At 39.5% G+C, this 144,179-nt stretch overlaps 1 long non-coding RNA gene across 1 annotated transcript; it reads left to right on the top strand.

Moving 5' to 3' along the window:
- The first annotated feature begins 71,413 nt into the window (after positions 1-71,413).
- On the top strand, positions 71,414-133,880 carry LOC142437301 (uncharacterized). The gene is made up of 4 exons (XR_012782192.1): positions 71,414-71,620; positions 108,051-108,209; positions 125,883-125,962; positions 132,283-133,880. It is a non-coding gene; the product is annotated as an uncharacterized LOC142437301 (long non-coding RNA).
- Positions 133,881-144,179: the final 10,299 nt, after the last annotated feature.

Genomic DNA, 144,179 nt, shown 5'->3' with positions numbered 1-144,179 from the left:
TCACCATCCAGAGATTCAACCTCCTTATTTGTAAATTGTGGTTCATATTCATAACTCTTTTAATAGATTATTTGTATTACATGAATGCATCATTGCCTAACCCACATCCTATGTAAATATTAATTTCTGTTATCATTATGCATGGTTGAGGATAAAAAAGTGAAACAGTGAACTTATCTGACTTTGAGTACTCTATGCCCTGCTTCTCTCTGATTGTGAGGCTGAGAGTCAGTCCTTTCCAAAGAAGTGACTCAATAAATATCCTCCTCAGTAAAGCACCCTAATAGGATTTCCTTTTACTCACTGAGTCAAGTTCAAGCCAGTACATCCACAAATAACTAAAATGGGCCTCTCAATTTATTTACTTATATGTATACATGCATATGTATACACATATATATATTTACAACACCCTGCCTTAAACCCAAAGGACCAACTCCAACCAATTTTTTTTAGTGGCCCATTTCTTCCAAGTTTCATATCTGGTCATTTATCCCCTTGGAACCCCAGATTTTAAAGGAAAGGAAATGTATTTATTTAAAATAAGGGAATGTCTGTGCTGTGCACACATCTAGATTCTGAGAGTGCCAAGGGAATTTTTCTTCTTCTCAAAGCAGCAGTTCATGTTCAGCCAGCACTGAACGGAACTTAGAGCTCAAAGGCTTTGACTAAATTTAGAAACCACAATGTTCAAGGGGTTCTAAATTTGACCCAGCACACTAGAAACTAACCAAAATTGCATAGAAGAGGATCTTTTCTATTATGACAACATGTAGGACAAGATACTATTATTCTAAATTTATGAAAATCAGACCAATAACCAAAGATGAACCAAGCAACACTGGGATATAAAATCAATGCGGTGATTTTTCAGATGGTGAAAAAATGATCCTTGTGAATATTTTAAAACTCATTTTCTACTAATCTTGAAGTTCGTTGATGGTGGGGACAACCAGTCCCCTCTGCCTGCCAATGACTCTGTGCACCACAGAAGGAAAGCCCGGCCTTGCCCCGTGCCCACCGTCACTGCTGTGTTCGAGCCACTGTTGCAAGCACGGGCTCATTGGCTATCTTATGAAGTGCTGCTGGTGCTGGGTGCTGTCCCTCTGACTCAAAGTGACCCTCGAGCCCAGAGTACAACTGCCCGGTGCGGGTTCGTAGATTGCAGCCTTGATGAAAGCAGAGAGCCAGGCCTTTTCTCCGGCAGAGGCACTGGCGGGTCCCATGGGCCAGCCTTTAGCAGCTCGGTCGATTCCTTCCATGACACGTCGTGTCCCCATTGTGACATCAGGGCTTCTTTAAGATAAAGAATAGAGCAAATCAAAACCATGAACCACGTTAAGGAGGAGGTGGCAACTGTCCTCATTAAATATATATTTTCTATGGCAATGATCTGATCTGTGTTTCAATACTGCCATGAAGAACTAGTGACACAGTTCACACTTTAAAATTTGAATTGCTCATCTGACTCCCTATGTCTTCGCATTTCATGCATAATGTCACATGTTATCAACTTTATTTTGAAATAACAACATAATACCATCACAGAATCAATTCCAACTCACATCAATTCTAAAGGACACAGTAGCAGAACTTCCTCTTAGGGGATCCGATAGCCTTTCTTTCTCCCATCGAATGGCTGGAGAATTTGAATGAACAATCTGCAAGTTAAGTGCCCAATACTTAACTACGTTTCCATCAGAACTCCTAAAAACGTAATTGAGCGTCTTTTTTTGTTTTATTTTCCAAATTCTTCCTCAAATTTTCAATTTGTAATACAAAGAGTCCTATTTTAATTTTAAGATTCCCTTACCTTTTGATGTTGCCCTGAGTACATTGAGGGAAATATTCTAAATTTCTTTCTCAGCACAGAAGTTAAGGTTTCTATGGAAAAAGGTCCGATTAGCTTCTAACATAGTGCTGGACTTTAAAGCAGCTCAGATGGAATTAGTTTTAGGGCATGATGGAGCCCAAATTACCAATCAGCTCTAAGTCTGTGGTCTTGTGTATCGGAACGAGAGAGAACACAGTCAAATCCTTTGGGGCCTTTCTCCTTCTCCTGGAGTTGAATCTTATGGCTGGTTCCTCAAATTCCTATTGTGCCATTGGCTGATCCCAGGGGCCATCAAAAGACATCCACTGGTGGATTCCTTCAGCCAACTTTGGATTTATTTACTTCTACACCCACCAGCCTGTGTCCCCCTCTGCCAGAGCTTTCTCCTCGTGCCTCTTTTTCATCATCTTCCATGAGTCAGGAGAAGCCTGACTTGAATCTGACCAGACTTACTTTCCTTTGAAACTGAGTAAGACATTTCTCAGTATTAATCTCTGTCTATATACAAACACTTAAACATCATGGGTTTTGCTTCTTTAGAAAACACAACTAACACAGCTGCCTTGCCAACCAACTGGGAGATACCATTACCTGTACCCGTTCCAAAGAAAGATGACCCTGCAGGATGAAGAATGTTTAGAATGCAGAAGTCACAGAACAATAGCATTCACATCACACGTAAGTAAAAGTTTTTCTAAGATCATCCAACAAATTTTGCAGCAACGCATCTACTGGGAGCTGCCAGAATCAGTAAGGACATTGGAAGGATCGTAACTCAAATCAGAAAATACTAGAAAGGTGTTTACTTGTGTTTTATTGACTGGAAAAATCATTTGACTCTGTGGATCAAAACAAACTATGGATAAAATTGATAAGATTGGAATGCCAGAGCATTTCATTTTTCTCAAGCATGAGCTTTGCCTGGAGAAAGAGACAGTTGTTTGAACAGACCAAGGGACTTCAGGCTGATATCCATTCATCGTATTTTTCAGTCTGTGTGTTGTGCAAATGCTCCCAGCAGTTGGGGTACGTGAAGAAGAGTGCAGCTTCACAGTTGGACAAAGGTTTCTTAACAAGGGCAACATACAGATGACTTGAAGCACTTGCCGACGAAGCCCAGGAATTGCAGGCTCCATATGGATTACAACTCAATTTAAGAAAACAGAAATTGTCACCCCTGGAACAGTAGACAGCATCATGATAAACAGAGAGCAGATTGGAGTGTCCGGGATTTTATCTTGTTTTAATCCACACTCAAGCTCATGGAAGCAGCAATCAAGAAATCAAACAATTCATTGCATTGGGTAAATCTGCTGCACAAGATCTCTGTAAAGAACAAGGATCACAGTGTGGATGAATTGTATAGAAAGCATTTTGGACTTACAGAATACCAAGCAAGTCTAAGTTGGAAGAAATCCAGCCAGAATGCTCCTTAGCAGAGAAAACTTTGGCTGATTGCAATACTTTGTAAATATTATTAGGAGAGAGCATTCCCTGGACAAGGCCATCCCACTTGGTAAGGTAGAAAGGTAACAAAAAAGAAGGCCACCAATGAGATGAACGGACCTGGTGACTGTCACACTGAACTCGAACATAACAGCCGTGAGGAAGCCCCAGGGCCTGGCAGGGCTCTGTTTGGTTGTGCCAAGAGGCACCCGAAGTCAGAGCCAATTCGCTGGCACCTGCCAACCCCAGGGACTCCTCTGAGATGAATGAGGACTTATACATTTCGGAAAATTTAAACATTCCTCTGCTTTTGCTTTATTTTATTTTTTAGGGACGTGTTTTCTTGATTCTCCAATGACTTCCTACTGTCAAATGAATCAAATATTGCATTCGAATCTAGGTGCTTTTCTCAATCACTCAATGGCCCTGTAGTGCCAATGCAGCTCGTTAGTAAGTGAAAACTAAGGGTCTTTTGTCCTGGATGGTGAAACCTTCTCGCCGCTGTAGCTGTGTGAAGTATGCTCAGAACCAGCGGTGTTCAACCTGAGGGATGCGGCCCCTTTGGGGGTTGAACGACCCTTTTACATGAGTCACCTGATTCATAACAGTAGCAAAATGATAGTTATGAAGTAGTAACTAAAATAACCTTAGGGCTGGGGTCACCACCACATGAGGAATAGTATTAAAGGGTCACGGCATGAGGAAGGTGGAGGACCACTGCTCAAAACAGAAGTGACCACTACATGCCATATTATGCTGATTCCTGGAGCTCTACCTGCAAATAAAATGTGCTATTGCAGAATGTCTGCATTTCCCAAAATAAGTTTAATGCCCCTGATAAGTATGAGTAAATTGGTATAACCATTCCACAGAAATAAGAGTAGGGCCTATTGTAAAATGTTAAACATTTGAATTCTAAAAAATAAAAAATGTGGAACAATACATGTAAATTATTTATCCACAGTCATTGGAAGCATATCTGAAACATTTCCCCGTTTTATAAATATCTAGGCTGCATACCATCTGCTAACACTTATTTTAATTCATAAAAAGCTATGTTTAAATCCAAATGTAAGTGACAGAATCAGAACAAAAGGGAAAGGGCAGGAGAATAAACTGAATAAATTCCAAATATGACTTCTACAGGCAGACAATATAAAAGCTATAATCTTAGTTTAAGCCTCACACTCTTTAAACACAGTAATTACAAGACATCTGCTGGGAGCACAGCTTTGCTATTGGATAACCTTAATTGCCCTGTAATATTTCCTGACACTCCCCAAAATATGCCCCACTGCTAATAATTCATTCACATTTCAGCACCATTATTAGCTGCTAATTCAAACAATCAAGACAAAGACAATGAATGGATGACCTTGAACAATTACCCACTCAGTGAACAGGCTTGATTGTGTGCTTTTCAAAGATGTCATTGCCGGGGCTGTGAGTACCACTCCAGAATCCAGGAAATGCGGACAAGGGAGGGAAAAAAAATACGGGGCCTAATTTTGGAGGTTCTTTCTCCCTCCTATTTTGGAAAGAATAGTCATAAAGCATGTAAGTCGATATACATGCTACACATCAATGAACCTTGCAAGCATCATGCTGTGTGTAGTAAGTTAGACACAGGACAAATACTACATGTCCTCATTTAGATGACATATCCAGAATAGGCAAGAGTCGAGAGGGATGCGCAGAAAAGAATGGGGGAAGGGGAATCATGGGTTAGGGGCATTGAACTTCTGTTAAGGGGGAGGGGAAATTTTGGAAACAGAGAGCGGTGATTCGTTGCACAACACAATGAACGCAGTATCACTGAAATGATCCTTTGAAGGTTGCTTAAATGGCAAGGTTTCCTCGCTTAAGTATTTTCCACAACTGAAAAATATCCTTTCTTTAAAAATGCAGCCATCTATTGTACTTTGTATAAGAACAGCAAAATAAGAGGAGCATGAAATCCAAGCCAAAAAAATGTGTACATAAAATTCCTTTACAATTAAGAGACAATTCAGTCACGGATAGTCAAGCATGCATTTAAACTGTTCTTTCTTTTTTATTTCAACTTTGTGAGAACATTTAAGAATCCCATAAATTCAAAGCCAGGAAAAACATTCACTTCTCACAGCAAAATGGTGGGAGTGTAATGGACAGCTCCTCAGGGGGCTCCTTCACAAAATATTTTAAACACAGTCTGCCAAGTTAACACTCCCTCCTCCAGCACCTCCTTGTTTCTCAAGAAGCTTGAATTTTTAAAGAAACGCTGAACTCGCTGCCTTCTCTAATATGGTATGCATTAAGAAGAAACCCATAAATAAATGCTCACATATGCTTGTGAGAAAGAAAGCAGACACCTCAAATTGATCTATTTGCCAACAAAGGGGAAAAGGAGCAGGCACGATTGAAACTGAAGCAGAGCAAGCAATGCATGATCTGGACCAGCCTGCATCACTGCACTATTTCTGAGATGCTTGGTGTGGTCCAGTTAGAAATACAAGAAGAAAGAAGATGGGCAAATGGAGTAGGTGGTAGCGATTCCTGTTGAAAAGGAATTTCCGCATTTTTTTCTGTCTGAAAATCCCAGTAAGGAAAGAGGAAACATACAACCGATTTAATATAAACCCACTCCCCACCACAAAAAGCAAGTGTTGAATGTCTTGAGCTCTATGAGAATCAATAAGAATTGTCACATTATAGAAATGAGTAAAACATATGTCTCTCTCTAGCAGGTGTTGCTAGCGCAGCCTCCAATTCTTCCTTCTTTCCCTGCTCTCTCTCCTCTTCCTCTTCCATGTTCAAAATGGATCTTCCTTATAGAATTTCTTATAATTTAATTTGACACTATCTTAACTTTATCCAAGGTTCAGAGCAAAAGATCTTAAAATATATTTCTAATTTTGTGTGATTATACACCTCTTGTATAGAGTATAAGTTCGCCAATATAGTCCTAAAGGGCTTTCTGTCATAGTATTTTGTCACTTATAAAAATCACAAAATAATAACAATTCTAACAAGGCATAATTTATTATATTTAGCTAACGACTTTAGTTTTAAATATTTTGGCTTTATAAAAATAGGATATAATTCATTCATATGAACCACATCATGGTTATGTGTGTGTGTGTGTATACAAATGTTCACCACTTTCAAGGATATTGTGTAGAATATTGGGGAAGTTGTTATTAGAATACATGTTACAAATTTCAAAATCTTAAATTTCATAACATCAACACAAAGAAAAAAAAGTCTGTCTCAGTGGTGAAGAAATAGAAGTGTTAGTAACCTGAGGGGGTGGGGGACATGAGAACATTGGCTCGGTGGTGGGAAGGTGCTCGCAGTCAGCCCTGAGGGAGCTCTAGAGGACAGTCTATCAATGGGAGACTCCCTTGAAACAGAGCTTCTTCTAACAGGACTTTTGATACAACACCCCATATAGGGCAGAGTGGAGAAGTAATGGCCAATGATCTATATGCCAATGACCTCTGCTAGTGCTGTGTTAAGCAGTCTCCTAACACAAGGTCTCCCACCAGAACCTCTGCTGGAGAAAGATGTGACAATTGGCTTCCATGGTGATGACTGCCCTGGGAGCCTTATGGGTCAGGGGAGCTCTATTCTGTTCTTTGAGGGTTCTGAAAGTTGAAATTGATTAGATGGCAGAGGGATCTATATATGGTGGACCCTGTGATAGGGATATTTTATAAAAGGGGATTCCTTTGATCTAGGTGTTTGGGACTCAACTGCTAACTGAGAGTTTGAAGTTCAAATACACTCAGAGGGAACTTAGAAGAAAAGTCTGATGATCTAGCTCCCCTAAAGTTAGCCATTAAAAACCTTGGGGAACGCAGTTATACTTCAACACACTAGGGATTGTAATGACTTTGCTTCCTTGATGGTAACTGGTTTTTCAGGTTTTAAAGGTATACAATATAGTGACCATGACAAAATCCACACCAGTTATACCCACATTTGTCTTAATTAGCTTAAAGTTCAGCATTAATAGGGTCACTATTTAATATGTGCACCTATTGGCAAAAAGTAGATTAATCCGTGTGTTTTCTTCAGTATCACCTTGGTATTTCAAGAAGAGGCAGCAGGACATCTCCTGTGTAATCCCCACATGCCCATGCATTCCGGTTCCTCTTTCTCCACATGTATCCTGACCTTAAGACTCCTGCTGATGGGGTGTCACCAGCAGCAGCAGCAGCAGCAGCAGCAGCAGCAGCAGCAGCATGTGCACACAGCGAGAACAGGGCACGATGCCGCCGTGCGTGGCCCTTGCACAGCATTGGGCTGTGAATGTCATCTGACCTTTCTGTCACTCTCGCTGTTCTAAAGCAATAAGGAAGTAACCGTCTCTTCCCCTCTGTGTCACACACTGCCTTACCCAACACCGATGTACTTCTGTGTTCCCACAGCGCATCCAGTTCCACTGGTATTGCTGTAGGGCCCACACATGAGTTATTCTCGGGCAGCACACACTATTCAATGATGACCAGATCACACCCTACTTCCTCCGCACTTGTTTCTTCACTGGGTGCCTCTAGATACTTATTTACCCTTTGTGCACATAAAGCATAGCTCACTTTCCCTGCATGCTTCTTGGACCCAGGGCTCTTGACACACGGTCCCTCATTTGATCTAGATGCCAAAGGAGATAGACCTCTTATTACGGTTTTACAGATGAAAAAAAAACTATAGTTTGGGAAATTTAGAGACTTGCCACAAACCAGCCAAGTGGTAAGGAGCCCCCCTGCCCCGAGTCTTAAACAGGATGCAAATTGTACACCCTTCTTACACTTGATCTTAGCCAAAAGGCCGAGAAGCGATGTACACCCTTCTTTTCAGCCGACAGTTATAGAATTGTGTGAACTACTAAAATGAGCAGAATCGGGGGCAAATTGGCATGTTTGTTGCACACTCTAAGTGATGGGAAATGTTATAACAATGCGCACATGATGGGCACCCCGACAATAAGGCATCAGCTGCAGCCCTGGGCTGTGCCAGAGGAGACCCCTGAGCCTGGGTGTTGCGGAGTCCGGGCCACGTACTTCCTGCAGAATGAGCAGGCATGCTTCAGCAGTTCTCCATACAAGGAAACGCTCCACAGGCCGAGTCACATCCACGAGCCTCCAGTCATGGCTTCTTCACTGACAAAGCATATTGGGGGAATCACGGAGTCAGCAGTGAGATAGAGGGATGAAGAAAAGCACAACCCCTGGAATGTCCCTGACTGGGTTTGAATCCCATCTCTGCCATTTAAGAGCGACCCGGTCATGAACAAGACATGACCTCTTCCTCCTGTGTCTAACATGGGTCCTCATGGGAATGGCAGGGCAATGAAAAGCACCAGCTTGTGTGCAGTGTGTCGACCTCTACCTGGGCTGCTGTGATGGCCTCATAGAGGTTTTAAAGTGAATGGAGAGAGCAGAGCCCTTGCAGGTGGCTTCCAGATTTGCTTTGTGTCCAATTCAGTTCTTCCCTCAGTAGATATCGAGAGTAAAGCTTCTTCAATGATGTCTAGAGAATGAGCTGTCGGGATGGGTTTCAGGACACACTACTTTATTGCTACTGTTGGAACGCACAAAATCTCATCCCAAGCCAAGACATGCTTGCCATTCAGTTTGCATTAACTCTTGGCATACCATGCTTTTCCTCAGAAAAGAAAAGGAAATGAGGTCCATAATAGATAACCGGATATCAAATAGCCACCTCTTACAAAATGGCATTCTGATGAGAGGAAAGTAAAATAATCAGACTCCGTGATTAAATCTCATTGAAAATGCACTAAAAAAGGGGGGGGGAAGTGAACAAAGGCTTTGTAGAAACCCGTTTTCAGCAAAATTCTAAGCTTCACTCCTCAAGCTTCTGAATGCTCTGGGTCTGTTTAAATAGATGCTTTGCTGAGCTATAAATTCTTTTTCACTTTAGAGACACTCAAATAAATACCCTCCCTTGTAATTTACTTTTGGAAAATTTTATTAAAAGAATAAACCCTAAGTGACTTTCTATTCATATTTGCATAATGAAAATATTAATATACCTTAAAGGTCAATATTAATGTGTGTTTAATGATATTTATATGCCAGGTACTTAATATCCCCAACATGGTTTTTGATAGATGAATTAAAGCCATTCCCCTGCTAACCTATTATGACCATGGGTCTTGTCGGAAATAACCTGAATTTCAGGGTAGAGACTTTTTCAGATGTTACTATTTTAGGAAATAAATAAATGCTTTGGATTACAGCCCACATTCTGTTTTAAATCATATGCCACAACTCATGAGGTATATTTTTTCTTAATAAATACTTGTGTAGGGCCGCGATGTGAACTGCCTGGTGACAGACAAGATTTCTTCTTTCAGGAGAAGTAAGATCTCTGGAAAGGTACTTTCTGGTCTTTCCCATCCATCTGCTTACTTAATTTTATTAAGGAATGATTGTCTGTTTAAACTGAAATAATTTTGATGAGCCAACATCTAGTTACTTGCAGTTTTATTTCCTTTTCAGAACCCCCTCGGTCTTTCAGCTAAAGTTCAGGTTCTAGTTTGAACTGCATACTTCTGCGTTTCCCACATTTTATTTCAGATGTTCAGACAAACTTAAATTGGATTCGCATTTTTTGAGGAGGAAAAAAAATCCCACAAACTCTATATAGTTATAGATATCACTTATTAGAGGAACTTGGTGAGACTAAAAAGTCATGCTGTACCATATGAAACTCATAATTTAGCCTATAAAAATTCCCTTTATTTCATTGCCATTTATGACATAAAGCGATTCCATTAAGTTTTCATCACTGTAATAGTTGTTAACAGAAATCAGCAGGCCTTTCTTTTGTAGACATTTTGCATTAATTACTTAAGATATAAAAATATTGGTCTTTGCACCTGCGAATCTCACCATATGTTGATCAGACATAACTCATCAACATGTATCAGTCTATGTTATAATGTTCTAAGTACCGTAATAAATGTATCAGCAAAATGATATCAAAACACAAATGAGGATACAACCTTGACTGAGCTAGAGGGAAAGAGATTTTAAAGACACAGAAAAGAAGATTTTGATCTGTGCATTATAGAATGGGTAGTTTCCTATGAATTTAAATTACAAAGTGTATTGCTAATGAAAAAGGAAAGAAAAACAATAGCTGAATAACTTTTAAGATTCCATGCACTACACAACAAAGTAGATTTTATAACAGAATCACTGAACATGTGATTGGACCGATTAATTGGGTTATCCCATGAAACCGTGATCTTAAACCTCCAAATCAAGGAACCAAATTCCAGGAGGTCTTTGGCTGTACATTAGCAGATTGAAAATAGCTACTCTTTTCATAGTTAGTGTTGTTAATATATCTGCCACATAAGTTTTGCAGGTGTGGTACTTATTGACAGCAATCACATTAACTGGATGTGTAGTTCAACCTTTAATCAACGTCATTTGCCATCTACCCTGTCCCTGGTAGCCACTAATAAACTTTGGTCTGTATCCATTTATCTGTTACTGTCTTTTTATATGAGTGACGTCATATACAATATGTGTCTTTTTGTGAATGATATGCAAGGTACAACAATGAGTTCTCATTTTCTGTGGCAGGAGAGGAAGAAGGAGAGTTAGGAATGGGAAGAGGAGAAATGAAATGTGTGACCAATTGCATCCATGAACAACTACTCCCTCTGCTACGAGCCCAGGAGAACCAGATGGTGGGTGAGTGCCATTACTGAGCATTTTGATAAGAGTTTCTATTCAAGAATTCTGGTCAAAGGGGGAGAAAACAGAAAATAGAATTTTGAATCTCATGGAATCTAGAACATTCTCCAGTCATAGACCAGATGAATTCCTTAAACAATTGCTTTCAGGTAACCTTCTAAACTAAAAATATCCCATAAAATCCTCCTAAGACCAAACAATGTCTGTTTTGAGCATTATACTTTCATTTTAAAATGTATCCATAAAGGGTAACATCAACTAGAAAGATTAAAGTGGGAAGTTAGCAGGAAATATTTGACAGGAAATAAAATGAGTCCGTGAAAGGGTGCAAAACCATCCAAGAAAGGAAGGTGAGAATGATTGCTAAACTAGGAAAATATGAGGAGATTTCACAAAGTCCAGGGAAAAAATGGAATTGGAAGAGAATGGCATTTTCCCAAGGACTTTTTACAGTTTCTTCAGATAATCAATGTCACTGAATTATAAATTTGGAAATGTCGAATTGGTGCATATTCTTACTGTTTTTTTCTCAACAATAAGAATTTTGTAAATTAATATTTTAAATGAGCGGTTATTTAGTTTCACTGCCTCATTCTAAAGATGAATAATATGAAACTTAGAGCTACTGAGTGATTTGCTAAAGAGACAGACATAAAAGGCAAAGAGGAATAGAATCGAGGTGTCTGGGTTCCTAGGTCACCAGCTTTTCTGCTCCACACAGGATGATACGCCCAATCCATGTGGACCCTTCATAAATCCCATCTTCTGCCTCTAAGTTTGACCAGTTTGCAGATCATTTCATTATAGAGCAAGAATATATTTAAACTACAATCTCCAATTATGAGGTAAGTGATTAAATGAAAGTCAAAACCCCAATGAAACATTCTTAGTCCTTGTTTCAAGATTTTTCTACGTATTTTAATAATAGGTTATTGTTCTTCTTTACATTATTTTGTTTGGTAAAAAAGTTTTATGTTTCTGTTTTTCTTATTGAAATACTAGAAGTCCTTAAGTGACAAGCATTGTTTATTATTTCCAGCATCACTTGAAACCCATAAATAACCATCTGACACCTACATGGTCGAATCTAGCCAGCTTTAAATTGGGCCTTTTGCCATTTTGACAGATGGTCAGAAATATAAGTAGCTAAAAAGCCATATATGAACACTGGTTGTGGAAGCCTTGGGTATGATTCACAGTCTTAATGGCTCACATGGCTTTCAATTCCAATTTAGATTACCACGATTAGAAAGCTGCGTCTGGTAAAATTTTAAAAAAGCCCCCCAAAATGGCTCTTCATTTGAAGATTGGCTGTAGGTAGTCAAATTCTTCTCTGCCTTCAAGTTCTCTAGATGGACAGTCCATGCTCATTTTTAATGCTAAAAACAACTAAAATTTTTAGGCCTCAGTATATTTCAAGCATATGTTTTAATTTGGATTTGCCTCAATTCAAGGGAAGCTAGACAAAAAAAACTGGCACTCAGTATGGATTAGTGCCACATGATGCTCCAGGATATATTGAAGAGGATTCTTACATCGTTTAGGTTTAATATTTTTCTTATAAGACATAGATATTATTGCCAACTTGAATATTTGAAGTTTTGGATCTAATTGATTACATTGTTGAGCCAATTTTTACTTAGTATTTCAGCAATAACAAAAATGGTGGATGAGTCATTGGAAATAACTAAGTTTGACCATATGGTGATCAAATGAGCATTATTAACTGCTCATTGACCAGCCACTAAAACGGTGTAAACATAAGGTCTGTTGGTTAAATTGAGTTAGACCATAGACAATACAATCTACACTACTTTTCGTCATTTTGTTTATTGGTTCAGGAAGCCAGACATTGAGTTCATTTTTCTCTCAATTTCAATATTACTAATATACAGGGACTAACTTTAATCAAGTGCTGATAATGTTACTATTAATTAATATACTTAATGATTATAAATCTTATACTAATATAATTTAAATAAATGCAAAAATTTATATCTGGATCTGATGGGTTTTTTAGTGGTCATGAATATTATAGATATTTAAAGATGAACTACCTTGTTTGTCACTAAAGACTTCAATTTTATTTTTCCTCTTTTTTTTAAGTCACTCAAACCACTATTTAGATTTGAAAGATAAGAAATCTGGAGCTGTTTACTTGGAGAGGGAGGAGCAAGTGTTAAAGACACATAGTCATCAAAGTCGTGTGCATTGGTGTAGAAACTTTGATTTTGGTTTTCATTTCGTGTGTCTCCCCGCCCTTTTTTTCCCTAGTCATCAATGGGAAGTGGTTTACCATTTCAATAGTTATCCTGATATTTGACATGAAAATATCTCTTTCATTACCATTTATAAAATATTGCAATTAAGTTTTCATCTAAATGTTAATATTTGAAATGGCAACATATCACATGAGAAAATTTACTCTTTTATATCATCTTATAAAAAGAAAAAGCTTGTGGTACACAGTAAAATTGAATCTTATGGGATGACGTGTGTTACCCATTTAAATAAATGACAGGAAATGTTAATAAATTTTACAAAATTACCATACACCAAAGAAAATAACCATACCAACTGATATTTACCTTGTAGGAAAGGAAATATAAAGAATTATTGCCACTGCCATTTCCTTGTTTCTCTCAAACCTGAGGGCAATGCTAATCCCTAAACACTTCTATTCTTTTTCTGGTTTGAAAAATAGCCAATGGATAAATGTGACACATCATCTAGAATCACAATTCTATTTACTAATCTCTCTTCCCAAGCCCTTTCTGCATGTCTTGATTGTTTATTTGAGGATAGGGTTGATTCAAATATAGAGATCTATTTTGCACAGGAGCTCCTAAAGATCCACCTAAGAGCCCTTAATAAAGCATTCATGATGCAATTTCTAAAGGGCCCTGGTGCCAGAGGGAATAGTGCTTGGGTCTGTTACCCTAAGAGTGAGCTGTTCAAAGCCACCTAGACCAGGGAAGTTCTGCCCTCCCCTGTAGGCTGACTACGAATCAGAATGGACTTCATGGCCATGCAGAGTTTGTTTATTTGTTTGCTTGTTTCTCTTTAGTTTTCTTTTTGTGAGTATATTCTGTGAACCAGAAAAGCCTAGACAATCTTGAACGGGCGCAGAAAATCAACAGTTAGTCTAATTACATTTTGCCGAGTATTTAGCTCAGAATTGGCTAAATTGAAACGAAATCAAGAAGGAAATAATTCTTACATCTGTTTTTCTAATAGTTTCTTTTCCTTAACCCAGTCCTCACATCTACTGTGTTTCAGAACCCAGCATATCATCCCAAAAGCTTATCTAGGATTAGCTGAATTATCCTGAGAAGAATACCATAAGTGCTTCTCTGCAAGAAATAAGTATAACATCCATATATATATTAATGTTGATTGTATACAATGTTAATTCAGAAAGTACTGATAAGACCAAATATGATCAGGGAAATGTAGGTAATTTTTTTCTAAAAAATTTTGGGGCAGAGTTAATGACATTATCTTTGTCAGAAAGTTTATATGAATAAGTAAAACAGCAGGAAAATAACAAGAGAAAAGAACAATCGCAACAAACTGTTTGAGGAGTGCAATATTTTATACTAATTCTCAATTTGATGGGCTTCTTCTCTCTTTCTTCAGACAAATGAAAAAATAAAGATCTTTCATTAGACACTGGCTATCCACACTCTAGGCATTAGGGAGCTGAAATGCTTGGTGCTGGTCATTTTTAATCAACAACCGTGTGTTTTACTATGATGAGAATGATCAATTAAAAAAATAATGGTGTGATATTTATCATCAAAAAGGAGAATTTTAAGGTATATTTTGAAGTAAAACACTGTATGCAATAGGATTATATCTATATGCCAACAAGCAAGACCAGTTATTATAAATGCTTAAATTTACAAACCAATTATTAAAGCTTATGTTAAGAAATTGAGGATTTTTACGAGTTTCTTTGATATAAAAATTGATAAAACTTGTACATAAGATACACTGGTACATATGAGGGCTGGAGGCACAGGGAATCCAGGGTGGATGATACCTTCAGGACCAGGGGTGTGAGGGGCGATGCTGAGAGAGTGTAGGGTGAGTGACTACAAGGATCCACATGTGACCTCCTCCCTGGGAGAGGGACGGCAGAGAAGGGGGGGAAGGGAGACTCCGGATAGGGCAAGATATGACAAAATAACATTCTATAAATTACCAAGGGCACATGAAGGAGGGGGGAGCGGGGAGGGAGGGGAAAAAAAGAGCACCTGATGCAAAGAGCTTAAGTGGAGAGCAAATGCTTTGAGAATGATTGGGGCAGGGAATGTATGGATGTGCTTTATACAATTGATGTATGTATATGTATGGATTGTGATAAGAGTTGTATGAGCCCCTAATAAAACATTTAAAAAAATTTTTTAAAAATAAACTTGTACATAAGATAATTGATGATGAATGGTGATTGGAATGCAGAATTTGGAAATCTAAAAGGAAGGATCAGGAGGTAGAAAAGACGTTTTGTGGGTGGAAATGAGGATGGAAATCATGTGATAGAATTACACAAGAGTAGCAACTCCTTTATTGAAAATACCCTTTCCCAACAATATACATGCTGACTATGTATGTGGACTGCAACAGATAGAACATGGAGGAGTCAAACTTATTTTATCTATGGAAAGAGACTATGAAAAAGCTCAAAAGCATCAGACAAAATATAGCCAGGCACTCCTGGTGGTGCAGGTCATCAATTACGCATATTCAATTTCAGGTTGGAGTTGAAGAAAATTGTTTGAAAACCACTAGAGGCAAATGCCACCCTGAGCATAACTCACCTGCGTTTAGCGATATCTCAAAAATGGATTTGAACACTATTGTCCAACGACCACAGGAGCTCTGGGGTGATACCAAGAAGATCATACATGAAGAAAACAAGAAGCAGAAATTAAAAACTGAAATGGATATCAGAAGCGATTCAGAAACTTTTCATTAAACATAGAGTATTCAGAGCAAACGAAAGATAAAACATATAATGAGCTGACGGAAAGCACCTGGAGAAAACAAAATACAGCATTACCACGAAATGTGCAAAGTTCTGGAATTAAACAAAAACAAAGGAAAGAACATACCCAGCACATCTCAAGCTAAATGGAGGGGAAAATCAAGCTTCGGGTGCAATATTGAAGGAGCCTATGGAAAAAATATCAAATGACCCAGGAAGTATCAAAAGAAGATGGAGGGAAATACATAGTCATATGATCAAGAACTTATGGTATTAAAGAGCAAACCCCTAGCTGAACCGAGGGCAGTAATGAAAAACAAAGCTCTTTGAAAAGCAAAGAGAAGTTGCTTCTCTTATGTAATTCTATCATATGATCTCGAGCTTCATTTCCACCCCAAGTCTACCTTTTTCACCTCCCGATCCTTCCTCTTTGGTTTCCAAACTCTGCATTCCAATCACCACTCATCATCAATTATCTTAATTACATGCTTTATCAATTTTAGATCAAAGAAACTGATAAACCTCAACAATTGACATGTGTCACCAAACTGAAACAGTGATGCAAGTACTCACTGGGGCACGCAAACCAAGGTCGAAGACAGGCACCCAGCCAACTGGAAGAGATACATGTTTTTGCCCATTTTAAATAAAGGTTACCCAAGAGAATATAGAAATTATTGAATATTATGATTAATATCACAAGCAAGTAAAATTTTGCTGAAGTTAATTTAAAAATGAATGCGGCAGGATACTGACAGCTGCCAGTGATCCAAGCCAGACTCAGAAAAGGATGTGGAATCGAGGGATATGACTGCTGACAACAGATGTATCTTAACTAAAAACACAATATCTAAACATGTTTACTTGCTTTTTACTGACTATTCAAAGACACTCAAGTGTGTGAATTAGAACAAACTATGAATGGCATTGCAAACGATGGGAATTCCAGAACATTTCACTGGGTTCATGCGGAACCTATACAGACCTGGAGCCAGCCTTCGAAAAAGAGCAAGAGTACGCTGCCTGGTTTAAAATTAGGAAAGGTGTGCATCAGCATTGCATCGTCTCACCATACTTATTTAATCTGTACGCTGAACTAATAATCTGAGAGGCTAGACTACATGAAGAAGGGTGAAGGTGACATCAGGATCAGAAGAAGTCTCATTAACAACTGGAAACACAGGGAATCCAGGGCCAATGATCCCTTCAGGATCAGCGGTAAGAGTGGTGATACTGGGAGGGTAGAAGGAGAGTGAGTTGGAATGGGGGAACCATTTACAAGGATCTACATGTGACCTCCTTCCTGGGGGAAGGACAACAGAAAAGTGGGTGAAGGGAGACGTCAGACAGGGAAAGATATGACAAAATAATAATTTATAAATAATCAAGGGTAGTCATGAGGGAAGGGGGAGCAGGGAGGGAGGGGAAAATGAGGAGCTGATGCCAGGGACTTAAGTGGAGAGCAAATGTTTTGAGAATGATGAGGGCAATGAATGTACAAATGTGCTTTACACATTGATGTATGTATGGATTGTGATAAGTCGTATGAGCCCCTAATAAAACGATTAAACATTTTATTAAATAAAGCCCTCTGTATATGCGGGTAGCCCAGCCTTGTTGCTGGAACACTTTCTATTGAGATCCAAGAGGACAGCCTGCGGTGTGGACGGCAGCGGAATGCATGAGGACAGAGCTCCGCACAGCCAGAGCAACAGACAGCAGCATGATAAAAAGAACTGGTTGACACTGTTCAGGATTTCATTTTATCGGATTCACAATCAACGCTCATGGAAACATCAGTCAAGAAAGTAAATGGGATCAATTTGTTACTGAAATGTTGTTGTTATTATTAAATGTACTGTATGCATACATGCATGTGATGTCATGTTGTTACATTTCATTACATTCCACTGTTAAGGAGCAAGGTTGTCACTTTGAAGAGTAAGATGCCCCTGATCCACGCCATGGTACTTTCAATCGCCTCATGTGCATATGAAAGTAGGGCGAGGAAGAAAGAAGACCAAAGCATTGATTCCTTTGACTTATGGCGCTGGCAAAGAGTAATGAAAGTGCCGTCCACAGCCTGAAAGCAAACAGATGTGTGTTGGAGGAAGTGCACTTAGATTGATCCTTTGAAGCAGGTATGCAAAGGATCCCATATACTTTGCAAACGTGATCAAGAAAGACCGGTTCATGGAGAAGGACATCACGGCTGGTAAAGGGTGGGGGCAGGACAGAAAGGAAGACCCTGGACAAGATGGTTGGACACACTGGCTGCAGCAAGGGGCTCAAATAGGACTCTGATTAGAAGGGAGTCAGATCGGGCAGTGTTTCCTTCTGTTGTCCGTCGAGTTCCCATGGGTCTGGGTTGACCTGACTGCATCCAATAACAGCATAGCCCAACACATGTGTTGTTATGAGCACATTCTTTCGTGAAAGAAACTTTCATGTACTAAAACTTGATTCTTTTAGTAATTGAAAAGGAATAAAGGTTAGAAATGTCAAGGGCCATGACAAAACAACAGTTAATATGCAATTATAATCCCTTAGTATCTCCATATGTTTTTAACATCTGTGTGATGCTATATAAGAAAAATAATAATAAATTATGGCCTATTAAAATCACTATAGCTTATATCCCTACATTAGCTGTTAATATAAAGATCTCACTCTTGATCATCTTAATTTTTAATCTCCCAAAAAATGTTTAACTGGGAATAAAAATATTTTCCTGTCATAACATTTTTGTTGTTGTTTATTTCCCTGTGTAAGAGGAAATCTGTTAACAACCCAACAAAATAGGATACACATTTGCATGCATCTCAAAAGAGTTGATCTTTGACTCAAAATGTTCATATTTTTCCCACAGAATACTTCCAGGAAAATCTTCTTGATGACAAAAAACAAAACAAAAACATTCCAGCAGGCTTTCTGAGTTTTACTGACATGACTACCTGGCTTTAATTACAAATTCAACTGGACTGGACTAGAAAACACCCAGAGGGCAAATCCGCCCATTCCCGGACGTCAGCCAGGCGTCTCTGCCCCTTGGCTTAGGTTTCACAACTTGACCAGGGCAGATCTGCCTCTGCTGTGCCAGTAACAGAGCAAGGATCACTACGACATTTTAACATGAATGAATATGAATGAATACACTCAGCCAATCCTACCAAAGAAGAAAAGATATGTATGTTAATTAAATACCCGATGCTGTTCCCCTGAAGGCAAAAGGGGAGTCATTTTAAAGTCATTTGAGTAGGCCTGACATGATAATGAACTTTTCAACAGGTTGGAGCAACTCACTGTGCAGTCAGCATACTCACGTGAGAGGCTACTTTTGTGTCTCATCGCGTATCAAGTCATAGCACGGTGTTTTCTGTGGACTGGCTAGCACTCTCAGTCATGTGTGAGATATGTTGATCCACCAGACATTCACATCTCCTGGGGGTCAGCTGAGACCATGTATGTGCCGTCATACATGTTGTGAATTTGTTTGCTTTGAAAATATTTACTTCTATTAGTTTAGAATTATGGGGGTTTTTTTTCTATGTTTCCTCCTTAGTCTAAATTTCATCTGAGTACCAATAACCTACTCCACCCCTGCCCTAAACATGGCATTTGGGGAGATATGTGTTTGTTTTCCTGAGAATCAGATGTTGAACCATCTCAAGATGATGATTTTTGCTACTGACTTCTTGAATTCTGACAAAGTAAAACTTAATTTGTACTCTTCATTTTTCTGATTATTTCCTGCACTTGCTAACAGTTCCATCTTTCCACAATTGATCATATATTTATGTAGCGAGCCACCCGTGATAGACGACCAAGGAACAACAGTGAGGAGTAATTATCAGTTCAGCTGCTGATTGCGCGCTTTCTAAATGTCTTCAGTATCTAAAGTGTGTGTCACTATACCCTTACTGCTTCTTAATAGTTCATTAAACAGTAAACTCACTCAGTGCCACGTGTCCTGTGCTTTGCTCTTTCATTGTTTCCAGTGTCTTGTGTCATATTTGCTTGTGCCTGAAAGAAAAAAACAAAACTTGTTAAGCTTCCCTTAACCAACCGCTCATATTCAAAAGTTTAGAGTCAGGAAAAGCCTGATGCTCTGGGAAGTGGGTTGCTGTGAGAATTAGATGAAATAAATTACATGTGTAATTAATTTTAATAAGTGTGTTTAGAAAACAAATATGAGTAAATTAACTTTGCTCTACTGTATTGTGGTTCCTATGCACTAAACATTTGCATATCTCATTTGCCTTAATGAGATGCTTTGAATCAAATTCCAAACATTAAGCCACTCTCCTTTCTTTTATTATTCCAATGCAACTCTTTGGACGATATGAGAGCAAACAGATGCGTTGTTTCAGGCTCTGATATATAATCTTTGGATGACCTGCAAAATTATTAAGAAGTTTCTAAATCCAACAGAGCATTCCAGGGCAGTTCTTGTAACGTTAAACTGGAGGATTGGTTTTAAAAGCATGTTGAAAGTTAGCCAACAAACTTACATCCTCATGTCCAGTTTTTCACACCACAGAGAAATGTACACTTGCCATACATGGTCCTTTCTAGTGCCTTGCTGTTTGTGCATTGAGCTGCTAACCACAAGGCCGGCTGTTCAAAACTACCAGTCACTCCATAGGAGAAAGATGGGATTTTTTTCGTCCCATAGAGTTACAGTATCAGAAACCTGCAGGGATAATTCTCCCTTGTCTTATTGGGCCACTATGAGTCTGAAATGACCCATTGGCAATAAGTATGAGTTGTCCTCAGAGGACATCGTCCTCTCTGATGATTCACTAGCTTACATAGAAAGCACATGTCATGACATATGTATATGAACATATTTGGCACATATATTTACATAAATATGATACCACGAGTATGTACTATAGCTTTCATTAGCACAATTTTAAAATGTGAGAAAAAAATACTCAAGTAAGTTTGAATTCAATGTGGACATGGCTTTATTTTAACGTCCAGGGGTTGAAGAATCCACATGCCAGAGAATTACACTGCTGGATGGATTCACCTGAGGGCTGACTTTAATTTGCTTCCAAAAAGAGTGATGGGGGTAAAGCATGTTCCTCAAAGAAGTGCGAGCAATGTGGCAGCGACAAAGTGCTCTCCAGGCCTGCTGGAAAAGTTTTACGCCATTTCCTTTTTAAAAATTAACATTTAAATGTTCTGGGTTTGAACATTCTCAGTTAAAATCCATATGATACTTGCATCGCCCCCTGGAGGGGCCACTTGTCATGACCTATTAATCTTTATCATCAAATTCAAGATAAAAACTTTTGTTACCCCTATTTTGCAAAAATTTGAGCTGCGAGTTTTCTCTCATTTGTAATGTAAAACAGCCAGTCAGGAACATGTCCAGGAACAAAAGACATTTTGTGCATTTTTAAAACTTAGTCCTGGTCATTTTCATTATACCCAAAACAAGAGAGAACCAAACAGTTTGTATGGAGTCAATTCTGGCTTATGATGAAACCACGTGTGTCCGAGTACAATTGTACTCCATAGAGCTTACAGTGACCCAACTTCAGGTGCAGATCAGCAAGTCTTTCTTACAAGGTGCCAAGGAGTGGACGGGGACCACCCGTCATGGATGACGAGTCAAACACATTGCCTGTCTGCCCCACACAGGACATGCATCCTCCCTGGAAGTGAACTTGTGAGCATTCCAACTCGTCGGGACTCTATGGGGCTGAGAGGAGCTTCCCATGTCGAGTATCAAGGTCTTCAACTCTGTTGGAAGTACACTGCCATATCTGCTTTGAACCACTCACTCGCTCACTAACAGTTAGCAGTCAGCTTTAGCTACCGTGCCACACAGTTCTTTGCCTCCCTTTTCATGTCTGCTCAAGAACGATTGTGCTATATTTCAAATTTAGGGGCTGCCTCATCCTGCGTGATTTTTCAAAAGGGCTTCGTTTTGCTCTGTTTAGCATCTCTTAAACCATTCAGCACATAAAGATTGATCACCTAATATATTCCTGGCACTGTTCTTATGGACTGAAAAACAATTTAATTCTTTCATAAAAGAATGATAAACTTAACCTTTGAAGGCCATGAAGTGCTTTCCTTCGTATATTTTCAATATTTTGTGAAATATAACAGGAAAAGATAAAGGACATGAGCTGAAAACATTCTGGGTCTTTATCACAAAGTCAGAAAGTACATTTTACTAGGCTGTCATATTGAAATACCATACGTCATAATTATGTGGAATTGGTCATCCAGAAAAGGGAGATGCTTGTGTCTTCAAGAAGGTACCTTGTTTCCGCTAATAGAATAGACCTGACCATTTTAATTTGAGTTGAGTTACATAAATGGACCTCCTCTTCCATTCTCTGCTAATAAAATGCTTTTGGAAATAAATTATTTCAATTTGAGTATAATGGATGAGAACATTAAGCACAATCTGTGGATTGTTAAGCATAACTGCAAGTCATTTTTAAACTCAAGAATTATCTCATAAATTTTGAAATTAGGCACTAGTATTAAATTTAGCTGTATTTCTCATGATAGACCCATAATAATACAAATGGATTTTAAAAACTGCCATTGAGTCCTTAAATAGGATTTCCAAGGCTTTGCACATCTTTACAGGAGCAGACAGCCTCGTCCTCCATCTGTGGAGTGCCTGGGGAGTCTGAACCATCAATCTTAGCAGTAAGGACAGTGCTTACCAAGCAGCACCACCAGGAACAGTAGCTTCCAATTCAAACATGGGACATTATTATTTTCCTTTAATAAGAGAAGCAATTGTTGATTTAGAAAATAGAATTTATCTATTAAATGTTATTCAAAAAATCAAAGCATCACCCAAACCTAATGCAATTGAGTGGATTTTGGTTTATAACTAGCTTGCATCCATTTCCAAGGTAATAATTTTTTTTAATTTGAAGAATATTTATTTCTTCATGGGAAAAAGCTATGAAAACATAAATTTTGGAGCTAGAATAGGGTCAAGGAAAAGAAAGAATATGCATGGTTTTATAAATAAAGCAGAATTATATTTTTTGAGAATATAATGTTTTAAAAACCTGTTTCACCTCTGCTTAATCTGGTGCAAAGGCACAGTACTTACATCCCTATGATTAACCCAAGTAATTTTCTAATACTTTGTATGTAATGCATGTTCCTAAATTTTTATAAAGGTATAAAGCCTCATATTTCTCCCACAAAGTAGCTCGTGGGTTAGAGTTGCTGATCTTTCATATGTGGTCCAATGCATAATCCCCAACTCCATCAAACTGGCTTGTTGTTGCTGCTGTTGCTGTTTTTGACAAATGGATAAACTATACTAAAGTCAGTGATGATTCTACATACCTCCTCTACCAGCAGTCTAGCTACTGCCCAATGCCGTGAGGTTGATTCCAACGCAGGTGACTCTAGAACAGAGTGGAACTGCTCCGCAGGGTTTCTGAGGCTATGAATCTTTATGTAAGCAGACAGCTTCATTTTCCTCCTGAAGAGGGACTGGTAGTTTCCAACTATCAATTTTTGGTTATCATATCAATGCTTAACCGGCTGCTCCATCCGAACTTCTTAGCAACAGCTGTAGAGTGGTTAATTTTTATTAAAACCCACCCAGAGATAATGGATCTTGTTTAAGAAACGGAGAGATTTTGGGTGCATGCAGGGTTAGACTTTCAGGAATAAAACCATCCTAAATTTAAATATATTTGATAAAGACTCCTTTATTAAGTCTTACACAAGGCAAAGACAATGCAGCAAATCACTTGGATGGGAGAGGCCACTCACACGAGATCACAGTGGTTGGTAAAGACCTCACAGCCAGGTGGCTCAATACTTATTAAGTTGGGTTCTCCAGAGAAGCAAAACCAGTGCGACCTGTATGAATCTCTATACACATAGAGATTCATATCAAGGAATGGCTTACCAGGAGAACTCTACTTTTACACAGCCATTGGTCAGTGTGAGCCGAAGGTTTCCGTGACTCACGTAGCTGTGGAAGATGGCAAGCAGGCAGCATCGCAAGGAAGCAGAAAGACACAGTCTGGGGACACATTCTGGTGGATACTTAGGTAAATGAATCCAGTCTGAAGACTGGTGATGGTGCCTGGAATCAGCAAACAATACAACCGGAGGCGAACTCCTCCGGAGAAAGATACAGCTCCAGGAGAAGGCGAAAGGGCCCCAGAGAGCGCAGCTCTGCTCAGGGTACAGGCTGATTGGCTAGGGCTCTCCCTCTACATTTGACCAGGAGTGTCCAACTGACAGAAACTCCAACCATCACAAGTATTTCAAACCCATTTCAACTCACAGAGAGGCCCTACCTAGAGCCTGAGACTCTAGTTATGGCAGCTGACAGCCTCATCTTTCTCCCTGGGAGCATCTTTCCATTTTCCTTTCTTGAACTCCTCAACAGCAGCTCCCTTTCATGCCCCTTCCAACTGCAGCCCCCTCCCAACTGCAATAAATCCTTACCCTCCTTGCTCTCCCTAGTAGAGGCTCATCAATCCTAGGTTTCATAGATTGAAACAGGAAAAGACACATAACAAAAATTCAGAAAGGTGACCCCCCCCAATGATATAACACATCTGAGATAAACACCAATATGAACAAACAAAAAATGTTGAAAACCAGATCAGACTTTTTGAAGTCCCCTCTTACAGCTACCAGGAGTACTCTACTTCGACACAACCGTGAAGGTAGGAAATAAAGAGGTTGTGGTTGCAACTATTGATTTGAGTCCACTACTATGACCATAATGCAGCGATCAAGAACCCTGAACCAGACCGACTAGACTCTGGGAGAAGAGTCCTGGTCACCATTGCTAATGCTACATACCATTGACATCCATGAACTAGAGACCAGGTTCTGATATGCCAATATCCACGAAGACCTTCACTGTGTCAACTGTCACAAAACTGACACTGGCATCTCCATGATCCGCAACAGGAGGCAGTCAAAAATATCAACTGATGAGCTTTTGCCTGCAGATGCATCTAATTGCTGGAGACTAATTTTCATTCATAATTCTGGATGAAAACCAGACTGGCAGTGTCGTTTTTAACTTTCTAAAGGTTGCGGAAGGAGCACATGCACAGAACATGGGAATACTAATAAGCCATGTTCAGCAGAGATCTTGGTTGGTAGTGAATGAAATCATTCAACACACTGATTACCACCCAGTGTTCCTATTGAAAACGGACCAATGGTGTTCTAAAGCAGCAGGTAATTTCAATGACCTGGATTCTGAAAAGCATCTAAAATATTCCAAAATGGTACATATGAGTTGAAAAATAAATGATTCCACATACTAGTATGCAATTCAAACAAGCTGGCATCTATTTAAAATCCTTATAGTGTATTGGGAGTCCTGATGGCACAATAAAAAGCACGGCGTGTTCACTGCAGTTTGGTGTTTTAAGTCCTCCAATCGCTCCTCAGGAGACAGATGTGGCAGCTTACAATCTTGGAAACCCCCTGAGACAATTCTGCTCTGCCCCACAGTCACTGTGGGATGACATGAGTTTGGTGTTAGATGAAGTCACTTCTTTGATTTTCTTTTTGGTTTCTAGTTCATTTTATGGTTTTTCGCTGGAAGATAAATAATATGAGAATAGAACTGTGTTTTATGGTTTGTTTTGTGAAGCCACAGATATTGCTAACTTATTAATAGGTTTCTTGTCTTCCTACATTCCTTCTTGAGGTGAGGGCAGTCATTGTCTTCAATTCAAATAATATGAATGAAGTCTAGATCTTTCCTTTACATGCCAAATATGCAGACATCTCAAAATTATATTCAGCATCTATGAGTCAAAATTTATTTGATGGCAATGAGTTTAGTTTTGGTTCTTCTCAAATAGCTCATAAGTGTCCACTGAAAATAAAGATCTGGTAGCCTCACACATTTAGGATCAGAACCAAGTCTGCTTCCTTTATATTCTTCCTACTTCAGTAAATGGTACCATCATCCATCCAATTATAAAAGACAGAAAGCTAAATTTCCTTCGTGCATAAAACAGCTCTAACCATCAAACTCACTGTCCTCATGTCAATAATGACTCATAGCTACTGCCTGAGTGTTTCCCATACTGTAAATTTTTATGAGAATAGAAAGTCCAATCTTTCTCCCACAGAGCTGCTGGTGGTTTTGAACTGCCAACCATTGAAGCCCAAAGCATAACCACTAAACTACCAGGGTTTCTGCACACACCATCAGGTGGGCTAAAATGGAATTCCATCAAGCACACTTCTTCCCAAATTGTCCTCCTCCTAAAGAACATAAGAGCTTTCACTATCTACTTGATCGCTCAGATCTAAAGTTTAAGAGTCATTCATGATGCCTGTCTCCTTTGCTTCAAACCATACTTCGAACCCACTAGCAAGTCCTGACTGGCTGATTCATTAAACATGCTCCAAATGCACCCATTCTGCTCTTTCTCCAATGCTGCCCTCCACTGCAAGCAATTATCACCTCTGCTCCACCTGAATGCCCCCAAAACATCATTCCGCTTACTACTCTGGGCCCCTCCAATACATTCTCCATTGAGCCCATTTAAAACCCTCCCCCTACATAAAAGTTAAATTAAAAAATATGCTTAAGAGTCCAAAAAATCTGTTGGAATCCACCCATGTCTACTCTCATTCTTCTGCTACCACTTTCTTCCTTCACTAAAGCACAGCTACCTTGAACTTAGATGTTTACTGACAATCCACCCTCCACCTATGGTCTCCAAATCACGGCAAGGACTGTTCGAGCTAATCTTTAGAAGAGCATCTGAGTCCCTAAATTAGCTTCAATCTCATCATTATGGCGGACATTTAAATGGTACCCCTGTTCAAATATCTTATCTCCTTCTTTTAGATAACTTTACCATAACATCAACTCAAAAATAAAAGTCAAGCTGGTTAATCGTTTACTTAACAGATGGTGGCACGAAGTAGAAATTGCAACCACAACTTCCTTGCTTTCATTGATGAAATCGGTCTGATGTGCTCAAAGTTGTTTTGTTTTCGGTTGCTTTCTACACCCAGCAGAGCAAGATCACAGGCTGCCTCTCTCAGTGAAGCTTTTAAGTTTGCAGGCATTCATTTTAACATGGTGAATAGTCTCAGCTGGTGATGGAAACTGAGACGCTTGATAGATAGTGCTCAGCAACGCCCTCCTTTTGTGTGGCCCTCAGGGCCGACCTGCCACACCTTAAATATGTCTCTGGCTTAAGAACACTTGTACGCGGGATACCCACCAATAACCAAAAACGGGGAAAGCTCCACTGGGACGGGCTCTCAGTACGCATTTCCCCCACAGTGTGAGCATCAAACAGCTCACTCCCTGCACCCAGTAGTGTCGCCTGGGAGGATTCTGTTGGGTCAGAGTAATTTTTTCTAAACGCAGTTTCACTAGAACCTCTTTTAAGAGCATAGCACGCAGCTGTGAGATTTTGTTCCCTGCTCGGGAAAAATGCCGCAGAAATTGTTGTGATGTTGAATCCAGCTGACAAGGACAGCACGATGGGAAAAACTCAAGTGCACAAGTGATTTTCTTCTTCCAAAAAGGGTGAAATGTCGATTGATGACAAACCTTTCTGGACGTCTGTCAACTTCTTGAACAGAAGAAACTGTCGACTCGTAGTACACTTGGATTTTGTTCCACTGGGTCAAACTGTTAATCAAGCTTTCTATTTAGAAGTTCTGAAAAGATTGCGTAACAGTGTGTGACAAAAAAGGCCTGATTTGTGGCAGATGGGGGACTAGTTTTGTCCCTAGGACAATGTACCTGCTCATGCAGCCATCTCAGTGGGCTAGGTTTTTGCAAAAACATCATGCCACTTTGCCCCTCCCCCACACCTTACTCTCCTGATGTCGTTCCATGTGACATGAGGTCCATGTATACAGGACTACTGAGTTCTTTTTCACTGAACTGTTTAGGTATATAAACTAAGTATTTACTATATGCATATGCTAAATTCTGCTATCTTACTGGTTTTATATTATACAATATTATAATATTTAAGGTTACCATTTTAATAGGCTATTTTAAATATTGTGAGTATAGACTATTTACCAAAGGATAAGGAAATGTAATTTTGTAAAACACAGTCTCAGAGTTGTGATTTTCACAAGTGCTGTGCGGAGCTACCTCTACCTGTGTTTTGACACCTCCCTAGAAGGGAGCATTACCTCACTGCAAATATTTTTAAATGGTGTTCACCTAAAAAGAAACATATGTAGACCCAGATGCGAAACGACTTCATATTTTACACAGCACAAGATTTCAAAGAGCTTCCAGTTTCCCGGTCACTAGGTTGGTTTATGATCCAGGCTGGAGAGGCACCAATTCACGTACCATGGTGGCATAGGGAATTTTATTAATTCAATTGCAAGAGGTCGTGCTGCATTATCAAAAGGCCCCCAATCTCCGTGATTTCTTATTGTCACTGCACATGGAAGCCATAGATCATCTGCTGTGTCTTTGCTTCAGCCTGTGGGTTCGTTCCAGACTGGGAATCAGGCTGAAGGAATAGCTCTTGTCTGGGGCATGTTTGAGGACACAAGCCTGATAGTACTGACTGGCTTCTGGGAAGTACCTGCATGGAGTGAGCCTCATCCAATCCCATTAGATTGGCCAACACAAATCACCTATCTTAGTGGGAAAGGCAAGTATGTTCCTCTTATAAGCAAAAGAGGAGTAAAAACATGAGAAAACTAAGTCAATATATCACAGATCCTTTGCAGAGAAATCTGGGAAATACTAAGATACAAAGGTGACCACTCTTCTGAAGCTGCTGAGACAGCTTGTTATACTGCTCATGTCCTAGGGTCCAATTCCAACCATTGGGACAAAATATAACTGCCACAGGGTTTCTCAACGGTTATCCTTCTGGAAAAAATATTGTCAAGTTTGGTTCCTGGGGGGTCATTGGTTGGGTTAACTTAACCATTATGCTATCAGAGCTTTTTAGATCTTACGTGTTGTGGCAGTTACATAAGCTCCTGTCAACTTGTGAAGGGGATGGAGTCTAGCCTGTCAATCAGATCATAGTCAATGGTGCCTCCGTGTGGGCATAGCCTTCTCCTGAGGATTCTGAAAACTCTTGTCTTCCTCCATGAAGGCAAGATACACACTCCTCTCTCTGCAGGACATTCCTCTTGACAAGTTACATAGAGTCACATTGATGGAGCCAGAGCCTGACACCAGAGCTGAGATGCTTCCATCACCACTGGTCTGTGATCTCCCTACATTCGGCATCATTGCATCTGTTGAGTAAATCTGAAGAGGAACTTATAGATTGGTATCAGACATATGAGCCAATATCAGACTAATGGACTTGATCTGGACTGGAGTGGGATGCTTTTTCAATGTACAATTGTTCTTTTATATAAAGCTTTTCCTTATACACATATGAGTCTCCCTGGATTTGTTTCTCTAGTCAAACTGGACTAACACACATGTTATTGTTAGTTGCTGTTGAAACAAGTCCAACTCATGAAGACCTTATGTTCAACAAAACAAAACACTGTTCGGTCCTGCCCCATCCTGACAATCATTATCATATTTCAGGCCACTGCCATAGAACTATGTGAATCCATCATCTGAAGGGGTCTTCTGCTTTTCCACTGCTCTACTTTATAAAACATGGCATCCTATTCATATTACTAACATTAAGTCTCATCATATTCAATTCTAAGGAGCCTCCTGACTACCTTTCTTCTGGCAGTTCACAGTGCTTTCAATATTCTTCACCAACACCATAACTCATACCCATTAATGCTTCTTCTGCCTTTCTTATTTATTGCTCAACTTTCACATACATGTGAGGCTATTAAAATGCCATGCCTTAGTCTTCAAAATGCTATGCTCATTCTTCAACACATTAAAGAGGCCTGTGGCACACATCTGTCCAATGTAATAAGTGGTTTGGTTTCTTGACTGCCATGAGCATAGATTATGGATCCCAGTTGTCCTTGACAACTTTAATTTTTCCAATATCATGATGTTCACTATTGGTCTAGTTGTAAGGGTTTATATTGAGTTATAATCCATACTGAAGCCTGCAGACCTTCACCTTTATCAGGGTGGTAGTTACAAAACCTGGTGCCAATGTGAGACTCTTAAGAGTGAAGGGGTGGAGTGTAGCCTGTCACTCAGGTTGCAACTTGATGACCTCATTTGGAGGTGCTACAGAGATAAATACCTCCCTGCAGGTAGGACACATAGACTCTCTTCTTGGTATTTCTGAGGACAAGACACATGGAGCTACACTAGAGCCCTGGAGCTGTAGGAGCCACGTGAAGACCCACACCAGCACTGATGTGCTTCCACCACCTCTGGATTTACAAAACTTTCCATCCCCTGACCTGTGATCTTCCTGCATATAGCATCATTGCATGGGTGTGTGAGTCTAAAGAGGACTTTATGGACTATGAACAACATATGGGGTGGCATCAGACTTGACTCAACCTGGACTGGGCTGGGATGTTTTCTTAATGTCCAAGTGCGCATTGATATAAAGTCCTCTTTTACACACATATCACTTATATTGAAATCAACTATGAGGTCTGTTAAAATCTCTAGCTTATATAAACTATCAACAAAATTACATCACAAAAATGATAGAGAATGTACATATAACTTTTTAAAATGTAATTACAGCCTGGGGACAAGGTATGAAGAGTACAAGGCTTCTATTGTTTTTGTATTTTTTCTCTGCCTTATAAAAATACACTGATGGAATCTCAACTGCATTGAGTGCAGGTAACTTTTTCATCAAATCAAACTAGCAAATACTTAGAACCACTCACAACCGTTTGTGTGTTAACCACTGTATCCCAATTTTCTGGCAAGTTCATCAAAGATGATGCCTGAAGCTCAATTTAAGTTTATGTCTCCCTTCCTTCCCCAGAATTCATTCTCCTGTGATTCTTGAGAGGTTTGACTACATCAATCAGCCAATTCTTCCAGTTCTTTTCAAGGAGGGCAGGAGTTCAGACAGTGCATTTTAGGTTCAGCATCCACACAATTTCTCTTGTGTGACTTAGCGTTACAGTGTGTTGGAGCTCCTAGATATACACAAATATATAGTTACAAATGGAAGCCAGGTTTTTGTGTGTGTGCTTCCCCCCTACCCCACAGCAGTTCCATGTGCTTTGTCTGGATACTCAAGGCATGATGTCACAGCTACTGCCAACTACATGACCTGGTACAACATTTATAGCTTTGCCTTTATAATTAATAATTAAATATTTGACCTTTTATTTGTGAAGTATTATAGGAACCATTATTTATACTTATGTAAACAATATAATCACAATTTCTAGTTGTGCTTGTCGTTTTGTGCATGCTTATTTTATTCCCCCAGAGTAAAGAAAAATTTTATCCTGAGCTAAATTGCTTCAACATTTTCCTACTCCAAAAACAAGAGTCTATCCAAACAGCAGACATTTTCAAAGCAATTAAGTCTCCCCTAGTTCCTACTCTTTAATGTTTCTTCATTGCTTATCAAAAAGGATAAAATTTAACATTTTTTTCAAGTATGCATCGCTGCCTCTCATCCTCTTCTCCAATTTTATACCCCATTCCATCCTTACCTGGCCTATGGATTGATAGAATTGCTTTAAAACTCACATGTTTCACAACCCTAGAAAGATCACCTATTTTGGACAAGTTGCTGTAGACTTTCAAGTGTGAGACAGACTGGGGAGGAAGCCAGGCTCGCTGCTTCAGCAATCAGTCGATGAAAACCCTCTGACCATCACAGAACATTGTCCAACATGGAGTACTTGAAGTGGAGCCACCCCACACTAGAGTCAACTCAATGGCAAATGTCAACAAGCATCATTGATAGTTTCAAAGCCCATTTTTGCCAAAATGAAAAGAGTTAAGATTAGTTTGACTTTCAAACCAGAGAATTCTCAAGAGGCCATCAGAATAAAGGGAGCGATGATGTTTTCTAAGTTCTGATAGAGTAATTAACTAAATTGTGAAACCATAATCACCCCAATATGGAGTAAACAAATTAGTGTTCCATTATGGATTGGACATGGTGTTGTTGTTGCTGCTGTTAGACACTATCAAATCAGTTCTGACCCACAGCGACTCTGCTCGCAGAACAAAACACTGACAGGTCCTGCCACAGCCTCACCTTGGTTCCGATGCTGCATGGTTCCGATGCTGGGGTCCTTGTTGAGGCCACAGCGGTGTAACATCACCATGAGGGCCTTTCTCTCCATCCCCGGACCTGGTGAGTATGAAAACAGAAGCAAAATTACGGTACGAATGTGATCATTACGCACACCAACCTAATTCAAAATCTAGAAAGATTAAAAAAAAAAAGGGTTGGAAATCAAGAATCTGAAACATCAGAATCTAAGGGCAGATGTAATAAGGGCATTTTATTTTGGAGTACAATTTGAACAACATTTTGTAGTCTCACACAGTGCAGAAATGGGTTTATTGCCTGAAACTCTGTATTGTTGCTGATGAGACTTGTGTTCTTGCTCTAAAAATAACAGATGTTAAGGAGCAATGTTATTTTTCTGTTTATTAATTAACTTACTCATTTATTCAAGTGTTCACTCATTCCTCTAGTAAGCATCTAAAATGCCAAGATCACGTTAATAATTCTGGAGAAATAATAATGAACCCCAAAGTCATCATCTGTGCCCTTATGAAGTTTATGTTCTACCCATCAGGCAGAAATGTAATAAGTAAGCAAGCAATAGGAAATTAATAATTACTCATTTCGGAGGAAGGAAAACAAACAAAATGAGTTAAGGACCTCATGAAGGGGGCATGTTTTAAACAGCGTGTTTAAAGGGAATTCTAGAACATGACACGTATCTTGAAACTGGATATGGAACCAGGTGTGCTTCACGTGCACCTGGGCAAGGTGAGCTGAGTCGTCTAAGTCTATGAAAAGTCGGTTTATTGAAAGCGAAGAAGGAGAGGTAAGCTATGGAGAGAAAGCAGCAGAGAGAGCTGAGTATGAAGAAGTGCTGGAGTGTGGATTTTACCGTAAATATAAAGGCAAACCCTAAGAAAGGCTGCAGCTGCGCCGTGTGAACTGACTAGTTGGGTGCTTTGTGGCGAGAAGGGGAAAGAAACATTCATGGCCAAAGGACGGGAAGAGAGGACAATGAGCCAGAGAGGAAGGCAATGCCTGCTTTGGTAAATGGCAAGTTCAACAGGCCAGGGTAAACTTCAGAGGGGACAATGACACCATTCGCCAGCCTTTAAATTCCAACCTGCTGACTGTGAGCCAGTAACTGGCTGGTTTTCTGGGCACAGATTATGTCCTAACCAGAGGAAGTGATTTCTCCAGGATTAACTCCTTGTGTTGTGGAGGGAGTAAAGGGTTACCGTAAGCAGTTACTGGCCAAACCTTGGGAGTTTGGGTCAGATGACATGCCTGATGATCTACCTTCCCCCAAGCAGCCACTGAGAATCCTCTGGAGTGGAGTTCTACTCTGGCGCAGAGGGCATCCACCCGAAAGAAATGATGTTGATGGTGAGACATCTGTAGCTATCCATGAGTCATTAGATGGCGCATTTCAAGATCTCAAAATATTCTCTTACTTTGCTCCACCAATTACAACCAATTGCTGATTTTTGTTGCACGTTGGTTTGTTGGCCTGCTCTTGTTTTACTGTGTGTGTGTGTGTGTGTGTGTGTGTGTGTGTGTGTGTGTGTGTAGAATTCCAACCACCCACAGTTAGATCAGGCTTCCTTGTGCATAGCCCTCTACATGGACCATACTTTATTGCAGAACTTAGACTTCTACATTTTTCAAACTGCCTAGTCTTGCCAACCTATGTCTTAAACCTTCGAATCTACTTGAACTTCAGGGAGCCATTAAGAACTGTGCAGATAAGAGGTCCAACTCTTTTCTTCGAACTCTTGGACACATTTTGTGTTCCTCTCTCTCTGCTAAAATTCCTATAAGAAAAACTGCATGTTAACGTTTTAAAATTTTTGTTAGTTTTTGTTTTAATTGCCTTTTTCGCAAAACTCTCCTAGGTGATTTTTTTCCTTTTTTCCCCTGTAGTTTATCATGTTATATTGACACAGAGTTCTCAAATGTTTCTTCAGCAAAGAGAATTCAAAGCACTATAGTCATATGTCTCACACAAAGGCCTGAATAAACGCCAAACAAAACCAACAAACTCACTGCCATCCAGTTGATTCTGACTCAAAACTACCCTCTAGGACAAGGTAAAACTGCCCTTGTACATTTCTGAGACTGTAATTTTTAACAAGAAGAAAACCTCGTTTTCCTCCACAGGAGTGCCTCTTGGCTTCTAACTGCTGACCATACAGCTAGCAGCCAAAGCCATAACCACTAGGCAATCAGGGGCCTTACATAAATGCCTAGTATACAGCTACAAAATCACCCGCGCAAACCGAACGCTGTGCCCCCTTCAGCCACTTCATCTATTCCTCCCTGATTTTTCTGTTTCAGAAAGTTAGCCCCGCTCCCACTCTACCTGCTCAGCACTTAGTTCTGCATCCTTCCACATGAGAAAACAGGACATATGTTTTATAGAATCTTTGGAATATACCTAGAAATGTATCCAGTCTTCTTCCTCTCTCCCTGCTCCCCCCTAACTCTGCATTGTGCCTTCCCTCAGCTCAGCATACCTTACTAATTGGTTTACTCCATGGCACCTTTGTCATTGCTTTCCTTTGCTCCATGCTCCATGCAAAAGAAGAAAGCACACCCAGTGTGCTGCTTCCCCAGAGGCACAAGCAATTAAACACAGCAGGATTTCTATTTAAATGTAGCACTTTTCTCTAGATGATTCAAAATCTACTGAGTACTACAATTAATTCAGGAGGGAAGACGTGACAAGGCACCAACTCAAAGAAAATTAAACCAACTGGCCAGGCATCCTAAGGACAGTGAACTTATTAAGTTAGCGTCCTTTCCTTAAGCTCAGCCAATAGTGCGCCAAACAGCTTCAGCTGCTGATGGAAACAGAACAACACAAAAGAGAATTCTTATCACCATGTCATTTCGCTTCTCACATTTCTTATCGTTTGATTTGTTAGGGGAGAAATAAGCGATCTAGTTGAAGATTCCAATTTTCTGTGTGCCCACTGTGTACGTGAAGTGGTCAACACTTCAACACAGGTAGCCAGTCACCCCGGTAATGCCTTCGGTTCCCAGGCCTGCCTTGGAAAGCCGTAACATCCAGGTATCGACTCTCTGCTGCTAAGTCACACTCGCTAGACTTAACAAATCTAAGATCTACTCTTGTAGCCTAAATAATTACCAACATATAACTTATGAAGGCATTGTATTTGGTTGAAGACTTACATGATAGGAAATGTCTGTCGAAATGCCAGCAAATGATAGGAGTTCAAGGTCTAAATTGAGAGGAGCCCGTCTTCTTCTCCCTTCAATACAACGCAGGACCTTTGGGCATTGCTACCGTTGTGAAATTCTTTTGACACGAAAAATTTGAACGAATTTAAAACACAAGGAAATTTGTTTTCTTTTCTTAATGCAATATGGGTTCCGATTCCTTTTAAATGATATCCTGCAGCCCTTTGCAGAGTGACCATAGGCCAGGATGGAAGAGACTCCGAAAGCACACACTTTTCCTAAGAGTCATTGTCACAGTGCTTTGTGCCCAACGGAAAGCTAATATATCAAAAAGTTCTTTATTTCATTCTACAAGATTTTTTTTGCTGCATTGCCCTTCATGGAAATTACATGAACATGCTCGAGTATTATTCATGCTGATCCCATTAATGTGTAATGTTTTCACCTCTAAAACAAATGTCTAATTTCATAAAATGCATACCTAGATGTCCAAGTCGTTTAAATCAATCCATATGTACTTATACTCTACCATATTTCATTGACACAGAAGATGGAAACACTTGGGTCCAAGAATCAATCTGTACTGTAAGACCCTTCCTCATCGCCCACCTCATGAAACCTGTGATTTCTATTCTGATGTGGACAGAAGAGCAAATAAAGGCAGCGATTCTCCAGAAGTATCACCTCCCAGCGAATGTCTCATATCACGAGATAGTGACGCTACCTATTAAATATAACTACTTCATCATCGAGGGACAGTTACTACGTGACAGAGTTTCAACAGCTTATTTTTGCCTCCCCCACCCTTTCCTGGCTCATTAAGGTACAGATATTATAAGGGCTAAAAGGGGTCATACATTAACTGGATGAGATCCAATTATTGGAAAACATAGAGTGATACTCTTGGGCAAACTGAAGCGATGCTGAAGGAATCACATGACTACACAGCAAGGAGCCTTCACAGTGTCCTCCTCTTCCAAGATAATTTAATATATGTATGTCAATAAAACTGTGATTAATGAATTCACTCAGTCAGATGTCTATGCCAAGTGACTAGAATCCCTAGAAAATGAAATATCTGTTGTAAAACCACTCATACTCTATACTGGCTAGTGTGATTCTTATCTAAAATGTAAATATAAAATAAATGCATATTTGAGAAAGCCGTTATTAAATAATTAATTTTGAAATAATTGATGGACACTACTTTTTGAATTTCAGTCTATGCTTAACTTATTTTTATTGGAGTTACTATTACTAGACTTATAGGAGAAACATTTATTCATGCAAATTTCTGGAAAAACTGAATTCATCAAATGTGAATATGAAAATCATGTGTTATTCTAGTAAATTACCATGATCTATTATTACATGATATATCCTCATCTATATTGATATAGACATCCATTGGCTTTTGGTAACATAAATAAAGCATTAGTTCAGTGTTTAGGATAACATGTAAAATGCAACCATTTTGAAGCAAAAATTGTTCTCCTAAATAATTTTAGCATGTATTTCATTTACCATAAAATTACATAAGTTAGTCATATTAATAAGAGCTATACAATCATCTCCAAAATCAACATTAGAAAACACTTTCTTCTTGTATCAGCCATCATCAGCTCATCTGTCTACAACCTTCCTCACTCTGACCCTCAAGAGACCGCATGTGAACAATTCATTTCTCTTAGACGGCCCTGCTTGATGCTTGCCCTCTCCCTGAAGATATGGGTGCTGTGGTAAAATGTGGTGAAGAAACTACATGGAGTCTTGCTATTATTAGAAAGGACATTGCCTGGGGTCTTAAAAGCTTATCTTTGAACAAGCACCCAGCTGAGTGTGATGCCAACCGAACCCACATTGAAGAAGTACACTAGACAATGATTGAGAATGATAATATCTAAATCCAAAGGAGGGAATGGTATAAGAGTTTGAATGGTGAACACTCATTTTTTGCAAGGCTATGGATGACAGTGGGAGCCCAAAGCCCATTCTCAGGATCTGGAAAATATGATTTTAAAAATCCCAGCAAAGGGTAACTTGAACATTACAAAACACTACTGAAATCTTACTACATATTAAACATCAGATTTTTTTTCTAGAATGCAATTTTTCAATCACTAAATCAATTTGAAATAACTATTTTCAGCTGTACTAAAAAAGAAATTCTTAAATGTTGATGATATAGCTTTTAAACATGTTATTTTAGTGATTTTATCTATATAATCATTATAAGCCATGATTTATATATATATATAATAAACAATACCAAAGTCCACCATCAAACTCCCTTGCAATTTACTTGAGTATAAATGTTTTTAATGGGATATTGGAAAATATTAGATTATAACCAAAAAATAATTGAAAATACCTAATGTGATAAGTCCTATTTAGACTCATCAAAGTACTCAAATAACAAATTATCTAAAAGTGGAACCAACCAATCATTTGCCGTCAACCAGTTTTCAACTCGTCATCGACTCTATATGTGTCAGAGAAGAACTGTGTTCCAAAGGATTTTAAATGATTGAATTTCTGAATTTCTTGGTCTTTTTTCCAAGGTGCCTCTGGATGGACTTGAGCCATTAACAGGCAACTATAATAAACCTTTGCACTAGTCAGGGTATGCTATTAATGCAGTGTATTAGTGCCAGTATGTTAATGTAAGCAATTGCAGCAAACATTTGCATTAACTGCTTTATCTTGAGAGAAAAGGCTCTGCAAAGTAGCTAAGGAGCGAGTAGCGTTCTCAGGTAGCTGAAGAACATAGAAAGCTAGGGCTGGGTACAGAAGACCAGGTAACTCCAGTTCATTTCATAGTATTCATAGAAGACAAGGATAGCTGATTACAAATAAAAGATATGTTGGATTAATAATGTTTGTATATCCAGATCTGCATGGGCTTTCTAAGATACAATCTCTGTCTTCACAGAAAAAGGGTAGACCCCAGTGCAGAGTCATCTGATTAATCTAAATAACTCTGCGCGCAGAAGGGATGTTCTGGGTGTAAAGAATGCATTTTTCTTTTCAATGGTCCTGGAATGGGGTGAGTAGTCTACCTAGAACAGTGAGAGACCAAGAGGTCACCTGCTTAGTCCTTCACTTTCGACTGTATCAGCCCTGACACTCTGCAGCCAGATTGTCCCACATCAGTCTAGTTGGCTCAAGTGAAACATGGACAACTGGAGAGCATTACAGTGCATTTCTAATTAAGAGAAATGTGTGCCTCTTAGACGAAAATGATCCCGGTTGGGTAGTGTCCTAACCTGGACCGCTGGCCCCGTCCTCAGAGGCAATTATGTCATCAACTTTTAAAGTTCAGGTTGAAGATATGAAGATGGGGTAGGAAAAATAAGTAGACCCTTATTTTTCCTCTTTCTATTTTTCTCTTTGTTTTTCCTAACTAGAATGTTCTGGGCAAAAGATCAAATTCTGCTTCACTACCTAAGCTGTGAAAGGCTGTGTACTTCTAAACACTCCCCCTTCCTATTCCTATATTAGGATGTTCCTCCCTTTCTTCTTGCTTATGAATGGTCTTGAGTCCCCAAGCTCTTCCTTCAATGGCTCTTTCAGCTATGCTTTGTTATCATGATGGATTAAATGTGCAAACATATCCGGGATGCTATCTAGGAGTTTCCTCAGTATGTAGACATACAAGGACCCCCAACAGTGTCTCATAAATACTAGTGTCTATAACAGTGAAAGCAGAGTCATGAACTGTCAACACACTGGGATCCTTAAGTTCTGGGACAGTACTCATTTCCCCACTGATATATGATCGCATTTGCATAAGCAGCATTTTAAAAGTCTAGTGGGCCATGTTTGGAGTAGACATGTGTAGTTCTATCAGAAGTGGACACATTTTATTATAAAGTGACAGCGTCAAACAAACTTATAGAATAGTCAGTTTAAGAATGGAAGAGAGTGGTCTCTAGCTTAAGAAACTTGGGAAAAAATTATTTGTTTTCCCCTTACAGACTATGTCCTTAACTCCCTGCCATTGAGCCAATGCTGACTTATAGTGACCACAGTGTGGGGATTGCGTACTGAAAGTGTGGACTGCCCAGTCTTTCCTCTACAGAGCTGCTGGTCATTTCAAATGGCTGGCCGTCTGGATCAAAGCCCAGCATGTAACCACTGCCCCATCAGGGCTCTCATAAGTTCTTAATAACCCCTAATGCTTTGAGTTTGAATCAATTCTAACTCACAATGACCCTATCAAACAGAGGAAAACTGCACCTTTGGGTTTTTGAAGTGGTCAATCTTTATGAGAGCAGAAAAATCTAGTCCAGGGGAAGGGAATTTTTCAGGGTCCCTGGTGGTACAAACGACCGACACACTAGGACTACTAACTGAAAAGTTGATCATTCTCTCATAAGCACCTTAAAAGAAAGACTTTCAAAAGTTTTCCAATGAAAAGCCTATAGCGCACAATTCTCCCCCCACGTGCGTGGGGGGACCATAGGTCAGGAAGAATTTGGCAGCAATTGTCTTAGCAAGAGTCCTGCTTATTGGAAGTATTGTTCTTGAAATTAGTCCATTTTTTCCTTAGGAACTCTACAAATGGGCACGCTCTATTACAGCACGTCTGCAGGAGTGGGCTCATCATAATTACAGGGTGAGTCTCAACGTCCCCAGTGCTCTTTTTGGGTAGAAGAAAGGCTCCTGCTTTCCCCTTGGCCCTAAATGAACGGAATGCTACTTTAGAGAGCGGTAGAAGCATCACAAATGGCCTCATTTCTCCTGTTGTTAATACAACGTCCTTCCCTCCAAATGGCTTGCACATCTCTTCTCGGCGACCAGCCGCTCCGTCCATCTGTACAGCATTTGAGAGTGGCCCCGATGCTGTTTCAACCACTCGGTTTCCAGCTCTCGCCATTTCCCTCCAGCAGAGTTGTCCCTCTCCACCTTCTCCATTGGGGTGAGAAACAAAGCCCAGGGGATGTGACAGGTGACTGGCGTCCCTCTGTCCTTTTTTCAATGCACTCACTGCTCCCCTGTCCACTTGATAAAGCTGCTTTATCACGCTTTTCTCCACAGCTTTCACACCAGTGAGTACCAAGAGCCAGGTAACGTGTGTGGTAGTTACATGATCTAATGTCAATTTGGGACATAAGAGGATTGAGTGAAGGGGTGGTGTCTAGTCTGTCAATCAGGTCACAGCAATGAGACCTATGTGTAGGCATGGCCCCCTGAGAATTCTGGGAACTCCTGTATTTCCTCCTTGGAGGTGGGAGACACACTCTCTCTTGGCTCACTCCTTTGGAGGAGCTCTACTGTCAAGACACATGGCATTATGCCTTGGGAGCTGGAGAAGCCACATGGATCTACCCTAATGGAAACAGACCTCTGGAGCCAGAGAAGCCACGTAGAGACCAGTGCCTGTATTGAGATGCTTACAATGCCACTGGATTCACAAGACTTCCAACCCCCTGGCTTGTGATCCTCCTACATTCGGCATCATTGCATGTATTTCATAAGTCTGAAGAGGACTTTATAGATTGTTATTAGACATATGGGCTAATATTGGATTTATGGGCTTGATCTGGACTGGGCTGGGACATTGTCTCAATATTCAATTGTTCTTGTATATAAATCTCTTTGTTATATACATATGAGTGTCTATGAATTTTCTTCTCTAGTCTACCCAGACTAACACAAGTTGATAAGGATTAGTGTTTGTTTATCCCTTTCCTGAACATTTTAGCCTGACTCGTTTTCTCCATTTCTCCAGAGCGCTGACTGAATTGGGCCACTTTGACCCACATTGGCCATGACTGCATTTTGTTTTTGCAGAAAAAAGAAAAAAAAGAGACGAACTCAACAAGGTCAGGCACATTCTGTTTCACATGCAAAGCAAGTTTTCATGTGAGTGTATGCAGCCAGGAGGTGTGCCTGTCAGTTCAGAGGAGTTCCTGTATTCCTGGATGTTGATTTTTTTTTATCTTATACACATACAGTTGTAATTTAATCAACAGTTTAATCAAAATTAACCCACTAACATAGCATCATTACATAATGACTGAATTCCAAATATGAAATTGGCAATCATGCGATAGTACCCAGGAACGCTCTAGTCCAGAACTTCTGATAAAAGTAGGGTTTTCTCTGGACTTTTGGAACTTACCAACAAAAAGTTTTGTGAAGAGTGCCTCCCAATGGACTGGAATGCCTTCAAAAGCCACACATCCTAATCAAAACTTCTCCTTGCACCCATATTTTGATACCCATATTTCTAGCAGTTCTATCTTCCTAAAATAAGATCAATAAAGCTGATTTAAAGATCTCATCCTTAACCCAGCACACCCTACCCTTTCTAAATCCTTATACAACCTTACCCCTGTTTTTGCAACTTCAAATCATTCTGTCTACAGACCTAACTGAACGATATCTCTCCCTGAAAGACATTCCTTAAGCCTTCCTATAAATTAGTCGCTCCTTACCCAGGGATCCCATATAAACCCTTTGCTGTCCAGCCAGTTCTGGCTCTGGGCACCATAGTGACCCTATAGGACAGAGGAGAATTGTCATAAGGACTTTCCAAAAGTATAAGCCTTAGAAGGAGCCCTAGTGATTCAGTGGCTAAGGTCCTTAGAAGGCTAGCCACAAGGTTTTTGGTTCAAACCTACCAATTGCTAAATAAGGGAAAGATGAGGCAATGTGCCTCAGTAAAGATCTGCAGCATTGAAAACCCTCCATATCAGTACTACTCTGTCATGTAGGGTCACTATGAGTCAGAATCGACTGGATGACAGTGGGTTTGGTTTGAGGTTTAATCTTTACTGACACATCATCTTCCAATGGTGTGATTGATGAGTTCAAACTACTGATCTTTCAGTTAGCAGTCGAGTGCTTTAATCGCTGCACAACCAGGTGATCCCCGTTCCCCACCCCCATTTAATTCTGGTGTAGCCTATTATTATGCCACAACCTTTCTCTATTTTACTGCAGTGCTAGTGTTGGGCGCTTATTTTGTTGACTGTTGACTCATAGTGCTCTTGTAAGACACAATTAAACTACCCCTTAGAGTTTCTTTGGCTCTCTGAACCTTATCTCAGGTTTCTAAGCCTCTGAATCTACACCAAAGCAGGCAGGTTTAGGTTTCTCCTGCACAGGGTTTGGCAGCCCAGTATCTAAGCCACAGCATCACCTCAGTGTCTGGGAGTTTGATTTACTTTGGTTTTGACCTAAGAGCCTATGGTCAGGCCTTTTCATCAGCCAGCAGAGTGACTAACTACTATACCACCAGGGCTCCTTGCCCGGAATATAATAGGCACTTAATTAATGTTTCTTGAAATGAAAAATGTAAGAGTAAGCATATTTCAGGTAGGTAACTTTTCATTAAAAATAAACAAAAATCAGTCTATAAAGAAGATTAGTTATAGGGTTGGCCTGCCATTGAATTATGCCTAAAGAGCTTTATTTGGATAGAGGCACTGCAGACTATTTACTTAACACATAGCTAATTACTCATAAAAATAGGTACCTTGATGTATTAAACTCATTAGAAACTACATCCAGTAAGCACATTTCAAGTGTAGGCTTTGAAAGACCCGTGTAAATGTGAAGCATTATGCCAGGATGGGAGGGGGCTGGACATGCTCTTCAGCCTGGCAGAACTTGTGCACTTGTGTTCCCAACTAGGGGTCAGGGGCATCCCACCAACCCCACGGGAAGCATCATGCCAGGGAAGTCAGCAAATGGCATCAATCTGGGTCTTTCCCCAAAGCCTCAGTGAGTCCAGTACTCCACAGAAACATTCATTAAAATAGTTACATATAAATATATATATATAAAGCAATCCCACATCTGTGGTTTATAAGCAAAACCTCCGCTATTATCCTCATTTTGAAAATTTTTCGGCTTATCATCAAATTTTATAGGAGGCATGTGTTTTCCTTTACTCCAGGGCATGCATGTATTTGCATAGCAATACACCTCATGGTGGTATTGATTTATCTTTTGGGGCTAAGTTAACAACAATTTGATCAAATGAGCTACACAATTTATTCAATGTGGTGGATACAATGACTCCCCAAAGTTATTATTTTAAAATATTTATCATGTAAGGATATTGCATACAAAATTTAAATAATATTGTTAGGTGAATTGTTGTATAACCAACAAAGTTAATAATTACTTATTAATATGAATCAGTGATTTCAATAAATGAAGGAAAATTCCACTTTTCTATTATTTTAAGCTTATTTAAATTCTTCCCTTCATGCTGCATGTGCTTAAATTTAGTAAAACTAGAAGATGCTGTTGCCCCATGCAGGGTATCCCAGTTATCAGGTCACCCATTCCCCAGTGGTCAGTTTGGGCAGTGTCAAATGCTGACATCAGACTGCGGACTTCTGCTTGAACTGGACCCCATCAGACACCAGAACTCACTATTGTTGCAATCCTGATGTGGACTTCATTGTAGACCCGACCTTAAATGTCATTGTGTATGCTGCCTAGAGTAAGAGAAAACACATATTAATTTGAAATTAGGTAACAATTTACATCAGAAAATGACTTAGTTGAGGACTAATTACCTGTGTTAGTTTTCTGTACAATTCATAGCAACCTACTACAAATTTAATGTCTTAAAGCAAAGCAAATTTATGGTCTCACTTCTGAAGGCTAGAAATCTGTATTTAGCATTGCTGGTCAGAAATGAAGGTGCCATTCTCTCTGGAAGCTCTAGGGGACCATCTGATCTTAGCCTCTCCCAGCTTCTAGTGGTTGCCTGCAATCCATGGCTTATGGCTACACCACTCCCACCTCTGCTTTGTCTGCACATCGCTCTATCCTCTGTGTATCTCCCTTCTCTCTAGTTTCTGTCAAATATCCCTCTGCCTCTTTTTTTATACACTTGTCATTACATTGAGCCCACTCAAATACTCTAGGATAGTGTTTCAATGAAATCTTCAATTTAATCACTTCAGTTAAAAATATATGTTAATAAACACATTCAGCACCACACCACCCACAACTATGACCAACAATGAAAGCATAAATATATTCAAAATGTACCTCCAAAGAAGAAAGGGTGCAGAGAAGGAGGTTTACTCTTTTCTCAACGACCTGGAAGTCACCGAACACTCAGGAGGAGCCAACATAAAAGATACAACTATCTTATTAATATTTATTGTTGTGATTCTTTTGGAAAGTCAGTTTATGCACCTGTCATTTTAAATTATGATATATGTCTTTCAGAAGTACAATCCAATACTCTTTTCACTTTAAATTCTGTGTGATTTATTCATTGAATAAATATTTTTGTCTTTAGTGACAAATAAGTTCATCTCAAATATATATACCTGAACACCCACGACATGTTCAGCACTTTTATAGGCCTACCTGAAATAGTTTATAAAAGTTGTTGCAAATCTATGCATTTTACCAGAACTAACTAGAATTTAAATTCCACATGATCACCAAAATTCCTTATGATCATTATCTGAGATTATACATTTTCAATTAAAATCATATTTTATTCAATGCCAAGTGTATCTTTTGTATTCTTAAAATAAAGAATTATAAACTATTGATCAAGGAATCACAGAGCTGTCAGAAGCAGAGAGAAGTTCAAGAACTAGTCCAACAAACCTCAGTGAGTATCTAACTCGAAAACCAAACTCACTGCCATGAGTCAAGGCTGATTCGTAGCAACTCCCTGTAGGTTTCTGAGACCCTCTCTGTCTGTGGGAGTAGAGAGCCCAGGCTTTCCCCCTCAGAGCTGCTGGTGGTTGTGAACTGCTGACCATGCAGATCACAGTCTAATTGGTAACCGCTACCCCACCAGGGCTCCTTACTACCAGTGAGCATAGCATTATTAAAATAGGGTATACATTCACTGGCTATATATTTACATCTAGTCTTTTATATTTGTCCCCTTATTTAATGCATGGAATTTAATAATCAAGGGTGGATTCACCCATATGAAATGGTGGAAATTTAATAGGATGGAAGAATCTGTAAGTAGCACCAACTGTTAATGTGCTCAGCTATTAACCAAAATGTTTGCCCTTCAAACCCAGACGTGCCTCCGAGGAGAATCCTGGCCATCTGTCTCTGAAAGTACCAGCTTTGGAAACCCCATGGAACAGTTCCACTCAGGCACACATGGAATGACTCTGAGTCAAAGGTGACCTAACAACAATTGGTGTTTTTATTAGAGATTAGTTTTCTTTTTAAATCCAGATAAGAAATGTACATGTGCACCCATTTCCATTGAGTGGATTCAAACTGAAAGTAAATTTTGTGGGCAGAGTTCAACAGCTCTGCAAGGTTTTCCAAGACTGTAAATCTGCATCGGCAAAACAGCCTCCTTCTTGAGTCCTCAACATTGGTTAGCAGTTTATTAATAGACAAATTATTTTTTCTTACTATGTTAATATATTTCAAAACTCAAACCAATCTCACTGCCATTCAGTCAATGCTGACACCTAGCAATCCTAAAGAAACTAGAAACAGTGAACTTCCCAATATATGATAATAATAGCTATTATGCATGAAAAAAATTAAATAACACCAACATCATATGGCAAGACTATGTTTGATGAAAGACGTTCTAGTGGCTTAGTAGTCAAATGTTCAGCTAGAAGCCAAAGGGCAGTAGCTTGAATCACCAGCCACTCCCTGTGGGCTAGGGGCTATTGACAGCTACCCACACGGTTAGCTGTTACAAATCACCAGTCACTCTCTAGGAGAAAGATGCGGCTTTCTAGTTCTGTAAAGCGTTACAGTATTAAAAATAACAGAGGCAGTGTCTGGTAGTTACACAATTTCAAGTCAACTTGATAACAGAATGAAGGCATGGGATCCAGCCTGTCAATCAGATCACAGTCTGATGATCCCTCCTTGTGGGCATGGCCTTCTCATGAGGATTCTGGGAACTTTCCGTCTCTTGATTCTGTCATCAGAGGAAGTAGTCTCTCTCTCTCTCTCTCTCTGCCTTGGTCATGGTCTTCCTTCTGCTGACAAGCCACATGGAGCTATGCTGATGGCAGCCAGAGTGCTGAGATGCTTCCATTGCCACTGGATCCACAAGATTTTTCACAGACTGGGCTGTGGTGTCCCTGCATTTGGCATCATTGCATGTGCTGTGTGAGTCTGAAGATGATTTATAGACTGGTATAGAACCTACGGGCTAATATGCTACTTATGGACTTGACCTGGACTGGGCTGGAAAGTTTTCTTAACATACAATTACTCTTTGTATAAAGCTCTTACCTCTACATATATGCATGTATCTGCATTTGTTTCTGTAGTCAATCTGGACTACCACACAGTGCTTCTCTGTCCTATAGTGAGGCTATGGGTAAAAATCGACTCAATTGCACTAAGTTCGAGCTACTCCCAGAAATGAAGAAAGATGTGGCAGTTCTAGTCTGATATTCCTAATGGGTTAAAATTGACGCATCAGGCAAGGCATTCGGTTGTGGTTTACATGTAAAGAAGTTTCTTAAAGGAGAGAACCAGTTTTCTTTGAGGGACCCAGAGTGAACCCTTTAAAGACTGAAACAAGGGAGAAATGTAGGAAAAGGGCATTCCACATGAAAACACATGGAGAAGAGGGGAGGAAGCTGTGAAGAAGAAGAAGGAGGAAGAATCAAAAAAGGAAGACGGGGAGGAGAAACTTGTGTTTGGTGGAAATAACTCAATACATCTTTATGACACTAAAGCAGTTCTGAATTCACTGGTGAGTAACATTGGAGAACACAAGAAAATACTGCTACATAAAGAAGATCTTTTGTGCTCTAGATCTTAAAATAAGGCAAAAGTGGTACCATGTGCTATGACGTGAGATAGAGGATGACTGAAGATTGTTCACAGAACAGTGAAATGATAGAAATTGTTGATAATTTTCATGTACTGTAAAATAGTCTAAAGAATATTAATCAAATGAAATTGAGAACTGAGACAAAATATATTATGTGAAGTAGACAATATAATGGAAAACTGACAGTATCTGGTAAATAACATAACAAGGAAAAGACTTTCGGAATATTGATTTAATGTGTCGCATAAACAATAGCATATCTCAATCCTGCATTATCTACGCTCTATTTCCTTGTGCTTTGGACAGCTTATCCGCTTACTTCCCTCAAAGGAATAGACACATGTTTCTACATGAATTGTTTTCTTGTTATGTATATTATTTAGCAGTATTATAAACCACATCTCAAAGAAAATTCAGCACTTTTAGAAGTTATGTATTCTTTAATATGATATGAATAAAAATGACTAAAATTAAATTCAGACCAGCAAAGGATAACTGTCATCATCATCATCTGTTGAAAACATATCACTGCCAAAGAAATTACTTTCAATATGCACATAAGTTTGTAAATTGCAATTTGACCCCATTGTATAAATTTCAATAGTCATCTGAAACATCAAAAGAATCCACTTAAGATAATTATGTTGAGTCTAAATTGTGCATTCAAAGATACATTCAGTTCACAGATTGGGATATGACAAGAACATATGCCATAAAACCAAGATGAAAAGTTGAAGTTAGTTATCAAGCCTATTGTTAATTTAAGATGCAGGTAAAGAAATCTGCCTCTTTAATATAAAAGGACTTATTTGAGAAAAATTGCTTGGTTAAGCAAACATATTTACCCTATCAAAGAAAAAATGAGCCTTTGTTGCAATGGGAGCTCTGTGGCATGTTTTTTGGAGAAGGAAATAAATGTCACTCCCAATTAAAATGAAGCAAATGCTTTATTTGGTCAAGGCAGCATACATAATAAATTAGATGCCCTTCCATTCTAGAATTGTGCATGAAAAAATGGCTCATGTGCATTCCGCAGTTCTGAGGAGGTTTTCTACTCATGTAAAGAGTTCTAATCATAAATTCATAAGGGCAGTTCTGCCCTGTTCTACATGGGTGTTATAGATCGAAATCAATTAAGTTTGTTTGCTTAATACCTAAAATGACTGTGTTTTTACCTAACATCTTCTGACAGCGTTAGCTTTGCCCATGACTGCAAAGGGGTCTTCTAACCTAAGGCTCTACATAGCAATGGCCAAAGGAACAGATGTGAAAAGTTGAGCGCTTGCTAATATTTCCTCACAAGGATCTAAAGCGATCAATGCTAGGAGTCATCTGAAACTAGCATTAGTTCCCCAGGATATGGCTTTGGTTAGCAGGAGGGTGGATAGAAACAAATGTTTGAAATTCAAAATATTTGGAGGGATGAGAAGTTTGATTCTCTTTTGCTTTTATAGTATAAGAAAATCAGAACAGTGGTATCATATTTTGGGGGGATCTTAATTTTGTTCTACCCCCTATTTGATGTTAGAAGTCAAAATCAGATGAAATTGATCAGTGTCATTTGAGGTTTCCACATTCCTTTGAATGATCAGTGATCATTTGATCCTAGCCCGGCGATTGGATGGCTCGGTGGGTATGAAATGGTGCAAATGTAGAAAATTCCACAGGAAAATTAATGAAACATCAGATGACTTAGAGACAACAGGGAATATAAAAAAACCTCATAAGAGGTTAACAAACCCAAGGACAAGGGAACAACAAGTGATCCAAACTTGATGGTGAGGAAGGTGTAAGAGGCCTGGTAGGGCTTGATCAAGGGCAATGTTACCGAGAGGAATTATTGAAACCCAAAGGAAAGCTGAGCATGATAGGGGGACAGGAGGAAAGTAAAAGGAAATAGAAGAAAGAAGTAGGAGGCAAAGGGCATTTATAAAGGTCTAGATACAGGCATGTACACATGTAAATATATTTATATATGATAATGGGGAAATGGATATATGTGCATATATTTATAGATTCGGTATTAAGGTAGCAGATGGACATTGGGCCTCTACTCAGGTACTCCCTCAATGCAAGAACTCTTTGTTCTATTAAACTGGCATTCCATGATGCTCACCTTCCTGACATGATCACTGCAGACAAAGTGGGTGCATAAGCAAATGTGGTGAAGAAAGCTGATGGTGCTGGCTATCAAAGGATATAGTGTCTGGTGTTTTAAAGGCTTGCAGGTTAACAAGCGGCCATCTAGCTGAGAAGCAACAAAGCCCACATGGAAGAAGCACACCAGCCTGTGTGACTATGAGGTGTTGATGGGATCAGGCATCAGGCATCAAAGAACAAAAAAATCATATAATTGTGAATGAGGGGGGAGTGCAGAATGGAGACCTATATTAGTCTGGGTACTTTAGAGAAACACATTCACAGAAACTCATGTATAAGAGAGAGTTTTAGGTAAAGGTTAAGTGCACATCAAGAAAATATCCCAACCCCGTGCTGCCCAAGCCCGCAAGTCCAACGTTAACCCATTAACCTATATCTCCAACACCAGTCCAAAAAAACCTCCTCCAATTCACAAAACAGACACAACGATGCTGACTGCAGGAAGAAAGCAGAGTCAGTGAATATGTAAACATCTCAGCGCTGGCAGGAGTATCCACACAGGTGCTCCAGCATCCAAGGCTGCACTGGGGTAAATCCATGTGGCTTCTCCTTGGGGATGTCTTGCAAGACGTCAGTCTCAAAAGCTGAAGCAGGGAACAGCTAAGGCAGCTGCATCCTGGTGTGACAAAGCAAGAGACTGGAGAACTAGAAAGGTGAGGCTCACTGAGCCATTTATCCCTCCCACCTGTCAATTAATCCCACATGTGTTTATCAGCCAGGTTGGCACAATAAACTAACTGATTCAAGACCCAAATCCCATCTGAGGCAACTGGACATCCCCTCACAGAAGGGTCATAGAGAGGAGATGAGACAGTCAGGGTGCAGTGTAGCAACGATGAAACATACAACTTTCCTCTACTTCTTTAATGCTTCCTCCGCCCCCCCGCCCTATCATGATCCCAACTCTATCTTACAAATCTGGCTGGACTAGAGGATGTACACTGGTACAGATAGGAACTGGAAACACAGGGAATCCAGAACAGATGAACCCCTCAGGACCAGTGCTGAGAGTGGTGATACTGGGAGGGTGGGGGAAGGTGGGGTACAAAGGGGGAACTGGTCACAAGGATTTACACATAACTTCCTCCCTGGGGGATGGACAACAGAAAAGTGGGTGAATAAAGACATTGGACAGTGTAAGACATGACAAAATAAGAATAATTTATAAATTATCAAGCATTCATGAGGGAGGGGAGAGTGGGAACGGAGGGGGAAAAATGAGGAGCTGATATCAAGGGCCCAAGTAGAAAGCAAATGTTTTGAGAATGATGATGGGCAACAAATGTACAAATGAGCTTGGCAAAATGGATATTTGTATGGATTGTGATAAAAGTTGTACGAGCCCCCAATAAAATGATTTTTAAAAATCATAAGAGATATTTTCAGAGCAATATTCATGACAGTTTTGACATTTGTGTTCATTTTTTACTTCCAAATGACCACTTTTCCCCCTATAATCATTCTTTTAAAATTACATGCAGCATATTATGTGAAAGGGGTTCCTTCAAAAAGCTCAGAAAATATGAAACTTAAAGACAATGGATGTTTCCCATGAATTTTTATGTCTTCATATATTAACTCAATATATTAAATAAAACCTAAGAATGAACACCTTTGGGGTTTTTATTTCTATTTTAATGTGCATCTCAATAATTCTATAAAAGCTTAATAAAGAATGTTTGAATCCCCAAAATAAAACCTATTGTTATAGAGTAGATTTCAACATATAACAATCCAATAAGCCAGGCTCCATGTGATTTCAAAATATGGAATCTTTGCTGAAAGACACATCTGTCTTGCAGAAGCAGCTTGTGGCTGTGGTCCACTGCCCTTCCTGGTAGCAACACACCAAACAAAGTTCACTGAGAGCTGCATCACTTTGTGGACACATTCCTATTGATCGTCCACCGATTGTGGTAGCCTGTTTAATGGTACTGCCCTCAGTGCTCCGGGGGTTCTTCTTCCAATACCATTGGTCTGTGAGACTACACTATCCAATGGAATGGTGGAAAGCCAGCCAGTTCATTTTGGTAGAGGGATCCTGGATTTTCTTCTATCTACCTTTGAGGCTTTCTACAACAGTCACTATTTTGCCTGGAGACTCGGATATTTTCTTTATCTCTTTCAGTTTGAGAAAGTCTGAGTCTGTTCTTCCTCTTTTTCTAACTCCAAGCCTGCACTTCGTTATCGTGCTTCACTCTGTCCCCTTCAGCTGTCCTTGGACTCCAGTGCACTTCTTTTACTCCCTGATTTCTCCCAAACCTTAGTACCCTTTGCTCAGGAGCAAGCTCCAGGGTCTCTTCTAACACCCATTTTGATCTTCCCTTTCTTTTTGGTCTTTTTTCATGGATTTGTGTTTTCCCCATGTATGGTGTTCTTGATATTATCCCACAGCTCATCTGTTCTTCAGTTTTTAGTGTTTGATGTCTCAAATTTGTCCTTCAGCTGGTCTCTAAATTCAGAGGGGTATGGTTAATGCCTTAATTTTGCCCTTGGGACCTTATTATACTTTTCTTCAGCTTCAACCTGAGTTTGCCTGTGAGCAATTGATAGTCTGTTCCACAGTTGGCTCCTGGTCTTATTTTGGCTGATGAAATTGGGCTTCTCCATTTGATTGGTACATATTCTATCTTAGTGAGCTCCATGTGTACAGTTGCCATTTATTTTATTTGGGGGATTGAAGAAATCATTGCTCTTGGGAATTCTATCATGCTATCTTCTCCCTCCAAGGTGGCATTTCCAAAAATTGACCATACTTTTTAACTACCAACTTTCACATTCAAATCAGCAGTAATTATCATTATGTGTTGATTGCCTGTTTTATCAATCTCAGATTAAAACACTTGGTAATATTCTTGAATTTGTTCATTACAGGCTTCAGTGGTTGCTGCATAAAGTTGAATATTCACATTAACTGATGTTTCTTGTGCGTGTAAGGGTATTCCTATCACACTCAGTGCTGTACTTCATGATGCATTTTGCTATGTTCTTGTTGACAATTAATGTGACCCCCTTTCTTTGGAGTTTGTCATTTCTAGTATAGTAAACCACGTGTACGTGAACCAAAGTAGCTAACACCAGTCCCTGTCAGGTCAGTACATCCTAAGATACTGATCTTTAAGCATCTCGTTTCATTTTGTCACGACTTCCCATTTTCCTAGGCTCATGCTTCAAACACTCCATGCTCATTCATGAATGGATCTTTGTAGCTGTTTCTGCTCATGTGAGTCAGGCCCATCAGCAAAGGAAGATCCCGGAGCTTTGCTCCACTCATGTCCTTAACGTCAACTTGCAGGAGGCAGCTCTTCCCAGGTATATTGTGGGTGCTGCCAACTGGAGGAGCTCGTGTTCTGGCACTGTGTCAGACTATGCCCCAACACTGTTCATGGGATTTCAATGGCTAATCCCTCCAGAGTTCACAGCCTCTTCCTTATTGTTAGACTGGTCTTAATCGATTGGCTCCTTTTAAGCGTGTACACCATAGGTGATACTGCTGGCATTTCTAATATGGTGCCGTAACGTCCAGCATCATAGCCACAGGCAAGCAGCCACGAGGTCACAAACTGATTGACAGACAGGCAGGGTGTGGAATGGTTGGTCATTTGTTACTTTCTATGATCCTTTATCCTTCCTTTTTTGATTGTGGAGCTGGGAAATAATGGAGGCTCAAAATCTGGTTACGGACTCACCAGCTGAATCAATCTCCTCCCACACACAGCAAGCAAAGGAAGGCTTAGGACTACTTCTCAGTTGCTCCAGGAAACTGGGAGAGATAGTTAAAAAAAAGACTATCTGTCTTTTTAAAAATTAAATTGGAATGTATTAACTATGTCAAAAGAAAATGAGACTTATTTGCATAAAGTGTGATGGCATTACCAGCGTTTTCATGAAAACCTCTCTAGTGTTCATGTGTGTTTCTAAAACTGACCCTTGCGTGTCTTTTTTTGTGGAACTTAGATCTTTTGTGCCAGGAAATACACGTTTAAAATATAACTGGGCCTTGGATTGAAAGCCAAGTCTGTGGCCCTGGAGAAAACGCAAGAAGTCGGCTGTAGAATTCGCAGCACAAACCATTCTGCTGAAGATCTTCATTTTTTTTTTTTTTTTTGCTTAGGAGTCTATAGTCTTTTTGAAAATGGATTTTCTTTCCTGTTTAGTCTACAGACTGATGTTTAAATCTCTTCATCACAATTTCAAGTTTTTAAGAAAATTACTGTGATTAGCTGAATGAAATCACAACCCATCCCTGAAACTGGGGGACATGCTCACAATCATTCCAGTTGTAAACATGTGAAAGAAAAGCTGTGATATGCCTTTTAAGCAATGGCTTCTAGAAAAAAAATTATCCAAATTTGTCATGATGTCGTTTGTGGAGTTGTTAGATACCATGGTGTCGGTTCTGACCCATAGTGGGCCTGGGTACAACAGAATGGACCTCCACTCCCTCCTCATTTAACATCCTCATAAGTGTTAGGTTGGCGTCCATTGCTGCAGCTGCTGTGTCAGTCCATCTCCAAGGATAACATGCCCAAAGGACATGAGATGAAGGTTCCCATTCTTGATTCTATGGAGCATTCGAGCTGTAGTTCTTCCAAGATAGATTTGACTGTTTATTTTTTCTGGTAGTCCATAAAATATTAAATATTCTTCATCCATATCATAATTTAAAGACTTACTTCTTTGCTTTTCCTTACTTAATGCATAGCTTTCACTATGAATGATTGAGAATATCATTGTGTGTCAACTTGTCTGAACTATGATTCTCTGGTTTGACAGTTGTGAGGTTGTCACCCTTCATGATGGGGTCTGCTACAATGTATTCATATCCATGATGGTATCTGTCAGGAGTGATAAATCCATTGAAAGGGAATTTTCTTGGGAATGTGGCCTGTATCACATATATATGGATTTTCTTGCTGAACTTTCTAAGTGTTTTGCTTGCTCTGGAACCTGAATCCAGCTCCCATTATCTGATTATTAGTTCTTGGGACTTGTATCGTCTACAGGTCATTAGTGTGTATTTTCCAATACTGAAGTCGCATTATCCTTCCAATCATCTAACTCATTGGACTATGTGTTCAGCAAACAGATTGAAAAAGTGTGGTAAAAGAATACAAACCTAAAACGCATTTTCCTGATTTTACACCATGCAACCTAAACTATAAACTATCCAAATAACCGCCGCTTGATCTATGTGTTTATACCGGATGGACATAATTAATTGTTCTGGAATTTCTATTTGCAATATCATTTATAATTCATTATGACCCTGTGAAGGTTAGGATTATGTCAGCTAGTGGGTATGGGTAGAGGTGGAACCACTCCTATCAATTGAGCTGAACCCTGACGGCACCCCCTTGATTGGGTGACCTGCGGTTGAAGAAAGAGACAGCACAGAGTTGAATCCTCTTCCGTCCTTCAACTTCTGGTGAAATTGGTTCTTGCATCTGGTTCCTTGACCTCCTGTTGTGCCATCTGTCAGTCACAGGACCTGTCAGCCAACTACCAATGGTGGATTGTTTCAGCTGACTTTGTATTCATTTGTATTCATTTACCTTTGCATCAGTAAGTCTGTGGCCCTGACCCCTCTACCTGTCATCCTGTTTACTGCTCCTAAACTTCCACAAGTTAAGTGAAGCCTGGCTCAGACTGGACTGGACTGGACTTACTATACAACTGTGTAAACCATACCTTGATATAAATCGCTTTCTATATACAAACACAAACAAGAGTCATTAGTTTTGTTTCTCTGAAGAACACAATCTAACAGATGCACATCATCAAATGCCTTTGCATAGTCAATAAGACACAGGTAAATATCTCCTGGTATTCTTGTATTTTAGCTAATGTACTACTTCAGCCATGATTGCATGAGCTTCAGCATATCCTTACGTGCATATGGTATAAATGAGAGTGTTTAATAATATCTGTATTCTCGTGGGTCACTTCTCTTCAGCATTGGTGCAACTATGGATCTCTTCCAGTTAAAGGCCCAATTTCTTATAAACTTCTTGACAACAATGATTTAGGACGTACAGAGTTGCTTCTGTTTTTTGAAACATCTCAAGTTCCGCACTGACTAGAGCGTTGTTTCCTAGAAATGCCTGCAGGGCAGCTTACATTTCCTCCTTCCACATGACCAGGCCTCGGGATTTTGCTCTCTGCCTGTTGAAGCTGATGAAGCTCATCTGCTGTGTGGGTCTCCCTCGCCGTTCTCAAAGCTGAGTTCATGCGAGCACGAGGAGAGGGCCAGTGGGTGTGAAATGGGATAAATGGACTGAAAAAAATGGATAGAAACTTCCCTGAAATATCTCAGAAATTAGGCCCCTCCCTCCAGCTGCTGACAAGTTTCCTTCTTTAAAGAAGAAGAAAGATGTTCCAGCATGACGCTGTGAACTAAGCAGTGGCCTGCTAAAACTAGACTGCTTGGTTCAAACCACAAGCGGTTCCACGGGGGGAAGAAAATGCAGAGTGCTTTGGTAAAGAGTTACAGTCTCAGAAACTCCACAGAGCAGTGCTATTTTGTCCTATTGGGTCAATATGAGTCAGAATCAACACTATGCTAGTGAGGTTTTTGCTTTAGTTTAATATGTGTCTGGTAGTTATCAACTTGAGGGCGAATTTGGTTATCATTTTCATGTTCAAATTTTAGTTGTACCCATTTCCACTCTCTTTTTCTCCTACTACACCTGAAGTTTAGGTTCTAGCCTATCCTTCTGATTGTGCCCACTACTTATCTGTGTCCAATCCCAGTGTGCCATGAATGATATTTTTATTATTTATCATTCAATCTATCACTAATAGCAAAACTTAAACTGGAAATGTTCAATATGACAACCATTAAAGTAGACCTTTGATCTTACTAGTGTCCCCCAACTATTCTCCTCCCCCTTATTTGTAAGCAGAAGTTCACTCATATAATGACCAAAGTGGAGGAAAAAATCTCTTGAAGAAGAGTGGGTCTTCTGGATTCCATTTTCTTTTTAACCTACTTTTGAAGAAGTTGACTGCCTTCATATTCAAACCGAGACCAATCCCCCAGAAGAAGTTTTTCCTGATTGTTCTTTAAAGTCTTTAAGACAGTATTTAAAGGAGTATATGCAAGGACCCATTTTCTAACTTACAATTCGACCACTTTATTCTAAAACAAAAATGTTAAGCTTCACTTTTATGGCATGCTATTTAAATTGTTAATTCAATTTCATTTGAATTTTCATACGTTATTAAAGAAGATTGCATGTGAGTAGTTAATTTTCAGATTTGGCAAGTTCTAATTCAACACAGTGCTAATGTGCAGCCTTTGGGTATTAACTTTCCTTAAGTAAAGACTAATTTCTTTCATCCAAGAAAAAATGTGGATGGCAGATGCTTTTCAAAGGGTTTAATTAATTATCTCAATTTAGGACCACCCAAGAGTTGGAAGAAAAGTTGAAACTAAATATACACATACATCTCAAAAGTAATGTGGTGTCTGGTAGGCTTAATACTTTTCATAGTCAAAGATGTTAATAGATAATTTGGGGTGTCTTTAAAAGCCCCATTTCACTTAGGTTAAGAAGCTGGGATTAGTACTTTATAATTCTTTGTCCCTTCTCCTCGATTTTATTTTTCAGGTCAATAAGATAATTTCCTGAAGTTAACTGACTGTAAGGTCCTTGCTTTCAAAGCAAGCACCTTTGCTTGAAAGGAAGTATCAAGTCAATCATTGTCTAAAGGATTAATTAAAATAGCAATCAGGAATAATAGGAAGAGCAATCTATAACTTAAAGAAGACCCAATGAAACCAAAGGAATGTACCATGGAAGTCTGCATGAATATTTACAACTCCTTCAAAATAAACTATTAAATCTTAACTATTCACTGTGTCGCAACCATATGGACACTTACTTTGCCCCTCCCCCTTAAAAAAAAGAGCAGCTTAAGTTAATCATTTGTATGACAGCAGAGAAAATTTAAATACCTGGATGAAGTTGGTAATCATCTCATGAAGTTATAGAAGAATATGTAATAATTTCACATCACGGAAACATTGCCCTTCCAAATAGTCACATTGCTTAAAATTTAACCACCAGATAGTGTAATGGTTAATTAAATATCTTGCATTAAGTTGCCACAGCGTTGATTCTACCTGATGTGTCAGAGTAGAACTGTGCTTCACAGAGCTTTTAATTGCTGACTTTTCAGAGATAGATGGCCAGCTCTTTCTCCCATCGTTCCTCAGGGTAGATATGAATTTTCAGCCTTTGCAGATGAGTACATTAACTAGTTTCACCACTCCGGGACTCTAAATGTCTTATCTAATTATACTGATACACACTGGTACTCTCTAGTAGTACAATGCTATTGAAAAATGTTCCTTAAATAAATCCCTCCAGCAGAATGCTGAGCAAACATTTCAGAAAAACAGCAGATTACTTTCAAATTCATTTTGACATAAAAATACAACAAAGGATAAACAACAAAAACAAAATGACTTTTTTTTTTGAGCAAAGAATCTAGGAGCTAAATGGAAGCAGACCAGAGCTAACGTTGTAGATTAAAGATAAATGCAGTACCATGAAGAGAGAAAGGAGGTAGCAGGAAGTAGCACTTTGATTACAAGCCATGGTGGTTCAACTGAATTTTTATAGGTCTCACTTTGCTGTTTTGTGCCCGATGAGAAGAGATCGGGATTGCGTGCCTTTGCTTAAAGCTTTCACTTGGAGTTTGGCAGCTGTTTGGGATCCATATGCAGTCAAGAGATAGGACAGCAAACTGGGAAAGTGAGGGAGGAGGTTAGCAAAAGAGGAGGAAAGGGCCAAAAGTGGAACAAGAGAAAGACCGCAGAGATGTATATTACGACACCGTTGAATCGTTGGCCTCCAGTGTTATAACCTAATTAATGACTTTAAATGGTTCCTAAAATGGGCCCCGGTGACACTGTGGGTCAGACAATAAACTGCTAACCATGAGGTAGACAGTGCAAACCCACCACATTCTGTTCCCACAAGGCTTGGCAGTCTTGGGAACTCCATATCGCAGCCCGCTCTGTGCTCCATGGTAGTGGGTTTCATGGGGGTTGTAAATAAGTCTTGGACCCTTGCTCCTGACTGTGGGGTCTGTGGACCAGCAGCAGCAGCAGCACCTGGGAGATTATTTAGACTTGTAGACATGCAGACCGTGCATCAGACCGACTGCATCAGATCTGCGTTTTAACAAGGTCTCTAGGTGCTCCGTGAACACTTTCACACTAGAAAAATTCTGACATTTGTCTAGATGTACAAACTCAAATCAGGTCACGATCATTTAAATCTAAACGCAAATATAACTACGGCCCTCTTTTATAGTTATATTTGTGTTATTTTAACCCGAGACTAGAAATTAAGAATACTTTATTTGGCTAACTCTAATTTTGGAAAAAGAAAGAGAGAGAGAGCATCTCTCCATAGTGTGCGTGCCGTCTGCAGAGCTGTTTTCCTAAGATGGAAGAAAACAGAAATGTAACCTTGCCTTTCCTCAACTGGAGCCTTAGAAATCGGGAGACTTCGCACCCCTGGAGGTCAGGCTCTGCCTCTTCTCCTTTCAGCATGATGCCAAAATATCCATCAGGGGGGAAAATTTGAAATAATGAGTTATTGACTTTGTTCTACGTGAATCATATGCATATTTGGGGTAGCCTCTCTGTCTGAGTGTTTACTTTTTACTTCCTTGTAGGAAGTGTGCTTGTCATATGCAAAGGTATATAGAATAAACCAAGAGAACGCAGAGATATTTCAGATATTTGAAGGTAAAAATCGAAGTTCATAAGCAGGCATGTCTCACAAAGAGTTCAGGGGAAAAACAGTAATAATACAAGACAGCTTCTTTAGTATGTTTGGCCCAACTCCCTGTGATCTGACCACACATCCCTAAATGTGCTCATTATAAATTCAGCATGATTGGGAAACTTCCTGTTCAGATAACTCTCATTTCCATCTGAGCCCAATTTTCTCACTTCAGATTCAGACCACCCATGGCATCAAAATTGCTACCCAGAGCGAATTTTATGACTAAAGCAGTTTGTATCTATGAGGAAGCTTCAAAAAGTTAGTGAGAAAAACTATTCCATTATCTGTTCATTCCACTTTCCCACGTACTTTTGAGGACCCCCTTTAAATGTGTGAAAAGCAAAAATGACTATGCATTTTTTCTTTTAGAATGCAAGTCTGAGTCCCAGTTGGAAGTCTTAAGATACTTCAATACTTTATTTGCCTGCCTGAGATATGGGACTCTTAACAGTTTGACAAGTGTCATATTAGTAAGAGTTAGAAGTGCAGTGCAGAAACACACTAATTTTTCTGTCTCTTCATATGTGGCATAGCAGTACTTTTATCTCCAGTGTTATTATGAATATTCAATGTGACAGTTAAAGAGCTTTGAGAAATGTCCAGTGCCATACAAATATAAGAAGTTGTTACTGTTAAGTGTAGTTTAAAAATACATTTATGGTATATATTCTGAACTTATTTAAAAATATATAATTAAAGATGTCCGATTCTTCCATTAATAATATAGGGTTTCCTTCAAAACACTGATGCAAGAGCTTCATCTTTTTAATGCAGGATATATTTTTATTTGACTAAATTAGGCATGCATTTATTTTGTCTTATTGCTTTTACGTTATTCGACTGCCCTTAAACAAATATACTTTTTAAAGAATATGGATATAATTTTGAAATAGTGAGGGAAACACATAATCACAGAACAAATTTATTGGTATAATTTTATGTTATTCTCATTGTTACCCTATTTGGACATTTCACAGAACTTAATTTTCTCATCCTGTTCCTTTGTAACTAAATACACAGAATACCTATTATATACTCGATTTAGAATTTTACAGAAATTATGAAATTCTAACATAACGCATTTTAGAAAAATTATGATAGTATACAAGTCTACTGAATGTCCATATATGTGGTTGATAGTAGGGCATATGGTCTCACAATAGGCATAAGAATTCAACAATAATGAAATTTGGATTTCCTATTCATTCAATGTGTGAGTTACTTTAATATTTTTATTGTTAGTAGCTATGTGATTTTTCCCTCTTGGATAGATGAGTTAAATATCTTTATAAACCTCCTGCATCCATTCACTCAAACTTCTGAGACCCTACTGTGAAATTAACAAACACGTGACTATCCCAGAGGGGCCACGGTGCTGATGCTGGGTCAGTGTTGGTTTGCTAACGAGGTCTGCGGTTCAAATTAACCAGCTGCCCAACAGGAGGAAGAGGAGACTAGTTACCGCCTCAACATCCTTGCGTAGGGTGACTATGGATTGCACTAAGCTCTGGGACCGTGGGGTAGCGTTATGGCACGCGACGCGTGATGTTTATGCGTCACAAAGTAGCTGTCCTTGGAGACCATAGTGCAGTAGAGGGAAATGTGGATGTGAAACCCTGGTGAGCAGATAGAAGACACTTCCAATAAGGCACCTGAGAGAGAGGAGCTACTTAAATGAGAGCCAGTACCAGCAGACAACAGACATGGTGAGCGATGAATACATAAGGTCAGTTTTAAAGTCATCTCATCATTGGTCATGGGCAGACCCAAGAACCAGGGGACCCGAGAATATCAGCTAGATTTCACTGACTCGGGGTGCTATTCCCTGTGAGTATTAAAGAAGGAACATCTTGGAAAGGGGGCAGGAAGAACTCCAGGAAGTCAGAAAGCCATCTGCATTGACCAGCATCGCGATTTCTATTAGTTCTTTTCGTTTCATGAAGTCCTTGCTACTATGCTAGACCTCTAGCAGAGGAGGCGCCTCTGGCCGCACTTCCCGTTTTCATTCCTGGAACTCCCTAAGAGTTGCAAGAATTAAGGAGTCGACCACTGTGCCTTCTCAAAGCCCTGATCCTCGTGGCTTCAGCCAGCTCCAGACTCCACTTCCCGCACCGCTTCTACTGGACGTGGACCCAGCCGCTCCTGCGCTATCCTCCCGGAGGCTCCTGCACCTGCCGAGGCTGCAAAGAGTGCCCAGGCATGTCCTGCAAGAAAAGCTGCTGCTCCTGCCTCCCTGCCGGCGGTGCCCAGAATGCCCAGGGCTGCGTCTCAAAGGGGCATCGGGCAAGTGCAGCTGCTGCGCCTAAAGGGGAAGAGCGCTGCCCACCTGGACGAAGCCGTACAACCTTAGATGTTTTCTACCATCTCTTTTCTACAAAATATATGAGAGATGATAATAAAAGTTGGTAACTGAAAAAAAATGGAATTAAGGAGTCAGGGAAAGGGGACTAAGTCCTTCTGAGCACATCCCACCATGGACAATAAGAAGTGCACTTAATTCCTTTTGTCATTACTGTCCAGGGGGGCAATGCCGTATATACTCGTGTATACGCCGAGTTTTTTCGGGTCAGTGGTACCCCAGCAAGGACAGTGTCTATGATGACCTCACACCCGCTGAAGCTCTGCACTGGGATACGGATGATGAGGAGGAATCCAGTTTGGAAGGATTTTAAGTCTTTACATTTTAGCTTGGTTGCTGATTGAGCTCAGGGCATAGTACTCTTAAGGTATCATTGTTGATACCTTATTGTTTTTGTTGAACCTATTTTCCACTTACTGGGCTGGTTTACTAATGTTAAATTACTCATTGTCCTTTTATTTATGTTTTTTATTTAAAATAAATATTTAAATACATTACCCCACTGATGTCTCAATTTTTAGTAATTTTATTTTCATTTGTTTTGATTATTGAAACTCACCAATAGCTTCTGCATTTTCCATCCTAGGCTTATACTCGAGTCAATCCGTTTTTCTGGTTTCCCAGGTAATAATTAGGTACCTCGGCTTATACTCGGGTTGGCTTATATTCGAGTATATATGGTAGGTTAAGGGATGATAACCCAAAAGATCAGGGGTTCAAATCTATTAATCACACCACGAGAGAAAGATGAGGCAGTCTCCCATTTCCGAAATATTTTCAGTCTCAGAAACCCGACCGGGTATTTCTACTCAGTTCTACACTATGAGTAGGAATTGACTTGATGGCAGTGGGTTTGCTTTTCATGTGGGTACATAATTCATTATATAACTTCTGGGAGTGGGGCATTAGCACCCTCAGGAAACCTTCAACTCACAGGACAGACCTGGTGCTTTTACTGATCCATTAGTTTTTCTTGAAGGTTACAAGGCTTGTGGGGGAAGTGTATGGGGCTTAATTCTACGTTATTTTCACTGTCAATTTTAAGAAATAAAATAAAATTAAACATATCATGAACTGTTTTTAAATACCATTCTTCGCATACCCTTGTCTTAAAGGCAATGGGGGAATCATTAAAAAGTGTTTTAACATAGGAATGAAGGAATCTTCTGCCTTTCCTGTGGCGTTCAGCAGACTAGTCGTTAAAATAGCCCTGTAACTAGGGTTCTCTTTAGGGTGGGCTGCTAGGCTATTTTGGAGTCCATCAGGGCAACAGTGTCCATGCATAGGTATACAAATTAGATTGAACTATGATTTTAATGTTTATTTATTCAGTTCATTAAACTTGCTATATTTTGATGAAGTACTATATTTTTATTCTCTGTATTTGTTACTTTAGTAAATATACACATAAGGGCAAGAGAAAACTGCTTATAAGATGTCATTCATTTCTATTTTATTATGCCTCAAAGGCATGCAATATAGTATGAGTGAGTCATGGAATTCCTGAAAGTGTTCAAAGAGTTAAAAATATTGCCAGAACAATTGCTGTAAACTCAGCTGAGGCAAAAATAATTTTCAAAGACAAGCATGATCTTTTCAGAGAAGAGACATACCCAGCTTTTTCTAATATAGCAAGCCCAATGATGATTGCCTCAAGGAACGGCATCCTACTCCTACGGCAAAAAGATGTCAGAACAAAAGGAAAGAACCTTGCAAGTGTGGGTGACAACCAAGAAGCACCGTGTTAATACTTTTAACAATGTATTATTTATGTCATGTATTTGCTATTTTTATTAATACTTTAAAACTATTTATTATAACATAATTTAGTTGCTTGTACCTCTTTTAGTATTCTTATTTAGCTATTAACACATGAAATTATAAACTACCTTTTGGTATATCTTTTTTATATTTAAAATGGTCATTAGGGCCGAGAGCCAGTTGTCAAATGATTTGAATCCCACCACTGGGCTTTTCCCTTTAAAACGTTCATTTGGACGCAGGTTCAGAAGTGATTGTTACAATTTGTGTGGATGGTGCATGCGATAGAGCAAGAGTGGGGACAAAGGGAACCTATGGACTAAACTACTTTGCATATGAAATAAGTGCACATGGGATGAGATGACGGAGTCAATACAGCAAAAGGAAAGAGTCGCAGATCTATGAAGACTGCATGTTTATGAGATCTGTACAAAGGAAATGATTATTTAAATATGAGCCCCAAGGTTTTTGCCTTGGATGTGTCATGGAATTGTTTGTTGAGATAAGACGCATGAAAGTCCATGGAATAAAAGAAGAGGTGATGCCTTTACTTTTGGTACACATGATTTGAGATTACAATGAGCATTTCAGTAGAAAGGTGGAGTGGGTTACCCTACTCCAGTGCTCAGAAGAGAGGTCTGGGCGGCTGACAGCGTGTGGACATCATTATTCACTGAAATCATGAATGACTTAATGAAGGAGAGGATATGCAATGAAAAGAGATACCCTTTGCAAGATTCTGAGAAATCTTATGAGAGAAGCAAAGAAAATACAGCTTATAAAAGAAAACAAACTTATACATTCATGTTCAATGAAGCACTTTACATAGTGGTCAAAAGGTAGAAATGATTGAAATGTTCAACAATAGGTGAACAGGTAAACAAAAGGTGAAATACACACACAATGAAATACCAATCAACCATAAGAGAGAGGCATGCCACAACGTGGACCGTCCTTGAAAACATCATGGTGAGTGAAATCAGTGAGTTACAGGATGACAAATATTGTGTGATCTTACGTATTTAAAATCAGTATAGTGACCCCAAAGATGGTAGGTGGGAGTGGAAAGGAGCACATGGTATTTAGGGGACTTTGACTTTAAGTTAATGGTAGTGGAATGATTTGCAAAGGGGTAGTGAGAATAAGAGTACAATGTGAAGAATGCAATCAATGTTTCTGAATTATGTTGGTAGAAATTATGGAGATCCTGTGTGTATTGTTATAGCTAGTTTCCCCCTAGTAAAAAAGCATTTTCCCATAAGAAGACATTAAAAAGATAGAAAGAGAGCCAAGAATGCATGTAAAAAAGATGGATGGTTTCAAAAGCGAGGGAGTTTTCACTTCAGGAATATTTATAGACTCTAGAACTGAAGAAAAGAAAAAGTTGGAAAGCAGGGAGAATTGTTTATCGGGTTTAGCCACAGAGAACTATTTGGTGTTCTTGTCAAAAACAGCATGGTGAACAGGCAAGTAAGATTTTAATAGGTAGAGAAATGGAACGGGTCGAGCTGAAATAATAAGTGTAATTGAAATTTTCAAAAAATTAATCCAGAACGGGAAGGAGTAACCAGGGAGAGATTTATAAATATCGGAGAGATGTGAGTATTTTTAAATGTTAGTAGCAGTGAGTTAGTAGGCATTGAATTGTTGATTTAAGAAATAAATAAACAAATACATTTAAGTGAAAGAGGGAAAATCCATGTATAAAGTGTAAATATACCTTGGCCTGGCACCTTTCCTCTTGTAATGTGAATGCATGAGTAAAGAATAAATCAACCACCCTTGATTACATTCTTTGCTTTGTCCCGAGAAAGCAAAGAATGTAATCAAGGGTGGTGAAGGGAGTGGAAAGACAGTGATTGGGCAGCATTTTGGGAATTGAGAAAATGCACCGAGTGGGGACACGTTGGTTTATATTCAACATTGAGGGACTATTCAAATTTGGAGCCAACAAGTGTATAGCAACACGTTGTAGATATGTGAGAAATGTCAGTAGTTCTGTAAAGCTCACAGTAACCCAGAAGGGATTATCAACTAGATTCATGCGGAAGTAGGTTTTGGCTCTTGGGGCTGATGCATCATCAGATGAAAAACAGAACAAGAATGTTAAGGTTATTGATCTGAAATGGAATCGACTAAAAAATCAAATGGAGGAAGAAGTATAAAAGTGAAGGGATTAAAATAGGAAGCAAAAAAGTGGAGGAGGTCCAAGGATGGGAGAAGTCAGAGTGGTTGAAAAACAGGTATGAATGCCGAAATCGGATCGACCAGACAGAAGATGTTAGCTAGAGGGTTACATCATTTGTCTTTGAGTTGAATTCTAGTCATGGCAGTCCCATGTGCTTCAGAATAAACTGCTCCATGCGGTTTTTAATGGCCGCGATGTTTCAGAAGTATATTATGCAGGCCTTTTTTCCAAGGTTAGTGGTCCAGAACCTAACTGTACCACCCAGGGAACCTAGTTAGACTGTGACTAGTTTTACTTACAATTTCAGATGTAAGACTCCCCAGGCTTGTGGGTGGGGGATTATAGAGGGAGTAGTGACTATCAAGGTAGGTACTGTCAAGTTGAAGAGGACAGTGAGCTGAGAAACTGTTAGAGTATTGAATAGGTTACTTATGTGAACAGGGAACAAACCCCAAGTGGTGTCAGAGCTGGATAGAATCAGGTATCCTCGAACCAGGTGCCTGTTCAGTAGTTAACAATGATAGAGACTGATACATGTCAAACCGAGAGGACTGAAGTAGCACACTGTACTAGCACAGGGGCATTCTGTTTAGTTAGCATTCAAATGATTTAGACCAATTTTGGAAGTCTGTAGAGTTAAAACAATACTCCGACTTTTCCCCTAGAGTCTCTCACATTTGACTACTAAAGATTAATGCATTTGAACCTTTATTCCCCTTCCTTTTATTTATTTATCATCGTATTGGGGCTCGTACAGCCCTTATCACAATCCACGAATCCATCAATTGTGTCAGGCACGTTTGTACATATGTTGCCATCCTCATTTTCAAAATGTGTTCTTTCTACTTGAGCCCTTGATATTAGTTCCTCATTTTTTTCCTCCCTCCTCCAGCCTACTTTATTTATTTTTTCCTTTCTTGGTAATGTCAAGTTTTCTCTAAAACAATAGCATTGACCATTTGTGCAAAATTATTCCTGGTCTGATGGCTATCAAAGAGTAGGTTGCAGCCAGAAAGAGAGAGACGAGATTAGAATAGGGTAGAAATGCCCCTGTGGGCTTCTGAAACTGCAATAGGAAGAGGTGGTTCAGTGGATTATGGGTTGAGCTACAAACCACAAGGTTAGCTATTCTAAACCATCAGCAACTTCTCAGGAGAAAGATGAGGCTTTCTACTCCCATCACTTCTTGGGAACCCAGGACACAGCTTTTCCCTCACGTCTAGGTCAGTGTGGTTCAGGTTGACTTTATGGCAGTGAGTGAAGGGGAGAAACTTAAGATGAGACACGAATCATCTCACAGTCCTGGTTTACTATATTCAGTCTTGTCAAGGGTTGGCTGTTTGTTTGCTTGTTTTAAAGAGAGATGACCCAGTTCTCGGGCTACTTATTCTATAGTAGAGAAACTAACTTATCATATAGTACAGAAACTAACTTATTACATAGTAGAGAAGCTAACTTATTATATAGTAGAGAAACTAACTTGGTGTAATAGACATGAAATGATCTTAGCACATTAGTATTGTCTAAGACGGTAGAGAGAGAAGAGTTCCGTGTGCCATGGCATCACCAGATAGTTTATTGACAACTGAGCGCCACTCATACAAGAAAAATGCTTTTAAATGAGATGACTACCATATATACTCAAGTACAAGCCAAGTTTTCCAGCACATTTTTTTTCAAGGTTCATTCTTTTCTTTTATTTTTTTAACATATTATTAGGGGCTCATACAACTCTTATCACAATCCAAATATATACATACATCAATTGTATAAAGCACATCTGTACATTCTTTGCCCTAATCATTTTCAAAGCATTTGCTCTCCACTTAAGCCCTTTGCATCAGGTCTTCTTTTTACCCCCTCCCTCCTCACTCCCCCTTCCCTCATGAGCCCTTGATAATTTATTGATTGTTATTTTGTCATATCTTGCCCTACCTGGCGTCTCCCTTCACCCCCTTCTGTTGTCCATCCCCCAGGGAGGAGGTCACTTATAGATCCTTGTAATCGGTTCCCCCATTCCAACCCACTCACCCTCTACTCTCCCAGTATCGCCCCTCACACCTCTGGTCCTGAAGGTATCATCCACCCTGGATTCCCTGTGCCTCTAATTCCTATATGAACCAGTGTACAACCTCTGTTCTATCCAGACTTGCAAGGTGGAATTCGGATCATGGTAGTTGGAGGTGAGCAAGCATCCAGGATCTGGGGGAAAACTGTATTCTTCATTGGTGCTACATCGCACCCTGACTGACTCATCTCCTCCCCCTAAACCCCTCTGTGAGGGGATCTCCAGTGGCTGACAAATGGGCTTTGGGTCTCCACTCTGCACTTACCCCTTCATTCACTATGGCATTTTTTTTTATGATGCCTTCTACCTGATTCCTTTGGCACCTCGTGATCGCACAGGCTGGTGTGCTTCTTCCATATGGGTTTTGTTGCTTCTGAGCTAGATGGCCGCTTGTTCACCTTCAAGCCTTTAAGACCCCAGACACTATCTCTTTTGATAGCCGGGCACCATCAGCTTTCTTCGCCACATTTCCTTATGCACCCGTTTGTCCTCGGCAATCGTATCATGGGGATGTACAGCCAGTGATATGATTTTTGTGTTCTTTGATGCCTGGTAACTGATCCCTTCGGGACCACGTGATCACACAGGCTGGTGTGTTCTTCCATGTGGGCTTTGTTGCTTCTGAGTTAGATGGCCGCTTGTTTATCTTCAAGTCTTTAAGACCCCAGACACTATCTCTTTTGATAGTCGGGCACTATCAGCTTTCTTCACCACATTTACTTGTTCACCCACTTTGGCCTCAGCAGTTGTGACGGGAGGGTGAGCATCACAGAATGCCAATTTAATAGAAGAAAATATTCATGCATCAAGGGAGTGCTTGAGTAGAGGCCCAAGGTCCTTCTGCCACCTTAATACTAAACCTATAAATATAGACACATAGATCTATTTCCCCATCCTCATATATCTATATTTGCATGTACATGTCTTTGTCTAGACCTCTATAAATGCCCTTTGCCTCCTAGCTCTTTCCTCTTTTTCCCTTGAGTTTCCTCCTGCCCCACTACCATGCTCCGTCCCCATCTGAGTTACAGCTATACCTCTTCTTTACGTAATCTTACCCTTGATCATTCCCTACGAGGCCTGCCACTCCCCCTTCACCACCAATTTGGGTCCCATGTTGTTCCCTTGTCCCTGGATTTGTTAACACCACTTCCTTACCCCCCATCCCCCTATACCAAGCCCCCCTGGAACTATCAGTTCTGTTGTTTTTCCTCCATATAGTTCATCCAGCCTGTCTTATTTAGACAGACCTGTGGAGACAATAACATGCATGAAAACAGGACAGAGGAAAACAAAGCAACAGTTTACAACCAGACAACAAAACAACACCAAACCACTGACAAAGAACAAAACAAAACACATCAAGAAAGAAAAGCTTGTAGTTAGTTCAAGGATCATTTGTTGGCCTTTAGGAGTGTTTTCCAGTCCAGTCTGTTGGGGTACCCCGCCCTGGCCCCAAAGTCCACTTTCAGCATTCCCTGGGGACCTTGCCACTCCATTCCCTTGCTGTTCCGCTGCACTCCCCCAGTGCTTTGCCTCGGTGTGGTGGGATCAGGTCAGGCGCAATTCTCACACTGTATCTCCGGTATTGTCCCCTGTAGCACTGAGGGGCTACTGACGGGCATCATGTCTCATAATGGGGCCAGCCATGTTGTCCTCTCTGTGGACTGGCTGCTCTAATCAGGAACATCATCCTCACAGTCTGGTGGGCCAGCCTGTGCTCCACTCTCTCCTCCTCCCCAGCACATTTTTAATGCAGTTTTTGTGGTAAAATTAGGAGCCGTGGCTGATATTCGGGTTGGCTTATGCTTGAGTATATACAGTAAAGGGTATTGATCCTGTCTGACCTAAGTTAGCTAACTTTTCCTCCGAGGAACACCACTGCCCACTTTAGGAAAGGACAGGTGAGCCTGTGGGTGCATTTCCTGCAGTAATTATTTTCAGTTTACAAGCAAATGGCCCCAGTGGGTGAGAGTGACTGGGCCAATTTTGATTGATTCCATTATGACACGTGGCAACCCTGTGCATGTCAGGGTAGACTTGTGCTCCGTAGAGTGTGCAATGACAAATGTTCTGGCAGCTCATCCCCAGGACTTACTTCTGAGGTACCTCTGGGTAGACCATTACCTTCAACCTCACTTAGCAGCCAATCACATTAACCATGTGCCTGACCTGCATGGGAAGATCAGTGTTATGGCCCCTCCTGTTGCTCCAGGAGTCAAGGATGTGGGAGTCTGCTCATAGAAAGACCTGGTCTGAATTAAGCATGCTTACATGATCCTGGAGGGAATTTATGGTGCCTGTTGTTTTTGTTTTTCAAAAGAAAAACAGAAGTCTCTATGATGAGAGTCCATGTGGTGTGGACAGAAAATGAGAGTGGGTCTGAATCATGTGTCACCGTGGGAGACAGGAGCACAGGTGTCAAGTTTTTCATCCATGACTTGGGGAAAATAGGCTACTTGAGTCACCAATAAGGTACTGATAAATAATTAGGAATACAATTTTGGAAGACAGCAGAGTTAGCTGAAAAAATGGGTATCAAAATCAGTCAAACTTGCCTGGAGGCAAATCCAGATATTTCAAAACCAACCATCCAAAACAAACAAGCAGAAAGAAAACAAACAAGCTCTATGCCATTGAGGCAATGCCAACTCACCGCTACCCTCTAGGACAGGGTACAACTGCCCTTGTGCGTTTTCAGGACAGTGATTCTTCAGAGGAGTGGAAAACCCATCTGTGTCACACGGAGCACTGAGTAGTTTTGAACTGCTGACCTTGTGGATCCAATCCCACGTTAACCACTACAACCACCAGTGCTCCTCCTAGATACTTCAGCAGCAGTCGTAAAATGTCTGGATCTGTATTTGCCGCTGGGCAATGAATGCAATAAAATGGGGTCTCTGGATGGTTTCCACAAGTAATCTAAACAAGAGAATGACTGCCTTAGTAGGTGCATAAGACAAAGCAAACTATTGTCCGTTTCAATGTTCTCCTCCTTTATCTTGCATAAAGTTCTGTGTCACAGAACAGGATGGCATTTCTTATCAAAAGCCACCTTCTTCACTTCTGAGATACAATCATCTGTAAAGTAGCTCGGAGTTCAGTCTGCACAAGTGCATTTGTAGGGGGGAAGGTTCTGGAGTTAGGGGAATTAAGTCACCCTGGAATCACCGGAAATATCTTTTGATTGCCAGAAGTCTCTAAGATTTCCTGCATATTTTGGAGGAAAATTACCCCAATGAAAGAACTAATGCACACACTGCAATGCTGAATGAAGTTTTGGGTTAAAAAGGAATTTGAATGGGGAAAGTCTGCCCGTTAGCTGATTTCTTTGTTATTGTTGCCTTTTAATATTTTCCAGAGTTAGTTATTATTCCTCATGCTTTCTCTGAAACGTAATAAGAGCAACTCCGCCGTTGCAAATGAACAATTTAATCTGTTTAGAGCGGCAAGAAATCCCTTTAGAGTATAGGATCAAAGGGAAACTGTAAAATTTGTCATGTGGAGGAAAAATTAATTTTGTGGTTCAAAACATGACTGAGTTCTGCCGAAGAATGCAATAATAATTAATCTTCTGTCACCTCTAAAGTTAATTACACACGCACACACGCACGCACACACACACACACACACACAGCTGTGATTTCTTGACAGGCAAATCACAGGCAAAACTGTGTGTTGGGGAGTGTTGTGGATAAAAAGGGAAAGAAAACGAAAACCTTGAAAAAGCTAACCTCCAGTCTCCTCCCACCAGTCTCTGTGAAGGATGACTTCAGTCCCTTTCTTAACTAATTCTGTCACTGTAAAATCCTACAGTCATTCTTCCACACATAAAGGACGAATGAGCTCCAGAGGAGGACCTAGAAGCTTTCCGTTTGAACTATTCACCAATGGTGGAAAAGGCAGCATGCCTAAGCCAGGTCTCTGCGGCCAATAGGATCGCCAGGTCTCCCCCACATGACTCGCTGCCCCTGTCTTTCACATGGGCTGTACTTTAGTTCAATTCAGAACTGCAGCTAGGACAGCTTCCACGGGAGGAAGGGATGGCTGAGCACAAGTGGCTGAGTCCCGAGTGACTTTTTGATGCACTTTCTTACCCTCCTCTCACCGAAAAGTGAGGATTCTGCACCTGCACCCGGGACAGTCTCGCAGAAGCCTCGACCCGTGCTGCCAAGGGACAAGGGACTGGAGCAGAAACCATTTTGAAAGGGTAAGTATGCATTGATTTTCATGAGCACTGATTAAAATAGTTTATCTTACAGGCATCGAACAGTTTTTTTAGGGTACTCCTTTGTGTGTGTGTCAGGAGCGCCTCGAATTGGTTGGGGAATCTTTCAGGAACAATTGTTGTATGATCTGTCTTAGGTGAAAGATAAGGATTTAAAAATAAAACCAGGCATTCCACTGAGTTGCTGCAGGAGCCTGCACACCTGAACCTTGCTCGAGTGTTGCTTTGTTCAGAGGAAGAAGAAGAAGAAACGAGGGCACACACCAATAGGTTTTAATTCCCTTCTTTTTGCTCTTTATGCCGAGTCAGATTTGATCTGTCCCCAAGAAAAATAAAAGACAAACTTTGCTGACTCCACTGACAAGGACGCCATAGACTTCCCAGACATCTGACAGTTGTTGTAATTAGCTATGAAAGACTGCTAAGACACTTGGGGGCAAATAGCTCTTAAATTCTGAACAATGGCTTCAAGCCAGGGCTTTCTTTTTATTTATTTCTTAGCCTTCACTTTTAATCCTATAATAATTCTAGAGGTTGAATTGCCTTCAGTGTTTTAGTCCACACACAAAAAACAAAAAAATGCGAAATAAAGTCCCAGCAGACGTGAAGGCAACTGAAAGTGGCCAGTGTAACGATCGGTGTAAAAGACAGCATTCTGCCTCGCGGTCCAGCCTTCCACATAGATTAAGATTTTAAAGAAATTCTTAATAGGGCGGAGTGAGGATGTGGGGGTAGGGAGGAAGCATGCGGAAGCTTCTTTATAGAAGAATGCTGGAAGAACCCCCCCGCCCCCTTACTAGCAGACAAAATATAAGACTAGCATCTAAGTTGTGTTCGTGGAAAGATTTTGTGTTGTTGGACTTTCAAACAGAAAACACATACAAAGCAGTTTTTAAATAGCTCAAGAAAATAAGACAAACGGAAACAAATGGGAAGGAGTGGTCCTACATTATTGCCTTCTTTTTATATTTAGTGAGGGTCATCTATCAAGGCATTGTGCCTTTACATTTAGAACCCTCCAATCCTTAAAGTTAAAATAAGCTAAGTCTCCTAAGAAATTAAAAGGTAAATCAAATCAATGAGATTTTGACTGATGAAGAATTCAAACGGCAAAACCTCCAACACACACACACACACACACACACACACACACACACACACACACAAAGATAGTTTGTAAGGAAATATTTCCCTGCACCTTTTTAAAAGCGCATATGAACTCCATCAATTATTGAAAGGAATTATTCAAAGGCTGCAGACATAAGTAATTATGGCTTAAATAGACCAGCCAGAACAGAGCCTGTGTCCCAAATATAAAACTCCAAGACCTTAGGAGTCTTTTTTTTTTTTTAAGGGAAGTCTTGGACACACATTTTCATATAATCTTTTTTTAAATGCACAGGTTTTTTTTCTTTGTCTGCTCTCATGTTATCTACACCTCCCCCACCGCCGCCCACTGTGCGCTGAGACACCTGAAGGCTAGACATAATGATCAACAGAGCTCCAGCCTGTCTGGACTCCAGCCAGGTCCCCCCCTCCCCCCCAAATCAAGGAGCTTGCACGCAATGCATGCGAAGTCTTTTCCACTGCTATGTGCAGATCCGGGATGGAAGTCTTACACGTACTGCGGAAAGATTAAAGACAACAATATCCCCTTTCTCTTACCCCAGACAGCCGCGATTTTTAACCCCTTCATTGCCTTTAGAGCCAACACGTCTTAGCCATTCAAATGCAGGTCTCTGGGAAGAGCTGTAACCCTGCCTCGGATTATACAGATACCCATGCTTCATTTGATTATAGAAATCCCATCTGCACAGAACCCTGCCATGATATTTAGGATTAGCAGCCTGCTAACCAAACACACACACACAAAACTGCTTGTGTGCGGGAGGCGTTTTTGTAGGAATTTAAGCTGTACAAGATCTGTAAAGAGTCAAGGGTCCGCAGGAAGATTCTTATAACCCTGGAAAAAGCTTGTGCCATTTCGGACGATGCTGTTTTTCCAATAAAATCTCTCTCTCTTTTTCTCTCTCCCCTTCTCCCCTCCCTTTCTGGTCTACACTCACATTCCGCCAGGCAATGGTATCATTCTAACACAGAAAAGGCAGGTTCGCTGGTGATGTCATCACATACCAAAATTTGCCTTTGTGGGCAATGTTTCCAATCACCTAATCGCCGATCACTGCTGGGTGTGTGCCTATAGGAAGTTCACGTGTTTGTGGGGTTAACCGACACCCACAGGAAAAGGGCTATTTTCTGTGTAGCTATCTATCTCCTGAAGATGTGTTCCTGGGGGCAGCCTGCGCATGTTTATCAAGATATATGTATCAGGCAGAGTTTCCTGGTTTTAGGAAGCCTTATTAACCTACTAATTAAACATTCGAGGTGGCTGAATTTCAACGACATGATTTGGATTTAGAAACAGTGAGCATTTTGAAATCATTTAGATAAAAAGCAATACAAGACTGATGATTGTTTATATGTTGCTTAAAACTTTGAAGCCGTTACATCATGTTTGCTATTAACTGAATTGTTTAAAGAAAGAAACACTTGGCACAAATGATTTTGAAGAAATGCTCAGTTTATGTGCTTTCATAAGTGAATATCCTAAGGTTTAAATAATAGTTAAACAAAATTGTTATTTAAATATATTTGAACTATCAGTAAACAAGTGTTCATATTTTTAATAGTTGGGTTTAATGCTTTAATTTTCAATTCAAATATATGTTAACTATCACTCACCAAATAAGTCCTTATCTTTTTAATAATTTATATATTCAAAATATAATGTTTTGCTTACTTAAGAGGGTAAGTTTCAATAATTTAATAAGGCAAATAGCCAAATATGAGATGTAAATTAAAAATAACTATGTATATGTACAAGCTTTTACTTATTAAGTTTGACATATATTTTAAATGAACATTTATTGGTAAAATTACTACATAACCTTAAAATTTATATTTTCCTCCCAGTACTTCTTACTTCTTAAAAACCAAAGGGAATTATTTTTAAATGGCTTTTCAAAGCCTATGTGTAAAAGCAGAACAATTTTATGCCAACATACAAATTCATTGAAATTTGTTTTGCCAATTTATTATGGGATTTTGAAAACATTTTTATATATTCATTTTACTTTTTATATTACTGTTGTTGAGAAACATACATAACTTAAGGAATCAACATATTTTGTAGTAGAAAAAACAGGCTATGCACGTTAGGTGACATCCTAAGTCGTGAGATTCAAGTGGGAACTAATAACTTTCTCACAGAATTCTTGGTCCTGACTGTGCAATCTTTATGTAAAGAGTGCTTCCAACATTTAGTTGATTCTTGCCTAAGGACAAATTATAGCTCTATTAAAGAAGAAAACTGAACAAATAATTGCATTTAAATTTCACCTACTTTCTAAAAACAGAACTTGATATTGGCCACTGGGAATACAGGTTACTAAAAAGGCATCTTTCAAAGGCAACAAGATAATGGACCTGATTGAAATAGCTGAACTACGTAAGGCCAATTCAAGAACAAATGGTTTTTCAGAGCATAACGGAGAGAGAACAATTTACTATAGGACAATTTATTCTTCTTACACAATGGCAATGATTTATTTGAAATGACAGAACAAACACAGAAGATATACAAAAACAACCAGCAAATATATTATGTCAGAGTTATATCAAGATTCTTGTGTTTCACATATAAGATTATTTTTATTACAATGATTATTTATTTATCTGAAGTCTTTAACTAACAGTCAAACTCTTCCTAAGCATTTATTGAAGCCATAAGTATGTATGTCATGCACATGCATCTCGTACATAGAATATGTACATTAAATGGTTTAATGTGATTTCATAAGCAAAAATGACTGCAGGATTTGAATTACGACTCCTTTAAAATGTTTTTGAATTGGGATTTTCAAATATTTTAATATGGTGCAATTTGAATGCAGCTTCTGTAACTGAGAAGAAGATGGTGGTTTCATTAAAGTGGAGAAGCTGTAATCACCCCAGATGCCTCATCTCAAAAACATTCTAATCATCTACAATCGGTTTCTAACTTTGCCAAGGGTAAAAAACACTTAGAAAATAAACAACTCTCTAGCTCTTAAAACTATGAAGATGAGTCCTAAAAGTAGCGTCCTACTTATATTTTTTGTGTATGGAAAGAAAGATAAATTTAAAATAAAACTTGACCTTTAGACATAGGTCCCGATTCATTTTTTCAGTCGATACCTGAACATTGAGCGGAGAAGGTACTAGAGCCTCACGTTGCAATGAGAAGAGAAGGCAAAGAGGTTTGGCTGCTTCATGGCTCAGATTTTGTTCCTCCTACGTGGCGATAATTTTCAACATTAATTTGCATAAACATGATTCAAAGATATTCTAATGATGTTCAAAAGACCCACAGCCCTGTGGATGCGCCTCGTAGGAGAAGTATTCTGGGAGTGCTTGAATGTGCCTCTGCTTGCAACTCAGTCAAGCTCAGTGAGCTGTGGGGTCAAATAGGCTTATGGATCACAGATAGGAAGTGGACTGTGCATTGTGTATTAGGGGACTTTAAAGAAGCATGGGGATATTTTACCATAAACAGATTTTGAGTTGATTTTTGGCATGTCTTTTTAAACACCAAGCCTGCAGTTCAGCTGAAATAACTTTTTATATGTACAGCTAAGACCAGATGGCCACGTGCTCCTTTCTTATTTAGATGAGACTTTTCCTTTCAATAACATCTTTCTTCTTGACCTGCTTAAAAATTCCAGCGAATGAAATCAGCACAGGATTTTCAATTCTAATTGAACATGTGCAGAGGAAGGCCAGTAGAGAAATCAGTAGAGCCATTGTGAGGCTCACTGCCTCAGTCGTGTCTTTGTGCTTCACCCTACTTGCCACGCTCAACTAATGGAAAACATTTCACTTTTATTAATATGATGAAGCTACAATATCAGTCCTTCATACAATTCATGCAAGTTTCTGTTTCTATCCTCCATCACAAGTAGTCCCCAAGTTAAACAGTTATTATGTACCGACGCTCTCAAGTTGCTGCTAAGCAATTTCTTCCTTGAAAATATATTAACATAGTGGCATGATGATTAGATCAAGATGAAAGAATGTTGGTCCTCCATAATATGTATGTATGTATGTATATACATAATGTGTATGTATGTATGTATATACATAATATATATTGTCTTTCTATGCTAAGTCACTATTGGACAAGTAAATATTTCTAGAAGCCTTTAAAATTCCAGCATTGGATACTTTTAAAATTTACCATGAAAATGTGCCCCACTAGAATTCTTGGTCTTTTATTTGTGTACCCATTGTATGACGAATAGTTTGTTTCTTTTTGGAGACCTTATTAAGAACTGGGTTGGTCAGAGATGTCAAGACTCAAAGAGTTGTGTACGTATTTGAGATAGCGCACACATCATATACGTCATAAACATAGTCATCTACGCCCAGGCCTTTTTGTTTGTTTGTTAGAATGCTTTCCTTCTGTAGGTCCCTTTTTTTCTTGTATCAGAATTTTGATGATGAATTCTTGACTGTAAGGATTATATTCACAATTGACCTACAGTCAAAAATGTTCTTTGAAAAAAACAATATTAAAATGGGAAAAGTGTTGTATGAAAATGTCATCTTTTGATACATTAATTTGATCAATAAAGATAAAAGGGGACATAAATGTAAGGTCCAATATTTTAATGTATATTGTAGATATTTAAAAAATTATATTTGGTGTAAAACTCAAATGCCTTTGGAAAAACTAAACAAAATGGCCTCAAAACAGCACTATCTTTGATATAGTATTCTTTGCCCTTACTTCCTCAGATAATGTTTGATAGCATGCTAACTGACTAGTTGTCAAAAATGAGATATCCTTGTCCTTGTCAAAAGTCAAACTAGAAGAATTGTTTGAAAATGAAAGTCTTATGAATGATTAAATCAATCACCCCTTCTTTGCACCACACTTACATGAACATTGAAATGTGGTTCTACCAAGATTCAGAGACATGAAGGCAGATTCTAAGCTATGGACACAGAGAGAATTCTTTATATACCGTGTGAATACTGAAACCTCTGAGATCATCAATCTGGGCCTTTCTGGGAGTCAGTTTACATTGCCAGTTAAAATTGGAATCCTCACCATGCCATCAAATGTATGTGTTGATTAATACTGCTGATATTTTATGCTTTTCTAGTAATTTATAAATTATGACATTCCATTAGAAAACATATGAAAAAAATTGTTGATAGCGATTTAGCCAATGGCTAGTCTTCTTTCCTCAAATGAATAAAATATCCTTAAGAGACTAAAGAACGATAAAACACTCTACCAACAGAAAACCTACAGGAAATGGAAATTCTGAGTTTCAAAAGAACACATAGCTCTCGCCTAATTCTTCTTTTAAGACAACCAATTTTAATAGCAATCATTCTAGTCCTCTAGGTGTAAAGTGGTATACAATGAAATATATATTGTGAAAATTATTGAAATTATGTGTTATAATTTTTAATGGTTGAAGCTAAGATGTGCACATCAGGTGAGTTTTAAGAAGGAATGTAATTGAGTCATGCCCATTCTGCGGCCTTCCCCGTTAATTTAGAAAAAGGCAGCTCTTGATCCTGCAGCATCGTAGAGTATTACAAATAGCAACTCAGATAAGAAGCTGTTTTTCAAATTTGTCTTTGAAAAGAGTTTTGGCAGTTTCTTTTGTGGGGGGACCATATTTTAATATTTGGTAATCTTTTTTGTCCTGTCTACTGATTCCTGAGTTGCATAGTACAGAAAAAAAATGATGATCAGTTATGGAAGTTTTGCAGCTGTGTAAAATGTCTACCCCCTTTCCTGTTCTGTAAAAATCCAGTCCTCCTTTAACTCTCCTGAGACACCATTTGTATCGGTTTTCATGCTCTTTCGAGAGGACTTTTGCCCAGACTATACTCTGTGCGCACTGCTGAACACGAGATATGGCCCAGCCTGTTTGCTATATTCTGAGCCAGGTGCCTCGCCCTTAATTGTACAGCTCGTGGTGCACACACCGAGCTCAGTAGAAACACATGCAAGTGCTCTGAAGGAAGAGGGGCTCACCGAGGAGACTTGACATCAAAGGGATGCATAACGGAGGTGCAGATGCAGATGGCTTTGGCAGTCGGAACATGTCCGGGGTTATAACCTAAGTAGGGGATCACGCTGCACTTGACTAGGCGGCTCTGCCTCCCCGCACGTGGAGTACTGGCCCCTTCAGAGTGGAAGGATTCTCTCAGCTACTGCACTTGAGGTGGGCCCTCGACTTATTCTTGTGCTTCAGACTTGATTTGATATACTTCCTGCAGAGAAATTCCTGTTCCAGTTTCAAGGAACCGACCTCTCTTTCTGAAGTTTCGAACCAGAGCGTGCAAAAGAGGTGGTGACGTCCCCAAGAATATGGGTCTAGGGACTGTAGCAAATAACCGGAAGTTAAGGGAGTATGTGGGGGAAATGGATTATAGACATGTTCCATATTCATGTGGATGAGCCCACATCAACTCTGTGAGAGCAGGTTTGGGTTTTCTGAAGTTTGGATGGGAATCTAACCTCCAGGCCATTGGAGACCTGATAGAAATCATCCATTTCAGGTTTTATATATTAACTTAAGTTGGTTACTTCAAGAACCTTCCAAAGAGGTACATTTCACTGATGGGTCTGGTTGTTCGATGACCTTGTGACTATTCGTCATTTGTAAGGACATTCCTGAAAATACTTGGTGATCAAATGAAACACTCCACCACCACGCTGGTGATTATGAACCGCTTCATAGCGTGCCTCTTGCCTGAAAGAAGTTAACGACTTCAGCTGACAACAGTCGAGGACGAAGAAATTAATTCTGTGGCTAGACTGAGGAAAGAAGGGGGTTAATTTTAAAATTTCTGTGAAGGAGGGGAGGCAGATAATGGAAGATGAAAACCAAACTAAAGACTAAGCTGCTGGTGATTTGGTTGTATTTATGGATTATACCGCATCTTGAAAGGAAGAAAATCAGAGCTGTGAGACGAAGCTGCAGGGGTCGTCTGGACTTTTCACGGAGTCTACAGGCTGTTGAGTCAATGCTTATTAAGGCCTGGATTTGACCTTTGCCCTCCTCACGCCCCCCTGCTCCAGGTGCAACATTTTGCAGATGCTTTGCTATTATTGTACACTGTGCACAAGCTTCAGGCTGGGGCTTCGCAGAGACCATCGAGCCTAAAACACACCCGTAGCAAGGATATCCATATCGAAAATCAAGTTAAGAAGCAATAGAAATGCTTATCAATTCCCTTTGCATATAATAAGCAGAGTCTACAGCTCTTCATTGAGAGATATCTAAGGCTATTCAAATGCATTTAAATTTAGAGCAGTTTGACACATTCACTATTAGAAATTTTAGGAATTAAAAGTTTGTGGGAAAATTCAATTACCTTTTAATTCTATTTTCTGATATTTAAAATCATGATCTCTATTTTAACTGTCTTAGAAGTCATATGAAAGATAAGATTGACCTTTTTCTTGTAAATGTTCCTGTATGTGCCCTTAGTGATAAGTGATGCTCTCTATGAGATTTTGTATCTTTTAAAAATGATTAATATTACTTTAAAACTGTGTTAACAAAGATGGGATAGTACAAAAGACCCTAGTATCTTATCTTGCAATAAAATGAAATTGTTTTACCATAATGATTCTATAAAATGTATTTTGATATGTATATATGATGTTTGAACATGATAAGACTCTTTATACATGTGCATGGATAGATGTTTAAATGGTGGTGATACTTCTGCAATCTCATGCTAGAAAGCATTCATGCCTACTTACATAGGCACAAACTTGAAAACTAAACCAATCAGATATGCATATACATTCACACAAGTCAGGGTTTTACATTAGAACTTGCTGGCAAATATTTGACTTGGCAGGAAATTTTCTAAACTATACAAATTTATTGGTTTGGTTTATAATCTTTAACTCAGAAAAATAAATTCTCTAACTTTTGAGGAATTTTTTAAAATTTTACTAGCAGCAATATATAACATTTATTTGTAGCTAGAATAAAGAAAAATTCAAACCACCACGTTTAAAATTTTGAAATATTTTTAAAGCATCGAGAAGTAATGTATATGTCTAGGAACCTGGTAAGTATTGGACTGCTAACTGCAGGTCGGGGGTTCAAACCCTTCAGCAGCTCTCTGTGGAAAAGATGAAGCTACGTGCTTCTGTAAAGATCTCCAGCCTCAGAAACACTAAAGAGGTCACGACAAGTCAGAATCTACTTCATGCATGCGGCTTGGGGGTTCTTTACTTAAGTACCTCCTCCACGAAGATTTAGACATTTTAATACTTAGCTCTATTAATTTCAGGTTCTTTCAAAACATAAACTATATAAATTGAAAATTCCCATTGCCATTCGGTTTTCTGCTGTAGATCTAATCACACTACCTTATACTTGGTAAGACATTTTTCATTTCCGTATTCTCATACTTTAATAAACCACATTTAAAAATATGTAAAAATGATTGATAGATCACATATGAAATTCCTAAATCAGCAGTTTCTATGTTTACTCAAAAGTGTTTTAATTTTTAAAAAGTCACATGGACATATACATTGGAACATGCATGTACGTGTTTTTACTTTAAAACTTATAATGCTGATTAAATCCTAAGATTTAAGTTACCAAATATGTCCATGCCCTAACCAAACACCAGTGATTGCAAAACTTGGGGAAATTATTTATATTGTTTATAGATGTGCTTTAACTTTTCTTAACCATGTTCATTTTGCATAAAGAATTGAGAGAATGTCCGAATTTTACGCTTTATTGTTATCCGTCGTGTCCCTGTTCTGTTTATTCATCGGAGGCTCATGCCACCTTCTTGTGCGGGAGTTCATTTGTACATCTCCTGCCATTCTAATGCATTGTGGGAATGCTCAGTTTTACATACACCAACATACTGGGAAAGCTCCTTCCCGGATAAGGACCAGCAAAACCCTATTTTTGCCGCAGGACATGGACTTTAAGATTAGTATTTGTTTCTACATTTGGAGCCTGATTTCTCACTCCACTCAAAAAGAGAGAAGGGTATTTCTGATAGGAACCAAAGCATACTGATGTGAAAATTCTTATCTGACACTATCTTCCTGAGGATGTGCATGAGCTATGTGGTAATGCATTTTCGTACAGACGATGAATGTTGCCATCCTTGCCAGGACATCGAGGCAGACATCTACATCAGTGCCCTGTTTTTATATTAGATGTAATCTTCTTAGAGAAAACTCTGGATTTTTGTAAAAGTGGGAATGCCTCTCTCTCTTTCTGTGTGTGTGTGTGTGTGTGTGTTTATGAGTGTCTAATTCAATGATTCAAAGAGTAATATATCAAAAGATCCGTATAACCAATTTAAGGTTCAAGTAAGGTCTTTATGCCCTAAAAGCAAAGATGCAACTGAAGCCCCTTGGTTAGATGGTTAGTATCGCTACCCACTTAAGCTGTTTTCTACATGTCTTTAGAAAGCACATGTTGCTTCACCACTTGACAATTAATATGCAGTAGTAAAGATTTACTCTAGGCGATGTTTGGGCTAACGCAGTTGAAAGATGAATAAAGGACTGTCTTGGGCCTTAAGAAATATCACTCTTGATTTCTGATGCCAGCTATACATAGACGCTTTAAAAACGGTGTGCATTTCAAAATACCATTTCTTAAGAACTGTATTGCTATAAAATATTTAAATTATTTTGCTATAAATCTTATATATGAAATTATTTCCTGCAATGCTTCACATTTTACTGTAAATTCAGAAGGGTGGAAAGGTGTCCTATTAAGGCTTAGTTATCATAATTTACTCAACAAACTATAAGCATATTTACTAGTTTTTTGGGGGGGGTCTCAATCACTTATTAACTTAACTAATCTTTAAGTTACCAGTGTTCTCTCCCTCCAGACAATTCGACAGCCACCACCATTTATTTTGGTTTGTGTTATTGTTATTTTATCTCCAAACATTCAGAACTTCATCCACTCTCCTTCCATATCTTATATTGGTTACTCAACAGGGTCACATAGCAAGCACGAGCACTGGCTAAGGAGTCAGAAGATAGGTTATGACATAAATGCTTGTGCTTCTTTGGACTTTATTGTCCTTCACAGGAGTTTAAAGAAGTTTTTTCTAGTGACCACTTTGCTTCAAGAATAACTAAAAATTAGAACAGTCACAGATGAGTAAATCCTGAGCTTTTAAGATTATTTCATATGTCAGGTTCATCCTTGTTTAGAATATGGAGTCACACTTACACTCTTTTTCAACACTATTCGTTTCTATTATCTAATTTTGACTTTAACTTCTTTGTGTATGAACGTTGCCTCATGTTGATTCTTGTGTTTGCTTTTCAAAGGGTACTTTTCATCTGAATTTGCTCACATCCTACATCTGACATCATATGTAAAATCATATAGCTAGTCAGGATCTTAATGAACCCTGAGTGTGCATTTTCCTGGAGAGGCAATTTGGGCCAGGCAATAATGTGAATATGATTATGGCCATATATCTGTAGACATCATCTTTGAGTGGAAATTGTCCTTTGCAATAAAAACTATAATCCTGAACCGTTGTGACTACACAGTAACGAGGATTCTGTGCAGGACAGGTATGAACTTTATCACTGCAGCCCGAAAAGGACGGGCTGGTTCAAAATGCTGACACAGACATTGGTCCTTACAGAATGAGTGTCCTCCAGGTGTACCCCAAGTTGTTATGCTGTAAGATAGCACCCCCATTCTTTTTATCATAGTGAAATGTTTCCATGAGGTGCTCTTGAAGAACTTCACCTTTTTTTTAACCTTGAATTTTCACTCTAAACTGTAGTTTCTTATAATGAACAACTTCCGAGAGGCGTTAACTTGGTCATTCTGATTGTGCGCTGGGTGGAACATAGCTTATCACTGTGGTGGCGCTGTCAGCTGAGTCCATTTACAAAAGAATGGTTGACAGCGCTGGTGCCTTTCTTGTGATCTAGTTGCCTTGAGTCCATTGTCATGGTCACCACCTTGTGACTGTCTTCCAGGCTAGGGGACAGTCTGTCGAGCACTGTGTGCCCTGGAGTCGCTTCTGATCCATAGCAGCCATAGATGCGACCGATGGAAACCCGGCCTGGCCCTGCGCCCTCCTCACCGGTGTTCTTGTGCTTCAGCCCCTTGTGGCAGCCACTGCGTCAATCCGTCTGCTCAACGAGCTTCCTCTTTTTTGCTGTTCCTTCACTTTACCAAGCACGATGTCCTTTTCCAGGGACTGGCCTCTCCTGATAACATGTTCAAAGTACTTGGAACACAGTCTTGCCAACCTTCCTTCTAAGAAGCACTATTATTGGACACTATTCAGTTGTGATTCATGAGATTTTCACTGGATGGTGTTTGGATGTGAATGGCAAGGCATTTTTTCTCGTCTGCCTTGGTGTAGAAGAGCTGCTGAAACTTGTCTATCATGGGTGATCTTTCTGCTGTTTGAAATGCCAGCGCCATCGTTTCCAGCATCACAGCCACATACAGGCTTCAGGACAACAACAGATAGACTGTTGGGGGTAGCTGTGATGTTGAACACATACTGAACATATATGAGGACTGAATATGCAGAATTTGACTTAGAGCTTCAAATATCATGAGCAGAGATAAGATCGAAAATCAAATTTCAAGAACATAATTTCAGTAACGTGACTTCATGGGGGAAATATGAAATCGAGAAGGTTAAATAGCAAAGTGAACTTACTTGAAAAGTAAAGATTCATGATTTCATTGAGAATTTTTTCCAACTGAAATATATACAAATGATTCAGTCCATTCTTTTAGGAAATTTTAATCAACTATTGAGATCATGTCATAAAAATCACACAATCATAAATAAATATCTTCAGTCCCTTTATCCACCAAAATTACCCCTGCCTCTAGAATATTCTATGACCGTAGAAGAGATCCACATTCAATAGCCTTTGAAGTGTCCATGAGATATAAGCATTAATTGACATTGGCCTACCCATAATATAAAACTGCAAAAATAGCTTATTTTTTCATTCTTAATTTTATAAAAATAGTTTGATAAATATGCACATAAGACTGTTCAGATGGAACAAAATGAGACAGTAAAAGCCTGCTAGAAGGCCATCTTATGTCTAAAAAGTATTATCTTAGTTAAAAATGTGAAGTTATTTAAGGAAAATACGATGGAATTCAAGAAACATTTCTCTATGACAACGTCTCTGGCTATGATGCACATGAAACCAGCACACCCCCCAGTCAGCTCTCGTGGATGTTAATTAAGTCAAGTCCAACCCATGGCCATGCCGCCTGTGTGAGAGTAGAACTGTGCTCCGGGGAATTTTCAGTGGCTGAATTTTGAGAGGTAGATTCCCCCAGCCTGCCTTCTGGTGGAACCTACTTCAACGTGGGATTGCATCTTCAGTCTTTCAGAGAGCCGCAGGACACCGGAACACTTTACACAACCCACAGAAAACCAGAGTATGCACGCACATGAGCACATCCCACGTTAGTAATCAGCATATTTAGAGTGGAAAGGGGAAACTTGAATCTCACGGTTGCTCTCAGTGTTCAATGAAACATCTGCATCTCAATTCCCTACTTACTATTGGGGGGAAATGAGATGCTTAAACAAATGAAAAACTGGTCTGGGAAATGCCTAGTCCTAAATATGTGGACAAAGTAAAGCTTAACAAGAAGAAATATTTGAGGCTGGTAATCAGAATTAAGGTTGAAGTGGTTATTTAATTATTATAACCAAGTATTCATGTTTTTAGCTATCTTGTTGATGACATAAGCACTCTTTTCTACTGGAAAATAGTCTAACAATGGCCAGTAGACAAAGACACTGTAGCTCCAAATTAGAAGAAGCTAACCTGAGTTCATGGAATACATTGTTTTGAGGGAGGAGAATAGAATCATTCCAATTTCTCAACTGACTCCTTAAAAACCAATAGAGAAACACAACACGGGATGGAAGCCCAGTCGGTTCATTGTGAAGACGTCATTTGCTCTGATCTGAAAGCTGCGCTAATGACGAAGCTGCCTCTAGGTGTAACAAGATTGATTCATCCGAGTTGTCGCAGTGCTTGTAAGGGCACATGCCCTATATATGTCATAATAATAGGAACACCTATTAACCTCTTACTACCAGTAAATCATAGTATTCTCAATTGCATCTAATTCCCATCAAAATTCCTCCAAGTCCCATTATTGCCTTATTTTGCTATGATCTAATGAAAAATAGGTTAAATAATGTGCCAAGATGCCTACAGGCCAGAAAGACCCTTCATCTGTGCTCCAAAATAGTGTCCTTCATAGCTTCCCCTATTATTGTTCTGAATTATGGGCCAATAGTGGGGCTCAAAGTACCACGAGTAATCAATATTTGTATGTACAGGTCATATCTCTCTAATGAGCTACATTATAAGGAAGATTGAAATAGAACATTCACAAGCATCAGGGACAAGCTCAATGATTTAATTTATTTACTTAAAATCCCTGTACCTTAAAGTGTGTTGAAATTATGTTATATGATTTGCCTTGTGTGAATAGCACCCCTTTCGTGTCCACAAAGATTGTATGTGTTTTATGAAATCAGTTTGGTCTGATATTTCTCCATGGTTCACCAGTTTCCTTACCAAATCAACATGTCATGTTCTGCGGGTCTATCTAAATAGAAGTAGTACTGCAGAAAGCCTTAGCAATGTTGGCTGGACATTAAAAAGTTCATGGTCTGATCTTTGAGTACATGCACTGAGCTTGGCTACAAGACAATTTACAGTAGCACAACAGTCCAGCCTTCCCTGGCCTCCATCCAAATGCACGCAGTCACCTAGAATTCCTCTGGGTCAGAACTACAAAATAGAAGCCCAGGAGAGGCCCATAAAATTGATGCGATGTTGCCATTTCATAACCAACCTCAAATACTTCTTGAATGGTAGCTCTCCAGTGGACACTGGTCAACATAGCTCATGTTCTGATAGTTTAAAGAAATTGAAAAGGAAAATCTGTAGTCAATTTCTTTTTTAGATGAAGATAAATGAGGTCTGCCAAATTTATACTTAGAAATTTAAAAATCTCACAGCTCTCACTTTTTATGAGGGGGGTGGCTTTAATATTTTTATATTAACCACTAAGCCTTGAGTTCAGTTCGAGTCTGGGTTGGACTCACGCGACCTCTCTCTTGTGACACTACGGGCAGTTGATTAATCAACTTGATGTTTCCAAATGTGAAACGATGACTCAGAATGACCTCTTTATTGAGGAACAAATGTATGTCATTGCCCCAAACGTTTCATTTTGGTTCTCAAGATTTTTCAAAAATAAAAATAATTCTTGATATTTTTTTGGTCAGGTTGTGAAATTACCTACAAAACCTCACTCATTTTACATATAATAACAGAGCATGTTTCATTCTGTACTGCATTGGAAGGAATTTCTACTATGTATACATGTTTAACTCACTCAGTAGGATTGCTGACAGTATTTTCTATGTAAAAACCCTATCCAAAATGTCTAGGGGCAGTTTCAGCCAATGAGGCTAAAACTTTTACGAAAGGTTAGTGGTGACATAATAACAGGACACCGGAAGATATTGTAAAAATGTCCCGTTGGCTGGCTGACTCTAAATTCTAAGTAATTCACTAAATTTAAAATTGTCTTCTAAAGTCATGCTGGCTAGCTAGCAGAAGTTTCAAGGTTTAGCCCAGCCAAATTAGTACTCCAATCAGCTTTTGAAATGCTACTGAATAAGAAATGCCAATGTCATAAAAAGACAGGTACTAGAAAGCTTTATATTGGAACACACATTTATAAACGCCATATCTGATTTTTTCTTCAACGTTCATATTCACCAGTACTTTTAGGCCATGCATTGAAGCATTCGTGTCTTCTTATGGGCTGTTAAATCCATATTATAAACCATAAAATTAAAATAACCTAGTGTCCCTGAAGAGTACAATATAAAATAGAAGAAGCTGACAGTCTTGTGTGCCTTATTATCAAGGTGAAAGATAGATACTGAGTCAATGTGCTACCAAATTTAGTACAGGTTTGCCTAACTTTTGTTTATTTAAAATATCAGGCTACATGGTAAGGAAGATGTCAAACACATAAGAAAAATTAAAATTTACTCAGAAGAGATCTATAATCAGTTTAATTTAAAAATAATATGAAAATTACTGAAAGCAGCTAACCTAGTTTATTATGAATATATACTGGGATTGCAAAAAAGAAAATTATCCTCTTGTGGTTATGGAAAATTTTACTGCGATAATCTTAAATTTGAAAATAGCAACCTCTTTTTTCTGCACAATCCAAAAGGAGTGGACATTTTCTAGGAATAATGTTTTCTCAAAACTGTTTTTCTGTAATAATTTTCAGAGATAATTGACATTTGTCATAGTGTGAAGAGCATAAAGACACACACTGAGATTGCATACCCTACTACGCTTAGCCTTAAACTTAGAGGTCTACTAACAAAATGATCCACCAAAGAACAAACAGCAAATGCTTACAACTTCAAGGGCCTGGCAGTGCTTTCAAAATGACAAAAAAAGCATACTGTATTATGATCAACATAGTGCTAGAATAAAGTCCATTCATTTATGTCTAGTGTATTTGATCATGGAAATCCAAGAGTTAACCAAAGGAATCATTTCAGTTTCAGGAAAATTTGATACTTCTGTAATCATATCTCTTGTTTGGTATACTTTGAGTATATCATAGATAATCACATGTGCATTGACCATGCATTAAAATGCAGTGCCTGGGCCGTTGAGCTCCCCAGGGCAGGATGCCCTTGCTCATTGCTGTCTCTTCCTCTGACCCCCTCTGTCATCCCTGCCCCTAACTCCCAACCTCTCCCACTCCAGTGCCTTCCAGTCTGGCATCTCAGCAGAGCCCATCTCCTCACTGGGGTGGAGGGGGACATCTGGGGACAGTAGTTTTATTTTAAGGGAGAAAGAAACCCTGTCTGATGCATGGCCCCGTGAGCAGGGCCAGGACCCTTGGCAGTGCCCTGGCCTGCACCTCATTGGTCTAGAACCCGGGGGACAGTGAGCAGAGACTGCACACCAGCTTCTCCTACCTGCCTCTCAGGGAGAAAGAATGGACCGGATTTTAATGAAAGAAAGACCTCTATGTATGTATGTGTATATATAGAGATATATATATATAGAGAGAGATATAGATATACAGATATACAGTGCCAAGTCATTATTAATTGTCTAAAAGTATGGGCTCCTCTAATATCTTGGAACATTGACCTGTCACCAGAGGAGGAAAAGATGGAGTATTATCTGTGCCCAAACTAGTCACTTCTGCTTTAGGGCTTTTGTTGCAATAAATCCACAGGCACTTGGAAGCACTCAGATATACGCCACATAGCAACATGGATCTGGGAAGTGCACTTGGGGCTTTCCCTGTTGCATGATCCATCTTCATCAAGCTCATGATGCTAGAGAGGCCGGAGCATCACTGCATGAGCCCAATTACCATAACGTGACCACATGTTTGGGGTCACATGATTTCTAATTATGAGTTCCTCAAGATTCCCCAAACTCTTCTAGGAGTTTGAATCCCAAAAACCAGTTAGCACCAAGTCCACCCCAAATCAAGGTGAACCTGTGTGTCAGAACAGGGCTGTGCTCCGTAGGCTGCTGCAATGGTTGGTGTTTCCCGATGAAAACCGCAGGACTTTCTTCTAAGGTTTATCAGATGGCCTTAAGCCTCTACATTTGGGGCATCAGTTAAACATATTAACTGCTTGTGTTATACAGGGATTTGTGTTTGCCTGCTTCCTTTTTGAGCCTACCTCGAAATAATTGTAAAGCAGTGAAATTGGTGATATCCTCCATGCCATCCACTTGTCCAGTGAGACATATTCAGACATGACACCTTCATTTGACTGTAATCCCCCAAATGACCAGCATCTCATAGATGTCATGGTTCTACAGAACACTGATATCAGATTCACTGGTCATCCGAGAGCCACTGACTTACAAGTGAGTTCTTGCTTCTTATCACCTTAAAACTCTAGTCTACAACTCAATCCTCTTCAACAAGCCTAAAATAAAACCCATCACCACTGAGTTGCTCTGACCCGTGGTGGCCTGATCCATTATAGAGTAGAATTGCTCCATAGAATTTTATTCGCTCTAATAACAATGGAAGGAGTTCACGCCACATTTCTTTTCTGTGGGTTAGAGCCAACTAAGTTTGTTGATAACCAAGTACAACGGGCTCCATCACCCAGGGACCCTTTATCCCTCAGCATCACCGTCTTTATTTCTACCCTTACCTTCGATGTGTAAGGCACTTAGGATAGAGCTGCATTTGACCTTTCACTTATCCACCATGAACATTAAAGTCAAGTCATTTGAGCCAGAGAAGAGATCCATGCTTCTTAAACATTGTCAACATGAATGACAGGGGCTGTGACTCGATTCACTCTGAAGAGGGATCTGGTGGACACAAGGCAAAGAAAACTGCAAACAAACAGGTGCCCACAAAGAGTTGGGCTAAATTAGTATCCAAGATGATTATATATATATATATATATATATATATATATATATATATATATATATATATATATATGTTATTTTGAAGTGTGAAAAGAAAATGTAGGCCCAGGGGGAAGAACACCATTACATTGTCTAACAACTGCCAAGGGCAGGTGCCTGGTCACTAAGGAGGTGGGGTTGCCTGGGAGCTTGCAACATCTCACAGGAATCCCCTACTCCACTCAAAAGGCATATTTAATGGAATAATGACCTTTTCATGTGGAAATAGGCTATTGAAAGATAAAAAGTTTATATGTGGAAATTTTACAATGCTGAAATTTTAGCTGAAGTGGTATTTTCCTTCCTTTGCTCTATATTTGCTAGCAAGACATTATATCAAGAGATAAATAGTAAAGCCATGAATTTCTCATGGGAGATAAAATGTTGGATTTTACTTGCAATACAAAGAATGAAGAACAGTTGTTCTGAAAGTATCCTGAGCGAGTCTGCCACGTGCACACTGACCGAGTATACAAAAGACACCAAGGGACATACCAGTCACTAATCAAAAGGCCAGTGGTTGGAACTCACCAACCATCGAAGGAAAAAGATGTGACGATTACCTTCTGTAAAGGTTACAGCTTTGGAAACCTCTTATGCAGTTGTACTTTACCGCATAGGATTGCTCTTCTGACTGTGAGTCAGAGCAAATTAACAGCATAGGATCAACTGTGATATATATATATAAAATCACAAAATATTCCAATTTTCCCATGCCTTGAAGCAAAGATCTGATTACATTAGTGAATTAAAATGTAACCTTAATGTATGTGGCACATATATAGTTATGGTGAATATAAAGAATGGCTTAATGCTTTGTGTATGTATTTTCTCTTTTCCTCCAAGGGCTTCTAATTATAGATAGGTACATTGCCTGAAAATTTACATAATTATTACTTATTTAACCTCCCAATCTGTCTTGGCCATTGAGCAGTTTTATTTTTGAGTTATAAAACTAAAAAGAATGGACTCATTGTTTTCTTTTGAAAGAAGCATATATCTGAATGCAATACAAATATGAGGGTTCTTCAAAAAAGCTTGTGGAAAATAGAAATGAAAAATAAGGGAATTTTTCCACTAACTTTTTGAAGTACTCTCAGACGCTTACATTCAGACCATACTGTAGACTATATGTACTTGTGTACTTACACAGATAATTTAAATATATAAATACCCTTAGCCCAAGTTTTCCAAGGATGATGTGAATTTATTGTTTTATTTTCTCTATATTTACATGGTTTTCTTGAAATATTTTTTCCTTTTTTTTCTCTGAATATACAGATTAAACACAAATCCAATGCCACCTTTCCCAATGCCATATCTCTTTCACTGCTGGCCTTCATGTTTTCTTTAAACTCCAATAGCTTTTGGCTCTATCCCTTTCAGAGAACTTAGCATTTTTTCTCATTACATTATTATCCTTCCACCAAAGGATGACAGATCCTTGAAAGAAGAATTCTGATCATCCATCACATTGTCTTAATCTCCAAGGTGCCAAATGAATATTTATTGCATGAAGAAGTAGGGGCTTAGAAAAACTGCAGTAATTCAAGAGTAAGATCTAGGACTTAACTATCTCTAGAAAATTCATAACAACTAAATTATCTGTGTAAATTGAAGTACTCCCAAAGGTCCTAATTTTCTTTATAAGTGGCACACAAAAAACCCTAGATATTTTGAAAAAATTGGGTAAACATTTTCTGATGTTATATGAATTACAATTGCCACTGACACCTATACCTATACAATTCTATGCTAAATAAAATGTCAAGTGTTGAAGAAGATGTATAATTTTGCAAAATTTTATTTGTATGTATTCCTTACATATACATATGCATGTCCTAAACAATAATCTCTATAGAGAACAAAGAGATTGGCAACAAAGAAGCATTTAAATACACACGGATAGCATAAAATAGAAGGACAGTCATGAGATGACAGGAGGGGACTATGGGAAAAAATAGATATGATCCTAAGAAATATTATGGCTTATAAAGCTCTGAGAGTTAATTACTATCCATCCCTTCATTTATTCACCCCACATTTCGTGAGCACCTACCATACGTGTGACACTCCTTTCGATGCTTTGGAGGCAACGGTCAACTGAAAAGGCACATTCTGTGCCTTAGATTTTGGTTAAAAGGAACATAAAACACTCACATCTACTAAGTGAGTTTGGGTGGCAATATGTACTAAGAAGCTAGATAGAAAAAATGGAAAAGGTTATGGCATTTTATATAAGGCTGATAGGCAAGAAACCTATGATGTGGTGATCCTTGAGCTAAACATGAAATGATAAAGCAGGCTAGGGGAGGGGAGCAGAAATATATCTAACCCAAGAAGAGCTTACCAAACGAAGGGCATCGGCGTTGAAAATGCCCTGAGGCAGGAATATTATTGCGGTCTTTGTGAGAGAGGAAGGGGGCCATATGACTGAAATAAAGTAAACAAAGGGGGATATGTGGAAGGAAGTGGTGATGGATACATGATGGGCAACCCTTAATAGTCATGGTTAAGATTCAGGATTTTGCTCTTAATGAAATGATAAGCTTTTGGAGATTGCAAACAGTGACAATATATGATTAGACTGAGGCTTTGGCTGGTCTCTCTGGATGATAAGGGATAAGAATGAAGTATGGAGGACATTTAGGACATTATGTCAATAACCCAGGCTGGAGATGTATGTGCAGTGGAAGTGATAAGACAGTGACTAGATATGTTTTAAATAAAAACGAAGATCAAGTAATTCTTTTGGTTGTTTTACTGAGTTTCTTCCAGATATTGAAAATGTGTTTACTGAGAAGACTCCATGATACCATATTCACTGTGGTAATTATTCTCCCACTTCCTCTCTATAAAGGTCATGTGCGAGGATTAACCTCAATGCTCAGACCAAGGTGATGTTCTTTGGGTGCCAATGTCGAGCCAGATTCCAGAGTTCCAGGGCTAATATTGTTTCCTAAAGTAACCCAATTTCTCCATTGTCTTCTACATACACAAGGAAGCTTTACTTTAAAGATATCACCTAAAGTATTTTTAGCACTAGGAAAAATTCTAAACGTTGACTAAGTGATACGATAAAAAAAAAGTCTTTAGCAGGTTGTGTACAGGTTACTGAAGTGAATGTTAGCAATGTTTTGAATTGTGTAGGTATAAAGTGGCCAAATGATCATTTACTTTTGAGCAACTAACCCTTGTGTGGGAGAATGATTCCATTCTAGCACTGATATTTTCCAGTTTTCCTTGTTTTTTTTTATTTGTTCATGCCTAAAAATTTTGAACATTCTTCATTGTAACCTGAAGATATTATTGAAAAAATATTTTAAGAGTAAAAGATAATTTATTTGTTAGCCACATACACATAACTCTTTAAAAAAATCATTTTATTGGGGCTCGTACAATTCTTATCACAATCCACACATACATCCATTGTGTCAAGAACATATGTATATTTGTTGCCATCATCATTCTCAAAGCAAGTGCCTTCTACTTGAGCCCTTAATATCTGCCGCTCATTTTCCTTCTCCCTCCCCACTCGCCCCTACCTCATGAACCCTTCATCATTCATAAATCATTATTATTTTGTCATATGTTACACTCTCCGATGTCTCCCCCTGCCTTCTTCTCTGCTGTCCCTCCCCCAGGGAGGAGACTAAATGCAGATTCTTGTAATCAGTTCCCCCTTTCTACCCCACACTCTCGCCACCCTCCAGGTATCGTCACTCTCACCACTGGTTCTGAAGGAGTCATCTGTCATGGATTCCCTGTGTTTCCAGTTGCTATCTGTACCAGTGTACATCCTCTGGTCTAGCCAGATTTGTAAGGTAGAATTGGGATCATGATAGTGGGGGGAGATAACTCTTTTAAAAAAAATATTAGCCAAAGACCCATTATTTTTATTCTGACATTTTTTTCTGCTACCTATTAATTTAATGTTAAAGACTAAGCAATCAACTAACAAGTTTATCCCTCATGATGGTACTTTGCTAGACCAACATTTACTCAGAGTGTTAGAGTGCTTTCTGGTCTTAAATAAGAATTTAGCAATTTTTGGAGACAGCAGCTATTGTATATTTAAAATGCAAAAATTATGTTACAAAGCCATGTTTTAACTGGGAAATACGGCCCGGCATTGAAATGTGTCCCCTCTTCACATGGGAGTCATTTCTTCTCTCTGAGGTGTCATTCTGTTTAGATTTTCATAAGACTTACACCTGACTTCAGTAGGAAAATATGTATGCAATGTAAAAACATTTAATATCTTTTCAAGCCATTTGCCCACAAATTTTTGAAATCTTCTTGTAGCACAAAAGAAACCACTACAGTGCTCTCAACTCTGACTCAAAGGACGAAGATTGACCGGACCCTAGGGTGGTGCGGGCGGCTGGCTCCCTTGGTAGGAAGCGGCTCGTCTCTGTGTGTATATGTGTTAGTGTAAATCACGTAAATGTCGGTATACGGACATGTGTGTACCCACTGCCACAGAGTCCAGACTGTAAATCTTTATGGGCTCACGGGCATGTCTCAGGTACACAGTAGGTTTGCTACCAGAACATTGCAATAAAGCAAACATGACATTAAAACCAGTCACACTTCTTTGTTTGTTGGTTTCTCAGTGCTTACAGAAGTTACGCCACACAAGACGGCAGTCCATTAGGTGGGGAGAAGCTACATACTCTTTAAGGAAGTCCTCTGCTTCCTCTTTCCCCCAAGGAACAGCGAGGGTGGCTAGCAATTGAGGGTTTTAACTACCGTGACACCAGGGTTCCTTTGCGACACCCTTCAGTTTTTGATAGTTAAGAGGAAAACACAGTGAGGAGGTTCCTGAATGTCCAAAGAGACTCTTTAATTATGTCCCATCAGAGTGGAATCCTGTCGTCTCCTTTAAGGTACGTCCGCTTAAATCCCTGTCTTAATTTCGGTCCTCGGTGCTGTGTTAATCTATGATCATGAATACACTTCTAAGTGGGAGCATGACAAATGACACAGTATGTTAAATAGGGATGCCAACTTCCTCTAGGAGTTGTCCGTGGGCGTGTAGGCAAGCACTCGCATGTTAGTTGAACGCATGGCAGTTCAGACCTACTCCGAGGGGACAGGAACTAGGCCTGACAACCTGCTTCCTAAAGTCTGGAGAGCTCTGTGGAACTCCGTGTGCACCCGTGGTCCCCAAGACTTGTAATCAACTCTATGGTGATGGGATCGGACAATAATTTTCTCGAGCCAGGAGCATTCATTCAAGCCATACTCTCTGGATTAAAATATATTAAAATAGAAAAGTGAATTCTATTTTGTATTTGCCATCACACTGGGATTTAAATACAATGGAATTCTTCCCCAGCCTTTTTGGTCTCACCTACTACCATTGAGTTGATTTCAACTCTGAGCAGCCCCGTATGATGTAGTAGAACTACTTAGCGTTTCTGAGACCATATGTCTTTATGGGAGCAGACAGTCTTGTCTTTCTTCCCTGCATCGGCTGTTGGATTTGAACCACCAATCTTGTGGTTGGAAACACAATGTTTAACCGACTGCTCCATCAGAGCTCCTGGCAAGCTGGAATGTAGACAGGAAGAAACGTTCCTTGCAACCCCCTCACATTTTGTGCTCCAACACATATTTGAAAAGAAACAAAGTGTTTGTTCTGCTTTAGAAGATGTTTTAATTGATACAGATACACTATCAATCAACTTATTTGATATGTATCCCATCTTTTTTGGGAATTAAATGGATTGGAAACCAGGAATTCTTAAAACCCCGATTACGTATTTTAGATGTTTCAAACGGTTGTGTAAAAGCGTGAATTCTAACGTATCTTCTGTGTCTTCAAGTTAGGGTCGTTCTCTTTTGCTTTCCAACCGTGTGCTAAATAAGATGACAGAGTGGGATGAAATAACTATATAGCTGTGTCTTAGGTTTGAAAGGCCAACATTTTCAAATCCCAGCTTTTAAGGCAAACAAAACAAAAATAAATCTGCCCCTCAAAACGCAAACTACTAATGCTTTCTGAACAGGGGCCGCGGTAGAGTAATGGTTCCGCACGGGGTTGCGACCTGCAGAGTTGGCGGTTGGAAACCACCTGCAGCTCCACAGGAGAACGACTGCACTTTCTACTCCAGTGGGCATCGCTTCCACAGTCTCTGAACCCACAGGGGTTGCTATGAGTCAGCTTGACTAGGTGGCAGCGAGGCTTTGTTTTAAGTGAATATATAAATACCATTAGAAATATTTGCTCACAATGCTATAAAAGCATAACTAAATAATTCTTGAATTTGCAGATAGAAATCTACAGAAGTTATCTTTTTTGCACTCCATTAGCAGTACATTTTACAATCTGCACAGTGTTAATTTTGTAAGATGTAATTATTGAAAACAAAGGTATTGCTACATTGTGTATAATAAAATTTGTGCATTCTGCTAAAAGCAAAACAAATAAGTGTTGAATGGTTTTTCTTAATGGATATTGTTAAAGGAGGAATTCTTATTATGTAAAATTATAGGATTTAAGCTCATGTTGCAAGATTGGCTGGCTCCTTATTTGATTTCAGAGTTCATAAGATAAAGCAGAAAAAGTAACAAAAATAAAAAGTAAAAAAAATGTAGTTTTCCTATTTAATACATCTTTCTTCTCAGACTGTTGACTCAATTACCACCCAGTGAAATGTGGAAATCAATGAGGAAATAGAATGCAAATCAAAGAATATACATTCAATAGATATGGCCAATGTGTGGTTCTTTAGGGAATGAAGAGCCAATAGATAAAGGCAGGAATGACGGTGCCTTATCTTCCGTACACAATGTGGCCTGCCTACTTATTACATTCACAGGAGTTCTGTTGGTACAGTGGGTTAAGCATCAAGACCACAAGCAGCTTCACAGGAGTAAGGCAATGCTTTCCACTGCAGTCAAGAATTACCATATCAATAACACAACCCAACCAGGTCAACTCTGTCCTTCAGGAAAAGGTCACTAGGTGCCAGGATTGACTTGACGGCAAGGAGCTATTGTATTTTGGCTTTTTAAGCACACTGTTCTATAAGTGTGAGTTGAAAGTGTTAGGAAGATTATGTCCCAAGCACAACAGAGACTGAACATCATCAGTTCTCCCAAAGGTTACATTGTACAGTGCTCACTGAGAATTCATGTACGATATCTCAAAGGTTTGGATAAGTCCTCTGTAATTGAAGCCAGTAAAATTCAACAAAATTCACAATGCATATTCCATGTTCTAAGCAATCTCTACATAAATCCACTTGTTCTCAAACAGTTAAGGTGTGCCTCTTGGTCACGAATGCTGATATGGAACCCTGACAGAAAAGGGGATTGGATGGGTGGACTATAACAAGTCCTGATTCTCTCTTTAATAGAGAAATACCCATCTACCCTGGGCCAGTATAACAGTTAGAATTGGAACCATTTGTATGGTCTTTCTTTTTCTTTTCTTTCTTTAAAAAAATATTTTGGTGTCTATCTATTTAAGATAGGCAGTATAAGCAATCTCAAGGAGACAGCAAACAAACTACAGTTCTGAGGGGAATGGGGAATGGGAGTGGAAAAGTAGGGCGTGGGGTGGAGAAGTGAGCAGTAAACCAATAATGACAGCGACAGGAGAATAGTAAGGGTCCTAAATTGATGGTGAGGTGGGGAGCATTCCTGGTCATGCTTGGTCAACTGAAATCATTCTGAGAGAAATTACTGAAAGGTGAATGATAGGTAAACATGCCCTAGTTTGGCAGAAGGAAGGAAAAAGAGGAAAGAGAAGAAAGTAAGATAATAGGTATAGGTATAAATATAGATACATTTATAAGTAAATATATACATATATAAAGATAGATCTATTTGCCAATGCATTTTTATATATGTAAATAAAACAAGGAAGCAGATGGGTTTTAGATCTCTACTTAAATCTTACTTCAGTCCAAAAATAGTGGGGTTTTTTTCTAATAATGTGGCACTGTAGGATACTCACCTTCCTGACAAAATCTCTGAAGAGAAAATGGTGCATAATCAAATGTAGTGAAGAAAGCTGACGGTGTCTGGCTATTAAAAGATATAGCATCTGGGGTTTAACAGGTTTGAAGTTAAACAAGAAGCCATCTAGCAGGGAAGCAAAAAGCTCACATGGAAGAAGCACACCAGCCTGTGTGATCATGAGGGGTAGATGGGGATACAAAACAAGCAAGCAAATTGACATGAAGGAGCGTGAACAAAGTGGAGACCCCAGCCCCACCTGTAAGATCATTGGGCAGTCCCTGATAGAAGGGCCACATGGAAGATGATAAATATAGGAAGCAGGACAGCACTGATAAAACACATAACTATCCTCTTATTCTTTAATATTTCCTCCCCTTAATATTATGATTTTTTCACCCCATTAATCTTGTTATATTAATGTTCACCTGTAAAATTAAGAGCGTCTGATGCATGAAAGCCAAGATAGACAACCCTTTAGAAACAGTAACAAGAGTAAAGAGTACTGATACCCTGAGGGTATGGGACAAGGAGGTGGGGAAGAGAGTCAAATGGGAGCTGGTGAATTAATATATTGAATGGTGTACGATATGGAAATCATGATAATAATAAAATAAGGGTTCCTGGGGTTAGGTTGGGGGACAGGGGGCATAAAGGGGAGCTGATATTAAAGCATTCAAGAAAAAAGAACATTTTTGACACTGATGGTGTTAGCAATTGTCAAATTATGCTTGAACTAACTGAATTGGGGATCGGTGTAACATCTGAAAGAGCTCCCGATAAAATGATTAGTAATACAAAAAGAAAAAAAAAGATTTGTCTTAAGGAACTTTGTTCAAGTATTTGTTGTTGTTGTTGTTGTTATTTAACTGTAAATCTGCACCATAAGCTTAGACGCTATTTTTATTCTTAAATAGCCACATATTTCATAAAGGAGAACTACATCAGCTTCTGAATATGTTAAAATGAAATATAATCTACTAGCTAACCCTCCAAGAAAAAACATTGTGCTTTTACTTTTCAAATTTACACACGATTTTCTCTGAGTTGAATCAACTTTGACTTTTCTTTGGAGAAGGAAGGCTATAGATTGTGAAAAGAGAGAGAAGAAAGCTGAGTATATGGCAGGAATATTTCACCATTTGCTCTAATTATAAGAGAACAGAACAAGATTGCTTTATTTTGTAATTTGGGTTTGTTCTGTTTTGTATTGCAGAAGAAAAAGCATTCTTGATATTGCAGACGATGGTCACACTCCATCTTGACCTATATTTATACTACAAATAAAATAGAAATTGCTACTTTGATGTAGGTTCTATCACAGCCATCATTTATTCACATTGGAATGGATTTTTTAAAATGGCTCTCTGGTCATAATAACTTTGGTTTCAACCGTATGATTAACAAAATAACATGTTTTCCTCCATTGAGCTTGGTGTGTATTACAGGTTGCAGTGTTTAGAAAGATGACAATTACAGGAAATATATTGGGCTGTGATAACTAAAACATGCAAAATTGTAAGACAGAAAACATCTCAAGAGACCTGGCTGAAGTTTGAAAGAATTTCCTTGTTTTTGGAAGTGCAATGTCGTCATAGAGTTATGTTTGATGGTGACAATAAGAGGGCAGAGGCAGGGGAGCGTTGGAACTGATTAATTCTTTGTTAAAGAAATCTATCAATACTCCACATGTATCCTAGCACTTTAGCCCACACTGCTTCTGGGCATTGCTCAGCTAATACCTGACAGTCGTGATAGAAATGACTTATGTTGAAAATGTGCTTGGTACCAGATAGCCGCCAGGATTTTACTTAAGATGGAAGGCCAGACTCACATCATGATCTACCAGTAAAGTTGCTAGTTTTCATTCCTACCCAGATACTTTATCTCTTTGGATCACCTATTAGAAGCAATTTGGATAGGAATAGATACTACACCGCTGAATGGATAGAGGGATGGATAAATGGATATATGATAGATGGAAAAATAGACCAAAAAATGAGAAAAACAGAGAAAGGCAATAATGAGAGGAATAGGGAAAGTAAGGCATATATTTTGTTTTTCTTGAGAATGGTCATTAAAAAACAAATAGAAACCTTAGGACAATAAGGACAATCATCAGGCACATATTTATGTACTCTACAGCAGGAGAGGGAAGTTCATATTCCATACTCTAACTAGTCAAACCAAAGTCTAAAGCAATTGCTTAAGCCCAGTAATATATACAATCCCGAAAGTGACACCTGTAATAATTTTTTGTTCCAGATCTCACTTTCAAGAGAGGAAATTTCAATTCAATTATTTAACAGCAGCAGCAATTAAGCACAGGACCAATTTCCCTCATAACAAATATACCAAATTAGCACGTTAAAATCATCTGAAGATGTATCTATCTTCTGATCATACAGTTTACATTGCGCTCTGATGAAGCTGAAGCAAGAAGGTGAAACATCCCATTCTTAAAGGGATTTGGCAATTCCATTCGACCAAACATTCTTGTTTTTTTGTGGCTGTGGGATTGTTCCACTGAATAAAACAATCCATACACCTAAATGCATTGCATAATGGATCACTTTCAAGAATAACTTTCAATAGCATGACAGGTGAACAAGAATGTGTAGTGTATTAATTTTAGTTGTTTATTTTCAATGCTCCCACCTCAACCTTTAACGTGTAGCTAAAGTTTATCATTTACATTTAAACATTGTCTAAGAAAATCTCTACTTAGTATCCTTGAAAATATATATTTTAATATTTTCAAATCATCTATTTATAAATGCTAAAATTGCAGTAGCAAATCTTTTAGATTGTTCTTGTCTTTCAATAAGATCTAACATGAGCGATCTGAACTAAGGTTTCTTATCATTAGGATTCATCAGTACTTTAAATTAAAAATATACCCCTAATTCCTGGTATACTCCTAATATAGAAGGTATATGTGCACATTCTATGCTTTGTAAAATTCTAAATATGTATTAAAATGGCCACTTTCCATTCTTACCTACTTCCCTTGCTTTACTTCTGAAACGATGAGGACTTGGCCGACTTGGCCACCTGGAAGGTGATTTCCTTTGCTGGGAATAAGCAAAGCTCCGCTCTGATGATTTTTCCGACTCAACAATTGCTTTAGGTTCCAGATAATCTTTTGGTTGGTTCCAGCTTTTCCAACACACACACACACACACACACACACACACACACACACACACACACACACTGCAAGATCAGTTGTTCAAACCCACCATGGGAAAAGGATGAGACTTTTTGACTTTCTGCTTCCATAAAGGTCAGTTTCAGAAACCAAAAGAGCCCGTTCTACCCTGCCCATGAAAGAGGCCATGTTTTACAAGGCATTCATTAGATATGAGTGTAACCTCCCTACTTCAAATCTATATCCTCTGCAGATTGGCTAAAAGATGGTTTTCAGACCATAGTCATGTTACTTGCATGGATATCCATGACACAGGATCGCAAGCTTCTAAATTGGGGCATGGAACACACTTGCCTAATGTCAAAATGTGACTGATAGAGCCATAGTGGGCTATGCGTGGGGCTGCTAAATATCAAGATCAATAGGTTGATACCACCAGGCAGTCTGTGGAGGAATGATGAGGGGTTTTGCTCCTGGAAGGATTTACAGAATCAAACACCCACAAAGACAGTTCTACTCTGTTCTATAGGGTTGATATGAGCCAGAATCAATGTGATGACGGTGATTTGAGTTTTGAGTTTTAATTAAGGCAACCAACTCTGGTGTGTGGCTTACATTAGGTTTCCTTTCCTTGCAGGCTAGTAGTGAAAATACAGCCTTTTCCTTGCACAGTCTCGTGAAACCCAATAACTCTCACAGTTTTGCCCTTATGCCTTCAGTTCCTGTTCATCTTAAAAATGAGAAATAAACATTTGATGAAGCTTAGTTTTATACCCCATGGTTTTCAAATGATTACCTTTAAAATGTCATAAACATTTTTCCTAAAATGATTAATCAATTCTTTCTTTAAATTAAGTAACTGGTTCTGTCCAAAAAAAGAATTTGAGCAACCGGGTGCTAGGCCACCGTATCTAGCACTCAAGGAACCGGCAGACATGGTGTCAGCTTGCTGTTCACAAGGTCAGGACTGACTAGGCAGTCCTTGCTATATGACACAACTGGAAGATCAAGACATGCCACGTCCCAGTGAGCTTTGTTCCATGTTTTTAAGCACAAGTGGGCCAAATTGTCCAGTTATCCATTGTGTCTGATTGATGAATGGTGCATTCTGTGTGCTTGAAACATCATGAATACATCACCTCCATTCTTACTGCTCCCTCAAGAAACTTTATTCACCCCAGGTTGTCTTATTTGGTGCCTCATAAATCCACTACAAAAATAACCATTTCCAAAACTCGGAATAATGTTCTTAAAAGGTGGTTTTTCTTCATGTTTACTTGATTGCCTAGAAAAAAAAATCTATATTCCCTGAAATAATGATTTTCTGTCCAAATGTTAAAAATATAAATAACCTGAAATTGATTTCACATTCTAACCAGCGAGGGGCAAGATTGCCTGTGTTTCTGAGGTCAGAAATCCCCTTGTACCGTGCAGTGGAGGTTTCCTGGGAGCTACGGTGCTGGGACAGCGGTCCAACCCGGCACTGTCTCTTTCCCTTGTCCCTATGGATAAGCCCCTCTTTCAGTTTCATGTGTCAGCACAAGCTTGTTTACCCGGCTTCCTGTTATTAATTACGGGAAACGGTTTTCTACAAATATACAGGAGACTCTTTCAACTTTTGTCTAGACACTTCAAGGCAAAATACGGATGAGCCTTTAATGTTTGTACAAAGACGGAAACTGAGTTAAAATACATTGTTGACTCACAAAGCTTAAAACATTTTATCTCTCACAGAAAAAAAAAGAAGAAAGGAAAACACACCATATTTCTATTATTAGACACTGAGATAACAGATGTGGATGGTTTTTTCATCTGTCACAAGGATTAATGAACAGATCACAATATGTATTGTGAACTCTGAGAGGCCACAAAAATAAGTTAGAGAGGTCAACTCAGTAGAGTCCGGTGTCGATAGACAGCACAATGTACCCAAAAGCAAGGGGACAAAGCCACCCCCGCGGTTCTCGGAGTCGGGAGGAGTAGCTCATACAGGTGTGTTGATCTGCCTGCCTCGCTCCCTTCCCTCTCTTTGGAATGGGGACAAATCCACCTGCATGCTGTATAGTCATAAAGGACCCCAATATCTAGACGTTTTAGAAGAAAAGTGAGGTCTCTATGAAGGGGTTCCGAGATTTAACAATGCCGATGTCTAATTGGGCCATTGATCTAGTCAGCAGGAAATGAAGGCAACAAGAACCAGGAGCCACGGGTGAACAATTAAGAGTTTCGTGAGCCAATGTCAAGCTAAGCGCAATGAAATCAGTAACAAGATATGGACAGGGTCTTCCTAAGCCGAGACCTGAAAATGTTAGCACATGCAATGATATGCATTTTCTACTTCCAAAAAAAAATCTGTTCATTAAAGCAGAATAAAAGTTTGTCACTCTCCACGCTCTCTCCGTGGCCATTAGCATGGGACTGTTATTCGGGCTTTGGGCTCTCATCAGTTACAAAACCCCTCCCTTCACCTCCTCAACCCCTTTCTCAGACCTGGTAATACTGCTGAGGGGCAAGACATTACAGATGCAGGAGAAGCTGACAGATGACTGCCAGGCCCCTCCCCCAATGCCTCCACAGTCAAAGCTCCTGCCAGAACATGCCAGGGAGCCGGGCGCCCAGAAACAAAGACACAAAGATTCCATTTTCTCTGTGAAAATAGATTTCATGTGGAAAACACTAGTGAGAAAAATGGAAAGCTGACACATATGTGCATTTTCAGAGAGGCAGGGCTGAATACTGCCAGGAGATGGAATTGCATTTGATTACCTCAAAAGCCTAACAAATGTTGATTAACCTAAAACTCTTTTCAGTCTCTAAAAAGACATTCAGTAGCAAGGTATTTTGGGTTTTCTCAGACTGAAGCACGTGGTGCAGCAGGAAAAAGTACCCCGAGCTCAAGCAGAGTCTCTTGATTACATACTACTGTTGCAGGGAGAATTGGCATTGGCTTAAACCATGGGGCCTACAAAATAAGGTGGTGTGTGTGTGTGTGTGTGTGTGTATGTGTGTGTGTGTGTGTGTGTGTTTAAAAAAAAAACCCTACTGAATCAAAGGGTTCAGAAAGATTATATTAAATCCTTATGAGTCTGCTTCCTATAAAAAGAATCTCCTCCCAGCTACCCCAGGGTATCATTACTGGAGAGGCAGCGACCAGTTCATTAGAGATTCAAACCTTGGCATCAGAACCTTGCCAAGCCTGCAAGTTTCAGCTTGTGAGCCCAGGGCCTTTGGCTTCCCTGGGTGCGTCCACTGGCAAAAAACAGTAAGGGTGTCTGCTTGGCCTCCCCCCCACGCCAGGCTGTCTGTAGGTGCAGACACATCAACAGCAAGACAAAGAAAAGTCAGCCGACGTGCTGTTCTTCGCATCTGACTTGGAGCCTGCCAGGGTAACTTCCAGAGCAGAAAAGAGAGAGACACGAAGACAGAAGAGTGAAATCAACCGAGGTCAGGGATGTGAATCATAGTCCGTCTTCCATTGAGGCATTAGAGAAATGGAGAAGAGACAGATGGGGAAATGGAGGCGAGAGAAAGTTACAAGTTTTAATTTTGAATAATACCTTTTTGGAAGAGGAGAACTCCTTCCTGCTACCCCCTTTGATGATGTTTAACTTGGCATTGTGTCTGTGCTTGCTCAATTTTGAATTCCATAGCATGAAAATTCAATCGCCTGTGAAAAGTGGCAGCGGAAGCCATCTTTAAACCAGAGGATTCTGTAAGAAGTTTTCAACTGGCTTTTTGATGGGGCTTTGTGTCACTCAAATGCCCTTTGATGGTAACTTGAAAATTTAGTAGCGATTTCTTTTGCAACCTGAGCCTCGTTACCTCACCAAACCCATTGAACCTCCTCTGTACTTGATAGAGCTGCTCAACCCTTGCGGAAAACTTAGAATGAACAATCTATTTTAGAAAGTGTTGGCTCATTAACAGGTTAAATATATACTTAATAGTAACTTTCAGGGCTAGTAGACCAGGAAATTACACTGGAGATAGTTTAATGGAGGGGAAAAAAAAGTTTTGGTGCACACACACACACACACACACACACAGAGCCCTGTAGAGCTCAACAGAGGACATATTTGGTCCTCTTCCCCTCTTCTGAGCTGCCACCATTCTGCTGTGTCTTTAGTCAATTGGAGCTTCATCTAGAGACAAGGGATGAATAATGAACTCCATAATCTAATAAGAGATAACTGAGAAGAACATCAGAATATAAGGAAAACTCCACGGCCATTACAACATTTTATGTAAATCCTTATTTCCACAACAATATTAACATCAGGATGCGTTCCAGCCATCCTTCCAAATCAAATCAGAACACTCTACAGCATTTGAAACAGGGAATTTATAACATTAATTAGTTAGACGGATATTTAATTTGAAGCATTAGGAACACTCAGTCTAAGTGCTGGAAGCAGTCACCGAGATTTAATGCTATTGAAAGAAAGCATGGCGGAGCCCAAGGGTGGACGTTTTCTGAACACAACTCATTGTGGGGATTCATCCACTCTGTCACCCTGGCCAGTCTTTGAGCCCCAGCGTCCACCTTTACAGCACGAGGAGCTGTCCATGAAAATAGACTCTTTGGGGGATTCGTTATCAAAGGCAGCATGGCCTCCATAAGGAGAATCTGTGGAGGAAATATTTTTGTTTAATTTTTTAACTTTTGTCGTGTATTATGAAGAGCAGGCCAATTCCCCTAATGAGGATAAGAGGACACTGGAGAATTCCGTCAAACAAATCAAGGGACAGCTATGAAGTGGATTGTTGCAATTTTTCACTTTTTAGAATGTCTCAACATTCTACAACATTGAATCAATATTCTGTGATTTTTAATTTTCTAAAAGCATATCTGACATATATAAATAGTACTCTCCTTCTCTGGTTAGCCACTGCTCTGTGTGTGTGTGTGTGTGTGTGTGTGTGTGGCAGCCAGTGAGTCAAGGTGAACCAGACAACAGCAAAATGACAGGAAACCTGAGCAGCATTGCTCACATGACCAAGGCAACTCTTCCTGGAAAGAACAGAGAACAGCAATGGAAGATGCATGAAGCTGCTCAACATACTTCCCTGTGCTTTCAGCCAGTGGCGAGCCCATACCTCTGGCGCAGTGCGTTGTACTCCGTGCTGGCATTTCAAAGCCATCGGCTTGCTGTCCCTGTGAAGAGGTGTCCTCTCCCACAGCAGACCCACCAGGCCACTGTGATTCCCAGTTGACTGCGTGGCAGTGGGCTTTTGTTTTGCTGCACGCTCTCCCCGGGCCTCAACCCAGGTGGCAATAAGCATACAAGAAAGCACAAGAAAGAAAATATATGTCTATAGGAGTGATACTAGAGAAAATATTGAGACTCTTTTACAGGGAAAGCAATAAAACTATATTGTTGAAAGGGATATATTATCACTAATTTAAGAACAACAAACCTTCACAAACTGTTATAACTCTGTCTCTTACAATATTTGGATTTCCCCTTTTTGTTTGTTAGAAAATGTCAGCATCCGGTAAATCGGTATTTATGGCAAAAGGTATGTTTGCGTGTCTTCCCTCACCTTAATTGAAGGGGTGAAATTACATTATTTAACTCCACTGAATATTTTTCATAATTGAGAATGCAACCAGAAAAATCACTTAAGGAGGCAGCGCTAGTAGAACTTACAGCCTGCCTCCCACTTTGCAGAAGACTCCGATGGCAGAGGAAGCCAGGATGCAGTTGAAGGCTCCTCCCTGGATTAGACGGAATCCCTCCGACTGTAGTCCAGCGATGTGCACAGCCTTGCTAGCAGACAGAGGCCATTGGAAAATGGATGATGGGAAATTTGTTTATGTGTAAATGTAGCACCTTATCAGTTGCTCTTCCTTTTGACTCGTGGTAAATGTTTTCCAGGCTTTGATGTTTTCTTCTTGCTTTTTAATTGAGGTTTTACTCCATTTCATCTTGTCGTTATTATTCATTTGCTTGTTTGTTGTCCTTGTTGTCTGTGTTTTACTGAATAGGAAATCCAAAATAGATAAGTCTATAAAAACAGTAGCTGGATTAATAATTTCTTAGGGACATGGCAGAAAACACTGGGGGAAATGGGAAGCTAATTACAACGAATATAAGAAAAAAAGGTTGTAAAATTGATTGCGGTGATAATTGTACAAACCTTCTTAATATTATTGCATTATTATCTTGTATGATATGTGAATTGTATGCCAATAAAACCAATAAAAAGAAAAATTATATAAAGAAAGCAACACCATATATTCAATATAAAATTAATCTGTCCAAAGGAATTTCAGTGATAGAATGAAAGCATATGTTTAACATGTTTGGGAAGAAAATAAAGATTTCATAATAATTATAACAATGTTATTTACTACTTTAAAACATTTTTATACTTTGGAAAGAATCCAAAAGGGGGAAATCTTAATAAATTAGTTAGCCTAGTAGAGCGAGCCAAAACTAGTTAGTCTATTTTTGTCTGAAAGGTCTTTGGCTGATATTTGACTCGGCTTATTTTAAGGAAAAAGAAATATAAATTTTTTGGGGGGGGTCCAAACCAGTGGTCCTAGGGACGGGGACATTTAGGGTATAAAATGCTGGCAGGTCCTCATTGGGAATAAAATTAACTTTTAGGCGATTTGCTTAACGGGCTGAATTTCACCAAAAAAATTTCTTTTTTATTGTTGTTTCACTCAGGGATCTTGGCAAAATAGCCACTAAATCAATGAAGGACACTGAAGGCAGTTTGAGCTAGAGCTTGGATGACAGTCCCGCCGAGGCTGAAGAAGCACGCGTCAGGTCTCCGAAGACACAGAGAGCTGGGCTAGTCAGAGATGGAATGAGGACATGATTAAGGTATGCCATTTCCCCCCCTGGTCTCGTCTCGTCTCGTCTCTTCTCTTTTCTTCTTCTTCTTCTTCTTCTTCTTCTTCTTCTTCTTCTTCTTCTTCTTCTTCTTCTTCTTCTTCTTCTTCTTCTTCTTCTTCTTCTTCTTCTTCTCTCTCTCTCTCTCTCTCTCTCTCTCTCTCTCTCTCTCTCTCTCTCTCTCTCTCTCTCTCTCTCTCTCTCTCCCTTTGCTTCCTCTCGTTAACAGATGTTTTCAAAATTGATGTTGTTTTCTGTCCTTTCATCAAATATACACCACATTACTTGGGCGACCCAGCAGACAGGGCACCTAAATACACATTAGAGGAGACTGACATCCCTGAGACTCTGACTGTCTCATCAGGGTCAGTTATAATAAGCATCTTGGTGCCCCTGACTGCAATGCTGTATTCAAATAATAGCTTTCATCTTCACTCGTTTTAAATATAAAAGTAAACCCTGAAGCGCTTTGAAGAACCTAACCAAACAACACACATATGAAAATAGATCAATAAGGCTTTGAAAAACATCCTTATGCAAAATCGGCAAAGTACCCCCGAATTTTTTCATGGATGATTTCCAGGTAAATGATGACTCTTGATAAGGCACATGACAATCTCAATTATGAGCACCATCATTCTGTGAGCCAGGTGCCATTTTATGTTCCCAGCAGGACTTTTCTTCTTCCCATCAGTAGTTTCCAAAGCTGTTCATTAAGTGTAACACATATTTAGTGCTGCACACATTTAACACAAACAAACACCTAAAAAAATCAAAACAAAAACAACCTTGTCAAGTGGTCAGACAGACTGGAACTAGAGGATTATAGGTAAGAGGAATGCAATGACAGGTTCAAAGCTATAATCTCTCTCTGTGGTGGAAACAGAACCGGCGGGCGGTTGGCGTCTGGACTCGAGCAATTTAAAAACGTGGCTAGTGGAGAGCAAAGGCTAGAAGGGAAGATGTCAGAGGTCCCAGCAAAGCAGACCTGGATTTGAGGATCTTGTTCATGGCAGTTGATTACTTGCTGGGTGTCTGCTCCTGATCCCTTCCCATCTCCCACTGCCCCTGTACTTTTCACTCTCCATTCCATCTCATTCCTGTCATTGCCATCTCCAACAAATATGTCCTTCTTTCCAGTTCTGTAATGTTTCATTTTCTCTGAAAGACAATCTTGATAGAGGAAAACTCATGTATGAACATGCTGTGACTATAAATTTCAGGGGGACAAATCCCTCCTGCTGAGTGTTTTAAAACACCATATGTGCACATATGGGTGTCAGGCAACCCACATGAGTAGCTAAATAAATTTGAATAATGAATGATAGTAGTAATAAGATCACCAGTAAAATGACAAGAAATGCAGGCATTTGTCCAGTGGACCCAGTTTATCCAACAGTCCCTGTGCTCTGGGGAGTTTGGGTTCCCAATATGATTTTTATCCTTATAGTTTTCCTGGACTCAACAGAACCATATAGCTGAAGGGAAACATGGAAACTGCACAGCATAAATCTCACCTTCTGATGAGGAAAAAATGAAGGCCAGAAAAATACTGCATGCTGACTCATTCGGCATAGTACAGTGTTGCACATTTGTAGACAAAGAAAATGATTTCTTATAAAGTGGTTAGAAATGTTTGAGTAAAGATATAATCATCAAAAATATATGTACAATAAAATGAAAAATCTAACATTGCCGTGGAGTCGGTAACCAGTGGAAAGGTCTGAGGGGCTGGCCCCAATTCAACTACTATGTGGACACCTGCCCCTCCCCCATAATAATTTATTTCTAAGATCGACATTGATTCTGCAACTCTGGGAGAGGAACGTATCTGATCTGAGAACACGGGAGTAGATGAAGGCCTTGAGGACAATGATAATGATTAGAGAATCCAGCCCACAGAGGGGACTGGCCCCGGCCCCACTATAAGTCCCTCACTGACCCATAGCCCTACAGGGGACAACACCAGAGACACAGTGTGGGAATTGCGCCCAATCTGATCCCACCACACCAAGCAAAACACTAAGGGGGTGCAACAGAACAGCAAGGGAATGGAGCGGTGAGGTGCCCAGGGAATGCCAAAGGTGGACTTTGGGGTCCAGGGCTTGGTGCCCCAACAGAGTGGACTGGAAAACACTCATAAAAGCCAGCAAACAGTCCTTGAACTAACTACAAGCTTTTCTTTCTTCTTGTGTTTTGCTTTGTTTTGTTTTCGTCATTGGTTTGTTGTTGTTGTTGATTTGTTGTGTATTGTTGCTCGGGTTTTGCTCTGTCTTGTTTTTGCACATGTTATTATCTCTGCAGGCCTGTCTAAATAAGATAGGCTGGATGAACAATCTGGAGGAGAAAACAACGGGACCAAAAGTTCGGGGGGACATGGGAGAGGGTGAGGGGTGGGGGAAAGGTAGTGGTGTTAACAAACCCAGGGTCAAGGGAACAAGTGATCCAAATTGGTGGTGAGGCGGGTGTAGGAGGCCTGGTAAGGCGTGATCAAGGGTAATGTAACCAATAGGAATAACTGAAACCCAAATGAACACTGAACATGATAGTGGGACAAGAGGAAATTTAAAAGAAATAGAGGAAAGAGCTAGGAGGCAAAGGACATTTATAGAGGTCTAAATAAAAGCATTGTGCATATGTAAATATATGAGGATGGGGAAATAAATCTATGTTTAGTATCAAGGTAGCAGGACATTGGACCTCCACTCAAGTACTCCCTCAGTGCAAGAATACTCTCTTCTATTAAATTGGCATTCTATGATGCTCTCCTTCCCGACACAATTACTGAAGACAAAGTAGGAGAATAAGCAAATGTGGTGAAGAAAGCTGATGGTGCCTGGCTATCAAAGATATAGTTTCTGGGGTCTTAAAGGCTCAAAGGTAAACGAGCGGTGGTCTAGCTCAGAAGCAGCAAAGCCCAGATAGAAGAAGCACATGTGCCTGTGCGATCACAGGTGCCAAAGGGATCAGGTATCAGGCATCATCAGAACAAAAATATCACATCATTGTGAAGGGGGGGGGAGGAGTGGAGACCCAAACCCCATTTGTAGGCCACTAGACATTCCCTTACAGAAGGGTCTCAGGGCTCCGACGAGCCAGTAAGGGTGAGATGTAGCAACCGTCAAACATACAACTTTCCTCTAGTTCCTAAATGCTTCCTCCCTGCACCTCACTATCATGATCGCAATTCTACCTTGCAAATCTGGCTAGACCAGAGGATGTACACTGGTACAGATAGGAATTGGAAACACAGGGGATCCAGGACAGATGATCCCTTCAGGACCAGTGCTGAGAGTGGTGATACCAGGAGGGTAGAGGGAGGGTGGGGTGGAAAGGGGGAACAGATTACAAGGATCTACATATAATCTCCTCCCTGGGTGAAAGGAGACATCGGATGGTGAAAGATATGACAAAATAATAATTTATAAATTATGAAGGGTTCATGAGGGACGGGGGAGGGGGGAGGGAGGGGACAAAATGAGGAGCTGATGCCAGGGGCTTCATCATTTTGAGAATGATGAGGGCAATGAATGCACAAATGTGCTTTACACAATTGATGTATGTGTGGATTGTGATAAGAGCTGTATGAGCCCCTAATAAAACAATAAAAAATGAAAAATCTAATTCAATGTAGGTCAGAATGTTCTTTGAAACTGCTTGGAAATAGTATTCACACAGCAAAACATATCTGAAAAATATACTAGTAACATGTTAAGAGCTAATATATCTTATGATGTATGTGTATGTGGGAAGTAAGCTAACAAATTCTGTATACAAATGAATGTTATATTTATATACAAATACAGTCCACATTTGACTTTTTAATAATTTATTATTTATTGCTACTGTTATATGGTTTCAAACAAGGCCAAAAATCCCATAGGATAGGGTGAACTAGTTCATAAAATTCATGGGAAATTCAGAATTTTTTTCCATTGCTACAATTGTATTGATAAAATAGTTGGGGAAAAACCTTCTTTATTCTTATTCATGAATTTCCCAATAAAAATTGGCAGAGGTGGGGCTAGGGAAGAAATCTATTGTAGTTGCAGAGAGACTTTATTATTAGTTATCATAGATATTATTCTATGAAAGTATTCATAAAAACTTTTTATGAGGACACAATCTAAAAATCAAGATATTATAAATACTAATAAATGTTTATGAAAACAAGTTTTAAAATTTTAATCATACCCATACCCTAGATTTTCTAGTAATATCAACCAAATATAAAGATACACATTCACTCAAGTTAATATTTGAAATACTGCATGGAAACTTACAATGTCATCTACTGGAAATTATTTTTTTTTCAAATTAAGCAAGTAGAAAGTTTTAGCTCCAAAAAGTTTCACCACTACCTTAAATTTAACATTGCAAGTCTCTGACATATTTAGGAACTTAAAATTTGGTAACTTTCTCTTTCTAAGCATATTTTAAAGAAAATAATTTATTAAATCATATCATTACAACTTAGAAGAAACATTTATAAATAGTAATACCTACATGGTCTTAGCCTTCGCTACCACATCAAATGCTATGTGCTACCTTTTAGGCAATGAGTTTTATTCCAAAGTGTTGAGGGAATTAGATTTTAAAAATAAATAACAATTTTGTGGAATCACATATCTGATTTTTTTTATTTGTGTGTTAAGAGCTTGAAATTCAGTTAAGATATCATTAATAACTGCATCATCTCACAATTTAAATAATAGTATCATGATGATGGGGCACTATACTGCAATGAATGTAACTTTGGCGAACAACGAACAAATATTGGGACACAATGAAAATCACCAGGATTTCATTTTTAACCTAGTGCTCTTGTGAACTAGTTTGTAGCAATCAGGTTTGATATTTGCTGCGTGATGCCGCTTGGAGATGCTCATGGCTACTGTCAGTTTGCTAGTGTGTGGGATGTGTATGCTTAGTGACGAGCTCTGTGATCATGTATTGCAGAGGGAATTTGGCTTCATGTCAGACTCTCTCTTCCAAAATCTGGGACGGATCACCCAGCTGAGTGTCACCTGCCTACATTCTGTTGAGAAGGCTGAGGGGAATCAATGAAAAATATCCTCAGATGGTGCGAAATACATGTTTCTGATATATTTGCTATTTGAAAATTCTCCCCACTCTACTGTTTATATTTCCAGATAAATGATACACGAAGGCCACTTTTGTTCCTTGTTAACATTTTAACTCTGTGCAATGAATGTAATTTTGAGTAGCACCGTTCACCCAAAAGAGCTAGCTAGAAACATCTTTTGGGTAATCAAGAAAAGAAGTCAGGCCGCACAGGAGAGAAAACATTTTGAGAGTTACCGTGGCTCTGTTGAAAGGTCTATATTGATCTTCACTTTCTTGAGGACCTGGGCTGTGCTATGGTATCTCGCCAACTGGGTTTCAATCAGAACGCAAAGTTCCGAGATGAGATGCAAGTCAGAGCCTGCGAACCACAGCAGCTCACAGACAGTGAGTGTAGCCACCCCTGGTTTTCACTAGATGCAGGCCTGTTTCCAGAACACACAGCACCTTGTTTTTGGTTTTGAAAAAAGAAGTTAAAAAACAAAGCTGAACATTCACTTGAGGCAATGTGCCTCAAGGTTGAAAATGCCAAGGTAAGACTGTTAGCTCTTGCAAAGGGAGTGAGTCAGTGATGGCCTGTGACAGTCAGCCATCATTGGTGCACTGAGAAGGAAGGCTCTCCTGGGACTTCTAGAGGGCTGGGATGGAAGGGGGACTTTGGAGTTTAAGAAAAGGGAATTGAGTTTGCATTCTAGGGTGATACGGTAGGAAATTAGGGTGATTAACTTATACTGAACAGATTGTGACCCCCACTTCCCCACCGCCCCGGCAGTGGTACGATTGGTCTTTTGCATCAGATAACTCCTGGTTTTAGGATATCTAGCGGTGTCCTTGGCCTCATCCCTTCTGTATTCTGTTGTGACCATCAAAAATGTTGAGAGACACTGCTAATGTCCCTTCGAAGGCAGAATAGCCCCTGGAACAGAATCACAGCTTTAGACGTTTGGCGTTTCTTTGGTGGTGGCATAGTGATTACAAGTTGGGCTATCAAGTATAAGGTCAGTAGTTCTAAACCGCCAGCTAGTCCAGAGGACAAAGATCAACTTTCTATTACTATAGTTAAAATCTCAGAAACCCACAGGGGCAAGTCTACCCTGTCCGATAGACTTGTGAGTCAGAATCTACGTGATGGTAGTGAGGTTGTGTGTGTGTGTGTGTGTGTGTGTGTGTGCGTGCATGGTTGTTTGTTTTATTAGGTGATATGAAAGCATGGGATTTTAAACATAACAGTATCGTTACTTCTACTTTTCAGACTTAAGATATGAAAACTTGCTTTGGATTCACGAAAGGTAACTTAATAGTTGTCTTTTATAGACTCAGAATTACCCACTCAGTATGGATTTGGGCTCAGTTCTTGTCAATTATTAGTTAGCATCTCCTTGACGATATCACGAAGGGCCTATGTTGTTGTGAGGTGGCAAAGAGTGGGTCTGCCTCACAGTGACCCTATGTCTGACAGAGCGAGACACTGCCCCTCCCATGGCTGATACGTTAGAGCTCGTTGTTCCAGTCATTGGCCAATCCACAGTCCTACACGACCAAGATTTAGACATAAAGCTTCGGAGAGTTTGTAGCTAAACTTGTAGAAATTAAATTTTAAGAGATATGCCGGAAGACTTCTGTTTTCTGTATGACAATTTAGCTTAAAGGGGGTTAATTGTATGTGCATCATTTTTATTTTCTAAGTGACAGCAATGTTTTCCCCTGGTAGTAAATAATGACTACTTTTCAATTAAGGGAAAATGTGGGGATGAGGATTTCTCTGAGTGCATCTGAGAAGTAAGTAAAGTAAGTTCTGTGGAAAATATGTTGAAATTAAAAAGCTATTATTTCCTTTATTGCTATACTGTGACGATTTCTTGCATGTTTCTGAAACTGAGGACACGCTGGATTTGCAGATCGTTTCCAGGTCCAACTTTCTCTAGTTTTACCTGTCTCAGAAATACTTCGAGGACTTGTTAAAAATACATATTACTGCACTTATGCCCAGGGTTTCTGCTTGGGTTAGGCCTCAAATGTCCAACTCCAGCATTCTCTCAGGGTTGCCTGAGGCTGTGGGCCGAGGGACCTGTAGAATGCTGCTACCCTAGAGACATGTTGAACCTCAGGTGTGGCTTCTAGCCTGACTATAACTTTCTCTTTGTTGGAAACAGCCAAGCTTATGTGCATCAGTAAATAAAGGGATTGTATCAGCTTGGGTATGCTCATTTGTAATAGACCCAGTCAACTTTGTCGCTGGTAAGAGTGCCGATTAAAGTGATTGCCCTTAATGAACTATCCCTCCTCCCATTAAAAGACCAAAAACCTTAAGACAATACCACCAACAACAAAAACTCTGATAAACGACTCCCCCGAAGGAAGGGGTTACAGGTTAGCTAAAGACCTGTTATCAATGCCCTGCAGACAGCAGAAGATTCCTTTTCTTAGCTTAGAAAACACTAGTGATCATGTATGTCTTCATGATTTCATTAATCATCTGTTTGCCACCAATAATTTTTATTATCTCCTTTCATATTGCCCACCAATATATTTTAGAAGCATTGCCTTTATAAGGAAACCGCATATCACCACTAATTTGAATTTTTGATACGTTTATTTAACATTTTAAAACCTTGCTAAGATCTTGTTAAATATAAGGCATAATTATAATTAAACTGCAAGCATCACAGATACATTATTCAAGATTCAGAAGAAGATTTTCAATGGTAACTAGGGCTAGCCCCTGTGACCACGTAGGCTTTCCAATGCACAACTTCAGGCGGCACCTTAACACAGGTGATGATATAAACGGAGCTCCCTGGTATAAGGCAATGACTTGACCCTTGGTCAGCAAGGCTGGTTTAACAAGACTGAAATGAAATTCTACAGAATTGAGGGAGACATGGCTTAAGAATTGCACACGTGATTCATGGCTATTAGTTAACTCTTTACTAACTCAATGTGAGTCAGCAGTAATAACCATTTCCCACAAAACTTTGCAGCTGTCTACAAAAACTATGAAAAACCAAGTGTTTGACTTTGAGAACGTCTCCAGTATAAGGAATAAAGTCTCTGCTCTCCGTGGCTGTTAGAATAAAGCCGGAATCGGTCATTTCTAACCATCACAATATCTTCAGCCCTCTCCGGGAGGCAGGGAAAGAAGAGCTTCCTTAGAAAATCAAACTATTATTAGGTTGAGTGTTTATCAGCTAATCTCAATAGTTTGTTAACAAATATACACTGATTTTTGACCATGGACTATGACAATGTAATGCATAGAAGCATGGCCCCTGGATTTTAGCTTCTGAATAAGAGCTATTCTTAATAACTTGTAGTTTTTAAACTAGTAGCTAAAGCCTGACTTCAACAGAGCTTCTGACTAATACAGCTGTGTCCAAGCATATTTTATTTTCTCTTAACACAATAGGCAAACCACAGTTCTAGGATGCCTACAGCCAAACCCTCTTTGTTTCTTGGTTTTATCCAGGTTTTGTTGATAATTCCTACTTAACTTTCAGATGCCTTATTAATCGAACAATACATCTTTGAGAGTGCTTATTCTTTCTTATATTTTAGTTAAGCTCACCTGTCCTTTTCCATGGGAGCAAACGTGCCAGGCTCCAAGCTTAAGCACGGAAACCTCTAGTTCATACTGTGCAGTAATGCCTTTCCCAGGGTTCCCAATGGGGTGGGGAATCTGCGATAACAAAATGGTATCTTTTCCTTCCTGCAATTATCTCACTATCCATACAGTCTCGACATCTGGAAACCCGCTGCTCCTTCAGCAGCTGTCGTCCTGTCCTGCAGCAGGAAGTGAAGCACACTTTTCCAAAGAGCCCACATTGTTTTTGATATTTTCTGGCAGCTCTCAAAGCTTGGATATTAGTGATCAAGCTATTTGATACCAACCATACTTTTGTGCCATACACAAATAAGTAACTAGTCACAGTCGGGACCACTTAAAGGACTTGGGGGTTGCCTTTCTCTTGATATCATCTAGTTAAATGCACATTATTGTCACATGGAAACTTTAATCATTGTAAACACAGGGTACTTTAATATAAAATGAAGCTTCATATTCACAGGAGTTTCCATGTTTTGCTTGAGGATCCCCCTGCTATAATAATTTTCTTCAAGGGATCAGCAAGGAAGAAGACTCACCCCCAAATATGTTGCTTCTTCAAATTGTTAGAAGAGATTAGGTCAATTTAAGTTAGGTATGAAGTATTGGGACAATCGTTGAATTCTATATTTTTTAACCACATACTGCTAAAGCTAATGGAGATTTTAGAGAAGTCATTAATTTGTTCAACATCAAGACACCTCCCACCCACAGAAGCACATATCAAGCTCTGGGAAAACCCAATAGTATTTTGGTTTCACTAAATATTGGAAACTATCCTACAAGTGTTATTCAGCTTAGAGGCCCTCGAAATTGTTTATTGTGATTCTTAAACAATAATCAAAGATAAAGACTTCCGGGTTGCTTTACTGATGACTTACTTGGAAGTAGAACATTCCTCGGAATCCTTTTTCAATGGCATAAAGCAAAGAAACAATTACCATAAATTTACATGGTGAAATATTTTTAGCACTCCCAGATTCAAAATGTAACCTGCAAACCATCCCAAAAAGCACGCAAACCAAAGACTAACAGGAACGCAGAGCGTTTGCACATGCAGTTCCAATCTGCGCCGGGCTGCTTGCTGCGGCGGTGCTGAGTACAGCGGAAGCTGTGAAGCAAACGCGGAGGACTAGTTTCCTTGCTCACTGAAAGCCGGTGCTAATATGGGTCTTGTTAAAAAGCAAGTGGCAAAATCTGAATTTTCTCAAAGTGGGAGTCTTTTCATTTTAAGAGCATTCATGGTTTCTCTTATCAAACTAAAAACAAAATGTTTGAATAACATTGCACCGATACTTTATTAATCGAAATCTTCTCCAGCGCTCTCCCAGAAGCTCAGCAACTTTGAAGTCGAGCCATTTGATCAGTTCCCTGAATCATGACAGAATGCTGTAAAAGGATGATGCTATATAATTTTTGTTTCATATACAATATTTATAAAGTTATTGTCATCTTTGAAACCTACCCCCAAATGGCAATCTTCTTCAATGTGTAGTTTTTCACTTGTTCCAGTGTCCAGTTTAATATTTCTCTTTAATTATTTATTCTAGCATTTTATACTAATTGTTATTAAATCTCAGCCTCATCATCTCATAACTTAGTCCTTGATTTTAACTGATTATTCATCATTATTTCTGATATTCCCTCTGGTTGGATATTTATTTGTACTATACTAATTAATATCATTCCAATCATGGTGATTTCATGTGTCTTGAATAATTTTTTTCCCATTTTATACCAGTGTTCCTATGGTAACAAGGAAATGTTTCTATATTTTCCTATTTTTTTCACTACTTAAATTCATATTGAAGGCTTAAGTTGGCATACTACAATTATTTGTTGAGCTCATAACTTATTTGTTTCCCTTCACTGCTCCAGGAACTCTCCCCCGTGCTGGCTGTCTGAGAATTGATAGCTTAGAAATGCTAGCAGCTCAGGATTCCAGAAAGATGTTGAGCTGGTTTTAAAAAAAATCCATTTTGATATCAGATGCAAAATATGTAATACATTCTTGTATTGTTTCAGTTGCCCTTCAGGCTGCTTGCCTTTCTCGTTACTTTGCTTACACTTCATTTCTCATCTGCGTCCATTATAGTAAATAGAAATTCACCTTTTGGTTGTTCCTGGGCAACCACGGACGCCTTATATCGGAATCAACAAGGCATCAGTATATCTGCATAAGGGCCATGTATGCAGTACTGATATTTTGCAGAGGTTTGGGTCAAATGACAGTGGTGTGCCTTCTCATTGCTCAGGAATCCACCGACACCACATGGGCCTGGTTCTCCCACCCGACTTGCCAGGACTCTGGCCAGTTTTCATAAGCACTGAGCTCTGAGGGGGATCCAAAGGAGAAAGCCGAGAACACTGCTCTCAGGGAGATTACAGTCTACGCTCTCTGCTCAGACTAGGCCACAAGGAGGAACAATAGCCACTAGTCAGACTTCTCAGCAGAGACTTTTCCATTGTTTCCCCCATTGGGGCTGCCAGCTTCAGAGGAATCTAATTTCTTCTGACTACAAAGCATGCTCTCAAATGTTTAGAAAAACTGCATGAATGGAAGCATTTGGTTATAGGCTTTGGGTTTGATTTTGTTGGCTTGCTTGTTGATAGAGATTTTGTGAAACACTCAATGTATTTGGAATTATTCACCTCGGTCATGACTTGTGCCAGAAATGTTTTACTTTTTTCTTTATTTTTCATTTTTTTTAAAAAATTTTAATTTTTCTAAATTCTAATTTTCCAAAGACCTCTTGGTCATAAAGTAGACCTTCATAATTTTGCTCTGCCATGAGCATCAAGGCAGAGAAAGTAAAGACAGCAGCCTTATTTATCATTTATCAGACATTTTTCCATTTAAGTTATTCAAACCTGATGTTAGCAATGTTGATTATCAAGATCTCCCCATTTGATAACAAATTTTGAAATAAATGTATTTTGGGGGATGATTTTGGTGATATTTTGTCTACCCCAAAATTTTCAGTTAGAAATAAGAGAATTGATAGTAAATGATATTTTGAATATTTTATTTGACCTTAGAAAAATCTATCCCTAACTCATTATTTATTTTTAAGAGGATTTTCTTTCATTTGTTTGATTTTTTTTTAATATAGAAATTAGAGGATCACCATTTGAACACTTAAGACCTAAAATACACCAGACTCTGGAAACTATCATCAGTCACATATGGTCCAAAGATCATATATGCCGTCAACCTACACCCGGTCAGGTCAAGTACAATGGGGCACACTGTGACTGCTGCTTTTTGTCTGGTTTCCCAAAGAATTAAGACATAATGAATCTGTTATAACAGTCTCTCTCACATCACACCATCTCCCTCAAAAGGTAATATATACATTTTCGATTTACAGCTGAACAATTGTTAACATTTCACCAGTTTCCATTCATTTAGAAACTAGATCTGGCAGGAATTCACTGTGATTTTCACAGATGGTTGCAGCATAGATTTTATTGCAGATTAACTGCTGAGGTTTCTCATACAGGTCAAGCATGTGTGTTTATTCTCTGCTTCATCTTATGAGAAAAACATGTCCCCATTCTTTAAGGAAAAATATGTATGTAGAAAAAATATATACAATGTCTTTGGTTCTGAGGATGCAGACACGACTCAACTGTCCTGACCAAGGCATGTGAAGTTAGAGTCGGTCACTTTCAACCCAGATGCACATATTCAGGGCACATTTTTAGAGCACTACATAATCATAAAAGGAGCTAAAATAACAAAGGAAGAAAACTGAGATCTACTTGATTAAATACACTGTGCTTTTCATGTGGTGCTCACAAAACGACGTAGACGGAAAATGAAATCTGTCTCAACTCAAGACAGAACACAAAGACATTTCCCTCTGGACAACAAACTTTGGCATCTAAGATCAAAGGAACAATTTTATCTGCATTGTGATTACAGGCCAAAAGATTTTACAGTATTTCTGTCTCCATGCAAGAGCTTGTGTGTCTTTCATGGCATTCAAATTATAGCCCTTCTGCAGACGTGCCGTCGTACATGGGTTCACTAAGAGTCGGAACCACATGACGGCACGTAGCCAGGCAGTCGAAACACCACGTCACCCGATCTAATCTGTCAGTAAGCCTCACGAAAAACTCCTCGAGACTGTGTTTGACCTCCTTTTGGTTACTCCCTAGAAAAGAAATGGGGATATGTTATTTTCAATTACGCATATGGGTTGGCCTAACCAAGCTGGATGAAAGGCACACTTCAGTTTCCCTTGCTTTCATTGAGTGAACTTGAACCAATGCATAGACTCCCTTCCCTTTTACGTACAACTTGCCACAGCCCCCACTTTTTCGAGGGTTTGCATCTTCTGCATCACATGGTAAATTATGCACACGTATGAAGTGGTAATCAAGAATAAGTGTGCATTGTAGAATTATAGCAAGAGTCGGTTGCTTGTTTTGCTTTCTTTTTCTCCCTCCAAGCTAGGTAGTTTATGTAAAATGGAGACAGCTTAGTGCCATAAATATCATATAGAAGGAAGGAAAATGTTATCTGAATATATTGTGTCACACACAACACAGATGGTTGGTTTCAAGCTCTATTTCAAAATGCCACCAGAAAGACAGGTTTTAATTTGAATTTTTACTTTTAGCATTATGTTTATGATAGTGACAATGATACAGGCATTTTGAAAATTAAGATTTCACTTAGCTATAAAAGTAAGGTGTTGCATTTGCTACAAAAGTGAGAGTTTTCTTTCCCTCAAAAATAAACATAGTGTACACTCAATTCTCTTGTATCTTCATGCTATCCAGTAGCTAGGAAAATCGAAGATCTTGGTAGAAATAGAAAAATAGTATAGAGATAATGATTGACAGTGGATATTTAAGAGAGCAAATTACCCTTTTGTGCAGGAGCATATGCTAGATTAGTAACTGCTGAATACTTTTACTCTCTTGCCTTAAAATTGAAATATGGAGCTTCATTTAAATAATTTTTAAAAACGATTTAAAAATGATGCAAACATATTAAAATTAATATGAAAGCTATTTGTTAAGGGTAAGCAATTCTAACATAACCATGGGAAGCACTAATGCTTTTAAATGAAAAGTCACACTGTTGTAGCTAAACCTCAACTGAGAATATTGGCTCTAGAATGTTTGTATTAAAAAAGTCAACTATTTCACACCAGATAAGTCTCAAATTTGCTAATAAATTTGATCAGCTTTAATTTTTCTTTGTTTTGTGTAGAAAAAAAATCACATCTCAAATATGCTACATGTAGCGTGGTCTTGAAGGATGTAGCCAAGCCCAGAATGGATTTGAAGATCAAGGGCTTTTCCCAGGCTGGAAAGGCCAGGAGTCCTTCAACACACTTACCGGCCTCCAGGAACCGCAGAAGATGTTTACTGAGACGGGGCCAAGTTAGCCTATCACTTTCTCATGAAACCAGGATCGGATATTTCCACATGTATCTTGCATTTGAGAAGAAATCACAACAAATATTTTATTTTCAAATTTGAATGTAGAGATATGGAGCCAAACAATGCATTGTTTTTATTTTATATATATCTTTTGTTATTAGCAGTGAAAAGAAAGTTATTTTTAGGAGCAAACAATATAATAGGGGGGAAATTTTATCCAGATATGGGAACAGTTTATTTTGGGGGTCTCAATACCCCACAGGCCTATACATCCAAGATATATTCTGTAAGTATTCCAGGCTTCTCTCACTTGATAGGTGCAAAATATTATGTTAAATAGAATGAACAATGAAATGAACGTGTACAAGCCAACTTACAAATTACACAACCTATGAACTGGGACAAAATCCAAATTACCCCCAAGCTTCTCCCCTTTATTGCCTCCCTGCATTTCCATCTGAAACCACCCTGATCAAGACCTCAGTGCGCAGGTGTGGGAGTTGGATACTATACAATTTCAAGGGATGATTACGTCTTCCTCATGTGAACAATGCCCATTGAAGTGTGTAGTGCATAACCTACTCAATTTTCCATAGTGGCTGATTAACCCTTAGAAGCCCTGGTGGGCTGTGCATTAGGCTGTTACCCCATAGGACAGCAGTTTGAAACCACCAGCTGCTCTGAGGGAGAAACAATGCTTTCTACTCCCATAAAGACTTACAGGCTGCGGAAACCCGCAGGGTAGTTCTACTTTGTCCACAAAGGTCTCTATGAGTCAGAATTGACTAGACAGCAGTGAGTGAGAATTGACGCTTGTTGCTATGATATCTTACCTCTTTGCCATTCACACAGCTATGGCTGGAGGAGTTTCCTTAAGCTCATGGGGGGAAATGTTATTACCTTTTGTATATACCGACCCCTTATTTTATCATGTGAGTGGAACAGAATTGTTTGCAAAGGGAAAGGCTTCTCTCCACCTATTGACTACCAAGTTATCCAACATTTCACACTTATGGAAACAGTAACAAATATATACGATCTAATTATTTTTATATATTTATACAAACGGAAGACTAACAATGGATGTGTCGTAGTTACAAACATCAAGGCGTAAGGCAAAAGTAAAACTGGCTGTGGCAGTTAGGGTTATTTCTCAACTTGGCTGGGGCCATGATTCTCAGTGGTTTGGAAGTTATGTAATGATAATTATGTAGGAATGTAATGATATAATTTACAGATAACATAATCTTATAGTTATGTAAAGATGTAGCTTTGTTTTTTTTTAATGTGAAAAGTAACACTTAAACCTCTAATAAGCACAGAGAGACCTACACACATATAAAATATTATGCTGTTGGAAAAAAAGTCTTGAAAAGTTTCTAGTACTTGTATTTGTACATGTTTGTGTGTAGTCATCACTTCCACTTGAAATCAAACTCACTGCCATGCAGTTTACGCTGACTCACAGCGCCCCCTGTGGGTCATGGGACCGAGGCTGTTTGGCGTAGACACCCACCTTTCTCCCGTGCACCTGCTGGGGGTTATGAAATGCCCACCACGCAGATCAAGCCCTTCAGTTCCACTGAGAAAAAGTTATTCCAGTAATATTGTAACACACCTGCCTACTATCTCAATCAATCAATCAATCATTCCCAATCCATTAGCTAGATCAGGAAGCACTGCCAAACACCACACTGATTATCTCCATGTAAATTAACTGAATTTATTTTAGATGGAACAAATGCAGATTCAAGTGAGAGGATTCAACCAAAGCAAAAATTATCACTTTTATTCCTTACCTCATGCTCCATTAAAATTATTAGAGATAATGTACACACATAAATGTGAGGAAAGATTGTTGTTATCATCCCTAATTATCAGGATGCAAAGAAACCTTTACAAAATGATGGAAAGTTTATAAGTATTTTTATGCGAAATCTAAAGCTAGACAAAATAAATTATTTGTTGTCAAAATACAATTTGTACTAGAATATTTTCAAGTGGAAACAAAACAGACTTTATTAAGGAGAGCCAGAAATATACCTGTGACTATTGTGTGTATATGAATAATATTTTTAAATAGAAACATTATAAAATATTAGCACAACACTAAAGTTCAAATCATAAGGAGAGAGGTGATTTGTCCAACTGTCTCTCTATTTACTAACTGGATAGATTGCTTTCCTCCATTTGAAACTGTCTCTCAGGCCTCAGCTTGGCCACCAGCATTTCTTTGGTCCCTCCATGGCCACTGCTATGACCCTTTGTGTTGTAGAGAGCCACATTCTGACGCCCAGAGATACTTCTCTAGAGTCTGTGTTTGAAAGTGGGGGGAGCAGGTGGCCCTTCCTCAATAATGATGCTCTTTTTCTTGCCCTCCCTCCCAAATCTTTGATGTACCAGGGTACACCAAAAGTAAAACCCAGAATGTCATTAACATCTCTGAGCAATTTGAAAGAGTGCCAGAAAAACGTTTAACAAAAATTGAAGATGCATAGGTAAAAGAAAGCTAGCATCCAAAATTATGACAGGTAGTCCGGTAAGCAGTGAATGAAAAGGAACAATATAGAGAAATGAGGAGTACATTTATCAGTAAATATAAATTATATTGTAAAGTGGAAAATTGAAGCTCATCGATGACCTCCTTATTTTTAGAGATAGAAAAATAATATCATTTTTTGAATTACGCACACAAAGGCAAGTCAAATAGTACTGCTACTAGAGTTGCAGTTCATATATGCAATGGTTTATACCAAAGAAAATCTGTGTAAACTTATCTCTGCTACAATGGGCTGCACACAGACAAGTCATCTATATAATATGCTTATTTGCCTTAGTTGGCCTTCAAAAAAAGTACATTTTTTTTGTGCCATGGGAAGAAGTGACTTGGAGGTCAGAACTAATATCAAATTTTTAACAAAACCCAAATGGAAATTCCCTCCTGTTACTGGTATTAGGTAACAAGCTTACCGGAATGCTGTCCCCATAAAACAACAGTCTTTCTCTTTTTTTTCTTTAAACATTTTATTAGGGGCTCATACAACTCTTATCACAATCCACACATACATCAATTGTATAAAGCACATCTGTACATTCTTTGCCCTCATCATTTTCAAAGCATTTGCTCTCCACTTAAACCCTTTGCATCAGGTCTCTTTTTATGACCCTCCCTTCCCACCCCCCTCCCTCATGAACCCTTGATAATTTATAAATCATTATTTTGTCATATCTTGCCCTGTCTGAGGTCTCCCTTCACCCCCTTTTCTGTTGTCCGTCCCCCAGGGAGGAGGTCACTCATAGATCCATGCAATCAATCGGTTCCCTCTTTCCAACTCCCTCTCCCTCTACCCTCCCAGTATCGCCACTCACACCCCTGGTCCTGAAATTATCATCCACCCTGGATTCCCTGTACCTCCAGCTCCTATCTGCACCATTGTACATCCTCTGCTCTATCCAGACTTGCAAGGTAGAATTCGGATCATGGTAGTGGGCGGGGAGGAAGCATTTAGGAACTAGAGGAAAGCTGTATTCTTCATCGGTGCTACATCGCACCCTGATTGACTCATCTCCTCCCCTAGGTCCCTCTGCAAGGGGATCTCCAGTGGCTGACAAATGGGCTTTGGGTCTCCACTCTGCACTCCCCACTTCATTCACTCTGGTAAGATTTTTTTGTTGTTGTTCTGATGATGTCTGATAACTGATCCCTTCGGCACCTCGTCATCACACAGGCTGGTGTACTTCTTCCATGTGGGCTTTGTTGCTTCTGAACTAGATGGCCACTTACTTACCTTCAAGCCTTTAAGACCCCAGATGCTATATCTTTTGATAGCCGGCACCATCAGCTTTCTTCACCACAAAATTGCTTATGCGCCCATTTATCTTCAGCGATCCTATCCTGGAGGTGTGCCCCCAATAATATGACTTTTTGTTCTTTCATGCCTGATAACTGATTCTTTCAGAACCACGTGATCGCACAAGCTGGAGTGCTTCTTCCATGTGGACTTTGTTGCTTCTGAGCTAGATGGCCGCTTGTTTACCTTCAAGCCTTAAAGACCCCAAATGCTATATCTTTTGATAGCCAGGCACCATCAGCTTTCTTCACAGTCTTTCTTATGGATGAGATATTTTAAGGAAGGTCAAGGGAGGAGTCCAACGTGGGAAGACTGCCAACCGTAAGGAATGAAGAACGTGCTTGAGGTCAAGCAACTGGTTTAGGAAGACTGTAGATCGACTATCGACCCCATCGCCAATAAAATTGGCATTTCACAGGGTTAGGAGTCTTCCATTTTAGGTGAACATTTTGACTTTGGCAGTGTCTGACTTGGTGAGTGTCAAAAGCATCGTGTGAAGACGAACTAGCTCAAAGAAATGATCTTTTAAGCAAGATCAAAGCTAATGAAGGTAATTTCACACAAAAAAAATCATAACAAGGAGTGAGTCTTTGGCCTTACCCACATGAGCCAGAGAGCAAGGTCCAAAACTGCATTGAAAGAAAATAAAATAAATAAGAAAGTGGTACTGGGGAACTTTTTTCTGACAATGTTCCTGCTCATTTTCCCAGTGTTGTCTTAAGAGAATTTTGTTAAGATTCCTGGTCTAACCACTGCACACCTCAGAGGACTTTTTGTTCCCCAAACTCAAATAACACTTAAAAGGAAGACAATTTTAGTACCTTGGGTTTAATAAAGATTTCTACACTTTTGTGAAGACTTCCCATGAACAGGCAGTGTTTCCTTCTGCTGTGCATAGGGTTGTTATGGGTCAGAACAGACTCAATTGCACCCAACACCACCAGCACCACCACGATTTTGTAGCCTTACTCTTTGATTTGAGTATTAGATAACAAGATGGAACCCTAGCAGTATAGTGGTTACTCATGGGCTTTGATCCACAAGGTCAGCAGTTTGAAACCACCGGCAGTACCAAGGGAGAAGACTGGACGTTCCACTCCTGAAAATAATTACCACCTCAGACACCCACAGGGGGCGGTGATGAGTCAGCATTGAGCTTATGGCAATGTGAAAAATAATACTAAAATATAAATATGTGATATATATGTACGTAAGTGTGATAGTTCTATCAGATATTATTTATATATACCATCTGTGAGATAATTTCCTTATTTTTAAAGGAAAACAACTAATTATAATACACAACAAATTTGTTTGGCTTATATGTCAGTTTAACACTAACCTAGTCAAACGTTAGATTTATAAAAGGCTAGAATATTCTATTTTAGTCAAAGTCCACACACATATTTTGGGATTTTCTTTCTTTCTTTTTTGCAGCTGTGAATTTTCTGTTCAGCCATGGATTGCTGTCAAAACTGTTCTTATTTTTTACACGGGACTGCTGGGCATTGTATAGGGATTTTTTTCTATGGTGTATAGTATAGGAGATTGAGAACGGACTCAATGGCAGTGAGATTGTTTTGTCTTTTATAGTATAGGTGTATGCATGTGTTACTTACTGACTATGTGAATGATATGCTATAACTCTAGGGGAATGTTCACAGCCACCAGCGAAGACGGAAGGACACACATGACTTACCTACATGTCAGTCAAAGTTGCAGTTCTATGTACTGTCTGTAAAGGAAGCTTCTAGAGCATTCACACAGATGTCTGCTGTGCCCATAATAAACAGAGGAGAAGAAAGCATGGAGTAGGTAGTGAGGAAAATCAGAGAAAAACAAAGAGAAGAAAATGGAGAGGGTGTGAGATGAAAAGAGAGGTAGAAAAGGTCAGGGCTGGAAAGGCAGTTTTTGGAATGATAATGTTTCACTATTGAAACTGCCACTTAAAAGAAACTAACTTCCTTCTACAATTGTCACTCTTGGGTATGCATGGCATTCATTTTATCTTAATTTCCTCCTATTCCATTTGGATTTGTTCTCATAAAATTAGTATTTCATACATAGCTGGATGATAGTTGTGGGACGGGCGGTTTCTGCAATAGCTACTGAACGCGCCAAGGCACAGCAACCACGCCCAGTGCAGGGCAGGAAGTGCAGGGAATGAGGACAGTCTTCAACTGCTATATTTACAGTAGACTGCATTGATTCTGCCCCAGTCACTTTTAAAATTCTGTCCTTTCTTCTTGATCTTTTTCTGAAAGAAGTCACAGGAAGGAAAGTGCAGATGACGGAGTTAGATATTTTGTGGTTCAAACCATTAGTCTACCACTTACTCCTTTGCTGCTTTAGCCAGTTACTTCACTGTAGTTTCACAATTTTCTCACAGACACTGAAGACAATTCATTTATTCTGTATGTTCAAATGTATTTACTCAGAGAATACAGTGCTTGCGGCATCATTCTGGGCTCCATGATGCGTCAGTGAATCGTACTACTGATAGAATGGGCACCATAGAGTCCTTTAACCCTAGAGGCTGAAAATCTTCATGGGAGTAGAAAGTCTCACCTTACTCCTGCTGAGTGACTTGTGGCTGAGAACCACTGACCTTGTGGTTAGCAGTCCAACACACAACCCACTAAGTTCTCGGGGCTCCAGATTTCCTGCTCTAATGGAACAATTTTTCAAGTGGTAGAGGACAAATAATGAACTGACACCAACCTGCTCCTTCCTCAGGTTCTCAGTTTGTTTACTGCCCTCTTCCTGGGATTTTCTTCTTAAAGAGAGTTACAGAGGCGTCGATGATCCTTACATAAAAGTCACTCTTGCTGCCTGTGACTGTAAATGTGAATCCCATGCTCACCACTATTCACATTCCTCTTGATCCTTTTTATTTTTATCCCTAGCTCTTATTACTATCTGACATAGTATATTTATAGTTTTAGTTGATTTTTTTATGTAGATCATAGATTCTAACATTTTTGTCCATTCGAAATGTATTAAATTATTGAATTAATATCTAGCATAATTTTCATTGGAATTTTTATAGTTAAACAAAGTAAAGCAGATTAAGTGTGTGCCAAGAGCAAGACTGTTTCTGACAGGGCAGTAGAGGCTTAGAGTTTGCACATGATGCAAATGAGGCAGTGATTCGTTCTGTGATATGATCACAGTAAGTCAGAAAAGACTGGGCGACCCCAAACAACAGTCAGGAACATCAACTTCATCAGGAAAGAAATCTTTAATTAGAGACTGGAGTTACCGAGGAAAGTGAGCTATCCAGGGGCCAAGCGTTGTTAGGTAGAGGGAATAGCATTTGCAAATGTCCTGAGGCTAATTCATACTTCTGATCGTCTGTTACCCTCAAGGAGCACATGACACTGGAGAGGGGTGAATAAAGAGAGGTAGGAGACATAGCCCTAGAAATCCTTTCGACTATGCACATGTTGTTGTTGCTGGGTGCCTTCCAGTAGTTTCCAAACCATAGCTGCCCCATGTACAGCAGAAAGGAACAGCTCCGGCCCTGCATCCTCCTCACAGGCACCCCTATGCTTGAGTCCATCGTTAGAGCCACTGTGTTAACCTGTCTCATTGAGGGCCTTCCAAACGACGTCCTTCTCTAGGACCTGGCCTCTCCTGAAAATGTGTCCAAAGCGTGGAAGACGACGTTTGTAGTACCATGCTGCCTCTAAGAGTACTCTCGCAGTACTTTTTCTGAGAGAGATTTGTCATTTTGGCAGTCTATGTACTTTCAAAACTCTTCTTCAGCAACACAATGCAAAGGCATCGATTCGCCTCCTTTAATCCTGACTCAATGTCCGACTTTGACATCTAGATAAGCTGCGGTAAAAACTAGATTTCATAGTAAGAAAGCCTATCCAATTAAATAACTGAGAAACTTTAACATTTAGTGCTAGTCAATGTATGTTATTTTTTGTAAAAAGTAAAAAGACATACTTAAATGATGGTATTGGTGAAAAATATTGAAAATGTCATACACTGCCAAAAGAACAAACAAATCTTGGGGAAAGTACAGCCAGGATGCTTCTTCAAGGCGAGGGTGGTGAGACTTCATCTCACATACTTTGGACGTGTTTTCAGGAGAGACCAGTCCCTGGAGAAGAACCTCATGCTTGGAAAGCGGAGGGTCAGTGAAACAGAGGCAAGCCCTTGTAGCCCTTGACAGTGCGGCTAAACAGTGAGCTCCCACATCAGAACCACCGTGACCCTGGCTTGCTCCAGTCATACAGAGGGTCTCTGTGAGTCAGAACCTATTTGGTTGCTGCACCTAACAAGAGTAGCAATTTTGGGTTTGCCCATTTATCTCATTATAGACATATCCACACACATGCTGCAATTTCGGATAAAAATAGAAATGTGAAGTTTTCACTGAAGAAAGTATTCACTAAAAAGGGTTATGCTTCTTTTAAAAACCTGACCACATGTCCCTGCGACACTCATAGAAGCAGAAAAAATGTAACCTTATTCCCTATTATTGATCCCTGAATGTATGATACTTACCATCTCTGGCTATATTTTATTAAAGAATCACTTGATAAAATGAAAATAGTTTCCAATCCCAGAATATAGTTATTTTACCAAAACCTTACCAGCCAGGGCATTTCATTCTTTAAAATAATCCCCCCAAATAAGCAGTGATCTGGCTATTTAGTATTGAGGGCCTCAATGTAAATCTGACATATATTTATATTCATTCTAGGCAAAAGAGGGAATGATAATATTAAAGTGTTTCCTATATCATTGCCTTTGGTGTAAAAAATAATTAATTTTCACATACTACAAATTCTCTGGGATTTCTATGAAGTATAATGGCATTGCTGAAGAAAACCTTGCTGTTAGATTTCTGGTTCAATCACTAACAGATATTTAGTCAAGGAGAGAAAGCCTGTAGGAAATGATAGTCTAGATTTATACACAGGGAAGAATTCTCCTCTTTTAGTATTAACCCAGAAAAATTTCCAGAATCTATAATGATCATCGTCAAGCCATCAGTTGGTTCAACTTAACACCAATGCATCCTCTTTCAAGATTAGAGAACAAGAAACCTCTTTTCTTTCATAGGAATTCAGCATATGAATCTTTGGGGATTTTTACACTGAGAGAGCATACTTCCGTATGGTCATCCCGGCTATTCTGACTCATCGTGGGTTTGGAAACTGCAAATCTTTACAAGAACAGAAAGCCTCATCGTTTCCCACGGCCTAGCCCACTAGCCACCAGTTCTCGTTAGGAGTTCTGCTTACATCTCCTCATGCAGCCCAGGTCTTCATGAAATAGAAACTATCTAATGCATTTAGTAGATTCTCATGAACGATGTTTCAATATTCTCTCACAGCTCATCCTGTCGTTAGTGTTGAGTGAGTCAAACCGATTCGCTAGTGTGGGTTTGCTTTCATTTTCTCCAACTTCAATATAAACCTACAGAGCAGCAATTGATGGTCTGTTCCAGAGTCAGACCCTGACCCGGCTTTGGCTCCTAGTATTGGCTTCTCCAGCATATATGCGATGAAGTAGTTGGTCTTGCAAAATTTTATCATGAAATCTCTAGCTTTGTTTATATCACCAACACCAACTACCAGTTCTTCCTCTTTTTCCCCCTCCAATTTTGTCATTCTAATTGCCAGTATTTATCAATGTATCTTAATTAACTTGATTAACTTCAGACTGATTAACTTCTTGATTAACTTCAGACTGAAGACATTGGTAGAATTCTTCAATTTTTCCATCACTAGCTTAGTGGTTTGTGCATAAATGTGAATAATTGTTTTATTGATAAGATTTCATTGTCTGTGGATAGACATTATTCTGTCACATATAGCATTGTATATAGATCAAGAAATGTCCTTCTGATGATGAATTCAATAATATTCCTCATGATTGTGTAATTCTTGCACTGGATACTATATGACTTTCTGATTCAAAATGGCCAATATCATTCCATTTCAACTCATTAATACTTATAATATCAGTCTTCATGCCCTAAAGATCAAAACCTAGGAAATGATTTAAGGCAATTTGTTCTGTCCTCTAGGATCAGTAAGGATTAAAATGACTTGTGTTAGACAAGTTTATTCTGAAAATAATTTGTTGTGATAATTGGCTCAAGATTTCAGAATTTTTCATTTTGGCTCCTCCAATCCATCGATGGGTTTGACTTGCGGTGCTGCTGAAGACTAACGGAAGCGCTACGGACTGCCGGAAGAGCAGACAGGTCTGGCTTGGACGAGGCACAGCTAGAGTGCTCCATGGAGGCAAACAGCAAGTCTTCACCCCACACCAGGTGCTAGAGAAGGGCATCACTCTCGGTGAAGTCGGAAGGCAGTGAGAGAGAGAAAGGCTTTCAACCAGACAGATTGATTCTGTGGCTACATCGATGGACTCACACACACGTTTTAAACAGTTGTGAAGATGACACGGGACTGAACAGTGCTTCCTTTTGTACATAAGCATGCCAAGAGTCGGAATTAACTCAAAGAACCCAAAAGCAACATTTAATAGCTGTTTAATGATTTCCGCTCTTGAGTATCAGAAGGGCTGAACCTTCCAGCCTGCAATCACATACCCAGCGAGCAGTAAAGCTTTGCAGAGAACGGCTCCTTCACATTTCCGGCTGCATCTCCATCAAGACAGACTGTCTGTCTTTAATCTCTGTGCTGAGTCTTCCATGGGAGAACTGTCTGCGTAAGGACAATAAACAGTCTTAAGGTATATGACTTGCCTTGGTCCTTGGCTATACCACCTGCAACTGTCACTTGAGCACTGGCAGGGAGCTAAGAGGCCCCTTGTACTACTCCATGCAAGAAACAACCCATCACTCAGCCTCTTCTGGTGACATCGGCTTCCTCAAATCCAAGTGCTGTGAAGTGTACCGTGCGCAGGGGTTCTGACCCTGCACTTCCTCACCACGGCAAAGAGCTTGCAGCCAGGGACTGCACTAGATGAGCCTGCCAACTCAGGCCTTCCGGGCTGCTTGCAGACAGTGAAAATGGTCAGATGTCATCTTGCAATTTGCTAACAGGATTCTCTGAACTCCAACATGACTGCTCCCTGCTTCAAATTAGTGAAAACTACTTTGACCTTGGGTTATTCTTCCTGCAGGGTGGAAACCAATAAAAATATACACAGTCACACATATTGAAAATAAAGATGGCATCCAGTAGCGGCTTCAGGATTGATGTATGACCATTCAAACATATTCTAGAAAAGGTTGAAGATTTTGTAAATGAATTTGGGTTTTCCCTTATGTATGGATTATTTCCATTTGCTGCTTTCAATTTTCCTATGTATTTAGGACAGTTTTACATGTAAGAATCCACTTATTTATATATTGGTATTTAGAAATTCGATAGGGAGAGAGAACATGAGAAGGAAACCCATAATTCAAATTAGTACAACTAATAACATAATTGAAATTAGTATAACATTAAACTAAAAATCTGTATAAAATAAAACACTAAATATGTTTCACTTCCTTCAACAGACTGTCGTTAAAATATATTTTTAAGTGTTGACTATAATAATAGGAAAATATTTTGAGAAAATATTATTTTAAAACCAGTCTTATAGATAGATAATGCTTTCTCCTATTTCCAAGTGTTGATTTACCCTTCTTCATTTCCATTATTTAAAAAAAAATAAGGTAACTCTTTCGTAGGAGAGGAAGGATCAGGAGAAGAGGAGCAAAAGTGAAGGAGGAGGGACAGAAGGAGGAGGAGGGACAGAAGGAGGAGGAGGGGCAGAAGGAGGAGGAGGGACAGAAGGAGGAGGAGGGACAGAAGGAGGAGGAGGGACAGAAGGAGGAGGAGGGGCAGAAGGAGGAGGAGGGACAGAAGGAGGAGGAGGGACAGAAGGAGGAGGAGGGACAGAAGGAGGAGGAGGGACAGAAGGAGGAGGAGGGGCAGAAGGAGGAGGAGGGACAGAAAGAGGAGGAGGGGCAGAAGGAGGAGGAGGGGCAGAAGAAGGAGGAGGGGCAGAAGGAGGAAGAGGGGCAGAAGGAGGAGGAGGGACAGAAGGAGGAGGAGGGACAGAAGGAGGAGGAGGGACAGAAGGAGGAGGAGGGGCAGAAGGAGGAGGAGGGACAGAAGGAGGAGGAGGGGCAGAAGAAGGAGGAGGGGCAGAAGGAGGAGGAGGGACAGAAGGAGGAGGAGGGGCAGAAGGAGGAGGAGGGACAGAAGGAGGAGGAGGGGCAGAAGGAGGAGGAGGGGCAGAAGGAGGAGGAGGGGCAGAAGGAGGAGGAGGGGCAGAAGGAGGAGGAGGGGCAGAAGGAGGAGGAGGGACAGAAGGAGGAGGAGGGGCAGAAGGAGGAGGAGGGGCAGAAGGAGGAGGAGGGGCAGAAGGAGGAGGAGGGGCAGAAGGAGGAGGAGGGACAGAAGGAGGAGGAGGGGCAGAAGGAGGAGGAGGGGCAGAAGGAGGAGGAGGGGCAGAAGGAGGAGGAGGGGCAGAAGGAGGAGGAGGGGCAGAAGGAGGAGGAGGGGCAGAAGGAGGAGGAGGGACAGAAGGAGGAGGAGGGGCAGAAGGAGGAGGAGGGGCAGAAGGAGGAGGAGGGACAGAAGGAGGAGGAGGGGCAGAAGGAGGAGGAGGGGCAGAAGGAGGAGGAGGGGCAGAAGGAGGAGGAGGGGCAGAAGGAGGAGGAGGGACAGAAGGAGGAGGAGGGGCAGAAGGAGGAGGAGGGACAGAAGGAGGAGGAGGGGCAGAAGGAGGAGGAGGGGCAGAAGGAGGAGGAGGGACAGAAGGAGGAAGAGGGGCAGAAGGAGGAGGAGGGACAGAAGGAGGAGGAGGGACAGAAGGAGGAGGAGGGACAGAAGGAGGAGGAGGGACAGAAGGAGGAGGAGGGGCAGAAGGAGGAGGAGGGGCAGAAGGAGGAGGAGGGACAGAAGGAGGAGGAGGGGCAGAAGGAGGAGGAGGGACAGAAGGAGGAGGAGGGACAGAAGGAGGAGGAGGGGCAGAAGGAGGAGGAGGGACAGAAGGAGGAGGAGGGACAGGAGGAGGAGGAGGGACAGGAGGAGGAGGAGGGGCAGAAGGAGGAGGAGGGACAGAAGGAGGAGGAGGGAAACAAAAGGGGTAAGAAAAATATCCAAGGGTAGAGAATTAGGTAAGGCTTTGCTGTTATTGTTATTATTTTGTTTTGCTTATAATTAAAAAGTTGAAATGTTTAATTCTCAGATAAAATAACAAAGAAAAACTCTATTAAAATCCAAACTTCATAACAAAAAGCTAGATGGATGATTGTGTTTTATGACAATTTGAGACTAAATGCATCACTAGTGACTCTGGAAAATGAAAGGGAAAGCATCTATGGAGAGACTAGTGGTCAACAGTCAGGATCCTCTTGGGCTTTTTAGAACTATTCTCTTGTATGGGATATTGGTGTGATAGCACCTGCCTAAAAGAACGGCTGAGTTTCTGATACTAAAAAACATTTAGTAAGTGTCATCAGTAAGTGCTTCAAGTCTTTACTTTCGGCGAATAAACTGTGTCAATTGCAGATCGCAGGTTGTGGATGAGTCTTTTTCCAGTCTTAATTCTGTATTCTGCTTTATGCAAACCAGGTTCTCAGACTATTTGCTAAGCATAGAGATTGAAGAAGCATGATGGAAAGATACAGCACCCATACGTAGCTTTCATTCCATACAGTATCACCTTGTTCTGTTCCAACGATTACCCCTGGGGTCTAGGTAAAAGTTCACATTCTTCACGATATTATCTACAGTTTTCTGTGATCTGCACAACAGAGTAACTTTATGGGTCACACTGGGTTCTCTGGAAAAGTAAGACCAGTGACGTTTGTGCGTATGTGTCTAGAGAACGAGATTAATAGTAAGAAATGGGACATGGCCTTGTGGACGCAGGTGAGTCCTGTCCGATTTAAGTCTGTGGGTGAGATGCAAGCCAGAGGCCTTGCCTGACTCCTGTAGCAGCAGGGGCTTGTGACCAGAGAGCAAAACGATGAAGCATAAAGGCTGGTGGATGCCGAGCTGAAGGGATCCGAGGTCAGTCAAATGAATACAAAGTCTGTAACCCACCGATGGCTCCTGGGATCGGCATGCGATATAGCAGTAGTTGATGAACTAGATGCAGACTCCAGATCCAGCATTAGAAGCGAACGAGCTTCTGCACACTGTCAGTCTACAGTGAAGAGTAGCCACATCCCATACGAAACCTCCCTCAACCGGATCAAGGCTGTGACCAGATAGTGGAAGTGCTACTCTACTGTGTTCTTCCCCAAATGGCCTGGCTTCTTCCCAGGAGATCTCTGTGCGAAGCTGCCCGTGACATCTTAGCTAATGTAGGAGAATCCTGGTCTGTCGAACTTGAGATATAACTGAATCATCACAATGTGCAAAATCAAGAAAATAGGTAAACATTTTCCTGGCATTCTTTCTTTTCATCTAAGATTATCTCACTTCAGCGATGCGATCCCTTGTTCCAGGCTCTCTTCTGAATCCAACTTGAGTTTGGGGCTGTGACCTATCTATATACTACTACAACAGATGTTCAATTATCTTCAGCAAAACTCTCCTTGTGGGGGGATTCATGATAATGTTCCCCGTGCTGTAGGGTGGAAGTGACAACAATGCGGGTGGCTTCCCATAGGGTGGCAGGTGTGTGTCTGAAGTGTCTTGTGTGGAGGAGGAGCATTTCCCACGCCGCAGCAGTCTGTGGAAACGACTCAGCTGCTGCTCCAACAGCTGGAATCGTGGTTTTCCCCGATGCCTTCGGGGTTGCCCGGCCTTCCCTCTTCAACACCATCATGTGTTTCCTCCCAAAATGCTTACAAATAAGCCAACCCCTTTGGTACTCTGTGCATTGCTTCCATCTTTTCTTGTTGCTTCTTGTATCAGTCTCTGTTTTTCTGGTAGAACCAAATTTTCAATATTGAAAATTTTTACTTACTTCAGTTCTTTCTGCTTGAGCAATGGCACGTTTCATTGTGATAATTTTGCCTTCTTAACGTAGCCTTTGCAATCTTCTAATCGCGGCCGAGTCTGTATGTTTCACAATAAATTCCCTAGTCCATTTCGATCTTTTGCCTGTCTTTTCAATAACTTTTTGTTTTCTTCATGTATGTTTTTCCAATTCCCTTGACATCATCCCACAACTCATCTGGGCTTTGGTCACTTGTGCTCAATGCTTGAAGACCGTTCTTGACATGGTTTCTAAATGCAGGTGGCTCGTGCTTCTCTCTTGTGGATGTGTTTTAATTTTTCTTCAGCTTTAACTTGAACTTGAGTTTAAACAACTGAGAAGCTGCTTTCCAATAAGCCCCTTGCCTATTATGCTGATGATATTGAGCTTCTCCATGATCTCTTTCCACACAAATAGCCTGTTTGATTCTTGTGAATTTCATCCAGGTAGCTCCATGTGTATAGTCAATCACTCATGTGATTGAGAAAGGGAAATTGCCACTATTAAGTCCTTGGTCTTGTGAAATTCTATCATGCTATTTCCAGCTCTATTTCTGCAACCCGGACCATATTTTCCAACTACTGATCCTTCTTTGTTTTAACTTTCACAATCCAATCAACAGTAATTATAAATGCATTTTGATTGTTTGATCAATCTGACTATAGAAGTGGCAAAAATCTTCATGCCGTTAGCAATAGTACCTAGTGAGTAAATTTGAACAATCTATGTTAACTAATCTTCCCGTTGACATATATATGGATCTTCTCCTGTCACTTTACAATCATCCCCAGTGTGACAAGTATTTCTATTGGAAGAAATATTTGAGAGAAGAAGGTTTGGTGATTTCTTTTAGTTGGTTGATTCTCATACTTTTTGTACATGTACTAGAGAATACTGCCTCAGACCTTACTCCTTGACTTTTACATTTTCTGGAACTGATAGGTAAATATACTAGAACCATTTTAAAATAGGTCTCTACAGAAGTTTGACACTCTTAGTGTCTCCACTGAAGATAGATGAGGCTTTTTATTCGTAGAGTCTCTTTCTCTGTAACACTCTCAGGGCACTTTGAGTTGGAATTGATGAGCTGAAGGTGAGTTTCATTTGGTTATCTTCCATCTACAGGTATCTTTGCTTAACTATGTTTAGTGAAGTAAAAGAAGCAAAGAAACATCCAGAAGAAGTAAAGGAAGGAGGAACAGCAGAAGGGAGAGACGTGGGGTAGCAAGAGAGCGAAGAAAAAAGGGAGAGATTGAGAGTTGGGTGGAGGGGGGAAAGGAGAGCTTTCCAAATAGGTGTGGCATTATTTTAAGAGATGGGTATGATTATAGACAGCCAAAGAACTGTATCAGCATCCAAACTCCAAAACTCATTGCCATCAAGCTGATTCCAACTCATAACAAGCCTATAGTTCAGACTAGAACAGCCCCTGTGGTTTCCAACGCTACAAATCTGTACAGGCACAGAAAGCCTCATCTTCCCCCAGAGAGCAACCGGTGGACTTGAACTGCCGACCTTGTGGTTAGCAGCTCAATGTTACTTTCCACCACAAACATTGAAATAATCTGAAACTATCGAAACTTTCACATTTCCTGAGAGTCGGTGCTGGAATATGTACAAAAAGCATGAGAATCAATCAACTTAAAAGAAATCATCAAACTTTCTTCTCTCAAATATCCCTTCAATTAGAAATACTTGTCACACTAGGGATGATTGCAAAGACTCAATTTTTATAATTTCATCGAATATAAAACTTGAAATAAAATGCAGTCTCCTTCTTCCACCCAACTGCCATGTTTGGAAAGCTATACTATTTACAAGAATGTCAACATACTGCATTTTAGGAGGCATCTGTTTTGAATTTCTCACTCTGCTAAATATATATTTTATTCCATTATTTCTCCCTAAGTTATCCAAATTAGTGATAATGGGCATACATTTCATTTTAAGTTTTTACTATCCATTCCAATAAGGTATCTTTGGGTAATAACAAGGTTTACAAAAGCTGTTCTCTGAATATGATGCTAACATTATTAAAACAAAAAGTCATATATAAAGATGGCAGGAAAATTGAGCCCTTCACCATGGCAGCTGCTGTGTGCCTCAAGCTAGTTCCCATAATAGAAATGAAAGCTTTATTTATGGATATCTTTTGTCTTTGATTGATGTTTTTATGTTTTTGGGAGTAATTATTTATTCCAAATATATGATCACATTTTTCTGTGTAGTATGGGAAAACTGTTGTCACTCAAAAATAATTTCTGAAAGATATTCATTACAGATAGAGATGTAGTTGAGTCCATGGAATTTTGTGGTTGTTTTTAAATTGTATAAGCTAGGAAAATGTGTGTATTTCAGGTGATTTTAACAAAATTGGGTAGTGTAAAGTTGAGAATGTGAAATAAACTATTTTAAATGAGTATTTAGGTTAAAAAAACTTCCATGCAACAAAACATTTTATCCTAAAAATAAATCAACAAAAGTACAAGGGATTTTTTGACAAATAATTGCCAACATCATTTTTTAATCAGAAAATAAAATTAAAAAGTAGACTGGAGAGTACATTTTTACAGCTCTCCCCAGATGACAGAAGCTCTCTGCAAATCCCAATAAGGAAGAGATGTCTTCCTGTAGATATGCGTGAGATATGAGGAGAAACTAATTGGAATTTCTTAAAATTAGTCCATGTGTTGTGAACTCTTTTGAGGATACTTAATATTTTAGGTGCCTTCAGAATTACTTTCTGGGCTGACTTTTTTCTTTCTTTTTTAAAATCAGAAATCCAATATAACATTCAACCCCAAACACACCCATTACCACAGAGTACGTTTCATGGCCGCTCTACTTAACAGCTTTCAGGGCTGTCAATCTTCAGAGGAGTAGGTAGCCTCATCTGTCTTAGGCAGAGCAGTTGGTTGGTCTCAATGCTGACGTTGTAGTTAGCAGTCCAATGCTTATCCAACAGCAACAACACCCCCAAGCTCATTGTCATTGAGCTAAATCCGACTCATAGAAACCATGTAGGGCAGGGTAGAGCTGCCTCTCTGGGTTTCTGTGACTTTTTGCAGGAGTAGGAAACCTCATTTTCATCCTATGGAGTGACTAGTGGTTTAGAACTGGGGACATCACCCACAATGGCTCCTAACAGTATCACTAGAGATCCCTTTAAGGAAGGCCAATTTAGACACAATAGAAGGACCATTGCTGACCCCATGGTAAATAGGTATCTGGAAGAGAAAGGTCTTGTGGAAATGATGTGGACACTATGTCTGACCTGTGTCTTCACAAAGCAGAATCCAACTTCAAACCAGCTCAGTACAAAGGGCAGGCATGCCTCCACCTCCATCCATCTCCACCCTATTGTGAGGCAAACCATCCTTCCCATGGTGCTCTATTAATCTCCCGGATTCAAGAATTTATTGCACGAGCCGCACCAAACTCAGACAGTATTCGCGATCCTGGGGTTTATTAGGGAAGCTAATAGGTTATAAAATACTAAGAATACAGTTCTTTTGTTCAAATATTTCTTGCCAGCCATGCTGTTTTGATGTGTGGTCCAGGGAACCTCCCCTTGCCTTATGGTCTCGGTGCTGCTCCTCTGGCCAGTCTCCTGGTCTCAGAGCAACAAGTCTGATCTCAAAGTCTTGGTGCGGTGGCTTCTGATGCTTCCACTGGCTCTGCCCCTTCAGACTGGGCTCTCCCTGTCAGTGCTTTGTCTTGATGCGCCCTGGGCTCTCTCTTTCTGTTTCTGAGGTATCTCATTTATATGCCCAGCAGAATAACGCAATTGACCAATCCCCTCTATTACTGTTTCACACATTCTATTTGCATGTTCCCTCCTAATCATTTAGTGAAAGTTACAAACATGTGGCTAGAAGAGTCATATGGGATAACGTCCCTTAACCACACTGTCTACTGGGAGAGAGAGAGTACATTAGAATAATTTAATTATCAGTTTGTCAGACATTGATATAAATTGAATTTAATAAAAACCAAAAAAAGTTGGAAAAATAGAATTGCAGAAAGTGTCACTTTATGGTATTTCTTAAGGATCTTTGTTCCTGAGGGAAAAAATATTCTAGATAAAATAATTTCAATTAACAAACATTCCAGAAAAGCTCACACATTTTTCCCTTAAGAACAATATACTTGGCAGCATCTTCGCTATCAGTAAATAAGCTTTTGTGTTTCTAGATTTTGGCTGTGGACCAACTTTTTTCTATTTGCTTAGTTTCTAAATACAAGTTGAAATATCAATGATTATGATAACGTGACTGATTTAGAATAAGCATATTCCAACACGCACCCAAAGGACATTGAGTGAGCTCTCAGCAGTGATTGAGTTTGCACTTGGCACCACGTGCCAGGGGCTTGACCAAGGATGGCAACTCTTTCTAACTTCGAAGAAGCCAACATTACTTATTTTCTTAACCCAACATTGGGAAGCTCTTTCAAGAAGAGTTGAAACCCTCTCAAGGTTGCAATTTCTAGTGAACTAAATTCATTGCTCAGGTTAATTCCCAAGATTAGAAGTTTAAAACTTAAGACTGTTTTACATTTGTGGTCTATAAAATATCTGTGAAGGTCACCCTGGTGATCAGATCCAAATTACTCTGATGTCTGTCCTGAGCAAAAGGAATACTAAAAATGTGATCAAGTTGGATTTATTTTTTACTAGCATTTATCGTAATGAGGTGAGAATTGTATGTGATTAAACACAGTCTTTAGATACCTGGGTGGAAATTGCCCAATGTATATTTTGATAGATATTTATTTCTGTGAAGGCTTTTGTCTCGCTGTAACTAGTTTCTCTGCTTTTCCAGTGTATGATTGTTCCTCTAAATAAAACTGGAATACCTATCATTTTGAGAAGACTCCTGATGATAATTCTTTCAAAGGAGCCACTTGTCACTATCGGGAGATCATGCAGAAATGTTATTAAAACTGACGGTATTACCAGGAGATGTATACATTCTGTTAAAAAGCAAAGGTCAAAAATAAGTTTGATTGTTGTACAGTTTGAAAATGTGCTAATTCTTAAAATATGCCTTCATAGTATAATGCATACTCCATTTTCCCAGAAAAAGTACAAATCTTTATCCTATAAAGTCTTGTATGTGGTTAAAGAATTAGAATGGTATTTAATGCTGCCCTATGTGACCATATATCACTAATTCTGGAAAACCTTACTCCGGGCAACCTTACTTAGGCAGCCAGGCACAAAGTGCTCCAACATCAAAGTGAGCTGGTTCAACTTTTTGTGTGTACGATTAGTTAAATGGATGTGTGGGTTGGGAAGGGTGTGTGTGTGTGTGTGTGTGTGTGTAGAGTGATATAGCCAATGTCCAGTTTAGTGTCTAGCTATTGGTGTGTGTCAGGGAATCAAAGGAGAAGAATCACACTTTTTCACAAGCGCCCATTGATTATCTCCTCTCTGATGGTAAGTCAAAGAGCATCAGTCTAGAGCTTCAGGTCATACATGCGTAGGTTTACTGCAAGCCAAATAGGCTTAACTCTGCTCTGTGATCGGCGAGTGGTTACAGACAAGTTCTATCAGTAGAACCCTTGTTGGGCTCGTTCGGGTGCCTTCATAAAGAAGATTCAATCAAAACAATGGCTTCTAAAGAGATAGGTTGGCTCAGGTAAATTTAAGACAGAGACATATGCTCAGAGGTTTGTGGCAACAGTTCTTTCTATTATTTTTATACTAAAGGAGTAATTCTAAATCCATTTTTCTCAATTGGGGGACTAACTATGAGGAATTAAAAAGGAAAACCAAATGGCATTGGTGAGGCAAAGGCCAAGAAAGTTTGCTGAATACATATATATACATATACCTACACACATACACATACATACATATGTGTGCATATATATAGTTTTCCATCAGGACAGTGCACTTACTCATTCTTGTCATTCTTTGAGAGTAAGAAGTACAAAGGACAAAGCTTGACATACCTGGCTCCTAATCAAAAGGTTGTCTGCTTGAATCCAACCAAAAGATATTCAGAAGAAAAAAGGCCTGATGCCTATTTCCTAAATATTAGTTATGGAAAACCATGTGGATCGCAGTTTTCCTATGACGCAGGTGAGGTTGTCATGGCTCGAAGGACACTTGATGTCAACCAGCAGCAACTCCAACAGCTCATACTTAGGAGGCAAATGTGTTCCAGCTTCCATGCTTGGAACGTAATAAATAATGTGGATAAAGTCATAAAAAAGGAAATGAGGTAATCTTAGAACTCTGTTATATTCTCATAGTTTGTCCCAAGTTGTTCAGTATTTTTGAATGTTTGTATCAATCTTAGTATGTCATTTAACATTTTTAGAATATAAATACAAGCTATTTCAAGGTCATAAACAAAATCTGTCCAGAATTGAATATTTGTAGGTAAGTTGAAGTTGAAACAGGTGCATGAGTTTTGCATGTTGTTGTTCTTTATTCATTTCAAGATTTAAAAGCTGCCTGAGCAGCAAATAATGGGGTATGGTGCAGAATAATAAGGAGCTAATAGGGGTTGTTTGTATTCTAGGGATACATGATTTACAGTAAAAAACCACCTTTCTGAATAAAGCATTTGAAATTATTATGGGCATATATTTATACTCTCATGGCTGAAGGGCTGTGGCAGCCAAGCTTTTTCAAAAGTGATGTATCTCAAGACCGCTCCCTAGAAAAGCATTAAACAGTATTTACATTTGTATAATTCACTCAGCACTTAAAAGCATTAGTCTAGTGGATGGAATGTGGCATTTGTTTAAAATGTTCCAGGCAACACTAAAAATGAGCCTTAAGACAGGAAACTGATAAGAGTAGAAAATTTAATTGGAGTTTCAGAGAGGATATAAAAAAGCACCTACGTAAATTTGATCCAAATGTATCTGGTTAATACCATCACTCATTCTGATTTAAAAAACAAAACACAAAGCTACTTTGTTAGGAAAGGCAAATAATGACGTGTTGGAAACAGTTCTGCCAAGGGGTCATTGTGAGTTATCCCCTTCGCAAGAACCACTTGTAATGAATGCAGGACAGCTGTTAAATACATCGTACTCCAAATTGATTTACTTTGAACAAAATCAAATTCAAAAAGAATA

The sequence above is a fragment of the Tenrec ecaudatus genome, chromosome 1, assembly GCF_050624435.1.
Source record: "Tenrec ecaudatus isolate mTenEca1 chromosome 1, mTenEca1.hap1, whole genome shotgun sequence".
Taxonomy (NCBI): Eukaryota; Metazoa; Chordata; class Mammalia; order Afrosoricida; family Tenrecidae; genus Tenrec; species Tenrec ecaudatus.
Note: the sequence above shows the minus strand (reverse complement) of the source record. Positions and strands in the feature narration are given on the sequence as shown.